At 34.1% G+C, this 144,179-nt stretch overlaps 4 protein-coding genes across 5 annotated transcripts; 1 reads left to right on the top strand and 3 right to left on the bottom strand.

The window, feature by feature from the left end:
* Window positions 1-25,087: 25,087 nt before the first annotated feature.
* On the bottom strand, window positions 25,088-34,121 carry LOC114316406 (alkaline/neutral invertase CINV2). The gene is made up of 5 exons (XM_028263067.2): window positions 33,789-34,121; window positions 32,628-33,040; window positions 31,956-32,387; window positions 26,989-27,547; window positions 25,088-25,728 (listed from the first exon to the last, which is right to left on the bottom strand). Exons 2-5 carry the CDS (start codon window positions 33,009-33,011, stop codon window positions 25,433-25,435), a joined length of 1,671 nt encoding a protein of 556 aa, XP_028118868.2. The 5' UTR covers window positions 33,012-33,040; window positions 33,789-34,121; the 3' UTR covers window positions 25,088-25,432.
* A 46,597-nt stretch (window positions 34,122-80,718) lies between these two features.
* On the top strand, window positions 80,719-96,267 carry LOC114316391 (Polynucleotide adenylyltransferase family protein). Of its 2 annotated transcripts, XR_014364404.1 has the most exons (16): window positions 80,728-81,110; window positions 82,556-82,686; window positions 83,274-83,391; window positions 84,375-84,427; window positions 84,731-84,780; window positions 84,910-85,008; window positions 87,315-87,424; window positions 87,568-87,704; window positions 89,198-89,264; window positions 91,195-91,278; window positions 93,297-93,359; window positions 93,481-93,628; window positions 93,729-94,075; window positions 94,622-94,789; window positions 95,564-95,661; window positions 95,735-96,267. XR_014364404.1 is itself a non-coding variant. In XM_082920527.1 (15 exons), the coding sequence occupies exons 1-15, from the start codon at window positions 80,799-80,801 to the stop codon at window positions 95,837-95,839; spliced, it is 1,743 nt and encodes a 580-aa protein (XP_082776653.1). In that variant the 5' UTR covers window positions 80,719-80,798; the 3' UTR covers window positions 95,840-96,267. The 2 variants fall into 2 exon arrangements, 1 of the variants encoding a protein (XP_082776653.1); XM_082920527.1 differs by lacking the exon at window positions 93,729-94,075 and having other exon boundaries at window positions 80,719-81,110.
* Window positions 96,268-97,370: 1,103 nt separating this feature from the next.
* On the bottom strand, window positions 97,371-105,717 carry LOC114316407 (receptor homology region, transmembrane domain- and RING domain-containing protein 2). The gene is made up of 4 exons (XM_028263068.2): window positions 105,239-105,717; window positions 104,067-104,294; window positions 100,697-101,101; window positions 97,371-98,304 (listed from the first exon to the last, which is right to left on the bottom strand). The coding sequence occupies exons 1-4, from the start codon at window positions 105,360-105,362 to the stop codon at window positions 97,742-97,744; spliced, it is 1,320 nt and encodes a 439-aa protein (XP_028118869.2). The 5' UTR covers window positions 105,363-105,717; the 3' UTR covers window positions 97,371-97,741.
* An 11,982-nt stretch (window positions 105,718-117,699) lies between these two features.
* On the bottom strand, window positions 117,700-127,917 carry ABCG25 (ATP-binding cassette family G25). Its single transcript, XM_028263069.2, has 3 exons — window positions 127,686-127,917; window positions 126,711-127,548; window positions 117,700-119,052 (listed from the first exon to the last, which is right to left on the bottom strand). Exons 1-3 carry the CDS (start codon window positions 127,797-127,799, stop codon window positions 118,022-118,024), a joined length of 1,983 nt encoding a protein of 660 aa, XP_028118870.2. The 5' UTR covers window positions 127,800-127,917; the 3' UTR covers window positions 117,700-118,021.
* Between the last annotated feature and the right edge of the window lie 16,262 nt (window positions 127,918-144,179).

Here is a 144,179-nt window from a genome sequence, read left to right as displayed (position 1 = left end):
ACTAGCATGCATTGCTTGGGCTACTTTCATGTTTTGGCATCATTTGTTATGTAATTTCAGAGCATATTCCATGGTCATACACTTATGCTTGTCACTCTTTTAATGCCTAGGAGGTTTGGCTCTTTATGCCTCAAGAATGGATCATTGTGTATGCCTCTATGCTTAGGCCTTTGGGTTATCATTTCAGTGCATTTTTGGTCTTGTTTTATCATGATATAACTCTGATTTTTGTGGTTAAAGTCATGTCATGTTTGGTTTTGATAGGTGTAGTGTAACACCCCTTGTTAGCCTTGCATGCTTCATGCTTTTGGTCTTTCGTTCTAGCTTGTGTTGGCTAGGTTCAAGCTTGTTTTTGGTCTTATCCTGACCTGCCTTGGGACTGTTTTTGGTTGCTCTTGGCCCTTTGGGGCTTGCTTTGCATAGCCTTGATGCAAGTCCCCTTGCTAGCTTCAAGCTTTGAGCCCTCTTGCATGTAATTCTTGTGTTGTTTGAGTGGTTTGGCACCATTCTATACATGATTTCAGAGCTTATGGTGCTGTCACACATCCATGTCTGTCACTCTTTAAGTGTGCTTAAGAGTTGCATCTTTATGCCTTAATCCTTGAGCTAATTGGCATGCATGCTTGTCTTGCCTTTTCATGCTTTTCATACCATCATTTCAGCACTATTGGCCACTGATTTTGGGTATGACTGAGGTCTGTCCATTTTAGTTTAAGTCCAATTTGCATGTTGTTGAAATGTTGTTACATTCCATCATGCTTCCATGTTTGGGTTGCATTGTGTTTTGCATGCTTGTTGCTTGCATTGTTGATACATGCTTGGTGCATTGCATGTTGTTGCATGCTTGTTGCATTGCATGATTTTGCATGCTTGTTGCATTGTATTGTGTGTGCATGCCTTGCCTCTTGATCAAACATGATAGAGGTTAAGGTCCCTTATGTGTTTTTGTGCATTTCATTCACATTTAATTGTGCGACTCGGCCTCTTTGGCCGCCATGCATCGAAATGCGTGATTGATGGCTCGAGAGTCGAGCACTACACTCCTTTGAGCTTCAAACATGGTAAGGGGTGTAGTTGCACAACATTTTCTTGCAAATGTATTGCCATGCCTCTGTTTGTACTCTGCTGTAGCAAAAGGAGCAGTTTGCAGGAAGAGATGGTCGATCGGCTATATAGTGTGCCGATCGGCTAACAATATTTGGCCGATGGACTCAAAAGTGGTCGATGATCCTTATCCCTTGGCCGATGACCATACAATTTGGCTGATGGCCTCTCAGCATGTCCATGAGTTGGATCAGAAGTGTTTTGGAGATTTGTACAGTTTTCAGAAGTCTAAAACAGTGCAAACAGAGGCAACATGAGGCATGGCAACGGATTTCTGAGCGAGGCGATCGAGCATGCATCATTCATCATTTTGAGGCAGAGCTGTGGCAGCCTGTTTTAGTTTCTTACTTAGCTGATTTTGTAACTTAATTAATTTCTTTAATTAGTTAAGGGTTGTGTAATAATTAATTAGCTAGGATAGTTAGTTAATTAGTTGGTTTGTATTATTCATTCAGACCCTCCGTCGAGAGGAAAAATTTTGTAATAAGTGTGCATGAGTGTATGAATGTCTTCCAACCCACGTCTTTCTCCCTTTTACTTAACCGCTTACGATGGTTAGTTCTAGGTCATGTTTCAATTAGCATCCTTATGTTTGCATGCGTGCATCATTCCTCTGTCTTGCATGCACCGAGCTCGGCGCATCATACAAACCGCATTGTATTTTAATATATTTACTTGAATACATGTTCAACAACATGTTATCAAGTTGCATTTCATGTTCCATCTTAGAATAGCCTAGCCTATTTTAGTTACATTTTTGCATGTGTTGCATTAGGCATCTTAACATAGCTAGGATCATGCATTGATTACTAACTAGCTGTTGTTTTGGCTCGGAGTACACTGTAAGTGTTTATGCTTTTGCATCCCTGCATGTGTGTTATTGATTGTCATGATAGCATGCTTGCCATGAGGCTATTTGCTTAAATGATATAACTGCCTGAATGCCTTTGGGTGAAGGTTGGATTGCTTGAATTAGAACAATTCATCGAAATGCGAGTTTTAAGCCTACTTGAGAGTGCCAAAATCATGTTTTCTAAGCCCACTTGAGGATGGAAAATCCACGTCTTAGCCTACTTACGAGTAGCACCTTCAAACCATTTTCAAACAAACATGAGATGTTTTGTTCCAACTTAGGCGATCTAGTCTATGCTTATATATTGTGTGCATCACGTAGTAAGCTAGCTAATAAACTGGAATAAGAACACATGTGTTTTCAAAAACAAAATATCATGCTTAGTAAAGGCCGATCTTTTTGATCGGGCGAGCGGGGGTGCTCATTGCATGACCTTCCCCTCTCGTACCCAAGTTCCCGAGCCGAGGCAACTTTGGTGATGACGAACACATGGCCTTAGGCACGAGTCAAGGTTTCCTAAATTCTCCCAAAATAAAATATTTATGAGGCGACTCTGTATCTGGCAAAGCAATCCATGTTTGGCATTTCTTTATAAAATCAATTTTCCAAAACGATTTGCCGGATTTGGACTCTTTGGTGATTTATCAATCTTGCATTTCACTTTGCGAGATTAGATTCATAACCGCGGCATTGAGTTTAATTGTAGTAGCTAAGAACAAAATAGATTTCGCGTCATTCGCGCGCAGAGCCGGGACGTTCAGGCGCGTCTACACCATCTTTTCTGAAGAGAGAGTTCTTCTGGTCGAATCCGAACAAGTTTTTAAAGGATCCAAAAGAGCCACTAAAGGCTGACAAGTGGCTTGAATAGATGGTGAAGACATTCGAGATGCTTGGCATCGAGGAAGACGAGTTGAGAGTAACCTTAGCACATTTCCAATTGAAGGGAGATACGAGTCAGTGGTGGAAGTATGCGCGAAGGCGTATTGAGGTGACTTGGGAGGCTTTTATCAATGGCTTCCAGGACAAGTTTTTGCCACCCACAACAAGAAAAAAGTTGAGGGACTAGTTTTTGAAGCTCAAGCAGCTAAACACGCTGGTAACTAAGTTTAAGACGGCTTTCACTAGTTTGTCGAGGTTTGCACCAGAACTTGTGGTGACGAAAGAACGACGTTGCATAGACTTCAAGAAGATATTAAGGATCGGGCTCCTTTTCAAGGTGGTTGGGTCAATGATTAGGGATTACGGCCGTCTTATGGAGTCAACACCCCACTTAGAGATCGTAATCCAAGCAAAGGAGTAGCTGATGAGGGGCTCTAGGCAAAGGTCCCAAGATATTCAAGGGGACACTAGGGACAACAAACGACAAAGGAGTTCTACCCCACTGTAGTCCCAGGCTACACAGTTTAGATCCACCTTTCTCGTGCCAAGTTTGGGTTTGAGGAGAGGTAATCAGGGTGGGTTCACTTGCTTCAAATGTGGTCAGTTAGGCTACAAGTCTTCAACTTGCCCACAGAGAGGAAGAGGGCAACAGTCTGCACTATCTTCAACTCATTCTCAAAGCCAAAGTCAAAGGAGAGGTCAATTGCCTACCTGTTATCAGTGTGGGCAGTCGGGGCACTTGAGGAGGTTTTGCCCTCAATCTGGTGGCACATCTGGTGCGCCTAGTTTAAGGCAGGCACAGAGTCATCAACCAACACAATCAGCATAAGCCTCGAGGGCCAATTAGGGAGCCACTTCGGCTTAATCCGTGTATTAGGTCTATACTCCGAAGGGTGAGCAAGTAGAGTAGAGGCCTTCAAGGCGTATGTATGTTGTTACCACACCAGATTAGTTACCAGCACCTTCTGTAGTGAAAGGTAACTTTTTGTTATTCAACTCTATTGCTAACGTGTTAATTGATATTGGTACATCTCATTCATTCATATCATCATCTTTTGCATCTGCTTTCGGTTTGGAGTTTGAATTATTGGAGTCTTCTCGTTTGGTTGATACACCTATTCTGGTAAACTAGCATTAGGTCGAGTATGCCGCTCCTGTGAGATTGAGGTCATCGATCATCGGCTCTCTTTTGATTATATTGTTCTTGACATACATGCTTTTGACGTAATCTGCGTATAGATTGGTTGACTCATTACCAGGCTTTTATAGATTGCCATCGTAGAAGGGTACCGGTGTGTACGCCATCAGGAGAGTGCTTTTATTTTATGTGTGATTGAGGTGTTAGTCCTACCCCTCCGTTGTATGACCTTAAGAGTCAAGGAGAGTTGAGTTTTCTTTTTACCATCACGGTAGCTAATGAGAGTAGTATGACCCGGAGTGAATTGTCAAGAGTAGTTCGAGAATATCTAGATGTTTTTTCAAAGGATCTCACAGAGTTGTCACCACATAGACAGATTGAGTTCTCAATTAACTTAGCGCCAGGCACGACTCCGATTTCCATGGTACTATATAGGTTTGCACCAACCGAGTTATGTGAGTTGAAAGTGAAGATTTAGGATTTGTTAGATAAGGGCTTCATTCATCCTAGTACATCACCTTATGGAGCACCAACTCTCTTTTCTAAGAAGAAAGATGGCACATTGCGACTGTGCATTGATTACTAAAAGTTAAATCGGGTAACTGTTAAGAACAAGTACCTACTACAATGGATAGATAGCTTGTTTGACCAATTGAAGTTGTTTTTCTAAGATTGATTTGAGATCGAGTTATCACCAGTTGAGGGTGAAAGCGGAGGATATTCAAAAAACGGCATTCCGTACACGGTATGGCCATTATGAGTTCTTAGTGATGTCTTTTGGGTTGACCAACAAGCCAGCTTCGTCCATGGACTTGATGATCGAGTCTTTCATGAGTTCTTAGATTGATTTGTGGTTGTCTTTGTTGACGACATCCTAGTTTACTCACCCTCCAAGGAGAAGCACAAGGAACACTTGCAGACTGTACTTGAGTTGCTTAGAGCATTCCGGTTATATGCTAAGTTTGGGAAGTGTGAGCTTTGGCTTAACGAAGTTAAGTTCCTAGGCCATGTAGTGTCCAGGGATGGGGTAACCGTGGATTTATCGAAGATAAATGCAGTGCAAGATTAGGAAAAATCTAAGAATGCTTTTGAGATTCGAAGTTTCTTGGGCTCAACCTGGTATTACCAATGCTTTGTGAAGGATTTCTGTAGATTAGCCCCACCATTGACTACATCAATAAGGAAGGAAATTAAATTTGTGTGAAGTAAGACTTGTAAAAATTCGTTTCAAGAACTTAAGATTAGACTCACTACAACTCCAATTTTGATTATTTCATAAAGGGGTTTAGGTTATTCAGTTTATTATGATGCGTCTTAGGAAGGTTTGGGTTGTACATTGATGCAAGAAGGAAAGGTGGTAGTGTATGGTTCGTGGCAGTTGAAAACATATGAGAGAAATTGTCTCACTCATAACCTAGAGTTAGCGGTAGTGATTTTTGCTTTGAAAATCTAGAGGCATTACCTATATAGGGAGAGAGTTAAGGTGTTTTCCAATCATAAGAGTTTGAAATACTTGTTTTCACAGAAGGACTTGAAATTGAAGCAGAGAAAGTGGATGAAGTTTATGGAGGATCATGATTTCGAGTTGCACTATCATCCGAGAAAGGCCAATGTAGTGGCCGACATTTTCAGTAGGAATCCATAAGCAGGCTAGTATCGCCATCTGGGAATGGGAGATGTTGGATGTAGTGGGTGAATTTGACTTGCATTTTAGCAAGTCCATCAAGTCGGTTGTTTTGTTCACTGTAGTTGCACAACCTACTCTAGTGAATAGAGATTTAGAAGCACAACGAGATGATCGCGGAATAGAATCTATCCAGGGAAAGTATCTAATGGGAAGGTAGAGAAAGGTTTGAACATTTATTCTGACTCAAGTGTGAGGTACCTGGACTGCTCTTTTATGCCATAATCTTGTAGAGAAGATGTACTCTAAGAGTTTCATCATCCATGCCTTGCGATACATTCAGGAGGTCCAAAATGTATCACGACCTTAGTCACTAGTTTTGATGGAGGGGGATGAAAATGGATATAGAATTGTTTGTTTTGAGGTGCCTTACTTGTTAACAAGTGAAGGTTGAGCATCAGCGACCAACGGGTTTGTTAAAACCCTTACCTATAGCTGAGTGAAAGTGGGAGCATGTCATGATGGATTTTGTTGTAGGTCTTCCGAGGACTCTGTGACGCCCCAAAAAAAATTTTTTTTTTTTTGAAACGTCATAAGATTTAAATAACAATAACTTGCTAGATAAAATTTTAACTACTAGTTAGGAACTTTTAAGTTCTTACAAAGCCAAAGTCCAACGACAGAATAAAACTACAAGTTCACACACAACGTCACAACATAGTTTAATCCTAATATAAGGGATAACAGGATTTTATTCTGACAAAATCTTGACTCTAAGTCAGCCAAGGTTCGATATTGGCAGCAGCTCCAATTTCAGCCTCAGTCCCTTCTTCAACATAATCTGGCATGAAACGCCAGGGCAACAAAATATATGCCATGAGTTTTGCAACACAGTAAGAAAACGTAACCAACCTACCATTCTTTTTAAGAGACAAATAATAATATTCTAAACATGAGATAACAATATAATTATACACAGAAATTACAACCATTAGAATAGTTTCAGTAATTTTAATAAATTAGGTGACACTCGAAATCTCACCAAAGAGATTTAACTTACCAACCACTAAGCATGGCAACGGTTAATTTGAAACCCTCCCTTGGTCAAATATTTAAGTGTTACCAATCGTAACTACCAGGGATGCCCACGTCCGGAGTTATATACCCAAGTAGTGGCATCCGTGGTCTGCCCCAAGGAAACGGTCTGCCAGGGGTAAGCAACCTCCCTGTGTGCCACCTGCACATCCACCCTTATTCCAAAACCGAATACCGAAAAGGGTTCAAATAAGTCCCGTGCCATCTTAGAGTTCCGCAACACAATTTACGTGAGAATTCTCAAAACCAGGGCTCACCCTGAACAACCGGTGTTAACCGTCAACCCTTAATTCCGTACAGTCTTTAAACCGAGACTCACTCCGAACAACTGGTATTAACCGTCAATTGTTAACTTTGTATATGCCGTTAATCATTTCAGTTAATTTTGATATTAATCACAAACAATTCCAAATTTTTAATCACAAATAATGTTATACCAACTCATTAAAATTCTCAATCATAAAATATTGCATGTGTCACACAATACTAAATAAAAGTACAGAATTTAAATAAACAATTTATTTAAACCATGGTATGAAATAATAACTTAGATACAAGAATTAAACCCTAAACACACACATGCACGAATTTTTGATTTACAAAATTAGACTAGCATAATATTAAAGTGGTGATTTTATTCTGTCCAGAAAAATTTTCAGAGTATATATCTTGCAATTAAAATTATAAATACATTACTTATACAACTCTAAAATTCATATCAATCTACAGGATACTCAATAAACATGTTATGGTTATTTTTCAGAAATCTTTTTCCAAAAATAACTTATAAATAATTCTAAACAAATTCTAAGGGTGTTTATGACACAGATTTGTCACATTTCCTTACGTTAATTCCATGCTTAAATTTATAGATCAAACCCATAATCTAAAAATTTATTATGAAACTAGACTTCTCAAATTTCATCTTCTAGTTAGAAATTACCAGATTTGGCTTAGTATAGAATTTTAAATAAATTTTCAAATACATGGTAAAATCTGTCTCACAGTTTCAGATTTAGTTAGAAATTTGTATAAATTCGTAGAAGGCTCGAAAATTGTTTCCAAAAATTTCTGGATAAACTAGACATCATTATCAACAACTTTGTAGAAGAAATCATCTCGAAATTCTGAGTATAAAATTGTCTAAAAATTCGGGTAACATGCTGGCAGATTCAAGACAGAGTATTCTCAACACAGTTTCAGGTTTAGTTAAAAATTTATATAAATTCTTAGAAAGCTCAAAAATTGTTTCCAAAAATTTCTGGATAAACTAGACATCATTATCAACAACTTTGTAGAAGAAATCATCTCGAAATTCTGAGTATAAAATTGTCTAAAAATTCGGGTAACATGCTGGCAGATTCAAGACAGAGTATTCTCAACACAGTTTCAGGTTTAGTTAAAAATTTGTATAAATTCGTAGAAAGCTCGAAAATTGTTTCCAAAACTTTCTGGATAAACTAGACATCATTATCAACAACTTTGCAGAAGAAATCATCTCGAAATTCTGAGTATAAAATTGTCTAAAAATTCGGGTAACATGCTGACAGATTCAAGACAGAGTATTCTCAACACAGTTTCAGGTTTAGTTAAAAATTTGTATAAATTCGTAGAAAGCTCAAAAATTGTTTCCAAAAATTTCTGGATAAACTAGACATCATTATTAACAACTTTATAGAAGAAATCATCTCGAAATTCTGAGTATAAAATTGTCTAAAAATTCAGGTAACATGCTGGCAGATTCAAGACAGATTATTCTCAACACAGTTTTGGACAATGTATCAAATGTACATAATCTGAAAAATTTCAATTATAAAAAAAATGAGAGGGTTGAGAGGGTTTTCTTACTTAGTAGTAGGATTGAAATGGAATAATGAAATGGTAGGAAAATATGCAACCTCAACCTCCTCCTCTTCTTCCACAAGAATTCCCTCTATTTTGATGTATATGGTTTATGCTTAGCCTTCAAAATGTGCATGACTACTAGGTGCATTTTATAGATCTTCTCCGAGGCTAGCTCTCTCTCCCTCCCTCCCTCTCACACATTCTTTCCATTAATAAATCCATCCACTTTCTCCAAGTTCTAAGAAATGTGACTTTCACTAAATTCTTTGCTCTCTTTCTCCAAGTTCTATGGCTTTCTTTCTCTCAATTCCAACAGCATCATTAGCTCTTCTTCCCTAAACAAGCATGCAAATCAACATGTGGAAAGCCTCCACCAAAATTCTGCAAAGGTTTGATTCCCTCTTTTTTTTTCTTTCTTTTTTTTTTTCTTTTTTTTGTGTGTGGGTTTCTGAAAATTGACATACTAAGATTTTTAACTAAGGTATTTAGTAAGAATAATTATTATATTGAATCATAATTAAAATAATTTATAAACAACAAATATTGAACACCCACAAAATTATTATTTTTTTATAATGTCTTGTTAGTGATTGAATTGAGTCAATTTAAAACTAACTTTTACACTAATATATAATTCAGATAGACTGTAGACAAAATTAATTAATTTATTTATTTATTTATTTTCTTTAAGGAATAATTAAAGATGGGTTTTCACAGACTCAACGGGGTAATGACGTTGTATGCATAATAGTAGATCGGTTAACCAAATCTGCACATTTTATACCTATATGCACAAGTGACTCGGTAGACTACCTTGTCAATCTGTATGTTAGACATATAGTGCGACTTTATAAGGTTTCAGTGTGTCATGACCCAAACCCGCCCCTAGAGGTTTATGCCATGACCAGCCAGTAATTCCAGATTACCCGACCTTAAAGACAAAACTGATTATTAATAATAGCAAATGAGGTACTACAGAAGCAATATTAAAACATAACTGTGTCCATCGAGCAGTGCATATATGCAAATTTCATGACATTTAAAACTTCAACCTCTTTACAAAGATATAAGTACGTAGATACATCACAACATCTTAGATACTTATACAAAAGATCCATACATAACAAGTTTCCAAATGACAAAAGTAAACAAAAGAAAAAGGTTGATATTGCTCAGCTCCGCTTGCATCCAAGCATGCCCTGTACGAAGGCACTTCAAAACGGCTTCACAAAAATGTGGACTTCTGAGGCTTTCCTAAACTTGACACTCTATTTACTCACCTACATATATATATATATATATATATATATGGGAAGGCGGTGAGCTAAAGCCTAGTGAGTAATATCATCATAAAGAGGTTAAATGAATGATATCTATCATAATACAAATTCATATCACATGAGTTTCAAAGCAAAGCATAATTAAGTACTTATCGTATTGAAGTTCACAAATCATGCTTATATGTGGTACATCTAATAATGCAAAGCAAAGGGCCCGAAAGCATAACAAAAGGACTACATGGGTCTAACAAAGGGACCATATAGGTTAACAAAGGGACCACTTGGGTCAACATCAGAGATCTCTGTGCACATATAACAAAGGGCCACGGTATTGTTTCTCCCGGACGAGGGCCCTATAACAAGGGGCCATGGTATTGTTATCCCTAAGTGAGGGCTTCACTAAAGGATGCCACAATTACTTTCAAAAGAGACAATAATTCATTTTTATCAAAATAACATTCTTGCAGTTAATCAAATTACATTTACATTATATATTTACAAAGATACTACTCACAGTGGGCTGGCACAGATGTTGGACCTCAGATAACCACATGCACAAACACATAATAGAGATACACATTGAAGCACTCGTTCTTAACTGATAGTGTATTATAATTCAATTCTCTTACATGTGTTTCTGGCTTAATCAATGGCTAAGGATGTCTAAATGATGCTTAAGAATACCTGAAAGGGCATAAAGATGCAAATATGCACTTATGAGTGTTTGCCAAAATTTGCTAAAAACAGAGTGTTCACTCGAGCGCACCTTTGGTGGCTCGAGTGGTGTGGACTGACTACAAAAGTACTAGATGGTGTCAAATTAGGCTCGATGTTTGCTCGAGCCAAGTGCAATGCAAAGCCGAGTTCGCTTGAGCGCACACTTTGTTGCTCAAGCCAACTACAAAAGTCTACAAAAATACTAAGAGCATGCAAAGTGCGTTCGAGCGACGACTTCATCGCTCGAGCGAAGTGGACGAATTCTAAAATTTCCATAATAGAATTTGAAGCTCAAAAATGCACCCTACATGTTCAAAGCTTGCATGATTGTACCAAATTCATGAAAACTCATTGAAAAACATGCATATATACTAAATTTGAAACCATGAGCTTAAAAACACCATGAATTGCCAAGCTTGAAACCAAATTCTTCATGAATGTATTGAATTGTCTTCCTTTCTTTTCAAAACACTAATATATGAGATAAGAAGTGTAAATTTGTGAAAACAACAAATGTAAGTCCCATGCATGTATGAATTTTGTAGAAAATTAAGTTCACAGATGGAAAATTATGCATGCATGTACTCAATTGGCTCATTTCTATCATATTCAAGTTATTTCTAACATTTTCTTTCCAAGTACATGTAAGTGATCCTACAACTTGGTGAATTCAATTTTCTACATGAATTATGTGCAAGTATTATGGGTGAATTCCATACCTAGAGCTTGAATTGAAGTTGAATTAGCTAAAGTTCCTCTTCAAATCTCTACAATTCTTCCTCTTTCTCTCTCTACAATTGTTGCTTTCCATCGCTCTAAATTTCAACTCAATTGATATCAAAAATGAACTCCTCAACTTGATTAAGGCATACATATATAGGTAGATTACGTTAGGTTAATTATATAGGATTAAGGCTAATCAATTAAGGCTATTTCTAATCAAGTCTAATTAATTTATTCTAATTGTTTTGATCCGAATCAAATTTTAATTAAACTTGTCATAAGGTTCAGTATTCCAACTAACCTATTAAACTAGTCAATTTTGATTTTTGAATCTGTTTGGGCTTCTCATTTTCAAATTCTAAGTCGATATTCTAACAGATATTTCATAAGCAAACGGACAGGCACAAATTAAACATATAATCATGCAATTATGCTCAATGAAATATTATATCAAAATAATACGTATGTCGGGGTCATCACACAGTGATTATTGTTTCGGATAGGGATCCACGGTTTATGGCTTGGTTATGGTAGAGCCTATAGGTTGCCTTGGGCACTAAGTTGACTTTTAATACCACCTATCATCCTCAAACTGATGGGCAATCCAAGCGCACCATTCACATTTTAGAGGACATGCTCCGGGCTTGCGTTCTCAATTTTAAAAGGTTATGGAAGAAGCACTTGCCTTTAGTAGAATTTACCTACAATAATAGCTTTCAGGCGAGTATTGGTATGGCACATTTTGAGGCCTTATATGGCCGACTGTATAGATTTCCTATGTGTTAGGCTGAGGTGGGTGATATACTTATGTTAGGTCCAGAGCTAATCTGAGAAACTACGTAGAATATTGCGCTTCTTCATATGAGGTTGGCTTCGGCTCAGATTCATCAGAAGAGCTATGCCAACCATAGGAGGTGACCTCTCCATTTCGAGGTAGGGGATCATGTGTTTCTGAAAATATCGCCAAGACGGGATCTGATGTGATTTAGGAAGAATGGGAAGTTGTCTCCTAGATTTATTGGGTCTTTTGAGATTCTAGAGCGAATTAAGGAGGTAGCTTATCATTTGGCCTTGTCGCTCCAACTTTTCAGGGTTCATGGCATGTTTCATATTTGTATGCTCCGAAAATAGGAGCTCGATCCTTCACATGTGCTAGATTGGACCGAGTTAGAAGTCAATGAGCATGCCTCGTATAAAGAGAGACCCATTCACATATTAGATACTTGGGATCAAGTCTTGAGGGGCAAGACCATCCCATTGGTTAAGGTGTTGTGGTGACACTATGGAGTCGAAGAGGCAACTTGGGAACGCGGGGCGAAAGTTTGTGAAAAATAACCAGACCTATTTGTTAATATTTAAGACTTGTATTGAAAATCTTATTCATGTTGTAATATGTAAACATTGTAAATGTTTTAGGAATTTGAATGGTAGTGTTTTGTACTAGAGGACCTTGTTTTATCATTATTACTAATGTTGGTGATCAATGGAATTGAAACCCGGTGGTTATTGGTTTGATTTAAATTTCGGGAATGAAACTTCTTAAGGGGAAAGATTATAATGGTTCCGATTTAGATCCGACCCATTTCATGCTCTTAGATCTGGGATTTAGTACTTTTAATTGTTGTTCATATCCTTTGTCGTCTGGTTAATAATCGAGTTGAGTTGTTGGTCATGTTTGAAATAGGTTGGGAGTTAGTTTTTTCAAAGAGGAGTTGTTTGATTTTCTTCTTGTTCACTCAAGCAGTGTTTTGGTCGCTCGATCGGTCTTTGAAATCTTTTAGTATTTTGTAGGTCTACAAATATTCTGGAAGTAGGGTATCTTTGCTCAAGCGATACTTCTTGCACTCGAGCGGTCTTCTTCAGTTTGCAAAACTTATGAGATAGGGTCATTGTGTGCTTAAGTGGTGTTTTGGTCGCTCAAGCGGTGTCACTAATTGTCTCTTACGCTCGAGCAATATTTTGGTCACTTAAGTAGTGTCACTTATTGTCCCTTACACTTGAGCAGTATTTTGGTCGCTCGAGCAGTTTGCGCATGTATCAGCTCTGAAAAATGAGTATTTTAATCACTTTTTCATTTCCTCTCTCTCTCTAAGACCTCCCAAACCCTAATGTCTTCACTCTCCCTCTCTAGTTCTTGCTTAAAACCTCAAATACACCCTTACCCATTGATTTCTCCACCATAGCTCTTTGGAGAAAAAGGTAGAGCTCATAGAAAGCTTTATTCTAATCGAAGGAGATCTTGTTTTTGGTCCCATCAAGCTTCAACCCTTGTTTTCTTCATCTTCTAGACTTGAGGTAGGAATTTCTTCAGCCTCTCATATGTTTCTTAGCTTAGTTACTTGCTCCTTGAAAAGTGTTTGGTGATTTGGGGGTTTTGGGTTAAACCTAAAGTTTGATTGGGAAATATAAAAGAGGGATTTTTTTTCAAATGAATGCTCAAGAAGGCTGTGGAAGTGTGTATATTAGTGGGTTATATTGAAATATGAGAGGATCTTTCTTTAAATGTGATTTTTGAAAATAAAGGAAGTTTTGTTTGAAAATTATTGATGTTTGTTTTACGAAAGGAAAATGAAGGATGTTGGATTTTGAAAGATATGGAAAAAAATATATCTGTTGATAATGAGAGTGGAGTTGGATATGTATTATCGCTCCCATTTTAAAATTTATGAGATTTTATTTATTATTGAAAAATTATCTGTTGATTAGAAATATCTGTTTTGGATTATTGGTGGAGGATAGTCTTGATTGTTGTAGAAATGGCATAAGGATTATGTTAAATTGAAACTAACTTCTCATAAATTGTGCATCGAGCATTGTTTCACACTTGAACATTGAAAATGTATTGTTTTCGAGAAAAATGGGTGTATATCTTAGTGAATCTGGTTAGAGGGTATGGTGTGGTTATTATATTGGCATGTGTGTCCTTGGTGAAAGTCTAGAAACTTGCGCGGTTAGGTGTCGATCCTTCCGGTTAGTACCGGTAAAATGGATTTGGTAGTACTTGTATAGCTTACTAGCAGATATGTACTTAGAGATTCCCAGTGTTTTGTATCCACTGCCCTCTTTTCTAATATAAAGGTGTATTTTCATAATTGAAATATATTGGTAAAGGCATTGCATTTTTTTGATATGGAAAAGTATAATGTTTGACAAACAGCATGCATGTGCATCCTTATAACTTGGCCAAGTTCCATACATTGTGTTAAAGTATCTCTACTGGGCTTTAGCTTACCCTATATGGAAAATAACTTTCAGGTATTGATGATATGCCTCCACCAAAGACTTAGCTCAGGAGGACTCTGGAGTTGAAGGCTTATTTTGGTTTCTTGTTGTAATTATTTTTTTACAAGCCTTGTGCTTTAACTGTATTTAGTAGAACTCACTTTTGTTGTACTCAATCATTGTCTTGAAAAGATGTAGCCATTAAGGCATTAACTTATCTATATAACCTTTTACTTCAATTTAATCATATGTGGCATATTCATGATCTGGGATTTATAAATGTATATTCGCATATGTCATCATTTGTAAGATAAAAGAATATAAATGAAAAGTTATCATTTCGCTTGTTGTGTTTTTACGGAATATCATGAGATGGGTTGTTGTTATTGTTTTGAGGCATTACAATGATCGTAAGGATGAATTGAATAGACTCAACCTGGTGGAAACACTGCAAGTGGGAGCCTAGCAAATGTCAAAAAAGAGCTCAGTCCGCTAATCTTAGATTTATTATTTATTTCTTATTTCTCTTTTATTTTGTTTTTTGTTTTGAATGATGTAACCGAGAAAATGGCCTCTCCTTTTGTAACTTTTGGAAATGAATGGAAACTTTTTCCTTTTTGCGAATAATGCCTCTGTAGTTTTGCACTTACTAACAAAACAACGAAATCGGTCTTCCTTTTCTATCGAGCAAATTAGCTCGGCTAGTAACTCACAAATTAACACGATTTCACCTAGCTAAAAACCTAGCTCGGTGAAGGTTTTTAAAGTTGGAGACATCCTACACCGTACTTTGTTGAGCTAATAACCAACTTGGTAAAAGATTTTCAAAGTTTGGAAACATCCTCCAATTTACTTTGTCGAGCTAACAAACAGCTCGATAAAAGATTTTCAAAGTTTGAAAACATCATCCAACCTACTTTGTCAAGCTAACAACCAACTTGGTAAAAGATTTTCAAAGTTGGAATCATCCTCAACTTACTTTGCCAAGCTAACAACCAGCTCGGTAAAGATTTTCAAAGTTGGAAACATCCTCCAACCTAGTTTGTCGAGCTAACAACCAGCTTGGTAAAGATTTTCAAATTTGGAAACATCCTCCAACCTACTTTGCTGAGCTAAAAATCAACATGACAAAGATTTTCAAAGTTGGAAACATCCTCCAACCTACTCTGTCGAGCTAACAACCAACTCAGTAAAGATTTTTAAAATTGGAAACATCCTCTAACCTACTTTGCCAAGCTAAAAACCCAGCTTGTTAAAAAATTTCAAATAATCAAAGGGCATTCAAACCTGTTGCCCCTTAGTTGTGCTAACTCAGTTACAATCAAAGCAAAAAGATTTTTTAAGTTGAAAACATCCTCCAACCTACTTTGCCAAGCTAAAAACCCAGCTTGTTAAAAAATTTCAAATAATCAAAGGGCATTCAAACCTGTTGCCCCTTAGTCGTGCTAACTCAATTACAATCAAAGCATAATAATAAGACAATAACATTGCTAAGCTCTAAACCGAAAAACATTATCGACTTATTTTATTAATGATTGAAAACGAAAAAAATGCATGGATAAAAGCTAGAAATAAAGCAACTTTAAATTGGCAGTGTTCCACGGTCTGGACGCAGCAAGGCCTTCCAAATCTTCCAAGTTGTAGGCCCCCTTTCCGGCTGACCCCACAATTTTGTAAGGTCCTTCCCAATCAGGACCCAGCTTTCTATCACCAGGCACAAGAGTGTTACCCATGACTTTACGTAAAACTCAATCTCTCATCTTGAATTGTCTTGGGTGTACGATTTTGTTGTATTTCTTGGACAACTCTTGTTGATATGCTGTGATGTGAATCAACACCTTTTGTTTTCTTTCTTCAATAAGGTCAAGTTTCAAAGCTATTGCTTCCGCATTTAAGTCAAGATCAAAATTTTCACTTCTAATAGTGTGCAAACCAATCTCTAATGGGATAACAGCCTCCACATCAAAAACAAAAACAAAAAAACAACCTCCATACCATAAGCTAAAGCAAAAGGTGTCTCTCTGGTTGACCATCTAGGGATTGTTCGGTATGCTCACAAAACATGAGGTAGTTCTTTAACCCATTTTCCTTTAGCTTTGTCAAGCCTTTTCTTCAATCCGTCAAGGATTACTTTGTTTGACGCTTCAGCTTGGCCATTTCATTGAGGATAAGCTAATGTAAAGTTGGAGAATTCAATCTTCAATTCTTCATAAAATTCCCTGAGAAGTCTTCCGTCAAATTGAATGTCGTTGTCAAAAATCAAAACCTTAGGGACTCTAAAGCGAGTGATGATATTCTTCCAAACGAACTTCTTCACATCCTTTTCTCTGGTGGTTGTAAGTGCTTCTGCTTCAACCCATTTACTGAAGTAGTCTGTTGTCGCGATGAGGAACTTCATATTGCCTTGTGCCATTGGAAGAGGCCCTATTATATCCAAGCCCTACAAAGCAAAAGGCCACGAACTTGTCAATGGAAGGAGTTCTCTAGCTGGTTGATGGATTTAATGTGCAAATTTCTAGCACTTTTCACATTTTCTTACATACTTATACGTGTCTTCTTGCATGTGTGGCCACCAATAGCCCTGAGAAATAGTTCGGTAGGGTAGCAATCTCCCCCTTATATGACTTCCACACATTTCATATATTTCGAACAAGAAGGATTCAACCTTGCTAGGGTAGACACATTTCAAAAATGGACCAATGAAAGACTTCTTATACAGTGCTCCAAATGAAAAAAGCCAAAACCTTTTTTATTTCGCTCAGATTTTGTTTGATTCTTTCTTGTCAGTGGGCAAAATCGTGTCCTTCGAAAAGATGATGATACGATCCATCTAGGATGATCCTAGCTCAGCACACAACACTTTAACCACTTCTGGCTCTTCAATGCTTGGTCTTGGTAAGAACTCAATCAATAGAGGGTTGGGCACTGTTGTGTCAAACATCGCTGCAAAACTAACCAACTTGTCTGCCTTAGCATTTTCTTCCCTTCCAGTTTGTTCTACCCTAATTACCTCAAATTTCTTGATTTCTTCTCTAACCAGTATTTGGTACGTAGCCATTCTGCCATCATTCATTTCATATTCTCTAGAGATTTGGTTGACCACCAATTAGGAGTCACTGTATACCATTAGCTCGGTAGTCTTCATGCGGAGGGTGGATTTCAGACCAGCTAAAAACGCTTCGTACTCCGCTTCATTATTGGACACTAGAAACCCAAGTCTAATTATTTGCTCAACAGTCAAACCATCAAGTGAAATAAGGATGATTCCAAGCCCAGCTCCATGTCTATTAGAGGCTTTATCCACAAATAGCTTTCACATCTCCCCAATGAACAATTTCTAATACACTAATGGATCTAAAGATGTTTTTGGATTTGGAATCACAATGACTTCCTCAATCACGTCGTCAAATCGCAACGATGTACTTGATTGCTCATTATCTTTGCTTGGTTTCCCTATCATATTCCTTTCAGGCACATCATCGCAAATTAAATCCTCTGCAACTCGGTCTACCTCTTTACCCCCTGCAACGCGTCATTGGATCGAGTGAAAGATGCCACTATTGTCACACTCAATGGCACGTTGCAAGGTTCATCTATTTGAGGTAGAACTTCAACTTGTTGCAAGATGAGAGGAAACTGAGCAATTCCCACTGTCCCTACCCCCTTGATCGGTTTCTTTAGTAAGATCAACTGGGCAAACAGAATGAGTTCCTGGAAAGGACTCTGCAATGAAATCTGTCAAAGCTTGGGCTTTTATTGCCATTCTAGTTGGAACTTAATGCCAAATTGTCCCAACTTTACTACCCATTTTAAAATTCTTCTAGAAAAATCTATCCTTTTAAACAAGGCTTTCAATGGGAATTTAGTGAATACCATAATTGTATGCACATGGAAATAGTGCAGCAACTTTTTAGATGCCATCATCAAGGCCTAGGTGAGCTTCTCCAATGGAAAGTACCTTGTCTCAATGCCAAGCATAGTTTTCCTCACATAAAAAATTGGCAAGTGTTGTATTCTTTTTACATGCACAAGCACCGCGCTAACAGTATATTGAGAAACCGCTAGGTACAGATATAGTTCTTCTTTAAGTATTGGGGTCACCAAGAGTGGTGGAGAAGACATGTACTATTTCAATTCCTCCAGAGAGCGGTCATACTCTTCATCCCAACTGAACTTAGACTTTAATACCTAGAAGAATGGCTAGCAATGATTTGAAGCCCAGCTGATGAATCTGTTATGCACGGTTGCCAATCTTGCTAGATGTTGCACTTCTTTGGGGGCTCTTAAATTGCCTTAATTTCTGAAAGATCAACTTCTATTCCATAGTTAGTCACTATGAAGCCCAAAAAAATTTCTAATACCACACCGAATACACACTTGGATGTGTTCAAACACAACTTGTGAGTCTTCAAAATTCAAAACATCTCTAAAAGGTCGCTGAGATGGTCAGACTCATTTTTGCTCTTGATCACCATATCATCAATGTATGCCTCCATTGTTCTACCAAGCAATGGAGCAAACATTTTGGTGACCATCCTTTGAAATGTTGCCCCTGCATTCTTCAGACCAAAGGGCATGACATTGTAACAGTACAACCCCCTTGAAGTTGTAAACGAAGTGATCTCCTGGTCAAACTCATACAGAGCAATCTGATGATATCCACGATATGCATCTAGAAAGCTAAGCTAGTTATGTCATGCCATTAAATCCACCAACTGATTAATCCTTGGCAAAGAAAAGTTATCCTTTGGGCACGCTTTGTTGACCGTCTTATTATCAACGCAAACACACCACTTTCTATTTTTCTTCCGCACAACAATAGTATTTGAGATCCACCTTGGGTAATAGACTTCTTTGATTGCCTTCCAATAGGTTCCCTTCTTTCTTGGCCACAATTTTCGCATGGTGCATAGTTGCTTGTGAGTTCTCTGTATGATCAGTCTGGCATGTGGATTGATGTTGAGCTATTGGAAAATAAAGCTCGGATCAATACCAGGCATGTCATATGGTGTCCAAGCAAACACTTCAATATTGGAGATCATAAACTCTATGATCTTATTCCTTTCGTTGCTCTACAACAATGAACCAAGCAAAAATAACTTTTCTAGGTCATTCTCATCAACCCTTACTTCCACAAGTCTTTCCACGGCCTTTTGCTCGGCCTCCTTGCCAACATCCGCAAATATCTCTATGTCCTCTAGTTCTACTATCATTTGAACAAATCCTTTGGCAGCCCAGTTGCCATTCATAGTTACAAAGCATTTTTGGACATGATCTGATCTCCCAAGACTTCGTTAATCACACCTTGTGCATTGGGAAATTGAACCACTTGATGATATGTTGAAGCTTCGGCTCACATGGTATGTAATCTTATTCTTCTCAAAATAAGATTGTAAGTAGATGGGACCTTCAAAACCCAAAACTCCACTTGTTTGACTACTGAACCCACTTTGATTGGTAATATAATCTTACCCACTAGCCATTCTGGCATTAAATTGAAGCCAACCAAATGAGACATAGTAGGTGCAAGGTCTCTATCATCCAGCTTGAGTTGCTTGAAAGCATCATCATACATAATCTCAACCGAGCTGCCTCGGTCGATCAAGATCATCTTGATGTTGAAGACCTTGACACACAAAGTTACCATTGGAGCATTGTTGTGGGGATTCTAGAGTCTTGCCAAATCCCTATCAGAGAATGAGATCACATTCTTCTTTTCTGTCTTTCCCCTCTTGAAAGTTAGCTAGACATTGAGAACTTCCCTCATATGTTCAACCTTCTTTATCATGCCTCTAAACTCGTAATGTCACTCAGGCTTAATGATCTCATGGATCATATTGATGACTCCTTGAGAAAAGGCATCTAAGGGCAGTTCATTCGACATGTCTTGATTTTGGAAGGCTGCCCTTGCTCCACTTTCAATGTAACAGTCTAAGTGTCCCACCACCACCAATTCTTCCAAGTGTTGTTTGAGCCACACAAAATCCGTAGTTTGGCCCTTTCATCATGATAAGTGCAACGATACTTTTCATCGTAACGTCTTTGCACTTCTCCTAATTTGGTCGACCATCTAACATATGGCTCGTTTCATATCTCACTGAGGATACGGTAAATAGGCCTATTGAATTCTATAGTGATGGCGATGCAAACTTTTAATTTCCTTACTTTCACTTCTTCGCCGTTCAAATGAGGATCACCTTGGTTGTTGTTGAGGTTCTTATTGTAGTTACTGCTTTGCATCCCATTATTTCTAACTATATTGACTTTGGTAGTGGCCTTTTTTTCTGCCACAATCGTGCTTGGTTTCACCTTCGGCCAGGCAACATCTTCCTCCACTCTATTGTGTTGGTTAACCCTTTCCATCAGAGCCTCCATGGTCCATGGTTAGGGGGCACAATGGTTAGCGAGTCTTTCAATTTATACTCGACTGGTAAACCGGGCCTGTATTGAGCAATAGTAATGTTGGAAGGACATTCGCCAATCTTATTGAATGCCTCCTACTCACCCATGTCAATGGCTAGCAAGTGATCGACCTCATTAGGCGTCTTGGTGTTTGTTTTGAATCTGGTAATAAACACCTCAGCAAGCTACACCCAAGAAGCAATGCTTCCTTCAGCCAAGTTTTCAAACCAAGTCAAGCCCAAATCCCCTAGGCTTGACGAAAACAAGATGCACATCAAGGCATCGTTCCTTTTGTGAATAGCCATAACTTGTCAAAAGTGGCTGAGATGCATGTAAGGATCTGACTTCTCATCATAGATAGAAAACTTTGGTTGGTTAAAACTTGGGGAAAGCGGCGTGTTCTCAATCTCTTACGAGAACGCCATACTCATAGGCTCGCCAGCACTCTGTTCACTAGGTCATAAGCAGCGCGTGGTATTGTCATGCGTCATGGGGGTCAACGTCTGCAAGGTTGGCACCCTGTGTGGATGGCTTGCTTGGGCAACTTCTCACCTTCAAGCCATCTCATCAAGGACTGTCCGCAAGTCCTTTGACCTGGGCAATTCGGAATAGATGAATGAGGTCCAATGACTATGCAAAAGGCGATAGCTACACCCTTGAGAATACGACTCCTCTGTTCTCAATCTCACAGATCTCGATTGAGAATTACCCATTCTGTAACTTTTTCTACTCAGAGGTACAAGCATAATATGTCTATTCTGGTCCCCAGAATGATGAGATTGGGTGCGTTCATTGTGGGTTTCCACTACAGCAACACATTTTCTCCTCACCTAGAGCTTTAGAAGTTCCACATCTGCCGCCATCTTCTTTATTATCTCATCATGCTCCCTAATTATGTTCTCCAAGCCTTAGATGTCGGACATTCTTCGTCATCTTTGGCCATCTGGGCTTCGAGAACTCGGGGGTTCAGGGTGTCTTATCTTACACATTCTTGTAAGGGTTCTTTCTCTGAGGGTCCAATTCTATCATAGAATGGGGTAGGAGGCAAATCTCTGTGCCTCCTATTAGCTTCTAGTGTTTGGCTACCGACGGCGGAAAGCGGCAGATCTTCGTTGTATGCCATTAAAATCACAGAAGAGAGATTGATCAAATGGTTTGTTCTGAGAAATTTCCATAGACAATGCTAATTGTACAAGCATGAAATATTTGTCACTTGTACAATCCTATTGTCTCCAAAAGTCGTCATATGGCCTGAAATCATAAAACATGTGAGTTTACTAGTAAGTGTGTAACGGAAAACCCCCCTGATGCCTAAGTCAACAATTAGGATTAATAAGGAGGAAAGCTCTGTGAATTTGAGTACCAAAAATTGCAATACCTAATATTGGATTAGCTCTAAGCTTTTATAAGTTTTTCATGGCAAAATCCTAGTAAAACTCTAATTCCCTTTCGCAGAGTCCTACTAGGAATCACATCCTTAAAAGGATATGGCATATCCTTTCGCACTCTAATCAATGCAAGCCAAATGAGATGGCAGCACTCTTTGCACGGCATTTAACCAAACAACCGTACTACCTTTGCCCTGCTAGTTCTTGAGACAACCAAGCAACACACAGCATCGCGCAAACCCAGCGCAGCACGCCACCATACTAACGTTGTGCGGTACTCAAACTAGCCCGGCCAACGCCATATGCCCAATTGCGCTTGACCGGTCATCTAAAGATAACTCGGTCCAACCTACCTCACCTGAGCACCACTGGAAGACAACAAAGTTAACACAACCTCGGCCCATATCCGAAGTCCAAACACGTTTAGCTCGGCCCAAACCCAATTGTCCATGAAACCTTAGCTCAACCCATTTGTACAGCTAGACGGCGCAAATTACCCTCTTAGTACACATAATTATTGGCGTAAATCATAATTATTGAGACAAATTTTGAAAATGTTCAATTGTTAACACTATTAATTTATTCGTAATTTTCCTAATGTAGTAAATCAAATTGTAAAATTTGATTAAATTCAACTTGAAAAAATTATTTCTCCAGAAGCAATTATAACTCGTATAGTCAAAACAATATTCTATAAACAATTCATACATTTGGCAAACAACCATCAATTATTTTTAAATAATTCCCTAATTCAATTGTTTGTTTAAATCTTCATTTTTAAACTACTAATACTATAATGTAGTGTTTGGTTCACTGAAATGAAATTGAATTGAATGGAATGAATATTCCTTAGTCTGTAAAATTACTTTTCCCTCACAACGGTGAATGATTATTTTGTTTGTAATCTCTTTTAGTAAATCAAACATAAAAATGGACATTATGATAGAATGATTACTGTATTCAACTTTATTTTAATAAATCAAACATAACTTAAGAACAAAATAATTAATCAATCGTAATTGAAGATTGAAATTATTTTAGGACCCTATTTTTTAGACATAATTTGGGGGCCCGAGGAGGCGGCCTTGCCTGCCTTACCTTGGTTCAACCCTAAATATAAACGGTTTGAATCATTAAAATAGGCTTACGACATAACCCCACTAGACCTCATAATGCAAATCCATCAACGGTTGAGATGTTGTGTAGCATTGACGCAGATGATGGTAAATAATTTTTTTCTCTTCATACAAATCCAAGTTTTTTTAAAATTTATTTATTGAAATTTTTTTTTTTGAATTTATTATTATTATTTAAAACTCATGTTGTTTGATATAGTTAATTTTAATCTTAAAATCAAGTTTTGAAAATAAGATTATATTAAATTTCATAATAAATTAATTAAAGTCGTGCATGATTTTAATGAACTAGGTTGAAATACAATTTTAAATTTAAAGTCATAAACCGCTGATTTAATAATAATAATTATTGTCCAAAAGAACCTGAGTTTGGTAGTTAAGTTTTGTAAAGTCTTTGAATTTGGTAAAATACTCAAGAAGAGTGGAAGATGGAGACTGGTGAGGACGACCAATAGGGTAACAATAATACTACCAACTAATAATTATCTAGAAATTTATTTAAAAATATTATTCAGATTTAATTTATATATACACTCAATCCCATGACACATCATTCAATCTCAACCTTTCATTCTTAATTTGGGTATATTTCTAGCACAAATTTTTGGGTACTTCAACTTTTTAATATTACCAATTTAAATTTAACTATTCAAAAATTATTCAAAATTATCCTCTTATAATTTAAATTTATTTTACATATAAATCTCATATTAAATAAATTTAATATCAACCACACAATTCTTATTCGAGGTCCTAGCATTTATTCACAGGGGATTCCAATTGGAAATTGGGGCAGATACCGGACAGCTCAGATGACAGCATATAATGCAATGCAAGCAAAAGGACGGCTCATCCCAACACTAAGCCCCTACTTGACTCCCCTCCCTCCCCACCACCACCCTTGTATTTCATTACTGTTTCTTGTTTATTTATTTATTATTTTTTTGAATAAATTTGCCAACCTAAACTTAATAAATAATTTATGTTCATTACTTACTATGGGTCAGTCAACTCCACCACACCCCCACTTTTATTTCAATAATTATTTTTCTTTATGAAATTCAACTTTATAACCCCATGTATGCTGCCTATACCCCAATTCAAGCATTGCTCTCATCTATCTTTTTTTTCTTGGGTCTGTCTTGGACCTAAGCTTTTTAAACCCGACTAGAAAAGCCCAACCCAACCCCACAGCTCGTGACCCGCAAAATGTCCCGGCCTGGCAAGAAAAATTATAGCTACGTTTGGTAGAGTTTTAGTATTATGATTTAAAAATAGAGTTGTATTTTAAATTTATGAGTTTTGAAATTATAATTTGAGTGTAAAAAATTTATTTAATTGTGAGTTTTAAAAAGAATTTGAATTGAGTGATGTGACATATAACGTTAAAAAGTGAGTGTTTTGAAAAGTATTTTAAAAAGTGAGTATAGAATTAATTTTTTAAAACTATAACCAAACAACACACTCAAACTAAACAGTAGAATTAAACTTTAAAACCCCTACCAAACAGAACCTATATATATATTTACTATTCTTCAATTTTCAAAATACTTCACTTTGTTCAGGTTCTATAAAATTTTAAGATACAAAAGCACAAAATAAACACGTGGGCGTCCTAGCGAAATAAAAGATAAAAGTAAACTCAAAAGAAAATTACCCAAAACCATGTGACATGATAAAATTTGAAAGCAAAAAAGTTCATATAGATTGAGTGGAAACATTATCCTGAGTTTGTTTTTGCATAGCATTTCCAAAATGCCTTTCAAATCACAAAATATCAAAATGAGTCTCTTATTTGAGAAACAAAGATGCTTAGTTTGGCAGATCCTAATTTACACAAAACCAAACTCAAAAAACAAACCTACAATAGAAATTTTGCCAAAGAATAGTGTTTTTCTGTTAAATTGATTTTAAATTTTTTTTTTTTCCTGTCATAAATAACAAGATCACTCACCTTTTGCTTTTTGTCTCTTTTTTTTTTTTCTTTTTTATCTCTACTCTTTTGTTTCTATGTTGTCCTGCTTTTTCAGCAATTCCATGAGGATGATCTTTTAAGCATAGGCTTCATCTGCTTGTCCTCTTCAAGGGAGATCATCCCCAAATGTGAGGGATCCTCCAACATCATCTTTGCCACCAAATATCCAGCTATCGACCAAGTCTGATATTTCCGTGCTTGTTTACCAACGTATCTCCCTCGTGTCCCATCATAATATTCCGGCCAGCTGTCTTTGAGCAGACGGCTCTCGGCAAGATCAATTGCTCGTCTGGCAATTTGAGGCCGTCCCGTTTTGATGCAGGCAGCAGTTACCAACCACAAAAGCACTGCATTCGATATAGGAGAGGGAAAAGCAAAAAATGATGCAACAAGGGAATAGGTTAGTTCAGACATTAATTGGGGAACCAACACATAATTAAAAAGTACGAGAAACTTTGTTTTCTAAACACCGTCAACCCGGAATCCATAAGGAAAAATGAATGGGGTACAATGCAGGAAAGTAAAATTTAAGAGGTAAGAACATGTGTATTCTGCTTAGAAATGATAACTTTCTAGGGCTTTCTTGAGGGATTTATTGACATATTTAACAAAAATACAATAAATTCTGTATTTCTTTGGAAGTGCAAAAAAATTCCAATGGTGGTAAATATCTGTATATCTACCTATCTATCAATCAGAAATGCATGGAATTGAACAAATTATGAAAATATTTGGAAGGCATTCATGCAGTGTCCCCCCATAGTCATTACAACACAGTAAATGATAAACTTGGAGTCCAATGTTGGAAATTGACAGTCAAAGTGGTAACCCATTAATGACTTGTGTTTTGTTTTACAGATTTTTTTTTTTTTCTTTAATAAAAAATATAAAAAATATAAAAAAAAAAAGGTCAAAAAATACATATCATTCAGAGAAAGGGATAGACATTAAATCAACTCGAATATATTGGCAAGTATTGTAAAGGGTAAGCGAGTATGATCTTGGCATCCTGACAGCCAAATGTGAATTTGTGTTCAAAGAAAGGCATAAAAGCCTCAACCACCAGGCATAGCAGCTCAGGTAAACAAATAAATAAATAAGCGTTAGGCAAATAAGAGTGACTATTTACATAAATCTTATTATCCTGAAGTCTCTTAGAGGTTAACAAAATTAGGATACAAAACCTCAACCATTTCCTCGCAGTGGGCTTCAGGTAAAAATCAAACTGGATAAATAAGAAGTGTTCATGAGAGTTAACAAAGTCTTATCTCGGAGTCACATAGGACATATAACTCTTGCCCACAGGAAAAAAATTCATTAACCCAAATCATTAATTAGTGAGTTCGGCACTAAATTTGCCATGGACTAATTCTGACTATGTGTGGCTGTTAAGATCATGATGACTATATACGATTTGGCCAAGGCAGAAAGAGTTCTACAAGCTAAGGTTTAATATTCATCCCAGCTATGTTGTGCTGTCCACCTTGAGCACTATTCGCAGCAATACACAATAGCAAGAAGTGTTTCGCATCATCAATGTCATATTTATAATCAAATGGCAGAAAGTAAAAACATTAGATCAGAATGAATGACAAGTATGGAAGAACCTGGCCAAGATCCTCCATTATGGTAGCTCCATCTTGTATTCTTCGGATCACAACCAGTTACAATTCGCCATTCATGACTTTCTATTGCAGGATAGCATATCTTCAAAGGCATTTCTCCAACCAACTCTTCCCAGCGTGCTTCTATAAGATCCATAATAGCAGCAGATTGCTCAGGAGTAGCCAAAGAAGACAAAATAGCAATACAATTACCTAAAGCAAACCATCGAAAATCCATCCTTGCTGGGCTAACATTGCCAATAAAATAGCCACCACGTATTGGCATAAAATCAAACACCCATTCTGGGATTGAATCAGGAATAACATTAAACTTATTTACTGCTGTATGAGAATACTCCTCTGTTTTATAGCGGTATATGTCATTTAATTGTTGGAAATCAAGCCAGAAATAACTTCGCATGTGATAACTCAAAGCGTGCAAGCGCTTTACTATTCTCTCCACAAACTCTTTCCCCTCTGCATCATGTTTCAGCATTGACAAAGAACATCTCAATGCCATAAAGAAAAGTGCTTGAATCTCAATAGGATAACCATAAACACCCTGAAAAATGAATACCTCCCATTAGGATATGCCAATATGTAGATTCTGGGGAATAATACAAAGCTCTTAAAGTGATTCAATAATTATAAATGAAAGAAGAGTGAAGGTACACTGTGTAATTATTACTTTTTTCTTTCTTTTTGTAATTATAAACTGAACCAAGTTTCAGTAAATGATTGACTAATACAGCTCAAGGGTCAATTACTTTTTTTTTTCTTTCTTTTTGGAAATTAAAACTACTAAGTGTCAGTAAAGGATTGAATAATAATACAACTCAATAAATATGTTTCTCCTTTTTTTTTTTTTTTTTGATAAATAATAAATATGTTTCTCCTTTGATATGTGAATTGGTCTCTGCATTGTGTTATGATGAATGCAATAAAGCAGTGAATTATCTTGACAATAAAAAAAATGCAGTGAATTATCTTGCAATCAGTATTATCAGGACTGAACCAGACTGGCCAGTCATACTGGTGAAATTGAAAATCCAGAAAGTTTATTGAAACACTTTACACACACATTATTACAATCAAATCTTATGAAACCATTAAACCTGCCTATATCAATTGTTAAAACCATTGAAATGATGCTTAAGAAAACTTAAACCACCATATCTTGGATCACATGAACTGCCATGTCCACTACTGTACCTCTACTTTATCAATAGCTTATAGCCTCTTTATGATAAAAATGTCTTTCAATAGAAAGGACCAAAAAAAGGCGCATACCCTAAGTACACATGATGTATACAAGAGAGGCCACGTAACTATCCAGGAAAAAAAGAAAAAAAGAAAAGGAAGTCCCACAAATACACTACAAAAGAATCTAAACAAAAAAGAAATGCTCCTGAGCCAAAAGTATAAAAGACGCAACAGGCAAATGTTTACTTCAGTTTGAGCTACATACAGAAATACTCCACATAAACCAATTTAAAATTATTTTGTATCTAATTATCAAGCCATCCAAATGATAGACCTAGAGTAGAACCAAGGATCCAAATGAACATTCCTCACTGGACTGGACCAATATCAGGCTTAGTTCTAAACACGACAGGTGGCGGCTCTAGGAATTCTAGTTAGGGTCGACATTCAAAAACTTATATATATATATATATATATATAACACTTATCTATAATAAATCTCTCAATTTAAACTTCTCAAATCACAAGCAAAAATGAATTTTAATATATTGATATTTTTTATTCAATCCTTCCATTTTTTTAAATATATGGAGTTATACGATGGGGGAGAAAGAGAGAGAGAGAAAGTTGGGTCGTAAATATGGATTGGGTTTGATGGACTATAGAAAATTTTACTAAATTGCCCTCCACAAAGCACACATGCAGCGTACGTGATCATTTTTTGTCCAAGTTGCTAACAGTGTGTGACGGCTCGACTAGATTGACACAATTTCTTAAGTTAAAGGACTATATTGCAAAATTGTAAATGCTAGACATAAATTGAGATTAACCCTAAACCCCACAAGGAGTGTTTTGTAATTTGGTCTTTTGAATTTGATTGGATCTAGGTTTAGCATGGTGTCTAAATATGAGTTATTTTATCAAGTCCTTATATAGAATTAGTTCAACCTTAATAGTTTCAGAAAAGCATTGTGTTGATTAGAACTCTGTGTAATAATAAAGTTAAAATAGTACTTATGAAAAAGCCTTGTAAAACATTTACAATCGTTTGATTTGCTTCCATTAAATGAAGAGATTTCTTGTTCTTAATAAGACTCCTATAATGATTTCTAGAAATTTTCAGGTTCGTGAGTATGGCCTAAGAGCTAATTTTATTGCTTGTAAAAATGTATAATTACTTGCTCGTGCCATTTTAGTATCCCATTCCATATATATTCCTGTAAAAATAAAGTTAATTTCTTCTATTTACATTATTAACAAAAAATAGTCCAAACAACATTCAAGGAACACCTACATAATGATCATTGGTAGGTACGTGGATCACTTGACTTGAATGCTATAATATACTTGTAATATTCATGCTACCTGACAGAATGACCACTGCTAGGATAAATACTTGCAATAATCCAAAGAAATGAGTGCTCATATTACCTTAAACATGGATCACTTGCTTGTATACTACTAATTTTTGCATACAATTGAACTTAATGACATTAGCTTATTACTCGCAGCATTTAAAATGATTTGCTTCGCCTCATGACAAAGGTTCATTTTAGAAATTTCACAAAAGTCTCAAAACACACTTTTTGTTCGAAACTCCATTTCCCATCAGTCATGACTCTATTTCTTCAAGTTGTGCCTTTTAAATGCTAGGGTAAACAAAACTACATGATTTTACTAGTGTATGATATTAATCACCATTGCTACATCTACATGTAAGATATTGTACCTACAGATTGCCTACAACTGCAGATTAAAAAAAATTTAAAAAGAAAGAAAAGAACAATATTGAATTCCAAAATCACAATCAACCGTTCTATATGATGGAGATAATATTCCTGACAAGAATCCTCAACATTTCTTCATCTTAAGCTCAATACCAATTAAAAGATCAGCTATCTTACAAGGGAGAAGTACAATTTGATCCTTAAAACAAAACGACTAGAGAGATAAGAAGCACCAATACGAATCAAATCACTAGTAAAAGTCTCACTTTAACAGTCACAGGAACCCATATGTTTAGTATAGTTGCCCAATAAGAAGCAAAATCAACAGAATGCAGCAGCCACATGAGAGTAAATAAAGCATTGCAAACACATTTTCCTAATTTGAATTTTGTACATAGGAATGAGCTCGTGGAATGATGACCAGACACAGAAAGTACAATTCAACTTCAGTCCATTAAGTAACATTGAGATGGAACATATAATCCAAAACAGAATGTTCAATCAAAAGCCTGAGAACTAACAATAAGATATTTAGTGTAAATTACAAATACACCCCCTGAGGTTTGCTTAAAATATAGATTGCCCCCCGTGATTTTGAAAATTACAAATACCCCCTTGTCAGAAATTTTTATTTAACAGAATTAACTTAAAAAAATGAAATTCATAATTGCTCTCTAATACAATAACAAAATTATCTAAATTATTAATTGAAACATATTTCTAATATCATTAAAAACTATTAATTGACTTCATGATTTATTAATAAAAGGGGTAATTTGTTACGAAATTAGAAACCTCAAGGGGTATAATGTAATTTCCAAAACCACAGGGGATGATTTGTATTTTAATCAAACTTCAGGGAGTGTATTTGTAATTTACCCAAATATTTTATGTAGCATCCTAAAGGTAAGCAACCATAGGAAGAAGAAAAAAATCAGCAACAACAACAAGAAGAACGTTAAGAACATCACTGCCATGGTAGTGAGCAATGCCATGGTTGTTAAAATCGCGATCCGGATCGTACGATCGTACGATCCTACGATCCTACTTTGCCAAAACGATCCAAATCGTTGTAGGATCGATGTTATAACAGGATCGCAAGTCGGATCGTGTAGGATCGCATGGGATCGTGTAGGATCGTATGATAGGATCGCAAGTAGGATCATAGATTTTATGATTTTTCACCTTATTTTTAATATTTATGATTTTTATTTTTATTTTTATCTTTTTTTTAATAGAAAGTAGGATCTTACAATCCTCGATCCGATCCTACTCACCGATCCTACTTAGGATCCCGATTTTAACAACCTTGGGCAATGCATAATATCAGGCTGCATTCCCAACAGGGAGTGACTCTTCCAGGTATGTTTTGGCAAAACAAATCTGGAACATTTTATTCCTGAACCAAATAATAGTTAACACGTAATAAGCTTACATATATTCATATTTTGAAAAGTTCTGACTCGTGAAATTATTGTTTAGAACATCATCCACTTTACTCCATCTATTAACTTCAGTTACGGTAAAATATGATTTTTATTTGACAGTCAAAGCATGACGATGATTCACATGGAGGATTCTCCTCGACTGATATACATCCAACATAGAGAATAACATTCGGATTTTTTAAGCTAAACATATATCCAAGTGAAAGCCTTTACAAATTGCCCTCATTTGTAGGTGCAGACAAACTATCAGATTCATCAAGCTTACAAACACCAACAGAGAAGGACTTGTTGCTGGCATCAAGTGAATTAGTTCATGGCTGAGAGTTGAGAGACTTACTTTCATTTGCAAAACAAAATTTGAATTGTAGAAAATTACGGCAAATCCCAAGTTTTTCACCATCAGATCTAATTTTAGTAATAATGATAAAACGAAATACTTAGATTGGTCTTGGCAGAGCAAAGCATCAAAAGCATTTTAGTTCATAAGTATAAGAATTTTTGGTCTTGGAAGAGCGAAGCATCACAAACATTTTGATTCATGTGTATAAGAACTTCGACAGCATTATTAAAACTAGATCACAAGGTATCTTACCATTCTTCGATCAATCATTGAACATCCATCAGCACATAGCAGAGTTGGAAATGTATCAAATCCCTCTGATAGACACAGGGCCAGAATGAGCCTCATTCCCTTTTGGCACTCTGGTGTTTCAGCCAGAGTTAGGTCTCCAGTAGACTTTGTATATGCACGCAGCAGAATAATCCACCAGAATCCAGAGTCAACCGGAGCAACTCTTCCTATTGCACTCTCACCAAAATCTGCTGCTATAGTATCTGATTTACGAACTGGATCATGAAGAACTTTGAAACTAGCCGGCATTGCCCCTTCCCCAAGCTTGAATCTGTCAATTCTCTTTTCCCACCCTTGAAGCTGTAGTGTCTTTAGTAGAAAGTTCTTAACTATATCGGGCTCACCATTCATTAGAAAGGCCAGAGCACTTGGTACAAAATCTCGTACAAAAACCTAGACAGTAAACAAAAATTGGACAATTTCAAATTCATTCAAACTCTAATATCAAAATCAACCCAACTTTAACCAACGCCAATCTCAGGTTACTGCATTTCTAGTCTAATGCCAATTTAGATATCAAATATCTTCCAAATATTAATTGACCAGATTTCATCACATATTGCACCTTAAAGTTTCAAAACCAACATTTTCCAAAGATTAATGTGTTCGAAGTGTTTGGTTAAAACCTTATACCTGATCATAATTAAGAACCTCCTCTGAAGCATGGTCATACGCAGCAATTGTGCCAACAGGTTGGCCCCGGAAGAACACCAAAGATCGGCGAAGAGCTTCCCAGGCTTCAGCAACCATTGGGTGCGGCTCAAAAGAGTTCCGAGTTGATGAAGCAGGAGTATCCAATACTGACCGTCCAACAGGTGAGTATGAGATCTCAAAGTTATCTAGGGCTCTTGATAGGCCAATTGACAACTCGCTAAGTGACCTCTCATCAAAGGATCTCTGCCTCTCTATGTTGATCCTCGGCTTCTCAAGAAGCTTCGAGAGATCATAATCGTCTATCTCAGCGATTGAGCAGTGAGAACTCACATTTCTAAGTCCATACTCCTTAGTAACATCCATATTTCTCAGCTCTTCCAGTTAAAGATATCCTGCATCAAAAACAGATACACGTTTAGAGGGAAAAGGTTCCTATATATATATACACAAACATTCAGAGAAAATCATATCTAACAACACCTGAAAATAGACAGACCAATGACAAATAATGGAGCTTTACAACAGTAAAATAAAAAATATAAATAAATAATTGTCTATCAACAAAATTTACAAATTCAGAAAAATAATTAAAGTAATATAACAAACATCTAATTGTGATTGATAATAAAAAAATAAAATAACTAACAGGTTAAAATCTTCTATCCACAAGCATAATTGAAGCATAATTTTCTAATTATGGAAAGAATTGGGGGAAAAAAATGTTAAAATTTTATAGTTACATTCATCAAACAAAACTAAAAGGAATTTAATTACAACAATAAATTCGTTTCGGATAAGTTATCCGAAATAAACATTACATAAGATCACATCTTTTAGAAAATAAACTACATTGTCATATCGTCACAAGAACTCAAGAAGCGTATGACAGAAAATCGAGATCCAGTAATAAATAATAATAATAATAAATAATTTAAGCATATATATGTAAACACAGCTATATATAAAGTCAAACAAAGAAATCAAATCCTAACAAAAGCCGTAACTAAATAAACTTTTAAAGAGGAAATGGAGCAAATTGAGTAGTTTGTAACGGACAAACCAGATCTATAGGTTCATTGCCCGAAATCACGAATAACACATTTATCAAAAGCTTAGAGAGACAGAGAGTGAGAGTGAGACCTTGGATAGCTCAGATGGCGGAGGATGAGATTTCCCGGCGGATGAACGGTACGACGCCGGCGGTGATTTCGCCGGAAAATGATCGGAGAGAAGAGGAGAGAGAAGAAAGGGGAGAGAGAGAAGAAGAAGAAGGGAAAAAATGTACATGTTAGCGGTAGCAGGTATATATAGTCAGAGAGAGAGAGAGAGCTTTGGAGAGAGAGAGTGGGGCGTGGACCGTCTCTATCGCATTTGTCTAATCTAAATCCAAATGTAAGAAACTTACCGGCATTAACCGGTTATAGAGAAATTCCGGGAAATTTGGGTATATTTTGCGTTTGGATTTTAAATTATAAAATATATTTGGGTACATAGGTTTGGTTTAAAAAAGTAAGTTAAAAATTAATTTTCAAATTTTTTTTGAGAAAATATATAAAAACATAAGAAGGTGGTGCCAGGTAAAATAGGTTAAAAATTAAAAAATAGAGGGATTTAGTGATAGCTCCTCACTATTTAATTTGTCTTTTAAAATGATAAGAATTATATAAGTACTTTCAAAACTCCCTAATATTTTAAAACTTGTTTCTTTGACTATATTATTCTCATATCTAGCAACTCTCCTATTAAGTCATATTCACTATGTATTTCAGAGTAAAATTTTACTCTGTATAAAAATAAAATTTTATTCTGAACAAGAGTAAAATGTTACGCTCTGAAACTAAAAGTAAAATTTTACTCTGTATAAAAGTAAAATTTTACTCTGAAAAACTAGTAAAATGTTAGATTCTACACAAACGTAAAATTTTACTCTGTATAAAAGTAAAATGTTACTCTGAAAAACGAATAAACTGTGAGACTCTGAAACTAAAAGTAAAATTTTACTCTATATAAAAGTAAAATTTTACTCTGAAAAACTAGTAAAATGTTAGACTCTACACAAAAATAAAATTTTACTCTGTATAAAAGTAAAATTTTACTCTGAAAAGCAAGTAAACTGTGAGACTTTGAAACTAAAAGTAAAATGTTACTCTATACAAAAGTAAAAAAGCGAAGGCAGTGTTTGTGGCGGCTGAAGTGTTTGGCAATGACCACCTCTTGATAGTAAAATTTTACTGTCATTCTAACGCCAGAGTAAAATTTTACTCTAATTCTCTCAAACAAAAAACAGAGCAATAGAACCAGAGTAAAATTTGACTCTCATTACCTGAAACAAAAAACAGAGCAATAGAACTAGAGTAAAATTTTACACTTATTCTATCAAATGAAATTAGATCAAAAACAACAAAAATAAATCAAAAACAAACAAACAAACAAACAAACAAACAAATAAACAAAAACAAAACAAATTAATCAACAAATCAACATATCTAATTGAGAAGAAAAACTTCTAAAACTCGATCAACAATCACAAATCTCAATAAAATGAATACATGTGTTCAACAACGCTCATACACACAAATATATATATAACATTACAACACTCATACACACAAATATTATAAATCGATTCCGTTTGTGTGCTGAGAAAATGGAGGAAAATATTATATAACATTATAACGAAAACTTATGGATCACGTTTCTTACGTTGTTTACGAATTTCATTTGTATCAAGTAGTGAAGCCAAAAGAGATCGAGGAAGTTATCTCGTCAAATGAAGAAGAAAACGCGATACTTCTTGTGATCTGTTGCCTCACAATTGCTTGAAAGATGAGGATTAGGTCCTTCAACGTTGAACTATTTCTGGTAATCGAAACTGCTATATTCTTTGTCTGATTGATTCTGATGATCTGTTAGCGATATTGTTTCAATGAATTTGATCTACTGAAGCTTGGAAGACGCGACTATGGTGTCGCCGACCTTCTGCTGAAGCTTCGAAGACACGACTATGGTGATTATGATACAGTTGATGACGAAACTGATTATATATGCATAAGTTAAGGGTATAATAGTCATATAAAATATTTAAATAATAAATTTTGTCCTTTATGCAAGACTTTATAATTATAAGGGGGTTTATAAAGTATAATTTTTTTCTTAGTCATTTTAACAATGAAAGGAAAGTTAAGGAAATTTATAGCTAAATTTCTCTAAAAAATAACTTTTAATCAAGTTTTTAAAATAGGTCAAAATAAATAAATAAATAAATAATTTTTTTTTCCTTCCTTTTTCATATATGTTTGCGCAAATTCAAATTTGCATAATTTAAATTTCTTTATCTCATTATATTATGTGATTTTGAGTTTTATTCCATGTGCTCTTTTTTTTTTTTTTTTTTTTGAAGGGGGGAGACTGTCGCCTTGCCTACGTTAGTGAATATCCTTAGGCCCCGTTTGTTTGAAGTTTTAGGAAGGGGATTGGGACTACTATAACCTTGGTATTACTAAGATCTTGTTTGTTTTGAGAGATGGTTTTGGGACTACTAATACCTTAGTATTACTAATAGCCTTGGAAGGAGAATTCATAGTGAGGAGGTAGAGATAGTATTAGAAAAATAGTGAGAGGATTAGAAATTTTTTTATTTTTTGTATATTGGGAATTTTTTTAAAAATATTAATGTTTAATTTTTATATTTTTTTATTTGTTTTATTATTTTATATAAAAATAATTTAACAATTTCTCACTATTAATCCCCTCACTATTAATCCTCTCACTAACAATCCCCTCACTATCAATCCCCTCCATTCTATCTCTGAAAACAAACGGGCCTTAGGGCTTATTTGGAAATTATATTTTTAATTATTACGAAAAATGTGTAAAAAATAAAAAAATAAAAATGAGTTGACTTTTTATAATAATTTTTTGATATTTCAGCTAAAAACTAGCCTTTTCAAAAGATGACGGTATAAGGGTTCAATGAGAATATGCAATACTTAAAGATATAAGATGTGACATAATATATTATAGGATATAAGATAGATTATATATATTATATGGTCATTTATATTATATTTGGTTAAGGTATAATATATGATGGGATAAGAAGAAAGTGATTATTTATTATCTTTAGATGAAAAATGAGTCATATCTAACAGTGGAAGATATACAATTTCATAGGAGTGCATATCTCCTTTTTGCATCATATACTATCTATGTTCTCTATATCCGGAATAACTAAACACGGAATATAGAAAGATAAAAAAATACTATGTAAAATCTAATTTATATTATATCTGACTCCACATCATATTCGACTTCTATATATATAGTAAACAAACAGGACTTAAAAACGTATTTACATTTGATTTTAATTCATATACGTGACTTGTAATTGTGAATGCATGGATCTAGAGTCACATAGCTTCCATAGTTTTATAATTCACAGTTTTGCCAAGTGTGAAACTTCACATGTTAATCCAAAAAGTTAGATGAGTTAGTAAGATAACGGTATGTATAATTTAAAGTTATGGGTTCGAAACCTATACTAACCTTCTTATAATCCTTGATTGAAATTGGGAGTGGGGTGGATTTCTCGACATCTTCTCCCGATTTGCCTTGTAGAGTCGGGTTATAAATGAGCCGGCCTTAGTGGTTCTCGGGTCATCAAAAAAAAAAAAAAATTACACATGCTCCCAAACATAAAAATTTGAGAAATTAAGGATCCGTTTGGCATTTTAAAAAAAGTTTGGAGTTTTAAATTGTGTTTTGAAAGAGAAGTATTTGAAAAGAGTTTTAAAAATTGAAAACTTGTTTGGTTATGAGTTTTAAAAATAATTTTAGAAAGATTTGTAATTTTTTTTTATTTTTTTGTGGTTGAGAACATGAGTGCGAGAGAAAAAATTAATTGATGTATAGAATGTAAGAGAATGAGAGAAAAGAAAAGAGAAAGAAAAGTAATTCATTGATGTAAGAGAGAGAGAGAGAGAGAGAGAGAGTGAGTGGAGTAGCGTTTGGTAGAGTTTTAGAATTATGATTTAAGAATAGAGTTGTATTTTCAGTTTGTGAGTTTTGGAATTATGATTTAAGTGTAAAAAATTTGTTTGGTTATAAGTTTTGAATTGAGTTTGAAATTTTGATGTGACATATGATATTTGATTCAAAAACTTACAACTCATAACTAAACACACAACCCAAAATTCTATTCAAAGCTCATAAAAAAAAAATTTAAAAATTGAAATATTTTTTATTTAAAATATAAAAATAACAGGTGTCAAAAAAAAAGAATACTGTTCCGGTCAACTAGCCGGACATGTGGGAGACATCCAAGAGGATGACCGAGTAAACGTGTTTGCACAAGTGGGTGTCAAATCAATTTTTGAAAAATGTAACCAAGCACCTACTTCATACCAAGCGGTGAAATTAACTTTGGAAAGCTCTACCAAATAGATTTTTTGATTTTTCAATCCAAAAACTAATTTAAAAATTAAACCAAACACTGTCTGATATTTTTACAAAAAATTTCATAGTTGACAGAAAAAAGAGAAGTTTATTAACTTGCGTAAAGTTCTAGTTTATGGACAAGATTGTGAAATTTTGCATAGTAATTGTATTTTTTAAAAAATCTCAGATGGAATGGGTGTAATTTAACTTTTTTTTAATAAATATTAAAATATATAGTATTGTTGTAAATTTTAACTCTAAATTTAGATAAGGGTTTGTCATGGGATAAACCCTAAATTTAGATATTCTTGATTTTACTCCTCTTTAAGATGGTGGTTGAGGTGATTTATAGTCATGAGTAATTAGGAGTTGTTTGGCATATACTAAAAAATATATTTTTTTTTATCTTTTTATTTTTTTTAAGTAATATTACCTATCTACTTTTTTATATTCTTTTCATAAAAAATCAAAAGATATACTTATTTACATGAAAATTTGAATATAATCCCATTGAAAAATGTTTAGAAGTACTAATTGAGCACTCTTAATTTACCCCTAATAATATAAAATAGAACATGTGAATGAGTGGACACGCAATCCTCTCTCTATTCTCTCTTTTTCACTTTATCAGGGATTAAAATAAGAATGTTATATTATGAGAAATAGTATGATTGTAATCCCATTTTGAAAAGGTTGTTGGTCAATAAATAAAAATTAAATAAAATGGCAGTTGGCTTCATTAAGGATCTGGTTACCCAAATATAAATGCCATCACCAACTTACGTAATTTCCAATAGAAGGTGTAGTGGGTTGATTTAGCACCTAGCTAGCTCACCCACCTTAATTGAATTGAATGCATATTCCAAGGACGAAAATTGTAAATTTAGGACTCTAATGACATATACCATGATGTAATTAGGTTCGTGGACAACCCTCCTTGAAATACTAAAATCCATAGTTGAAAAAAATAAAAAAATAAAAAAAACTATAATAATAGAGGAAAATAAACGAATCTATGAAAAAGGCTCTTTTGTAATACATTTTTTCTTATTTAAAATAAATAAATAAGGCACTATAGCATAATTTATAAAAGTGTATTTTTTTATTATTATTATTTTTGAGTCACATCATCTCTCTAATTTTTGTATATATTTTTTTTATAAAAAATTAAAAAATATACTTATTTAGATTATCTCAAACCCCCTCTAATACTCCCTTTCATCTCAAATTATTTGTCCCGACAAAAAACACAAGAAAAAGTATAAAATGATTTAATATTTTGTAATGATTTTTTAATTTTTCTTTAAATAAGTTTTCAAATAGGGCCTTAAAATAATGTATTTCTGTACTAAATTTTTAATTTTTTTACCAATTAAAAGAATTTAAAGAGATCTTTTAATTCGTAAAAAAAATATAAAAATTTAATACAAATATATATATATATATATATATTAAATAAGAAGAATACATTGTTTTTAAAATTTTCATTTTACATGACGATCAAGCAGCTTGAGATAAAAGTAGTATAAAAGTGATAAATTTTATTATTTTAATCAATAAAAAACAAATTCAAACACTATATATATTTGTTTCAAAATCACTAAATAATTTTCAAATTGGATGGCTCAAATACTATCCATACCCAAGAGAATCTTTCCTTTGAACCAGCAAAAAGTTCTGCAAAAGTTTGGTTTTATTTCCTTATCCTATTTTCATTCCTCTATCCATATATTACATTAATTTATTTATTATATTATTTGGTAGGTTGGGTTGTAGACTTGAAAGAATGAGTCAACAAACATACACTTCTGAGTGCGTATCCACTTATACAAATATATGCACACAACTTATCAGCATGACAGCATGTTAATTGGGCTGTGTTCTATTAGTACATCCCTCTTTTAGGTTTATGCTATTGATTGCATTGCACAATTTTTACTTACAGTTTATTAAATAAAAATAAATTAAATAAGTTTTAAACAATTAATTATTAAAAAAATAGGTAGAGTGGTGCTTTTATTTTTATGGACAAATTATCTACACCCTTGAGATTTAATTAAATTGCAGATTTCTCTTTGAGATTTCAGAAATTATATTTTGTGTCCCGAGATTTATATTCGCATAACAATTACCCTCTGCCATAAAGTAAACATTAGGAATTGTTGACAGAAGCATGTTGACATCACAAAAATAGATTTTGGTGGATTATATTGCCCTTGATACCTTCCCAAAGCACTAAACAACCTGATTTAACCTAAAATCCCTTTAATAAGCCAACAAAATTTACAAAAGAATTACGTTAAATGGAAAAATAAATTATATCTACAGTAATTTGATGAAAGGCTCAAGCATCCTCAATTTGATGAAAGATTGGAGATATCCTGAATTTGATATTGGTTTGATGTTATTGGCCAGTGTAAATTTTTCAAAATCTTGAAACAAATTTTTCAAGGAGATGGTCGACCGAGGGAACAACCATCCGAACACCCGGCCAGTTGTTTGGTGATCATGCAAGCCTATAAAGCTAACGGCTATCTACAGTAATTTGATGAAAGGCTCAGGCATTATCAATTTGATAAAAGATCTGAGATATACTGAATTTGATATTAGTTTGATGTTAACATTAGAACACAATTTTTATCAGTTTTTTTATCAAATTTAAATTTGATAAAAAAATTTATCATGCCAAATGTAAAATGCTATGCTTATAATTTTGGATTTATTATACTTCATACTCCTAAACTATTATCAAATTATCTATTTAGTTTCTAAACTATCGATTGAGTTTATTAAGTCTCTAAAGTATATAAATCGAAATTTATTTAGTTCCTAAATTATCGATTGAATCTATTAAATTTCTAAAGTATTTATTCAAACCTATTTAGTTCTTGAAGTAATTATAAAAATAAAGTATAAGTTCATAAGTATTATAAATTAGTAAAAGATCTTATCTAGTTTAAATTTTATTTCCAAAAAATCTTAAATTTTTATTTTGTTTTTAAAAAATGGATGTAAGTTGTTGTGGTGAATGTCATTTATAAAGGTAAGTAATTATTTGTAGTATTTTCTTACTTATTTTCTATAATGGCTATTTACTTACCTTTATCTAGTATTATATGTCAAATTTCATTTATAAATTCAAATTGATTTTTTTAAATTTTTTCGCTAAGTTATTTTTATAACTTAATTAATGTATTATTTTGTTCTATTATTATTTGTAACAAAATGTTATTATTTTATTCACCCAAAAAAGATATGCTATTATTTAAATTATCTAATTTTACTTTTTCAATATTTCTAATACTTATATAATTTTATTGACAAAACTAAAAAACTAAATTCTAACATTAATTTAAACACACAACAAAATAAAATATTTTTTAAAGACAAAATAAAAATTAAGATTATTTTGTAATAAAATCTTAATTAGGTAGGATCTTTTATTAATTTATAATATTTATGAGTATATATTTTAGTTTTGTAATTCTTTTATAGACTAAATATGTTTGAATTAAATATTTTAAAATTTTAATAAATTCAATCGATAATTTAAAAATTAAATAGATTTCATTTTATATATTTTAAGAAGTGGTTAAACTAATCAATAGTTTAAATATTAAATTTGATAATAGTTTAAAAACCAAAATATAATAAACCCTATAATTCTTCGTAATTACCTGACAAACTTTTTGCAGACAAAGGATCTGACAAGGATTATACTGCTAAAGATTTGGTTGGCGGCTATTGTCATCTTCAACTATTAAGAGTTGCCCTTTCTTCTGTTTCAAATCTTTTCGCAACTAATTGACTTTTATCATCTATATATATATATATTGTATATTTTTTAAAAAAAATTAAAAAATTATAATTTGCTTTTAAAATTTTTTTTTTTTAAGTCATATCACTTCTCATATAAAAGCGATTTTTTTAAAAGAAAGTGATTTTTTATATTTTTTATTTTTTTGTGGGCCAAGATAAAGAACTTCATTAATAAACCAAGAGCACATATGGGCCTATTTTGGAATTTGATTAAAAGTCAACTTTTTAAGTTTTTGATTTTTTTCAATCACATTATTTTTTTATTTTTTTAATATATTTTTGAAAAAATTAAAAACTCTACTTTTAATTTTCTAAAATAAAGTTTCTAGTCATTGTATTGACTCGACAGATGTTTTTGTATCAAGAAGTGAATCGAAAGCTAACTTTTGACTGACTTCCCAAAAGAGGCTAGAATAGTCATTTCATTTGATATATTTTCATATTTGATTAAGTCAAAAAGAAAAGAATTTATATTGAAAATAAATTCACCATCAATAAATTTGAAAATTTGTCATTCTATTGGGAGATAACAAAAATATATATATTTATTTAATTTTTGCTTATAATCATTCTGGCGAACGAAACATTACTTTAATTACATAATACAAAATTTAAAAACAAATTATATTAACCTCTCTAAAAGTTTGAAGAAAATGCTGCAAACACTGACATAAAATACTGACTCATCTTTTAGTAAAACTAAAATAGCCAAATCTATATAGATGATGTGAAACCATAAAGAAATACAAACAAAGTATAGCATACATTTCAATATAAAAGAGATGATAACATTATTTTCTTTTCACATAGCTAATGGATTACTGATGAAAGATGAGTTAAATGTTACATAAATTAAAAGTGTAACAAAATAATATAATTATATCAAATTTATAAAACACTATATTGTATCCTAATCGATGGGAAGTCAGTAATTTACCCAAATTTTAATGTCACAAATCAAGACTATTACTCAAGGCCAGGCCTAAGAATGAAAAAAAGAAAATGATTTAAACCCTTGACAAATTTTTTTTGTAAGAATTCACACTTACTACTAATTTTTGAATTATAACTCGAACTTAAAGCCTCGATATTCATGCCATTACCACCCTACCCTCCCCCCCCCCCCCCCCCCCCAAAAAAAAAAAAAAAAGCATGATTCACGAGGCATATATTATTTGTCATATGCCAATGTAGCAAATGTTATGTACCCATCATCTTATATAACTATTGACCCACCACCTATATAGTGAAGTGACATTTCACTGTACAATGGACAAGTCCCCCCTACCTAAGTTGTTAGTCATTTTCGTCGTCAATGACCTTAAAATTATAGATTGTTAGATCTTATTTGATTTTGACCAATATGCAATTCATGCTTGTATTTATTTTGATTTTTAAAATAAATAAATAAAATGGTCCACCCACCTCTAGTTATTTCATAAAGTCTCTACTGAAGGTGTATCCGTGCAAAGCAAGTTATAGTTGATTTTTAATGCAAATTAGAAAAATTGAAATTTTTTGTGACAAACAACTAGTAAGATTAGTTTTTGGATTTGGTTTATTTTTATCGAGTTGCTTAAGTAATATGTTTAATTTGCCAAGAATAGAAGGCCTTTGAATTTGTGTGTAGCATTTGAGGACTGGTTTGGCAAGTTTCAAAAAAACTAAAAAGTCAAAAAGTCACTATTATATTTAAATCATATCACCTCTTTAACACATCACTTCAAACCCAACCTATATTTCATAAAAAGTCAAAAAATACACTTATTTAGATCATCTCAAACAACCCCTAACAAAGCCCATGCCAAAAACACATTGGGCATTTAGAGTTTCTAACATCTATTTACAAAAAATGAGGTAACACTATCGACCTATTACCTCTTATCCATCTTTTTGTAATTAGAATTTTATTTATCAATGTTGCCATGAACACATAAATCAAACATAGAAAAAATCTTGAATAAACATGAATAAATAAACTTTTACAAAATTTACTTGAACTCACTTCAAAAAAATCTTTGTCCATACATGTGTTTAATTTTATAATCGGGTTTTTATATTCCTACACTTATCATTTTGTGCATTTGTACAATTAATTGCTTTCATTTTTGTAATAATAGTATTTGGTTCTTACCTCCGGACAAAGTATTATTTGCTTAACAAAAATAAAAGTAAAAAAATGTATTGGTTGCTTTTCAAGTAGTCCTATTTTTTATATTAAGATTCAAATCTCATTTTTTTTATAGTCCGAAATTAAATCCTATTAATAAAAATAAATAAAATAAAACAGTGTCATGTCATTTGTGTTCTCACATTATTATTGGTCATGTTTGGTTTCGATCTCTGAAATGTTTTTCAAAATTTTTCGTAGAAAACTAGAAACTAAACCAAGCATGGCCATATTATTTTTTAAGTTTTCATGCCTGTATACATTATATGTGTTTAAAACAAAATAATGATGCAGGTGATAGAGAGGGAATGAGAAACTAAATTATTTTGGAATTTGATTTTCTTATGTTTGTGTCCAAACAGTTGGGAATGTTTTTTTTTTAATTTATTTTTTATTACAAGGTAAAGAATTCTCTCCAATATTATATGTTGACAGGAGAGTATTGTGTAAGGACTATAAGACATTTGACCCCAAAAATAATAATAATAATAATTTTTTAATTTTATAGATAATAACAATAATAATTTTATTTTCTCAATAAATTTGAGATCCATAACATAGCGTAACACAAATAAATTATGAGTTGAAATCAATGAATCCACACACCATATAGCTCTCGTTTGGTACAAGTTAAATGGGATTTTTTAGCTAAAATAATTACAAAAAAACAAAATAGACTTTTTAACCTAATAAGACAAAATGTCACATCTAAACCATTAATCATTTTATTTTTTTTCTCACAAAAGTTGAAAAGTCTATCTCAAACGAGACTTTTTAACTCCAAATTAAAATAACTAAAAAATTAAAAATTAAAAAATCAACTTACATTCCAAATGAATCCTATTGTGATGAATAATGCAAAAATATTTTATGTTATATTAATTAAGTGGGTGGCTGGTTGGATTGCGTGATACACATGAAAAATTGGATGTTTACATGTGGTGTTGAATTCCAATGCAAAAATATTTTATGTTATATTGATTAAGCAAGTGGTTTGCTGAATTGCGTGACACGCATGAAAAATTGGATGTTTACATGATCGGAAAACATTATCTGGACGGTATGTATCTTATAATTAAAAATTTATTATAATTTTAATGTTGTAAGTCATAATTAGGAAAAAATATATATATTATAATTAAATACAACATGAGATATAATTAAAATAATGTCATACTTCAAGAAAAAAATTTGTCATAACTAAAAAAAAAAATAACTAAAAATATATATGGTATACTTTTTTAAAAAAGTATATATTAAATTTTTTCATATCGATGCCAGAGTTTCCACGTATGCTTTCAATATATATATATAGAGAGAGAGAGAGAAATGCTTGGTAGCCTGAAAAAGAGGTTGGCTCGAATGGCTCGAAATTTATCTTGACGGTCGTCCCGGCAGACGTCTGGTGAGAACGCTGACAGCTACGATCGACAAAGGTGACAATCGCGGAAGACAAGTTTTCATCTGGTCATCTGGGCGGACGTCCGAGTAGTCGTCCGGGCAAACGTCCGGAGAACACCTATTTGGGCTATTCGAGCCCCTCCTTTTCGGGCTACCAAACATTAATCATATTTATATATATATTACTTTAATTAAATTGAATTAAGATGGGGAGAAGCAAGGTTGGTAAGGATGTGCCTCAATGTAATGGATTTTGTTAACCGATCCATCTGTTAATAATTCTGTTGTATTTTTTTATAATAATACAAAAAAATATATTAAATAAATTAAATAAAAATAACAAAATAATTTTTTTATTAAAGGATAAAATACAAAATTAACAACACAACTAAATACAGAAATAAATTAGATTACATTACTAAAACAACAAATTATTAACATGGATAACTAAAGATTAGACTCATCGAGGTAAACTAAATTATGAAAAATTAAAGAACAAATAATAAGAAAAGAAGTAAACCGAAACCTGTGTGATACTATAGTTTTCTTAAAATAGATTCACCGCCTCTTGATGCATGCTGAAGGTATGCCGGCGTCTGCCTTCCAGGATACGACGGTCGAAACCAGCTAATGCAAAAGCACCTTCTGAATAGCTTTGGCAAACTTGACAATGACTGTACTCTCTCTAACAAGAACCAAATAAGAGGCTAACCAAAAAAAAAAAAAAAAGGAAAATTTTTCTTTGGTATAAAAAATCATTTCTAACTTTTTAGTTCAAAACATCATCTTATTTTCCCTCACAAAACCTCTCTAAAAATAAACTACTAAGTTGAAGGAGAAATGCTTCTAGTTATACTAGTAGGGGAGAGCCTTAGCCATGAAGAACATCAATGGGGTCATCAAATGTCATCAACTCTAGCCACTAAAACTAGAGTTACAAAGGTTTAAAACTCCAAAACCCTTATATAAATTATAATGTGTATATAATCTATAAGTTTTGAGAATTTAAACTAGATGGATTGCAAAATGAATATGGGTGTTGGGTTACAACCCGATCCAAGCCCAATCTCAAACACGTGCACAAACTAAGCCCAGTATAGCTCAGCCTAAAGCTCAAGACTAGGTCTAAGTTCAAATCTAAGACCAAATCCAGCACATGCACAAGTACAAGTCTAAACCTAGTCTAAACCAAGATTAAGTCCAAATCTAAACCCAATTTTATTGATACTCACTTTATGAGACAATTCTCATTTAGAACTCAATAGTTTCAGTTCATTATTTTTGTATTGCAATCTTCTCACTTAAGATAATACAAAACCACTCAAACCCATCTCAACTGGCGGTTTGGCTCTGGAACATTAACTTGGTTAAGAGAGTGTTTATAAAGAATTCGCCCTCGTCAATTCTTAAAAAAGCGACTTCACTTCGCACTCACATAGGTGACCTACATAAGGTATCTCGCTATATCACGGTTGACTATTCATAGCACTTAGGTCATTAAAAGTATCAACTTAATTTTCTACCACATAGGGTATCATCGTATAAAGGGATGGACAGGAGGATTTACCTCCACAGTGACTTATCCATTACGCACAATTAGGTTGTCCCTTTGAACCTAGATCTTGGGATCTCCAGTCAACTAAGTTGGGTTTTCCGTTTCGCTAACATTTGTTAAAGACCTTAGCCTCATTTCTCTTGACGACTTCGTACTAACTCTCGATTTAACCTTTAGGTTAACGGATCTGTAATATCATCCTTAGACTGTATATTCTCTAGAGTGACACGAGAGTAGTCTTCGTATGGAATTATGTCTTCGACGAAAATGTCTAGACCTTCCATCTGTGCCCTACCAATACTTGATTGGCTATTGCAAAGTATACAAAATTGCTAGCACAAGTTTTGATCAACATGGAATATCCTCAAGGAAACGACAAAGTCATTCAGTTACTTTAGTACCATCATTGATCTCGTGATACACATTTACTTGGAAAATCTCCAAGACACGGTTACAGCTATAATTAGAGAAAACATATCCACTAATGGATTCATAGTCTTTGTATCAGATATCCAGTAGGTGTCTTTGTACCCTTCTAGTACAACTAGATATCAAGTGTTATGCAACCCATAATCCCAGGTGTATTGTAAATAATCCAACACCTGCATAATATCCTTCCAATGAGTAGCATTAGGATTACTCGTGTGTTTACTGAGCTTGCTACTCAAGTAGGCTATACCTAGCCTTGTACAACTCATCAAATACTTTAAACTTCCAATGACTTGAAAATATACCAGCTGAAATACACTTTCACTATTATTCTCGGCCAAATGTAGACATAAGTCTACCAGTGTCCTCGACACACTTGTATCTGATTTACTAAATTTCTCAAGTATTTTATCAACATAATGAGATTAAGAAAGTACAATACTACCAGATGTTCTAGTAATCTTAATACCCAGAATCATATCTACAAGGCTCATATCTTTTATATCAAACTTAGAATACAACATCCACTTGGTAGTATTGAATATCTTCTCAAGTATTCAAACCTTAAAGATTTATTCAAACACTTTAACTAGTGATCACGTATCAAAGTAATCCATGCCTTCTCTTTGCCGGTATCCTTTGTTAACAAGCCTATCTCATCGGCTTTCATTCACTTGCATCCCAGGGCTTACTACCTATGCAAGATAAAGCTAAATTTTCTAGAGAAATCACAGCTTCAAAGAAGCTTTTAGCCTCACTAGCCACCATATAGGTTTAAGAAGATTTAGATAAAAGAACTTTAAAGTCCTAGCATATTAACATCTTCTAGGCTTATTTTTTTTCTCATGAAAACCATTTCCTCAATTTCATGATAATATTATTGTGTAAATTTGAACACTAGATTTGTCCACACAAAAAATCGAAATGCACTACTATATTGTGCATAACCGTTGAATACAAAGTCTACGGATTTTAAGGCTTATCCTAACCATCTTGGGTTTAGGTATTACCATCTTTTACATGACACCCCCACATTTGTAGAATTTATATGAAAGCTTTTGGCCTTTCCAAAAATTCATACAGGGCCTTTAAACAATTCCTTATGTCAAAATGATTATGAAATTTCAAAATCATATCACAGAAAACATATTCCCAAACTGTCATTAACTAAATTGGGTCTTTCTCGAATTCGAGGCACCAAAACAAATTTGGTTCAACATGTCACTCTGAAGCCAATGGTCTGACTATTAGGAAACAAAAATCCAGTGCTCAATAGTCTACTATTCGGAACTTCATAATATGGTCAGTAGTCTTATCATTAGGAATCACTAATTTTTGAGCATGTGGTCAGTAGACTTTCTACTATTAGGAATCACAATATTTTGACTTATATATGATCAGCAGTCACTTTACTACTAGGAATCACAACGTCCAGACATAGGATTAATAAACTCTTACATTATTAGGAATCATCATGTATTGACATATGATCAGTAGCCTCTTCACTATTAGGAACCACCATGTCTTGACATGTGATTAGTAATATGTTCACTAATAGGAACCACAATCTCATAACTGTGTAGCCAGTGGTCTAACGCCTCCTAGGAACCACCAGTTTTCTATCTTTGTGATCAGTGATGTTGTACTCACTAGGAGCCAGTAGTATAAGAATATATTTGGAAGTTTTAAAAAATTCCAAAATATATTCACCCACCCTAATGGGTTGTCTCGTTTTTGCTTTCAAGCAAAGTCATATAACAATCATACATGCTATAATTAACACAAGGATAACATACTAATTGTCTCTGATTAATTCAGAGATATTATCATGTAATCTTATGATTTCCTTTAATCACATTTGATCTCTCTAGATCTTCCTTTAAGAACCTCGCAAGGCTTAAGGTTGTTAGGTGGAGCAACATTTCTTGTTGTCACCTCTTGAAGCCATTTCTGAAAAATTACAATAGAATTTCATTATTCTGTTTTTTCAAAAACTAAACTTAACATTAGAAAATCCAAAATCTAAAATTTAATTCAAAATTGATTTCACCACTTACTCTAGAATCGAACATGGTCAAGAAAGTTTTAAGAAGACTGGAGGGGTCACACCGGTCCCACTTAAAACCCAGTTAACTTTAGACAAAACTTTCAAGAGTATGTTGACTCATTGTACATGGGAAACAAATTTAGAATTAAGTTTTTCTGGGTATAAACTAGATTAAAACAAATCAAGTTTACAAAACTTATAAGCAATTAAAATTTGCTATCAGAATTACACTACTCATAAAAGTTAACCGGTACTCCCAGAACTGAGTCAATTATTTCTGAATAAAAATTAGAAATATTTTAGCTAATGTTAAAAGTTGGTTTCTTTCCCTAAAACAAAACGCTTTGGAAATAATTAGATTATAACCAAAGACTTTCTCCAAACTTAGTTTTTCAACACTTTGGGAATAAAATGATTAAACCCAAAGACTTCCTCAAACCCCAAAAGTTTGAATCCAAATCCATCTTAGTTGTCATTTCTGAACAAATAAAAAATACTCTTTAACCAAGGCTAAACTTTGGTTTCTATTACAGAAAACCAAAACACTTTGAGAATAATATAAATTAATCTCAAAGACTTTCTCTAAATCTGAAGGTTTATAATTTGTTTCCTTCCCTCTTTTTTTTTTTCAGTATGATGAAACTATTACAAATTAAAAATTAAAATCACTACACATGGAAATGCAACTACAACTATTATAATTATAAATTGTCTAAATCTGCAAAACTGAGTTCATGGTTATATCTGAAATCGTCTGATTAGCCAAGAACACACTTCTCCACTTGTAATGCTTATTTTTGTATAAAACACATTGCATAACTCTATTCTCTTTGCCGCTAAATCTCCATGCTCAATGTTCATATACACACTTGGATACAAGATGAGTTAATGAACCAATAAAATGACTATTATACAAGTAATTTCAACTATAACTCGCAATGTATAATTCAAAGGATATAGATGCATTACAGTTACAAGAATGTCATAAGTTTCATAGCTATGAAATAACTGCATATATATAAGACTATTATGGTCATAACATTGGCATTCTAACTATCTAATTATGAGCAAATAATCTTATAAACAATAGAGTTAAATTTCAACAATACATAATAATGTTTGGAGTAAATCACTTGATTATACACATCAAGACATGGAAAAACTTACAACCGAAACAACAATTAATTAATAAAATTATAATGCAAAATTATTCCACCATGCACTAATTCTCTCTTAGGATCCATCCACCTTATAATGCAACATAATTATAAGCAAACTCAGAAATAAGACCATTATATAGAAAAAATCGAAACTATTTTACTAAATTTTCTCCTAAAACAAACCTGTTTGGAGATTATACCATCGGAAACCTTTCGATTAGCCGAATTTCTTGACATTCTCAAAATCGAACTCTTTGTTTTTTTCCAGCATTTAATTAATCAAATTAGATTGAAATTGTTATCAAACTTTCAAAACAACATATAAAATAATTACGAAATCAAACTAAATTATAAAGTGAATAATTAAATTCACTAAAATTCCAAAGGTCTAATATTATTCCTTATTCCACGCAAAAGTAATCATGTTCAAATAAAAATTAGTAGTCAAATTTACTAATTTCAATTTATTTTATTTGTTCATATTAGATATCATCATTTCTCGCTTAGGTAAACTTGTAAAGAAAGTTAGCTACAAAAAAATAAATAAATAAAGAAAATAAACAAATTAAATAAAATTGTACAAATCTTACGTAATGAAATTTTTTTTTTATAAACTCCTAACAATTTAAACACTAATAATCAAATAACTCATGCAATAAGAACTAATTAACATAAAATAAATTGCATGAATAAATTATTAGAAATAAACAATTCAAAATAATCCAATAACTCTAGGCAATTAAATTAATTTTAATTCCAAGAGTTACAAATTGTTTTTTCAAAAACTATTTAAAATGAGTGTGTTTTAAGATTGTTGGTATTTTTCTATAATAATACAAGACAAATATATAAAAGAAATTAAATAGAAATGACAAAACAATTTTTTTATTACATACAGAAATAAATTAGATTACATTACTAAAAGAACAAACTATTAACATGGATAACTAAAGATTAGAACTTGTCGAGGTAAATTAAATTATGAAAAATTAAAGAACAAATAATAAGAAAAGAAGCAACCGAAGCCTATGTGATACCATAGCTTCCTTAAAACAGATTCACCGCCTCTCAATGCATGCTGGAGGTATGCCGATGTCTACCTCCCAAGATAAGATGGTCGAAACTAGTTAATGCAGAAGCACCTTTTGAATAGCTTTGGCGAACTTGATAATGGCTGCACTCTCTCTAATAAGAACCAAATAAGAGGCTAACACAACAAAAAAAAAAAAAGGAAAAATTTTCTTAGGTGTAAAAAATCATCACCAAGTTTTTAGTTCAAAACATTATCCACTACTACAAAAACAGATAAAGATCATACTTTTTTTGTGTGATGTATGTTATTTAATCACACATTTTAAGTTTTATTAAAGTGTGATCTTTGGGAGTGTGATTAAAAAGAGTCATTTTTAATCACACCTTTTAAGTGTGATTAATAACATTTAGATCACACCTTTTAAGTGTGATTAAACATATTTAGATCACATCTTTTAAGTGTGATTAAACATATTTAGGTCACATCTTTTAAGTGTGATTAATAATTAATAAAACATGTGATAATATTATTTTTGTACGCGCATTTGAAGAATGTAATACACACTACTATATTTTGAATCACAACCACATATTAAATGGAATAACGTCATATATTTCATAAATGAAAATTAAATGTTCAAAAATATATACAAATGAATTAAATAAAAAGTTTTTAACTGTGCTTTACATATATTAAAAAATGAAAAAACTTGAAAAACTAAGTTTTTGAATTTATTGACCATATTTTGCATCTCTCAAAAAAATTTCTGACCTGAAAAATGAAAATACAAATTAATTTAGAAACCACTAAAAATATATGAGTAAACTAATTATTTGTACAGAATGTTCTAGTCTTACAAAAGATAAAGTCGAACCTTTTTTCATCACACTGACTCTTCATCTCCTGCATCAATAGAAAAGAATAACCACTTTGATTGTTACTAGTATAAATGTTTGAATTACCATATAGATATGACATATACATAGAATCAATAAATCCAAAATGAAAATCTTAAATGCATGGCCAGATATTTTAAAGTCATAAAACCAAAACATAGAATCAATAAATCCAAAATGAAATCTTGAAGTGATTATGTATTCCTCACCAATTAAAGAAATTATTTATTAACAATTTAAAGAACGAAAGTTATATTATACTTACATGTTGGATTTCAACTCATATTCTTTAAGACGAAATTAATCCATTCAACTGTCACTTCATCAAGTTCGGTTTCTGTGTAAGTCTTTTTTCCATTAAATTGCAAGATTTATTTAGAAACAATTAGATAATGAAGAAGATGTACAAGTATCGTAAATATAATATAGTAATAAACTCACATTTTGTTTTCTTAGGGTGCTTTAATCTCTAATGAGGTCTTTCATATACCTCATTGCATAAAACCCACATTCCACGTTTGTGGGTTGTTGGGGGAACTACATGAGAGCATTTTCATTATTATTAGAAACTACATATAAAGTGTTATGATCAAGCTGAACAACCATTAGCATAAATATAAGAATGATAAAATTATAGAAAATTGTGGGGATATATTTTCTGAGTACCAACACGTGGCAAGGTGACGCTGACGTGTCAGCCGAGGTGCCACGTGTCTTGGTCGTTGTGCCGAGGTCATCTCGGCTAGGCCAAGGTTGCCTCCGAAGATATCGGAATCCGAGATAAGCGGATAAGGGACAAGAGTCCTAGAATGAAGAGGGAACTCAACTTGGATATGGACAAAAGTCCTAGATTGGGAGAAGACTTCAGTTTGGGTAAAGATAAGACTCTTAGAGAGTTAATCCTAATCCCACTAGGAGTCCCAGATTAACAGTAATCTTAAGTTCATTAGGGCCAGGCTCCTTTTGGGACTAGGATTATGTTGGCTATAAAAAAGAGGCACCCCCATGGGTCTAAGGTATGCTTTTGATACTCAAGCTTGTGAGTTTAGTACTTGATTTATCTTTAAGAGATGTACTGACTTGATCGTCGGAGTGCCCCCGGGTGGTCGAAACCACCGTGGGATTCTTATATTTCTGTTGCAGGTCAGTCATGTGCCATCTATTCTGCTGATGCTCTCCAGCTGATTACTAGGCGGACAGTGTGGTCGGAAAATCACCCACACAATTTGGCGCCGTCTGTGGGAAAGAAAGAAGAATAGATGGCCAATGACGGACAGAAGGATCAGATTAGAGACAATGCTCCTACTGGGAGTGGGAGACCTATCGATCTCGACATTGAAGGGGACGATCGCAACACAGAAACTCGTGACCAGAGTCACGGAGTGAAAGACGACGGCCAGCAAGGTGACGCACCAAAGACAACAGATCGAAGCGGATACTACAACGAAGATGACCTCCGGGTATGGAAGGATAGATACCTGCGGAGGAATGAAGACCCTTCCAGAAGAGATGCAAAGACAGGGGGCATGAGCGCTCCCAAGGAGATAACATTCAAGCATAAAAGAGCTCAACCTGAGTGAGCAAATCCCGGATCCCAGATCCCAGAAGACATGATCTCGGCCTAGATGAGTAGGTCCGAGAAAATAAGAGCTCAACTTGAGTGAGCAGATCCAAGATTCCAGAAGATAAGATCTCGGCACCTGAGTACGAGAAGAGAAGAGCACAATGAGCAGATCTCAGATCCCAGAAGATAAAAAGGAAACACACAAGATTAGACTAAAGTTGGCCAGAATTGAGAAGTATGCTAGGGCCGAGGAGGACATGCTGGGAACAAAGGCGTCGGAACAAGAAAAGAGAAACGGCTCGCCGATGCGAGGCCGAAAATCAAACTCAGGTTGGAGCCAAGTAAGAACAATAGAGAAACCAAGGCCGACAACCTCGGCTTGAATTAAACCTCGGCAACAAGGTCGAAGCTACATGTATGATGAGAACCCAAGCAGATTTTAAGTTCACACTGGAGGAGCAAAGAGAAGAAGAATGCGTTTACCACTTGTTGAAATTTGTAGCAATTTACAAGTTGGTTAAACCAATATGATGCTTAACCGAAGTTAAGCCGAGATGATGCTTAACCAAAGTTAAGCCGAAGATGATGTTTAACCGAAGTTAAACCGAGATGATGCTTAACCGAAGTTAAGCCGAGATAATGCTTAACCGAAGTTAAGCCAAAGATGATGTTTAACCGAAGTTAAACCGAGATGATGCTTAACCGAAGTTAAGCCGAAGATGATGTTTAACCGAAGTTAAACCGAGATAATGCTTAACCAAAGTTAAGCCGAAGATGATGTTTAACCGAAGTTAAACCGAGATGATGCTTAATCGAAGTTAAGCCGAAGATGATGTTTAACCGAAGTTAAGCCGAGATGATGCTTAATCGAAGTTAAGCCGAGATAATGCTTAACCGAAGTTAAGCCGAAGATGATGTTTAACCGAAGTTAAACCGAGATGATGCTTAACCGAAGTTAAGCCGAAGATGATGTTTAACTGAAGTTAAACTGAGATGGTTCCTTATCTTCACTTGTTGAAATTTGTAGCAATTTACAAGTTGAAGTTAGCCTGAGATTATTCCTTAATTCACTTGTTGAAATTTGTAGCAATTTACAAAGTTGAAGTTAAGCTGAGATTATTCCTTAATTCACTTGTTGAAATTTGTAGCAATTTACAAGTTGGAGTTAAGCTGATTCCTTATCTTCACTTGTTGAAATTTGTAGCAATTTACAAGTTGAAGTTAAGCTGAGATTATTCCTTAATTCACTTGTTGAAATTTGTAGCAATTTACAAGTTGGAGTTAAGCTGATTCCTTATCTTCACTTGTTGAAATTTGTAGCAATTTACAAGTTGAAGTTAAGCTAAGATTATTCCTTAATTCACTTGTTGAAATTTGTAGCAATTTATAAGTTGGAGTTAAGCTGATTCCTTATCTTCACTTGTTGAAATTTGTAGCAATTTACAAGTTGAAGTTAAGCCGAGATTACTGTTTCTCTTCACTTGTTGAAATTTGTAACAATTTACAAGTCGAAGTGAAGCCGAGATTATAGTTTGCACACTTATAGCAATCTACAGGTTGACCCAACCAAAGAAGATGCTTAACACTTGTTGAAATTTGTAGCAATGTACAAGATAATGTTAAGCCGACATGTGATCATCTGTTGAAATTTGCAGCAATTTACAGGTTGAGGTAAAAGCTAAGTATGTTGTTTAAACACTTGTTGAAATTCATAGCAATTTACAAATAGATTATTGTTTAACACTTGTTATGTTAATCCTTATTGATCCCTGTTACAGTATATGTTAATCCTTGTTGAAATTTGTAGCAATTTACAAGTAGGCTAGATCGAGATCACCATTTAAACACTTGTTGAAACTTGAGAAAAAGTTTGCAAAATTAACATTGAGTAGTATATGTTTCACACTTATTAGAATTTATGAAAAGTTTGCAGGTCAGTATCTTGCCGAAGTAAAAGTTTTGTAGCTATTATACCCGAGGTATGTAACCCCGAGAAGATTGCACAAAGGAGGCAAAGTGTGAAAGGCATACAAAATATTCTAAGTATAGAATTATGCAAGAGCAGTTAGAAGAAGATCAAAACAGAATTCGTCGTGATTAACACGCCTTCACCTTACAACATCATCTTGGGAAGGCCATAGTTGCATGCAATAGGGATAGTTCCCTCAACGTTGCATCAACTATTGCGGTTCCCCACAGAACATGGGATTGAAGAAGTCAGAGGAGACCAACTGCAGGCAAAGAATTGCTCCATGGCAGCAATGAAAACTACCTGCAAACATTCAGGAACTAGAGAAGGCAGAGATTGAAGACGAGGACATAGAGGTCCTAGATGATGTCGGCAAGCAAGAGACACTGAACAAAATCCTCATCCAGGAGGGTGACGAAGAGCGCATCTTTCTTCTCGGCTTAGGCTTAGCCGAAGAAGAAGAAAGAGAATCGAAAACAAAACTACTCGGCATCAATGGCAGGATATAGAAGACAGTTGGGAAGACTTCTCAACAGCCTTCTTGGCCTCGAGCTCAGCCTCGATCTCCTAAAGAGTTTGATCAAGGCTCTTCTCGACGATTGGCACCTCGGAGTTTGAAAGCAAAGATTGAAAGCAAGAATCTGGAAAAAGACACAAAAAACAGAAACATGAATGTAATCCATAATCAAGAATAGTGATGAAGCTATCAGGAAATCAAGACAAAAAGATTACACAAGTATGTCAAGCCAAGAACAGTGGCAGAAATTAACAGATGTGTGAACAGTGTGTATTCAAGAAGATGATATGGAAACAACGGGTAAAACAACAATGGTGATTAACAATGAAGTAGAGCTTCTTGGAAAGCAACAAGAAATAAAACCATGAGGAACAGTGGCTTACCAGAAAGAGGGAAGCCGAAATGAGAATTACCGAAGTCTGACGACAATGACAGAATGACGTAAGCTTCACCGGAGGAGGGGAACGAAGACAATTGCAGAAGCTTGAAAGCTTGGAACAATGACGAATTTAAGCAAAAAATCTAGAAAGAGAAAAAGCCAGAGGATTGAATGAAAAAAGAGAAAAACAGAGTCAAGAAAATGACAAAATTCAAAGAATAAAGCCAAGTGCACAGGCGCTAAGTAAGTATGTGAAGAACAAGAAGGTAATGAACCAGACATGATGCTAGCAATAGAAAACGGATATGACAAAGAACAGTTCCAGGCATTTTAGCAATAAGAAATAAAAAACTTGAAGACAGACGAGAACAGAAGGCAACAGATGGCAAATAAACAAATTCAAAGTAAATCAGAAGAGTTATGAAAGATTGAGCTTAATAAAAAAAGTAAGAGTTTATGAACCTACAAAGTGAAATGAACACCAATATGAAAATCGCCGGAGTCAAATAGATGACTGAAAATCGGGAACTCACCAGAGAGTGTGAGTGGAACAGTTGCAAAGCTCTTGGAGTTTAGGAATTAATGGAACCAGAACCTCGGCTAGGAGGTGCGATTTCAAGCAGCTTGGAAGGCATGAATCTTGATACTTGACAGAAGTGGACAGTAAAGTCCAGGGAATTTTGAGGTCGGCAAGTTTGATCTCGGACAAAGGGGCACAGATGAACGAACAGTGTAGGTTCCATCACCTCAGAATGCCGAGGTAATAGAACCTAGGGGGCAGTTGTGGGGATATATTTTCTGAGTACCAACACGTGGCAAGGTGACGCTGACGTGTCAGCCGAGGTGCCACGTGTCTTAGTCGTTGTGCCGAGGTCACCTCGGCTAGGCCGAGGTTGCCTCCGAAGATATCGGAATCCGAGATAAGCGGATAAGGGACAAGAGTCCTAGAATGAAGAGGGAACTCAACTTGGATATGGACAAAAGTCCTAGATTGGGAGAAGACTTCAGTTTGGGTAAAGATAAGACTCTTAGAGAGTTAATCCTAATCCCACTAGGAGTCCCAGATTAACAGTAATCCTAAGTCCATTAGGGCCAGGCTCCTTTTGGGACTAGGATTGTGTTGGCTATAAAAGAGAGGCACCCCCATGGGTCTAAGGTATGCTTTTGATACTTAAGCTTGTGAGTTTAGTACTTGATTTATCTTTAAGAGATGTACTGACTTGATCGTCGGAGTGCCCCCGGGTGGTCGAAACCACCGCGGGATTCTTATATTTTTGTTGCAGGTTAGTCATGTGCCATCTATTCTGCCGGTGCTCTCCAGCTGATTACTAGGCGGGCAGTGTGGTCGGAAAATCACCCACACAAAAATGATATTGATTACCTTAACTACTTTCCAAATTGAATTGGTCCTTCTCCTCCTTTGGGTAGTTTCATAAATTTTCAAAGCATTTTACAAAAGAAATTTTAGAAGTCAAAATATTTTTAGGGTAACTCAAATTGCTTTAAAATGTACGAACCAGCCAAACTTACATGTTTATTACAATTTCAAGGGTTATGTTTATTTTAGAATTAATCGGATCAAGCAAGTACACAATCATTAATGTTAGATTAATGAGTAACAATATCCAATAGTACCTGCAATTGAACAAGTCACAAGTATTAGCTTACTAAGTTTAATATCAAATCATTCTATGGATTGACACCCTTCACCATTGAAAGACCAACTTTTTCTTTTCCCATATACAACAAATCAAGCATAAAGGAGCCACATTCTAAGAACTTTTACTTCTTTCCAAATTATTCTACTAGCTCTCCAGCCAACAATCATGTCAACCTAAAGCAAAAAACAAGGAGTTTTTAACTCACATTGTAAATCGACATTAAGGAGGTTTGGTACTGAAATAGAAATATCTCGGCTTGGCTTGGCTGATCCAGTTCAGACATTCAAAAACAGTCCCCATATTTTCTTTGAAAATCTAGATTTCTTTTGTTTTTACATTATAGAATTCAACTATGCTACATTAACACTTTAAAATAAATCAAGTACCCATGTGCGACACTTGAACATTAGATAGATAAAGGTATGGGATGTGTCAAATATCCATCAACATAGTCAGTTAGTGATTTTGCCACACAGAGTGCATAAATAAACTATGCAAATAGATAACGATAAATGATACACGGTCGGATGGCAACCATGCTCATAATTGTCACCTCACCTGGTTTAGTTCTTGTTCTTATTCGTCTAAATAACTTTTAAGCCCTTGAAGAGTAATGCACTGTTAGGGAAAATATGTGATTCCCCACAAGTAAATCAATCAATAGGAATAAAAACTAATGCGGAAAAGTTAAATCAAAAGCAACACAAGAATTTTTACGTGGTTCCCTCAATGTGAGGTACGTCCATAGGATCAAAATCCGATTCCACTATCAACCAAATAAGTTCCAAACGATTACAAACGAGACACGAATGGTCTCACAAAAAACACCCTTAGGTGAATTCCAAATAATCACAAATAAACAAGAGAAAAGACCTCACCAAATAGATGAACCAAAATCTTCATAACCAAAGTTGAAGAAGACCCAAAATAACGAACCAAATCAACTTCAGAACAGAGGCAACATAACCATCAACAAATCAAGTATCCTTGACAAATCTTCACTCTTCGGCACTGTTACCGAAGCACTAGAATTGGTATATAGCAGCCGCCACTTTTTGCAAAGAACAAACAATACACCCATCATAATATTGTGAATCTAGGGTTTATTATCAAACCTTATTTGTTTCCAAATTGGATTGGGTCTTCACAAATATAATATATAAAAATATATTATACCTAAATCAAGTCAAATTAAAATTCTTTAACAAACCAATTAGGTCCCACACTCCAATAAGGAGGTATACCGAACAATTCTCCCCCTACCGACTTAGGTGGAGATATCAACCATACCCACCAAAGTTCGACACTTCAAATGTTTGTCCCTCGACAAAGTCTTTGTCAACATATCCGAAATATTATCATCCGCGTGAACCTTTTCGAGTTGCAACAATTTCGAATCTAACACATCACAAATCTTGAATGCAAAGTAGAATTTTTACTCAAGTGAATAGCACTTTGACTATTACAATAAAGTACATACTTTTCTTGTTTTAAACCCAACTCTTGCAAAAATTTATTCAACCATAACTCTTCTTTGCAAGCTTCCGTAATAGCAATAAATTCAGCTTCGGTAGTTGAGAGAGCAACACATTTTTGTAATTTAGATTGCCATGCCACAGCTCCCCCTGCAAAAGTCATCAAATACCCCGAAGTAGATTTCCTAGAATCAATATCACCGGCCATATCAGAATCTGTGAACCCATCAAGTATCGACTTACCATCCCCAAAACACAAACACACCTTCGAAGTCCCTCGAAGATATCTTAGAATCCATTTTACCGCTACCCAATGTTCTTTACCCGTATTAGAGAGAAACCGACTCACCACACCAACTGCGTGAGCAATATCCGACCTTGTACAAATCATGGCGTACATCAAAGAACCAACTGCTGAAACATAAAGAACTTTCAGCATCTCTTCTTTGTCTTTCTCACTTGTAGGACATTGATTAGAACTAAGTTTGAAGTGACCCACAAGTGGACAACCAACCGGCTTTGCTTTATCCATGTTGAACCTCTCAAGAACTTTCTCAATGTAGCTCTCTTGAGACAACCAAATCAGGCCCTTTTTGCGATCACGAACAATTTTCATACCAAGTATTTGCTTTGCCGGTCCCAAATCTTTCATAGCAAAAAACTTGCTCAACTCCAATTTCAACCTGTTTATCATGGTAGAATCTTTACGCACAATTAACATGTCATCAACATAAAGCAAAAGAATAATAAATTTACCATCCGGAAATTTTTTCACAAACACACAATGGTCCGAAGTGGTTTTAGAAAAACTATTATTCATCATGAAAGAGTCAAATTTTTTGTACCATTGTCGTGGGGCTTGCTTGAGACCATACAAACTTTTCTTCAATTTGCAAAAAAATTTCTCTTTCTCTTTTTTCACAAACCTTTTGGTTACTCCATGTAGATTTCTTCTTCAAGATCATCATGAAGAAATGCGGTCTTCACATCAAGTTGTTTAACTTCAAGGTTCATACTTGCATCTATACCAAGTACAACCTGAATAGAAGACATCTTTACAACCGGTGAGAAAATCTTGTCAAAGTCAATACCTTTCTTTTGCCCAAAGCCTTTCACAACAAAACGTGCCTTGTACATCAGATTCTTGCCATCATTCTTCAATTTAAAGACCCACTTATTTTTCAAAATTTTCCTCCCCTTAGGCAACTTCACTAAATCATAAGTGTGATTTTCAAGCAAGGAATTCATCTCCTCGTCCATGGCCTTTTTCCAATCACCTTTCTTTGCATGCTCAATTGCTTCTTGGTAGCTCTCAAGCTCCCCTTGATCATAAATCAACACAAATTCATTGGGAGGATACTTTCTTGAAGGTTGTCGGTCCCTTGTAGATTTTCTTAACTCAAGTTGTGGTGGCGGTTCTTAAGTTGAATGCTCTTCCTCAATTTCGGGCTTAACTTCATTTTGAATAGCATCATCCTCTACATCTTCAATAGGTGGCTGCACATCTTCCCTATTTTCATCATCCATCGAAAATGAAGAAGATGGATCCATGTCAATGAGATCACTAGTTTTTGGCTCCGGTTAATCACCTTTGCCAAAGTCTTCAATTGTTTGGTCTTCAAGAAACACAACATCACGGCTTCGAATGACTTTCTTGTCGACCGGATCCCACAATCTATACCCAAATTCATCACGCCCATAGCCAAGAAAAATACATTGTCTTGATTTGCTATCAAGCTTGGACCTCTCATCTTTTGGAATGTGAACAAAAGCTCGGCAACCAAACACTATCAAGTGCTCATAAGACACATCTTTACTGGTCCAAACTCTTTTTGGAACATCACCATTCAAAGGATAGGAAGGTGATAAATTGATCACGTCAACCGTTGTCTTCAATGCCTCGCCCCAAAAGAATCTTGGCAATTTAGCTTGTGAAAGCAAACACCTTGTTCTTTCCACAATGGTACGGTTCATCCTCTTGTCAACTCCATTTTGTTGAGAAGTCTTCTTAACTGTCTTTTGATGCCGAATACCTTGGCTGCGACAATACTCATCAAATGGCCCAATGTATTCACCACCATTGTCTGATCGGATGCACTTCAATTTCTGCCCTGTTTCTCTTTCAACCATGGCCTGAAAAAGCTTAAATACTTTCAAACCGGGTAAAAGCTCTTTCTTGAACAAAACTTGTAGCCCCTTTTCACTCATATGGCCAAGCCGCTTATGCCACAATTTGGTAGAAATATCATCTTGAAGTGTATTGACAACACCTTTACAATTTTTTCCTTGCATCGAATAAAGTATATGAGTCTTCTTACACTTAGCCACCACCAAGGAACCCTTTATGAGCTTCCATAGTCCATCACCAAATTTGTTGTTGTAGCCTTCATCATCTAGCTTCCCGGTAGAGATCAAATTGAGGCGAATGTCGGGAACATGCCTCACATCTTTAAGCAACAACTTGCAGCCCAAATTTGTTTCCAAGCAAACATCACCCATGCCAATAATCTTGGACAAACCTTCATTACCCATTCGAACAAAACCATAATCTCCTTCGGTGTAGGTAGTGAAGAAATCAACTCGAGAAGTCACATGAAAAGAAGCACCGGAATCAATCACCCAATTGCTCTCTTAGCCCACAAAATTGATACAATCATCTTCACAAACGACCATGAGATCACCATTGGTAGTAACTGCCGTTGTGTCTCTTGCTTCTTGTCCACACTTTTGTCACGTCTTTTCTCCTTATTCTTGAGCTTTCGGCATTCTCGCATCATGTGCCCTTTCTCATAGCAATAATAGCACTCAATGTCTTTCTTTGAAAAAGAACCATCTTTTGATTTATCACGGCTTTGATCACGACCATGAAGAGTTTTACTCCTCCCTCTTGTTTTGCTTCGGCCTGTCACAACAAATGCTTCCGAATGAAAGGGATCCGCTGATTTTCTTCTAGTTTCTTTATTCAACAGGCTACTAGTGACTTGGCCCATTGTGACAACCCCATCGGGTGTCGAATTACTGACGGTCACAACCAAAGTCTCCCAACTTTTGGGCAAAGAACTAAGTAACATCAAAGCCTGCAACTCATCATCAAAAACAATTTTCATAGAAGCAAGTTGGTTAACAATACTCTTTATTTCATTCAGATGTTCCAGAATAGGGCTGCCCTCTTTATATTTTAAATTAACCAACTTACGAAACAGAAAAGCTTTATTTGTGGCTAATTTCCTATCATAAAGGCCTTCTAATTTTTTCCATAAATCATGTGCCGAAGTTTCAATAGCAACATGATGAAACATACTGTCATTAATCCATTGACGGATAACACCAACGGCTTTTCGATTAAGCCTATTCCATTCATCATCTTTCATACCCTCGGGTTTGCCACTATCACCCTCAATGGGTCCATACAAATCTTTACAAAATAATAGGTCCTCCATTTTAGTTTTCCAAGTTACCCAATTGCTTCCATTGAAGCTAGACATACGACCCACATTCCCCTCCATTGATTTACACAAATAAATAAACCCAAATAAACCGTAAGCTCTGATACAAGTTGTTAGGAAAAATATGTGATTGCCCACAAGTAAATCAATCAATGGGAATAAAAACTAATGCGGAAAAGTTAAATTAAAAGCAACACAAGAATTTTTACGTGGTTCCCTCAATGTGAGGTACATCCACGGGATCGAAATCCGATTCCACTATCAACCAAATAAGTTCCATACGATTACAAATGAGCCACGAATGGTCTCACAAAAAACACCCTTAGGTGAATTCCAAATAATCACAAATAAACAAGAGAAAAGACCTCACCAAATAGATGAACCAAAATCTTCATAACCAAAGTTGAAGAAGACCCAAAATAACGAACCAAATCAACTTCAGAACAGAGGCAACATAACCATCAACAAATCAAGTATTCTTGACAAATCTTCACTCTTCGGCACTGTTACCGAAGCACTAGAATTGGTATATAGCAGCCGCCACTTTTTGCAAAGAACAAACAATACACCCATCATAATATTGTGAATCTAGGGTTTATTATCAAACCTTAGTTGTTTCCAAATTGGATTGGGTCTCCACAAATATAATATATAAAAAAATATTATACCTAAATCAAATCAAATTAAAATTCTTTAACAAACCAATTGGGCCCCACACTCCAATAAAGAGGTATACCAAACATGCACTTCTTAAGACCTTTTTATTTGAAAACCTTTTATCCCATTAAAATTTTATGCTTAAAAGCCAAAAGAAAAATATTTAAGAAAAAGGAAATGCAACATAGGGAAACAATGCCAAAAGTTAAGAAAGCAAAAACAAAAAAGCTGAATCAGAAGTCAGCCTATAGTTGAACACATGAAATAAATATTTTTAGATAATTATCCAATATTATAAGAAATTAAAATCAATTGTTATAGCATAGCCTCCACTAATTAAGCTACCCTAATGGAGGAAAAAACTTAATATGCAAATAACACAGATTTTGATTACAGCAAACTCATCAACCCTGAGTTAGTGGGTGTGAACTGGTTTTGGATCCTTACTACTGTGAGTATTTCTACTACGAAGTGTGAATCTCTTAATTTCTATGGGGATGAATTGTATGTCAACCAAGATGGCCAAATCCCCTTGTCAAATTGGCTAATTAAGTGTGATGCTTTAGACCAAATTTCAGGAAACTTTACAACGTAAAGTAGGATTATTTATTCTCAATGACCATAAGCAATTCAATCTAATAATCAAAAGCACAACAGTGTTTCTATGAAGAAAAAGAAGAGAAGAAGAAAAGACGGTGGTGATCCAAGAATGAAGGATTAGCCTTTCACAAGATATGTTACTAACAAGAAATTCGAAAGGGCACAAGCACATAACATAACACAAATTATACCATACATATGCAAAATGGTAAACATTGAATTTTTTCAACCAGAGGTCCAGAATAGGAAACAGAGGGAAAATAGCAGCAGCAAATAAAACTCAATGAGAGATTCATATGCATGAACCCATGTGCAGCTAAAAATATTGACTAGAGAGAGAGAGAGAGCTTAACAGATAGTCAAGTAATTTCATCAAATTCAATGATGACCATGATGCCACAGGTTGACATGATACCATAGGACAGAGGTATTACCATTCATATTAAAGCTACAGAGAAGATGACCTAGAATTGGTGACAATTATTCCATATGACATCAGTGCAACATTTATTCCACAAATATTAATAGTAGAAGCTGCACCTTTCAACCCCAAATACTTATACTGTGTTTGGTTGGAGGATTTGGGGAGGGATTTGGAAAGGGAAAGGGAAAAGGTGTTTGAAACTATGTGAAATATAGGCATGATTTATTCACATTTCACCTACCTTTTCCATTTCCCTTTCCAAATCCCTCCCCAAATCCCCCAACCAAACACAGCATTAAGGTAAGCTCATTGCCAATCAACTACTTAGGTATGCCTCTTGGAGTTAATCCTAAGAGGATTACTGCTTTGGGAACCCATTCTTGTAAAAGTAAGAAAAGATTGTCATCCTGGAAGCAAAGTATCTCTCTTATGGAGGAAGGATAACTTTCATTAAAGGGAAAATAACTAAACAGTGGGGCCGTTTTTTCAAAATAATGATAAAGTTTATATGTTTTAATTATTAAAATCATAAAGTTTTTTTATTTTTATTTTTAAGTAAAGGTAAATTACAAATACACCCTTGAGATTTGCTTAAAGTATAGGTTACTTTTTGTGATTTGAAAAATTATAAATATCCACTTCTTAAAATTTTTCATTTAATAGAATTAACTAAAAAAATAGAATTAATAATTTCTCTCCTATACAATAATAAAATTACCTAAATTATGAATTGAAATATATTTCTAATATCATTAAAAATTATTAATTGATTTCATAATTTTTTAATAAAATGAGCAATTTGTTATGAAATTAGAAGCCATAGGGGTGAAATGTAATTTCCAAAACTACAAGGGAGTGATTTGTATTTTAATCAAATCTCAAGAGATATGTTTGTAATTTATCTTGTAAGTAATTATTTTTGTGAAATACATATGATTTATATTTTCTCCTTGATTAAATCACTCTCCTCACTTCCACTATATTTATATGTCTCTGTTCAGAATACCCACCAAAGTGACAAGCTTGATTGACAAATAAAGGTCCTTTCTCTAGGGGATGGTGATGAAAGGAGAAAACTCGATTTGCTAAACTGGAAGGCATGTTCAGTGAGCAAAAAGTATGGAGGATTGATTATTTGTGTAAATGGTGGTGGAGGTTTGTCAATAAAACAGGGTCTTTGTGGAAGAAGGTATTGTGTGTCAAGAATAATGTGGACCAAAACAGTTGGCTGCCAAATAGGTCATGTTTCTGGAACTGCTCTGCTGTCTGGAAGCATATTTTCTCTTTGGAAGGGAATGTTCTATAGTTATTAAGCTGTTTCTTGAAAACATTCAATTCAAGCTAATATTTATTTTTAATAAATAAGTCTAAAAATCTAATTTGAACTTGTTCATTTAGGTAGCGTTTGGTAACGTTTATGTTTTTGGTTTATGTTTACAAAAATTTTATAAACTGATTTTTGTTTATTTTAAAAAAAACATAAATTACAAACGCGTTTGATTTGAACAAAATATTTGAAAATTTTTAAAAACATAACTAAAAAATATGTTTGTTCAAGCTTAAAATATTTATATTTATTTTTTTTATTATTTATGACAATGGGATCATATACATTATAGTTAAAAAAAAAAATTAATTGAAAAAAAATTTTGTTAGTTAAATTTTTAAATTTCTGTTTAAAAATCAAGATAAACTCATTTTTTGAGTTTACGTTTTTTTCTCAAATTTATAAACAGAGACAATTATTTAAATTAAAAAAATTATCAAACAAGTTTTTATGACAGTTTTTTAATTTTTTGTACATATAAACTAAAAACTAAAAATGAAATAATTATCAAACAAGCTTATAAATGATCAACACTTAAACAAGTTAAGTTTGAGTTATTCACAAAAGACTTATTTTGTTTAGAGCATCTCTAACCCTGAACTTCTTTTGTCATCAAATCTGATGAAAAAAAGGATGCTTTCCTCAATTTGATACCACTGGCTCCAACGCTTTATTTTTTATCAAATTTGCTCCGAGGACAACCGGTTGGTTGACCGGCCAGTCGACCGGTAAGAGGAATTTTTTTTTTTTAACTGTTTGAACCAATTTTTTTGAACTGTTTGAACCCTGTGGTGGCGACCGGTAAGGAAATTTTTTTTTTTTTTTTTTAACTGTTTGAACTTTTTTTTGAAACTGTTTGAACCTTTTGGTGGTCGACCGGTTGGTCAACCGGCTGGTTGACCGGTTCGTCTCCCCCAACGGTCATGCACAGTGTTTTGGTGAAATGCGGAGTCTATCCTCACTTTGGTGAAACGTTTGTGAATTCTCGATTTGATATCAATTTGGTGAAACCGTTGGAGCTCCAAACAGTGTTTTTTTCACCAAATTTCAAATTTGATGACAGGTTTGGTGAGACGTTGGAGATGGTCTTACAATCTTAATTACAAAGCTAGATATGATATATTGTTCACGTGGCACACTCAATTATAAGTAAAACAATATTTTGGGAAATAAAACAAAACTCTACGTTATATGTTACCATATTTCATTAGCCGGAATTAGAATGGCATGTGATACTACTCAATAAATTTTCCGAGCAATATTAAAGATTTCAAAAAGAAATTATAAAAAATTTACGCAATGAATTTTAAGAGGATTACTAAAAAACAAAAACAAAAACACAATTTTTAGGAATTTATCTAGCATTATTGTAGGCTCTGTTTGTTTGTGTTTTCAAATTAAGTTTCAACACGTGAACTCCCGCTTCACGTTTGGATAGCACGTTCAAGATACAATTCCACGAATTAATTCAAACTACAGTTTGAAAACCCGTTTGGCAAGTTGTACTTCAGTTCTCCACTTTCAACATTTCTGCCTTCTTCCTCTTTTGATCTGAAAAGCTTCCCTGTCCATCTCCATCGTCTCTGAAAATTTCACGTGAACCTCATCTTTGTTTCTCTGTATCAAACATCGGTACTCAAGATTCGTCAATGGTAGACTTCACAGAGAAGTCAGACTCATTTTATAAATCATGAATCCTGTGAACCCGCTCCCTACTCGTATCATCTTCCACAAATCGACTGACTTACAATTTGTGCGTTGTGGAAGATTCTTATTACGGGCAACCAAACAACGACGAGTGCGAGGTGAAATAACTCACAAATTTATTTAAATATTTTGTTATAGGGAAATGATTTGAAAAATTCATCCCTAATTTTATTCTTTTTTTTCTTTTTTTTTCAGGTCAAATTTATTAAATCTATTGTCGAATCAGATGAGCAAAGAGTGGCACATTCAGTCAGTATACACACTAGCGGTAACCCGTGCTATGCACGGAAATCGGGAATGTATAAGTTAAATAATTTATTAAACTCATTTTTGTATTGTAAAATATAAAATTCTTATAAATTTAAAATATGATAGGGAGTTATAACTAACAAATATTTTGAATATGATAGCTATCTAATACCTAAGTTCATGCATTCATTTTTTCCATCAATTTGTCATTTGAAACATTGATTATAAAATTATCTTAGTCCAAGTAGGTCATTTAGCAGCATGAACTATATTTCTATCGAACATTATTCTAGCTTTAAAAACAAATAATGTAAAAGTGGATACCATTACAAATAATATAAAAATGTAAAAATGAATACTACTACAAATAATGTAAAAATGTTCAAAGGCCCCTTTAAAGAAAACAACAAAAAAAAAAATGCCCCCACTACATATACATATAGGTATACAAAGAGAATAAAAGTCATCAAAACCTTAAAATCCTACAATTGCCTAACCAATTATAACGTTGTCGATGGTTGAATGTAACTCGAATCTTAAACGTAGAGTTTGAACAAAACTTTATACCCAATATGCAAACACTAAAAAAACTCGATGGCATGTTAAAATATATAGCCAAAGTGTGAAGCATTTGAAAAATAAGAAAGAAATGAATTTGAAGATAATTATTAGATTAGAGATTAAAATAAATTTTAAAAAAAGGATCATACGAAAAATATAATAAAAATAAAGTTGGAGATAATGATAGGATTGATGATACAAAAAAAAAAAATTAAAAAGGAAGAAATAAGAAATAAAGAAAAATGAAAATATTGGAGAAGAATAAGATAAATAAAAGATCAATAAAAAGAGATAAGGAGTCTTCAATAATAAAAAGATTTTAAAAGTTAAAAATTTAAAATAAAAACAATAGTAAGAGAAAAAAAATATTTCTTATTGGAGAAAAATAAGGATGAAAAATTAAAAACATAACTTTGAGAGAGCAACATGTAGGAAATAGAATCTTAACTCTGCTTAAGAATTGAGTATAAAGACTTTAAAAATTTTAGAGAACACACTATATTTACTTATATATATAGTGTAGATAGATACATAGGTAAAAAGATAGATATCAAATCTAAATTGAAAAGTAAAGATAAAAATAAAATAAACATCCTACAAAAAAAAGAAGAGAGAAATGTAAGAATTCGGTTGTTGATAATCAAAATTTTAAAAAGATAAAATATTTACGAGAGATTACGTATGAGTAAAAGATAATTTAATTTTGTTTGTTATATCAAAATAAAGGCATATATATTTTATTGAATAGTAGCAAAATAAATTTACTTTTTTAATAAAGTTGTAATAGAATAAAATATATTTAATTTTTAAATTGCATGCTTGATGATGATTTTTTCAAAAAAAAAAAATAGTGATAAAAAATTTTAAAATTGATGGTAGTTAATTGTTATCATTATAGCCTACAAAAAGAACTTTGGATAAAATCATAGATAGCCAATAAAAAATCAACACTTAGCATTAAATTTTGCAAAAATTAAAAAAAATGAAAATTTCAAAATAAAGTATTGGAATTCCTCTAATCATATAATTAGACATTTTAGTTAATTTTAAAATTTAAATATTAATTCCAGTAAGATTATGCCATGTGGGTTAATTCAAAATTTAGATAATACACTAATAGATTTGAACCATTTTTTTAACATTATTAAAAAAAATTCAAAAATTTAAATTAGGTATGTTTAGATAGAATTTAAACATTTTAAAATTTTAAAATTAAATATTGTTAGATATACCTATCACTTTAAGCCAACTATATTTTTTATTTTTAAAAATTTTAAAATTGAGAAATTGTGTTTAAGGCTTTGAAGCTATTTTTTGTGTGTGTATTTAACTGGATGTATATTGGTTGTAGATGATTGAGAAAGCTTAAAGGAGCAAATGTGAGATTAACTCTATGCATAGCTGATCTTCTTGATTTCGAGAGTTAACCTGAAACTATTAATGGGTGAGATGGTGTGATAGATATGAAATAAAATTAAAAAAAAAATTTAAATTCAAGATTTGATGAGTTTCAAATCTGATTAAATTGAAGAACAAACGCAATTCACAATTTTTTTTTTTTTTTAAAAAAAGAAAAGAAATCCCAAATCATGTAAAATGTAATAATAAAGATGATGAAAAGATGTGTAAATGAATTGAAAAATATTAGAAAAAAAATATACACACATAAAAGTAATAGACATTGGAAAAATACATATAAAGTAGGAAATAATATTAGGATCATAAAAATGGAGAAAATGAAAAGATGTGTAGATGAATTGAAAAATATTAGAAAAAATATATATGCACACAAAGTAACAAACACTAAAAAAATACATATAAAGTAAAAAATAATATTGCACTGACCTTGTAATGATTTTCACAGATCATCAAACTTGCAAAATATAGCAATCGAGAAGATGAGTTATTTTGAGAAAAGATAGGTAGATGAGAGAATGATTGAATGTAATAATGGAGAAGATGAAAAGATATGTAGATAAACTAAAAAATATTGGCAATATATATACATACAAAAGTAATAAACACTAAAAAAAATGCATATAAAATAAGAAATAATATTAGGAGCATAAAAATGGAGAATATGAAAAGATGTGTAGATGAATTGAAAAATATTAAGAAAGAGAAATATATACACACAAAGTAACAAATACTAAAAAAATACATATAAAATAAAAAATAATATTACACTGACCTTGTAATGATTTTTCCAGATCATCAAACTTGCAAAATGTAACAATGGAGAAGATGAGTTATTCTGAAAAATAAAAGATGGATAGATGAGAAAATGATTGAATTTGATTGGAGTAAATTGAATAGAGGTGTGTGTGTGAAAGTTATAGGAGTTCCGGGTTTTTTTCTTTTATTATTAAATTGAGATTGAGAGTGAGATAGATATTATTGTAGGTGATGGATATGGATGAATATTTTATTATTTGGGGATAAATATTCTTGTTGGTGATGGATATGGATGGATATTTTAATATTTTATATAGGGAGAGAGAGAGTGAAAATGCTTGAAGAGTGAAAAGAGAGGTGAATGACAGTGCCACGTAATATTTTTTTTCTTTCAAAATTATGAGAATTTAGGATTCAAGTTTTGAAACTTTTTGACTTAACAACTACATTTGGTTATATATATAATATAGATTCCATCACCAGCGATAACTATTCAACTCCCACTAATCTGGTAAATAAATCATTCATTTGTTATGTGCAAATGATTTCAGACGAGTCGAAATCAGTTCTCAAATCTTTTCTGAGAAGTGTAGCCGAGTATTTTTTTAGTTTCAGATCTTTTATGATTTGCCTGAACTGTTTCAACCTTTTGCCAAGAAGAATAGCCACTAATTTGGTAAATAAATCCTTCATCTGTTATGTGCAAATGATTTCAGAGAAGTGGAAATCAGTTCTCAAATGATTTCTGAGAATTTGTAGCCGAGTATTTTTTATTTCAGATCTGTTGTGATAAATTCTAAATTGTTTGAACCCTTTGCGACGAAAAAAAGGTGAGCCGGGAGTACCTGGGACACCCGGCCAGTCGTCTCCCGGGTCATCCGGCCGGTCGACCTATCTGTCCTCCCCTTCGTCCCTGTTTCTTCTGCTTTTCCTTTTCTTCCTTTATTTCTTCCTTACTTCTTCTTCTACTGTTTTTTTTTACTATTTAAAGACAATGTTACCTGATTTTTTTTATTATTTGTGGTTATATTTCTACTATTTAAATTCAACTAATCTGTTACGTATTTTTTTCCTTGAAATAAAATCATCTGCTTCTTATTTTTTATCTGTGTTCTCCTTCAAACCATTTTACTATGTTATTCTTGTATATCCACCCCAGACTAGTTTAAATATAATTTGTATGTTTATAGATGGATGTAAATAATTCCGATGACAATCAAGATACAAAAATGTGGACGCTCAGAATTGAAACGAAATTAATAAATATATTGAGAGATGATGTTAGAAAAAATCAAACAACGGGCCGTACTACTTCATGGACAATTAGGCATTGGAATCATTATGCAAATCAGTTGCACAACATGTATAGATTTCGGTATACAGGAAAGCAGGTGTGACAAAAATATCAGCGATTGAAAGCTGATTACCAGACATTTAAGCGACTCCAGGCACAGACTGGTCTGGGATGGGATCCCATTGTAGGCACTATTGTTGCACCCGATGAATTTTGGGATAAGGTTTTTCATTAATCTGTACTATTTTGAAATTTTATTTTATGAATTCCATGATACATACAATGCTTAATTCTATAATTGTAATTGTTGTAGGCTAGCAGAAATGTGAAGAAGTTTAGGACAAAAGTGTTAGGTTTTATTTCTTGGCAAACCCGTTTGACAAAACTCCTTTGAGTTGTAATTTTATTTGCATTTTTATTTCAGTGAGACTTTGAGTGTTTAGATGCGAATCCAACCCGAATTGAGCCTTTCAGAGAAGTTTGTGATGCAAATATTTTCAAAATTGCCATTTCGCTGATTATTACGGGGGTCGAGCTACCCGGTCAGCTCGCGGCCCGAAGCAAAATGCAAAAATGCATTCAAAGTTGCCTGTCCGATCATGTTATATTTTTCCAGTTTTTCCAGTTTTGGCCTTCCCGCTCGAGCGGGGAAAGGGACGCTCGAGCGGGGATTGGAAGCTCTCAGCATCTCTGCAGTCTCCTGAAAAAGTACTGGATGGTGTGATTCGCCGCTCGAGCGGCAAAACCGATGCTCGAGCGTGGAGCCTGTATGAAATCACAGAATTTGAAGTCTCCGCTCGAGCGGGGAAAAGGGCGCTCGAGCGGACCGCGCGATCCCAGATTTCCAGATTTGATTAAAGAGTTGGTTTTCTTCTGAAATTAAGATTGCTTTGGTTTTCTATAAATAGTTGGTTTTCTCCCAACACTAGGGGGGACTTCTCCAGATCTTATTTTTGGATCTTAAGGTTTATATCTGGAGAGATTTTGCTAGTTTTCTTTGATTTTTTGATTGAGTCTTCAACTCATGTTCTAAAGAGAGTACATCAAAGGTTGTGTTTTGTTCTACAAAAGAGAGAGTTGTTCTTTGGTGGATTCTGAAGAATTCGAGCCTGAAGCTTTGGTGGATTCCGGAGTGGCTCATCAGAAAGACAATTCCGTGGTGAAGATGGGGTTGGAAGAGGCACATAGAGGTTGGTTCAATTAGGCGTTGTGGATTCGCTAGGTAATTGAGAGTATACCTGTGTAATTCCTTTAAATCTTCTTAGTGGATTGTTCTTGTGGCTGTTGCCCGTGGTTTTTTTATCACAGTTGGAGGTGTCCAATTGTGGTTTTTTCCACGTTAAATCGTTGTGTCTCTTTGTCTTGATTGTTTGATTGGGATTGTTATATTCTACTTAAAATTGATACATAATCACAAATCAACATCTAGGGGATTTCTAGATTTTTCAAAAAGGATTTGAATATTTCCAAGAAATGGCAGAAATTGTTGAAAATTGTTGTGCCACAGGGGCCTTGTCTCGTGCATCCACACAAGGAGCCCTTGGCTCAGAAGAAGAATATGAAATGTTAAATAAATTTTGGAACCCTAATGTTGGTGGGAGTAATGCTGCTGAGGCCATTCCTGTTGACTTATTCGGTGATGAGTACATGGATCCAGCAACAACAAAGGGTAAAAGTCACAAGAAGGGCCCTACAACCAGCCAGACTGACAGTGGTCATTCCAAAAAGTCACGATTAAGTGGGTTCGATGATGTGTGCGCAGCTTTCACATCCTACGTACAGGCAAAAATAGGACATTTACGTGCACAAGAAAATGAGACAGAGACTGTAAGTGCAGGTGGTGATGATTATTCCCTTGATGCATATCAAGATGCATTGCTAGAGCTTGGGGACATACCACCGGTGCAGTACGTTAGGGCACTGGCACTGGCACTGTTCAAGGATAAGGAATGGTGAATGTTTTTTATGCATAATCCTACCCATTTGCGCCTAGCCATGATCCTCGCTTTGTAGTGAAGTGAGAAGTTCTGTTTTGATTGTGTTAGCGAATCTCATTGTCTGAACTGTTTGATGATTTCAGTATTCCTGATTTGTTTTTTATTTATTTTTTCATTCCATGATATCCTCTTTCATTTTCTATCTTCGTATGTTTTTTTTTGTTGAACTTTTAAGTAGTTTGTGTTTTATTAAAAATATGTTGTGTTATTACAATATGACTATGTATTAAATAAATTTTGTTCGCGTATAAATTTTACTGTACGCTGGTAAATGACTACGACCGACTATTCATGTACTCACTTTTTAATTCTGTTTCACCAATAATGGTAAGTGTTACAATTTGTCAAACATTATTTTATAATTATGCTTTTACTGTGATGTAGACAAAACCATATGCATCCGACAGAGAAAACAATACAATGAAGATCTCATCAGAGGAGGATGAGGTTATTGATGATTTTATGAATTTTTTGATAATTGCTTTCATGCATGACCATATCAACGCGTCAAGTAGTTGTCGACCATAGCGAACGTGTCCATTCAAAGGTGATGATTACATCTTCAGCCTATTAAATGGCCATCCAGAAACAATGATGAACATTATGCGAATGGATGCACAAACATTCATTTTATTGAAAGACACTTTACTCCAAAATGGCTTTATTGATACTGAACATATGCATATCAGTGTGGAGGAATCGCTTGGAATTTTTTTATACACTTTTGCACAAAATGATCGCCATCGACTACTGGCAGATAGATTTCAACACTCCACGGAAACAATTTGTCGGCACATAAAAATTGTTATGCGGGCATTGTGCAAGCTTGCATCATCGGTTATCAAACCACGTAACCCAGACGACATACCGACAAAAATTGTAAATGACATGAGGTTTTTTCCCTGGTTCAAGGTACGAATTTAACGACTGTCCTATAAGCTTTATATATCAATAAGGGTTAATAAATATATATATATATATATATATTTTTAATTATAAAAGTAATATCCAAGTTTGTTTAATTTTTAATGTCAAACAAATATTTGTCAATTAGGATTGTGTCGATGCTATCGATGGCACATTGGTGGATGCATGGGTCCCTGCTTCAAGACAAAATACATTCCGCGGTCGGAAATCAACGGTATCGCAAAACGTACTCGCAGCTTGCGACTTCGATATGTTGTTCACATTTATTAATTTTGGATGGGATGGTAGCGCTCACGACAACGCTATTTTGGTTGACTCTATTACACGAGCTGATCTACAATTTCCACACCCACCCAATGGTGACTGTCCCTAAATAACATACGATACACTTTTTTCCTTGTCTTTTTTTGTACATATCAATTGAAAGAACAGTGTATTCATTATTTATATGTAGGCAAGTACTATTTAGTTGATGTTGGTTTCACGAACATGCTTGGATATCTTGCCCCATTTCGGTCTTAAAGGTATCACTTGCAAGAATTCCATGGCCGTCAATATTCAGGACCTAAGGAATTGTTTAACCATCGACATTCGTTGTTACGCAATGTCATAGAAAGAACATTTGGTGTTCTGAAGAAGTGCTTCCCAATATTGCGGTCTATGCCAAATTACAAGTCTACAAGACAAGGGCCTCTCGCGATTGCATGTTATGTAGTGCACAATTGGATCCGTTTGCATGCAGATATGGACCCATTCTTTATGGAAGCTGATAATGAAATGGCCGCAGAAGTAGAAGCAGACGGGCTTGTTCGAGACCAAGCTGACTATGTTGACATGTCACAACATGGGTTAACGTACCAATCGAACGTTAGGGATACAATTGCTACTGCTATGTGGCAAAATCATGTTGGCCATGGATAGAAAATGGATGTCAACAAGGCAAGTGAATATCGTACTGACTAATGGTTTTAAATGTGTAATTATTTTACTAATTTCAATCATTATGACACCTTTATTATTGATCTTCGCCTACTTTATGTAACTGTGATTTATTGACTTCTTTTATCTTTTTGTAGGATAACTAATACTGCAGACAACGATTGGGCTAAATTCTAATGAAACGAAAGAAAATACGAAGATCATCACATGGTCAATCAAGATAATGGTTTTGTTAGTAACGAAGATAATTAAATATGTTGTTCATGCAATGTGTAATATGTAATTTTATGTATTTTATTCAATTTGATGGTTCAATGATGCATGCAAAACTTGTTAGTTTATGATATTCATTCAGTTTATGATGTTCATTAACTTTGTATAAAAAAAAATTTGTTCGGCATGGATACATGTGTTATTAATTTTAATAATTGTATTGCACCTAAATTGTATTTGACCTTTTTTTATAACTTTATTTTTTTTCATTTTATTAAATTGTTATGGATACATGTGTTATTAAATTGTATTGCACCTAATCGCCATCGACCAATGGTTTTGTTACTATTCGGCCCAGAAGGTCGTTTGAAAAACAGAAGCTGAACAGAAGCTCGTTTGAAAAGCTCACCAATTTGCCTCTGTTGAAAAACTCACCAATGATTGAGAATTTGTTTTGTGACCCTTTATTTTAAATATATTTATTTTTGGTGAATGTCATAATTTTTTTAATTTTTGAGTAACTTGTTTAATTTTTTGACTTTTTTTGTGAGATCTCAAACCATGCCAAATTGTTTTTTCCTTGTCATTAAACAAAATGTGTAATTATTATTTTTGGTTTTAAATTTTATTTAATGTTTATTCCATTTTATTAAAATAATGGTTTTGTTATTAATTAAAATTTTGTATAATTGACTTATACAGGACATGTCTTTTGACTTTTTGTTAAATTTTAAACAATTTGAAGGTTTTGTTATTAATTCGGTTTATGAATTTAAAATTTTTTGTTCTTTTTAACTTTTCTGTAGGTAAGTTTATATTAACCTTTTTTTTCCTTTTCATTAAAAAAAAAGTATACTTATTATTTTTTAACTTGTTTTATTTCATTTGAGAACATTATTTTTGTTAATTTGTTTTTTTTTTGACCTTGTTAACTTTTTGGTTTTGTTATTAATTTAATTTTTTTTATTAATTGATACACACCAATTATTTTTTAATTGTTTACTTTTCTCATTTTATTGAAATGAAGGATTTGTTAGACATTTATTAAGTTATTTTTATTAATTTTTGTACAAATCTTTTTTCCAATTTTTTTAATCTAACTCACACATTGTTATAGCATTGTGACTAGTTAATTTTACAATGCCGAAAAAAAAAAACCTTGTTATTCGTGGCGTGAATACAAAAGATTATAACAAAATAACAAAAAAAAGAAATTCACAACAAAATGAGAAAAGAAATAACCAAAAAAAAAAAAATGTGACCACTGCATCTGTGAACCATTTAAACTGATTTTTGAACAAGTTAAGTATCATTGTCAGGTGGTGTTGGAGGTGGAGGAAAATAGTGATGGTACAGCTGAGTGACTCGATGGTCAATCTGATCAATGCGGTTCCTTGTCACTTTATCGTGTCTCCCTGAGTCTACACGAAACTCACCAAATTGTTGAAGTAGTGAGTTCTGAGCGGCGACAAATTCATCGAATCAAGTACCCAATGTATTGAGCTGATTAGCCATTTGTTGTTCCCATTGTAGGTGCTGATTGTACCATTCTTGTTCCAAGACTAAATAATCAGTCCAGTAATGGGGTTGTTCATTTGGTGGCATAACATTGTCATTGGTTTCTTCCTCATCAGGTATTGGTTCATTTTCAATATTAATAGAGCCCATCAAGGTGTCACCACCACCAGCTCGTGTCAGTATGTACTCAGAAATTGGTGAAGTGGTTCTGACATATACTTCACCTTCAAGGTTGACATCAAGCGCTTTGAAAATTATGGTTAACAAAGCTCCAAAAGGTAGTGACCGGCCACTCAGAGTATCCAATTTTGCAACCAGCATTTCTTTTAGTAATATGAAGCATAAATCTAATTTTTGTCCAATTTCGAAACAATATAACAAATAAACATTAAAACATGAAACAACATCATAATGTCCTTTTTTGGGAGTGACATTTTCAATTATCCATCGATGAAGAATACGAAGGTGGGGTTTTAAATGTCTGCCTTGTAAATTAGTGCCGCTGAATCGATTGTCACAAATTGTGGTATAAATCTGAGCAACATCATCAACAATTTTTTCTAAGGCAGACTCATTTTGAAAATAGCATTATAAATCTCCTGTTTCAACTCCAATAATTTGTGTGAAAACGCGGAGACTAAGTGTGATTTTTTTCCCCTTCACATAAAAAGTCAGACTGAACGGTTCATTTTGTTGGTCACTAGGTGTCAAGTGAACATAAAATAATTGCACAAGACGGGGATATACCTTATTTGGTAAATTAGTTAAAGGTAACCATCCCATTATATCTAATTTACCAAGCAAGAGTCGATCATATTGAGAAGGTAGTCTTACATTTCTCTCTGTAACAATTGGTCGATTAATAAAATGTGAATAGGCTTGTTCATGATGATACGTTAAAAAATCATTATTTGGGTTGTCATGATGTTGTTGCTGTGGTTGATGTTGTACAGGGTTTGAGGATTCACCACGTTCGGGTCTGGTTCATTTTGTTCTTGGCATGATGATTGCAAAAGTGAAAGAATAATGTATGAAAAATGTATATTAAAACATGAGTTAAGAAAAATGTATGAAAAATATATTAAACAGTATGATGTTGGTGTGAAAAAATGAAACATATATGAATTCAAGGAACAGATCGGCAACAAATAGGGGATCAGATCGGCAACATATACGGAAACTAAGTGTGAATTGGTGCCTGGGATGGGATGACCGGCTGGATGACGCCTCTGATGTTGTCCTGGTGCTGCTCTTCGATTGCACTTCCCCTTCCTACACTCTGAAGCTAATATGAAATGTAAAGCTAATATGAACTGGGATGAAAACTAACTTGTAATTGAATTCTTCCTTCACACAGATACACTGAATTTAATTAATGTTGTTCTCTGATGGAGCTCCTGAAGGTGTTGTAAGGAGATGGTGAAGATGGTGTGGTTAAAGGAATGCGGATTCAGATTTTATAGAAAGGCTGAGGTTCAGAAAGTTCAGAAGGTTGTTTTTTTATTTTATTTTATTTACTTTTCATTTCTTATCTATTATTTTTTTTTTCCAATTTAATTTTTCAATTTAATTACATCCGTATACTAATAAATTTGCAAGTTTCTGGCATCATCTGCATCGTCTCCTTTTTTGTTTAGCCCATAGTGTTAAACACACAGCTACAATAGAATAGGTGGTAGGTATTGGATAAGTGAAATTACTATATTACCCTTTCCATTTTGTTCTTATGTAACAACTTTTCATTTAAATCAACAGGGACAAAATAGTCATTTTGCACACCAATATCACCCCAATTATACACATTCACGGCTGATGATTTGCGAAGTACAATAACACATGTCATGCGAAGTACAATAACACATGTCATTCCTGTTACGATTCTTTTACTAAATTAATAAAATGTAATAAAAGGAAAAAAAATTGATAATGTTTTGTGAAGTTTACGTTATGATTTGTATTTTAAAATATTAAACGTACTTATTTATGTTAATTTTTATTAATATGTATTCTCAAAAGTTGTTGACTTTAAAAAAATTTTAGAAAAAAATAAAAAATGTATTGTACAAGATGTTTGTATAGGCCTAAAAAATGAATTGATACAAAAATTAATTGATACAAAATAATTGACATGGATTTATTTTAAAATGAAAAAATTATTTGGAAAAAAAATTATTCAAAAAAATTAATTTTTTTTTTTTTTTAATTTTAGTATTTTAAAAATAGTTTGGTTATTACTGATGATAAAAAATACGGATATCGATATATGAGCGGTATGTTTGATTATAAATTATTGATTGAATTAAGTTTTAAAAACTATTTTCAAACCACATCACTAAACAAATTTTTTTATTTCACATGTCACATCAAACTTTCAAAACTTAATTCAACATACATCTTCAAAACACAATTCAACGCTGTATTTAAAAATTATAACCAAACAAACTTTCTACACTCAAATTATAATCCCACAAATCACAAACTCAAAATACAACTCATATTGTTAAACCACGATTACCTAATTTTTCAAATAGAATAATCCTCCTAACGAATCCATGAACACGAGAATATTGCCATAGAAACCCCTACAAAACCCTAGCGGAGAGAGATGAGAATTGCGTTGAAAGCACACAGACTCTTCACGTTCCAGACCCCTCCCTCTCTCTTCAAGCCCTCTGTTCTTCCAACTCTCCGACCCATCATCAAATTCAACAATTTCAACTCAACAACAACCACCCTTTGCTTTAGCCACCGTCAAAGAGCGATGTCGACGACGATTTTTCCCACCACCGTTCTGGTGAAGGACAACATTGATCTGACGGACAAGGAGAAGCAGATATTCGATCGTCTGCTACAGGTTCTCCGCCATTTCAATCTCCAGACTCAGCTCCGCGTCGCCGGCGGTTGGGTTCGCGACAAGGTCCGTGTTCTTTCTGTTTGTTTCCACGAAAATGGAGTTTTCATTGCAGGGAAAATCTTCTGTATTTTTTTTAAAAATTTTTTTATAAATTTTTTTATTTATTTGTCGTAATTAGAGGGAATGATACGTCTGCTCTGCCATTATTTTTCTTGAGGTAAAAATCAATATCAGTATTAGAACTTTCCCAGTAGTAAACGATGTTTGATTATCAAGTTTTTTTTTTTGTTTTTTGCTTTTTGTTTTGTTTTGTTTTGTCTTTTTGTTGTGTGTTTTTGATAGATTCAAAAAGTGGGTTTTAAGAGAAAATCAATTTCTTTCCATTCCCCCCAATTCTCAACAAACAGACGATCAAGATTTTACTCAAATTTGATAGACAGAATTGTCGATCTTTTATAATATGCACACAAATCTAACTGAAGAATAGCGGCGGAGCGGAGTAGAGTGATTTAAATACCGTAAGTAACATACATATATATAGGGAGAGTAGAACGGTTAAATGCAGTATTACTTACAGTTTCACTATTGAAGAGAAGTGAATAAGAATAGTATACAAGATGGTGAATCACTGATATTCTAGAATGGGTGTGAGGTGGGAGATCGGTTGTAGAAGTCATGCAATATGCAAAAAAGTGTAGTGTCAGAAATTATATAGTAGGTCCAGATGTTAATTTCTTTGAGATTTGCAGTTATTTTTAGTCACCATCTTACATATTTTGCCCTTCAAATTAGGAAGTTGAACCTAATTTAATTTATATGGAAAAGATTGACAGAACATAAAAAATAGACGAACACAATTGGTGTTCTCCTTTATATATTGTTATAGATAGATTCGTATTGATGACTAGGCTCTTGGATAAATTTTGGGTTAATTACACACACCCATCAATTATCACTTAGTCCTTGAACTAAAAAATCATACATTTGGGCCCTTTAACTATAAAGTTGTATCACCTCACCTGACACCTCTAGAAGTGGCATTTGTATTTATAGATTTAAAGTTGAGGGGTGATAAGGAGGTCTCTATAGACAAAAAAAAATAGTTAGTGGAAGGGTTCGTTTTGTACTTGTTAACAGTGATGGAAAAGAATGATATCCAAAGTTAAAAACTTTTCTTGGTTCTTCATTATATCTTCTTTGCTTTGCTATTTTCCACAGTAACCAAACAAGGAAATATGTTTCCGTCAGATTTCCCTTCGTATCTTTTGTTGAATTCATTAACCTGACAGATCCTAATGATTTTTTATTTTTTACTTTTGGTTTCTGTTTTAGGAAATTATTCAGGAAAACAAAAAATAGAATGGAAGAACGTAATGTAATTGATGAATTTTTAACTAAATGCAACTGATTTGTGTGTCATGGCGGTTTGTTTTGAGGTGAAGTTTTATGAATTTTCTATTCTTTGTTTGGAATCTATAAGAAGTTGGTGTTTGTTCTTATTGTTGCAGCTCCTAGGGAAAGAATGTTACGATATTGATATTGCTATTGACAACATGATGGGTCAAGAATTTTGTGGAAAGGTCAACGATTACTTGTCAAGCACAGGGGAAGAAGCACAAGGAGTTGGTGTCATCCAGTGGTACATACTCTTGTGTTCCTTTATGAGTCTTGATAAATGGAAGCTCCACCCTCTTCCCCCTCTTAAATATTAAGCTTGCTTATAGTTATAATATTTGAGATCCACACACACACCCACAAAAAAGGGGAAAACAGATTTAGTGGCAAATTATGTATGCTTAGTTTTGAGAGAGAAGTTTGAAGTGATTCCAATTGAGTTAAAATGAGGGAAAGGGGTATCTTAAGCAGTTTGCCACTAAATCCTTTTTAAAGGGTTGTCTAAAACATGAAGGGGTATCTTAAACAATTATTAGTATGTTTGGTGCACTAGAGGAGAATTCTTTCCCTAATTCAATTCATATTTCTCCTAACCCATTAGTGGTTGGTCTGTTTTAAACATTATCAATTCCAGTGGTTGGTTTTAATTAAATGGATGAATATTATGGTCTGCTGCACTTTGTACATTGTTATTTTTGGCCTAATTACATCCAATTGAATTTTGTTCATTTATCAACCTGGTCCTATTGCCATGAACTTAAATATGCTACTTATGTCTCTTTTATCTTGCATTATGTTTAGCTTTTATCACATTGGTTTTTAAATTTACAGCAATCCAGACCAGTCTAAACACTTGGAAACTGCAAGGATGCGCCTGTTCGATGTATGGATTGATTTTGTTAACTTACGATCTGAAGACTACAGTGAAAATAGCCGAATTCCTACCATGGTATTAAGTTCTCTCAGCAATTGATTGTATAGTTTTGATCTTCCTATGAACATTTACAATGTATGAATTTTCTTTTATTTTGAAGCTCATAAGCATAGTACATTACTTTGCAATTTTGGAGTCCTGACTTGAAGGCATTATGGAAAGGAATGCCCTCAAAGGGAGATGACACCGAAGCCCAAGAAGAAGTTAAATAACTTAACTTATCCCATAAATCCTATAAATCTTTGAACTTGCTCTTCAAAGTTCTTCGATTACTCTTCAACCAAATGACCCAAAGCATTGCACAAAGATACATTCCAAAGAACACTGGCCTTCTTATGAGAACCAAAACATCTATAATCAATGAGTAGTAGCTGAATGATGCATTCCAAAGAACACTGGCCTTCTTATGAGAACCAAAACCTCTATAATCAATGAGTTGTAGCTGAATGAACACATGAAACTAGAACTACCCAATCAACCTCAGGTAACTGAACAATCTATACCATGGCATCATTCACAGCTGTGGGGCAATGTAGAAACCAATGATCAATACTCTCCCCACTCCTACACATTATGCACCACTATGGTAAAAGTGCAATTAGGTCCCCTTTTTTGGAAACATATCATTTGTGGCAAGTTAGTTTCCTATGAACCAAAGATCGTGAAAATATTTTAACTTTAAGAAAGGTAGAGGATACTTAAAAAATATCAATCACAGGCCCATTTATCTGGTCAGAGCTTTATGTCTGAGCCCCAATGCAACTGGTAGTGCTAATGACTGTTATCATGAAAAATATATCTCTGTCGGAATTGCTCTTTATTTATATCTCTGGGCACAACTTGTATAAATGATTATTGCAACTTTTATTTGTTATCATTGTCAATGTTTTATCTCTAAGTGGTGATCAATGTTAAAGTTTCTCATTATTCAATAGTTTGTCATGCTTCCCGAGTGACATCAAATTTTGAATATAATTCTATTTGCATTTGTATTACAGAGATTTGGTACTGCAGAAGAAGACGCATATCGAAGGGATTTAACCATTAATAGGTACGTTGCTCTTCTATTTATAGTTCCTGTAGATAATGTAGCATTACAACAGACAAATGGGAGCCAAGTTGTCATTAGTTTTGCTGTTATGTAGAGATTATTGCATGAATTACACAATTTCTTTGTTTTCTTTTCTACTTTAATGGGACAACTTTATTTCTTGTTGGAGTCATATTTTTTGTTAAATATGAATCACCTGGTAGTTTTTTATTTGAGTCATTTGGCTGTAAAGCTTATCAAATACCATTGCTTTGACTAAATTGTAGTGCTTACTGAGATCTTTTTCTGTACTTCCTTTGGCAGCTTGTTCTACAATATCAATACTAATTCAGTTGAAGATTTTACTGGAAGAGGTTGGTTTAGGCCTGCATTTCTTTGTATATACTGGGTTTTAACAAAATCAATCCCTTTCTACTTGCCACTGGTTTTTTCTTTTTGTTTGAGTTGGTCCTGATGTATATTTTTTTATTTGTCTATTCCAGGCATTGCAGATCTGAAATCTGGAAAAATAGTGACCCCTTTACCTCCGAAGGAAACATTTTTAGATGATCCCTTACGAGTTCTTCGAGCTATCCGTTTTGGTAATTGCTCTGCTCTTTATTTATTTGTTTTGTTTTGTTTTGTTTTTTTTTGTGGATTTAAAATGTTCTGTAAGAAAACTTGGAAATTAATTCACTTGCAAATAGTGTACATGATTTTCTTAGCAGAAATTGATTATGTAAAGTTTGATATTCTAACTGAGGGTTTTGTTATGTAAATCTTTTTTGGTGTTCTACTTGCTTTTGTTAACCATTATGCTATAAATTAATGTATTACCTCATAGAACTGTGATATGTTTTTTAGTGAAACCAAAAAGCTAGTACTGTGCAGTCATTGGTATACAACCTTGAAGTATTATTCATGAATCCTGGTAGTTTTCCCTCTTGTTGTTTACCAGTCATTTAAGTAGATAACTGACTAGCATGTGACTTTTATACATTTTGATGGGTCACATTAAGGCCTCCGAATGAAGTAGACACAGTTCTCAATGGTATGTATGCATTGAGATGGGCAACTTCAAATAGTGAGAGGTTTGAGGTTAAGTCTTGGTACTTGGTGTTGTATGGCACTTGTGAGTTGTTGCTTCCTTTGTATGTGTGTGCTCTTTTTTATTTATTTATTTATTTATTTTGGTTTTTTTTTTTTTTTTTGGGGGGGGGGTGTCTCTAAAGGATGTTCTTATGCGGGCAACAGCTCATGGGATGATTCTAATGATTAATTACTTGTGAGAAGAGGAACATCCTTTCCAAATGGCACTGTTTGTATAAAGAGCCAGAGGAATCACTGGTTTATTCCCTTTATTTTTTTTTTTGATTAGTGATTATTCTCTTATTTATTATAGGATGTTTGGGCCCTTTGATTGGATTTTTTATAGCTTGGGTGTTCTTGGATTGCAACCATGAAGTATTGACACTTCAAAACAAGTGCCGTATCCTTTTCAGACACACAGACACGGCAGGAACACGTATGGGACATGCTACATGGCGTGCCCCCCTTATTTAATTAATTTATTTTCAGGAAACACTTTAGGGACCCACTAGGGACATTCTAAGTTGTCTTTTCTCTCATTTTCTTTGATGCTTTTGCTGAATGTTGAATGTTTATTATTTTTTTCTTGGATTTAAATACTTAATAGATCATTTATAAAAAAAATTATAAACTGGAAGTGTTAATTTAGAAGTGCTTTTTTACTTTTCTTTTTTTAAATATAGAATTAGAGATAGTTTTTGTTAATATTTGAATATTTGATTGTTTGTGGATGTTATATTAATCTAGATAGCTAAAAAAAATATATGAAAACATATTCTATTGTCGTGTTCCCGCCGTGTCTATGTTCCCATTTTTTTTGAAAATCACCATGTCCTCATCCTTGTCCATGTCCACATCCGTATTCGTATCCGTATCCGTATCTGTGTCCGTGCTTCTTAGATTGCTGTCAAATCTTTGCATAGTTGAAGAAATGGTAGAAAGGGAGGCAGAAGTAGAAGTCTTGGAAGACCAACCTATGTTTGGTTTGGCACATTTGGAGGAAGAGAAACTGTTGATTATTTGAAGAGTGGAGGAGCATATCCATATAAGGGCTACTTTTTTAGTGTTCTTTTTAGTTGGGGTGACAGGGTGTATACTCTTCCATATACCTTGTCTTGGATTTTCAAATACCCTTTGGTGCCCATTTTTGAGATACTTTATTTGTGGAAAACAAGTAAAGAAAAGAAGTTGAGTTATGATGTTTTTAGGATAAACTCAAGAGCTTATATTGTAGGGTTGTAGCTTTTGCATATGAATCTCCATTGTTATTACTTATAATAATCATATTCTTAAAGATCATAGACCCTCTATGTTGTGTTTCTACTATAATCTTAGTTTAACATTTCATTATTTTCAGTTAATTAATTGAAATTCACCAAGTTGTATGATCCTGTAACAGTAATGACATGATACAAATGATCCGCTTTCGTAAATTGGGGTGGTCTTAAGATATTAAATCTTGGATCAAAACCATGATGTCTGCATTGAAGGTCAGAAAGAGAACAGAAAACAGGGAGTGGTGGCTGAGACAAGGTATATGATGTATCTGGATCATATAGGGATTGCCTAGAATAATGTTTTACAAACACTAGATTATGAACCTTATCAAATAGGCAAAGCATTGTAGGGTGCCTCATTTTTCACTTTGGTTCAATTCTGCTGCTGACATTGCTTTCTCCTTAACTTTTGTTTATATACTTCTCAGTTCGTCCATAGCTTCCTTCATATTGCTTCTTTTTTGTCTTCCATGGTTACCCCTTTTTTTTTAGTTACGCATTTGACCTATTTCCTGAACTGTACCTGCTTTTGGTCATGTTAGGTGCAAGGTTTGGATTTACACTAGATGATGAGCTAAAAAAAGCTGCATCTGATGATGATGTCAAAGCTGCTATTGCAGACAAAATTAGCAGAGAACGTATTGGTCATGAAGTATGTTCATCTATTGCTTCTTTGATATGGAATGGTTTGACCCAATGAATCATTTTCCCTTCTTGCAGGCAATTTTTTTCTTTTTTTGGTCTATATTTAGCTTGCACAACTATTTATTCAGGTTATTCTTGTTCTTTGAACAGATTGATCTCATGGTCTCTGGTGATCAACCGGTTAAGGCAATATCATACATTTCGGATTTGCTGTTATTTTGGGTTGTCTTCAGATTTCCTCCTGTGGTTGATCCTCCAATCCCTCAGGGATGTGAATCATGTGATAGGTTTGTATATAGCTTCATAAATACAATATTTTTTAGTCAATTCTTTTGGATAATTCAGTTCAATGGAATTAATATTTCATTTTAAGTGGTAAGTACGAAACTATGGTGCATAGTTGAACGATAATTAGGAAAAAATGGACAATTCTGAATGTCTAGCTACACACACAACTAGTAGGTATTAATTAGTAATAAATTGGGAATTTTGGATGTTGAGCTAGGCAGCTGTGCATGATCATGTGAGTATTGGTATGTGTCTGTGACACATCTGTGCGCGTTATAAGTACACATTATTCGTCATTTAAATCTTATTTTTATTATTTCATTTTTTGCTGCCTAATTTTTTGAAAATCTGTGGCCTTGTTTGATTTGTTTTTGAGAAACAAATTTTGGAGAAATTTTTTTAAAATTTTGTTTGGTTTAGTGATTTTAGAAAAAAAAATTTAAAATCATTTTCTCTCTCTCTTACACATTGATCAATAATTTTTTCTCTCTCCTCTTTCCTTCTCAATCACTTTTTCTCTCACACACCTCTACTCAACTACAACAAAATATCAAATCCTCCCAAACTCTTATACTCCAAAACGATTTCCAAAATATACTACCAAACAAACCAAAAAAATTTCTATACTCTTTCCCCAAAATTTTTTTCGAAAATTTATCTCCCAAAACCGAACCAAACACATCCTGTGTGTTCTGTGTTTGTACCGGCAGCACCCATATATCTATGAAATAAATAAAAATAAGATTTAAATTGACCCTAAACTAATTTATAAAAGATCCGAAGTTCTCTCCATGTGAAATTTGATATTTGCCCTTTTCTGCTTTACATACTATGCAATCACTAAGTGAAGTCCCCTTGTTAGGCACTAAGCAAGTTCCCCCCAAAATGACTGAATACACCTGCTTATAACCAAGTTGCAATAGTATCGGTATTTGTCTATGACACATCTGTGTGCCGTAAGTTCTGATAGAACATTACAATGAATATGATATCCATATTATTTTTCAAAAAACAGAAGACAATCTATAGGTCATGTATGCAGGTGTTGGGCATGGTCATTTGGTGCCCAACATGGTAACTATAAAAATCAAGGTACGAAGACAGAGCAGTTCTTATATAAGTATGGGGAGCTGTATGTCTTTATAGTTGTGTACCTATACCTTTCATTTAACTAAATTTTAACAATATTTGAGGCCCACCTTTCTAAAAAATAAAAAATAAAAACAATATTTGAGGCCATATATATTATTCTTTGTATGTTAATTTATGTTAGTTTCCAGTTTTGATAAAGAGTTAGAGCATTGGGTTAAATATGAAGTTACTTACAGTCAAATAATATTTAAAAAAGCAGAAAAAAAGTCGTTACACAGCTTCATGCATTTTCATAGATTTAGATATGCTCTCTCTCTCTCTCTCTCTCTCTCTGATGTTGTTTGTTTCTGAGTGATGTTTGTTTCTGTTATAATCACTCTATTCCTCCAAACATTCTCAGGATCTGTGTTGCTTACCTGGATGCTGCGTGGGACCTTATGCAGCTAATTGGATGCTCTACCTTCAATGTGAGTTGTGCTTCAGACATGTTTGTTCTTGTCCTACATTTTTCAGTTTCTACATGATTTTATGAGAAAAAACTATAAGTAAATATTGTTAATCAAGTCCACCAGGGGACACCCCAACAGCTTAGATTGCTTTCTCTCAATAAAGGGACTCAATTTCAAGTTTTTTACCTTACCTATAATATATATATTGTTAATCAAAATGCCAAAGGGGGTGCAATCATATATAATGAATTTATATAAATTAATCTCACTGTAGAAATGTACAAACAATTATATTTATGCTTGAACTTTAATATTTTATACTAAAGTTTTATGCCCTTCCATGTGTGAATATGCTAATAAATGTTATATATATAGATGTACATACACACAAGTACATGCATGAAAATGCTTGTAATTTTTTTTCACCTCATTTTAATTTTGCAAATTGGCTTTGACTAGGGGTATGCTGATATTCCTGCTGACCTGCCAACTGATAGGGGTGGGATTGGTTATTTGCTTTGATTTCCATTATTCAAATGGTAGTGTGAATTCTATATTACATTGCTTCGGGATTGTAATTCCTCATATTTTGCATTTTCATTCCCAACATGTGGTGGTAATCAGAGTTTTAAAAGGCTGTCTTGAGGCTCGCCTCAATGCTCGCCTCGCCTTGAGGCTAAGGTAAAATGCATCAAGGCTTTGATTTTTAGGCATTACTCCCCAAAAGCTTGCGCATCATAGTTTGAGACATGTGCCTTAAGTGCGCTTTTTGCGCATAAGCATGTAAGGAGTATGCACATGCAGAGGTTGCCTTGGGCATTTGTTAAACTTAGCCTATTAGATTGTTTAAACATAAAAAATTAAAAAGAATCCCTTTTTGCAACTATATTCTGCAAGAAAAATTAAGTAAATGATCAATCAAGAAAAACACAATTAATGGTCAAGTGAGAAGCTCAATTACTAAAGTTAAGAACATCGATTTCTCTTTCAGCGAAGGAAAACTTCCTTCTATGCAGTAAAATGTTCAACGCATTAAAGCGAAAAGTATTTACACTTTTATATTTAATTTTATTTTTATTTTTTAAACTATTTTAAAATATTTAATTTATTCAGTAAATATTAAAATTTGAAATGCTTACGCCTCAACGCCTTGAGGCTTACTCCTCGCCTCATGAGGGGTAAAACGACTCAAGGCACGCATTCGCCTTTAAAAACTTTGGTGGTAATTGTTATTTTCATTCTTATGGAAATCAAAGAAGTGTGTAGGAATTAAAATTGTCATTGTCGTTGTCATACTTATTAATTTAGTACTAGTCAATAAGGTTATTATTTAAAAAATGTAACAATAATAGTAATGTTGATGATGATACAATTGAATAATATTAATTAGACCAAACAATGTAATATTAACTTTATGCTATCACTTGGTTTAATTAGGATGTTGACATGTTATACAAACTTAAAATAAACTTCGAAATTTTCTTAAGATTGTGTACTAATTATCTCATGATGTGTCATCTGATATATGTAGACCATACCAAACATCTGTCAAAATGATGTTATGTTTACAGCAAAAGGTTCATCAAATCAGCCTGTGTCATTAGTGAATATATGATATCTTTTTGGAAATCCATTTTAAACTTAACTTCTATGCTTTATAAACTCGAGTTGAGTGCTAGTTGTTTTTGTGACATTAATAAATGAAAGAGACTTGACTTTTGGAGGATCAATGATGTTTTGAAAGAAAATATGAAATGATGGCATTCAGTTCTTGTAATGTTATACGTGCCCTCTATAACTTTGCTTCTGTTATTTTCATTTGTGGCCATACTGTGTTGGTATTAGGATATTTCTTTAGGTTGTCTTTCTTTCTTTACTTATTTTTTCCAATCTGTCCCTCATTACCCTAATGTTTTGAACTTGATAATTTGTTCCGTGTGAATCATAGGATGAACAAAGGAGGCTCACCTTTTATGCAGCATTGTTTCTACCATTTAGAAATACTATATATAGAGATAACAAATCTAAAAAGGTACAATCTCTCTCTCTATCTCGTGTGTGTGATGGGGTGGGGGGCAAACTTCCGTGTGTGCAACTTGTACTACACACGTATTTCTAATTTTGATCTTTTTGCATAACATGCCAACTTGCATGGATGTGCATACCATTGTTTTTGTAAGAGTTTTAGCACTCTAGATTATTTAATTTGCATGTAGTACTTTCTGGATATATACAAGAGTGCTGCTATTAACACTCCAATTATTTTGGACCTCCTATTTTTTAGCTTTTTTTAATTATAATAATAACCTCAAATGAAATTACTAAAAAAGACATCAATAATTTTGGGACACCACCATCTCACAATTAAGCCTACACACTCACTACATCATAAGTTAGGATTTGTGAGAGCACCCACCTCCATCACCACCCATTCATCTTTCCCAAATCCCACCTTCAAAACCTTGAAAATCCTTTGGCGGCAATATTCCGGTAGTAACGGTGGCAATCATTTGATTGCATACATTTCTCTAGCAATGACAATGAGTGGAAGTTTTTTCGGCAGCCACAATTCCACGAGACAAAAGGAGTACAACAATAAAAATTTCATAGCTTTGATAGTGTTTTTAGCTCAGAGGAGATTGGCCTTGTAAGGGCAAGTTTCTTGAAAAAAAAAATGACAAATAATAAAAAATCCCGAACATATGACCGAAATTCGGGAGCACAGGTCCGAACATTGCAAGGTTGTTAAAATCGGGATCCTAAGTAGGATCGGTGAGAGGGTCTGGTGGATCAGATCGTAGGATCGGATCGGGGATTGTAAGATCCTACTTTCTATTAAAAAAAAGATAAAAATTAAAATTAAAATGATACATATTAAAAATAAGGTGAAAAATCATAAAATCTACGATCCTACTTGCAATCCTACCTATGATCCTATACGATCCATACGATCTTACACGATCCCATGCGATCCTGTTATAACATCATCCTACAACGATCTGGATCGTTTTGGCAAAGTAGGATCGTACGATCCTACGATCCGGATTGCGATTTTAACAACCATGGAATATTGTTTATTTGTTCGAGAATAGGTAACCGAACATTTCTTGTTTGTTTGGGAATATATAACCGAACATTATTAATGAACCCTTTTCAAACTTCAAATCACAAAACCTAGGTAAGATAAGGAACAAGAATTGAAATTGTTCGAGAATTCAAAGAAACTCACCTGAAAGATCACAAATCCAAACTTGCGGAGATCGCAGAACCCACAAAAGGAGAATTTTGAATCAACAACAAAAAATCTTACATTTATTTTCTCAGGTTATGAACAAATATGTGGAGATGAAGTAGTAATCACCTTCGTGGGTTTTGTTAGGGTTTTTGGGAGAGATTTTTTGGGGTGTGGGGGTGTGCATTCAATTGGATGGGTGGAATGTTTTCACAAGGATAATTTTGGTATTATTTGGGAGAAGAAAAGAAATTTTAAGGGTTTTAGAATTTATAAGTGGGGGTCCAAAGAAATGGGAGATCCAAAATAATTGATGGGGTGCTAATAGCAGCGCTCTATATATAATTGTGTTCGTAGCATGTGTATTACTACAATACTAATCACTCAATGTGCTATGTTTGTCATTGAACATCATTTGTGTCAATGATATGAACCATGACCTAGAATTGTTTTATAAGTATTATCACAAAGAAGGTTGATTCTTTGAGCTTGTTGGATTTTTGATACCTAACAAGTGATAATTTTGATATTAGTGAATTGTTTTTTCTTTCAAATATTGGTTTGGCATTGGATGATAGATTTTTTATTTTTTTATTTTTTAAATAATTCTATGTACTCACTATGCATGTATGAGGGCCATTTTGGTTGAAAATTTCATACTAATGCTTCTATAAGCCTCCTTTCAAAATATGGGTAAACTTACAATTCATTCCTCGTTCCCTCAGTGGAGATGGAGTTCTGCAAATTCTCCTTGGAACTGGCATTTTCTTTTATTTTCTAACCCCATGTTCAAGACTAAGGATGTGTCTGCTCTACAGGTTCCTGTTGTCAATTACATCTTTCGCAACTCTCTCAAGCTAAAGGCCAGCGATGCTGAAACAGTTAGTTTTGATCTACGGAATTTTAGTTCCTGACATATATCATGTTTGTTGATTGATCCTTACCAATTTTGATATTCGTTCCTAAAATTTTCTAACTTGGTCACTGCATTCTCTTCTGTAGGTTATAAATGTGCACAATGCTACTAAGAAGTTCATATCTTTGATTCCTTTTATTACATCTGATAATGAGGACATACAAATTGCTGAAGTTGATTGGGGAAGAGAGATTCTTGATGTTCCTGTTGCTTCAAAGCTGCGCATATTGGCTGGTATCAAGTTTGTTTTTTTATTTCTACCGAACACAAGCACCTGTACCAATTGGGACTTTAATCCTGCACTTCTTCCTGTTTTGTTTATTTATTTTTTCAGAGGTGGGGGATGTGATATTGACTGTGCAGTGGTGATTGCTGGCAGAATACATACATTCAAACTTGTGTTTTGTTTGTTTTTTTCCCCCCTTTTTTGCTGGCTGCACAAGAGGTGGAAAATGTGGGAGGCATTACCATTGATACATTTCACATATAGGGGGACAACGAGGGATTAATTTAGGATGGCTGTCTTTGGTTCAGTTGATGTCTAAAGATTAGTATTCAGGAAAACTTTTGGATATGTACCTAAAAATTAGAGAGTTATTAAGGGGAACTACAAGATGTAAAAATGTGAAAGGAATGTCAGAAACTAACAGGTGGCACGTACATGTACTGCAGAGTTTAGAGGTATAGAAAAGATTCTATTCAATGCCACACCTTAAATTTTTTAATAAGCTGTAAGATTCCGATCATTTTTGACAAAGGATGCAACAGCTGAAACTTCTGACTGATGGTAATACTGTGGTCACAACATGTTGGGGCAATCCAAGCATTTCTAGTTTATTGGAAATTTTCATATGTTTAGTTGCTGATTTTAGTCTTCAGGACTTAGCCTACATGGGTGCTGTTAATTCTTTAAGAGGTAGTTTGAACCAGAACTATTATGAGGCACTTCTATTAAAAAAATCAATTGGGAGGCTATAAATGTAATAGATTATAGATTGCATAGGAACTCAATGACTATAATGTGTTTAGAATTTGCTGTTTCACATGAAAAACTTTGCTCTCATTTGCTGTGAAACAATTGAGATGATTTTTTTTTTTGAAAAAAAATTGTTCAAATGACACTATCATTGAGTTGATCAATTAACTTATCGTAAGCACTTTGTCAACTAATTCAATGACTCTTGTTTTCGAGGTTCACTGTCTTATCTCCTCCTACATTATGTGTAGGCTTGCTTCTTCGAGAAATCAAAGACTTCTGGCGTGTTGCACTGTTGGTTTCTATGTTTTTATACCCCACCAACATTGATGTTACTACAGATTCATCAGATGAGCAGTTCAAATTGGAGAAGAGAGCAGAATCATTTAAGATGATTGAGAATGCGATTACAGAACTAGGTATTCTTGATTTCTCTTTTTATATATGCTATTATCTTCTTAATTGACCTTGAATTTTCTGTTAAATTGCTATATCTTATCATAGCTTGCTAATATTATAATATATGAATTAGTTGTTAACTCCTGATCATACCCTTAAGATGTAAGCATCATATTTATCTAATTGTCATGTCAAGGACACTTGGACATGACTTTATTTTGTATTTCTTAGTACTTTTTATTATTATCTCTAGGGTAAAATGATGTTTAAAAACTAAAATATAGCAGTTTATGCATGAACCAAGAGTCTCATGTATAGTTATTATATAATAAATTTGACTACTTAATACTTATACATGTTGAGTGCGTCTCCAACTTGGTATATCAGACTCATGTACTGTACCCCCCTTACATGTATGTTCAACATGGGTACTTTTCAAATTTAGAAGAGTATGTGTAACATAGGCTCCAATGTTAAAATAATAAATAGGTATCTGGCATGTCTGATAACTTTTGAGGAAATCTGTTTCGCTTGCTAAAAACAAAAAAAGCTTTTGAAGGCCCACTCCTTCCCCTCTTCCCTGCTTACGGATGTAGTTTAGTTATTCAGGTCTGCTGTTTTATGGTTTATTGCTTTTACTTGACACAAGAGTGACCAAAGGGATTTCTCTCGGATGGGAACTTCTCTAAATTTTACTTTGATGATGCACCTAAGAGATTCCTCCTGATGGCATTGCTTCCTATCAACTACAGTGACAAACATTATCTGATTTATATGATTCTCCAAAATTGCAGGTCTTGAGAAAGTCTGGGAAATGAAGCCACTGGTCAATGGGAAGGAAATAATGAGTGTTTTGCAGCTTAAAACGGGGGGACCACTTGTTAAGGAATGGGTAAGTTCTTTTCTTGTGCCAAGATATTGATATGAATTTTGGAATGCTGATTAATTGTTCATATTCTTTTCAGCAACAAAAACTGCTTGAATGGCAGCTTGCCCATCCCTCTGGGACTACAGAGGAATGTCTTGATTGGATGAAGCAAAACCATTCAAAACGTGCGAGGGTGGAGTAGCTTGTTAATGCTATCCCATTTGCACATGATCTTGGTTGAACTTTTGTGGTTGATTTACAATTTTGAAGCACCAGGAGCATTGTCAAGTACATGTTTGCAGACTCATGCTGATTGACAAGCCTACATGTCTTTACTTGGATACCGAGAGCAGCATAAGATTCTCAATTTTTTTGAAAATCATTTTACATGTACAAATTTGCCCATGTACAGCAGGAGTTGACTCATCTGCCCTCAGGAAAAAAAAAATTACTGGCGGGTTGATAAAAAATGAAGATGCCCCATGCTATCTAACCCTGTTTCGGCCTACTTTACTTTGTATGAATCCTCCAATTGCCCAAAACTTACATTAGCTGCTTAAGTTTTTGTAATTTAAATTTTATCTAGGTTGCAAATATTTAAATCTAAGAGCCATTTGATGTTTCGTCTTTTGGACTTTCTTGTATTGCATTTCTTTTCCATTTATCATTTTAATTGTGGCCTCGGCGTATGCTATATTTGATTTTCTGTGGCAACAATGTTGAATAAATTAATTTATGAAGCCTATGTTTCTTGCCTATGTGGTTAGGGATTTCTCAGTATGATGCGAATAATAGTTTATGATGTCCAGAAGAATAATATTCCATTAGGCAAGAAATACAGAGGAACGTGGAGAATTTCAGAATTCATTGAGGATTATGATTAACAGGGGAAATATTAACAGAGAATTGAAGTTTAGGAATCAGAAAAAATGAAGAGGGAGAATTTTTCTTTTGACAGATCAGGTTGAGAAAATTTACCTTGAAAGTTGAGAATTTTTTTTCTCAGAAAGACTTCAGAGAAAATGTTTAAGAGAAAAGAAATGTAATGAAAAAATACAATTTGTCTTGCTTTGAAATTAGATGAAAATCGAACCACCACCAAGCAGTGTAAATCTTTGGTAATTGGCTTGGAATTGTTGATAGACATGAATACCTGAACAGTTAAAATCTAATGCTACTCACTATTGGTAATTCAATAAGTCTGTCTGAGGATGGTGTAATTGTAATAATTTTCTTGCAATTTTTGTTTTCTTCTAAATATAACAAAATTTGATGGATAATAGGCATTAAAATTTGACCAAAATTGTAGGGTCTTCACCATCACAATTGAATGTACGAGACAGACAAACCATGGCACACTTGAAAACATGTTGACCAACATCAGAAGAATGCTACTGAAAGATCAAATTATAAGACAGTTAAATCCAGTCCAGCACTTCACTAACCCTAGATATTTACTTACCAATGGGAATATTTTCCCTATTTCAGTTTCTGCTAGCTGACCATGTTTAGAGACCTCATCACTTTGAGCTGGATTGTATGACGTTTCTCTATAGGAGGAGATCCACAATTTGACACTTTCCATTTTCCAGCAACAAGCCACAAAAAATTACCAAAAATTGGCACCCACCCAAACCCAGGATGCATACACACAAAAGTGCAGTGAGCAAGTAACACAGACAGAGCATCGAAAAGAGTAAAACTGACTCCATGGGATTCCAGACAGCACAAAATTTCTACTGAGGCCCAGATCAATCATCAACTATATTCACCATTAAAGACTACAAAGTCAAACAAAAATAAACACGGCATGAAACACTCTTCATTACACTCTGTAAACATTTGACAACACAAACCGCAAGACCCATAATTATCAACTGAGTTCAAGAAAATCAACACAAGCCGTATTCTACAATGTACAAACAGGTGCGTAACACATCAGCTTAGGAATAATCTCTCATAATCAAGCAACACATGTCACATCAGAAGGACCCAAAGCAATGTCATGTGTAGAGAAGTGTGAAATAGAGATCAAAGGAACTCAACCACAATTTGCTCACCTCTCTCCCAATTGAGCTTTGGCAACAAGAGTAAAAAGTTTGAATCAACATCCCGGAAGAGATTGAGCAGAAGCAAATGGAGAAAAGCTTGCAGCTGACTCGCTACAATGCAGCGGGTGTGGCTGATGACTTGAAGACCCAACATAACTTGAAGCATTGCCCGGACTAGGACTAGGAATATATGGAGACATATATGTAGAATTAAGAGGCGATGCAGATGGGTAACCCATTGAGAGTGGAGAAACTAAATAGGAAGAAGCGTGAGATCTTTGAGAAGACGCATTTCTAAGGTCTACTGAGCTTCGACTAGCACTTAAGTAAGGGGATTGGCGATAGGTTTGAAGAGACTGCTGCATATAAGGAGTGCTAGAAACTGAAGGGGACCGAGATGAAGCTGGGGCTATCTGTATGGCTGAAGATGATGCTAAAGATGATCTTACGGATGACAATACCGAAGATGAAGCAACAGAAGCCGGGCTTGACGAAAGCAACGGTGTGCGTTCTGATGCCGGTGGATCGCCTGTGCTAGTTCTGGCATCGCGTTTGCAGACAGGGCAAAAGGTTCTCCATGTGGTTAGCCAAGCATCAACACAAAACGCATGAAATTCTGTCAAAATTCAAAGATCAAGTTATAATGAAAATTGACATAAGATGATCAACAAAATGATTTAGATAACATATGAATTTGGAAGTGGTATAGATTTTTTTAAACCATCACCTCGCCCAATTAATTTCCTTCTACTCAGTACTATCATAAATTTCAATTATTTCACTAAGCAGAGCCAACAAAGAAGCATATAGGCCTGACATACTTGAACCAGATTAGTCAATGAGCAAGTTTATCAAACACAATTCTTTTATCAGATAATGTAGAATGAAAGCTGGTGTGTTCGGTAGATAGACCAACACAGCCCCTTTAATGCCACCTCCACATCAGAAATGGCTCTGACCCATGTCAGGAACCAAATGCAAGGAGCTTAACTCACTGAGTTGTTGTGGCATAAATTTAGAGTTACTTCTTGGTCAGTCTTAAGACAAAACCATGTGGTGTGGATATGGTGATCTCTATTTTTGCGTGGAATGGGTGATGTCTGGCTCAATCAGATCTCTCTTTTCAGCATTGAGTAAAGGTTGTCCTAGGAGAAGCTTTAGGAAGGGCTATTCCATGTTCAGTGTGTATGGAATGAGAGAAATAGGATGTCCTATTGGGCATTCTATCATTTGTTTGAAAGGCTCTTCTTGTCTCATTTTTTTTGGCTGAGGGAGACTTTTTCCTTATAGAAGAGGAGAGGAGAGTTTTGCTTTCTGAATATTTCGTGTGTACAGGGTTGCCCCTTCTTGTGGTGCTTCTTCTTTAGCAAATGTTTACTTCAACCAAAAAAAATATTGCTGAAAAGATTTCTAGTCAAAAGTAGTTTCGTAGTTGACAGATTTGTTAAACATGGAACGTAGTATATGTCCATGAGTCTAATTTTGGATGCAAGGTGTAGAATATTCTCAGAGGCCATAATTTTTTTCAGTTTCCTGCTTTAAAGTCTTAATCCTTGTACTAGGAGTCTAGCAGATCCTATCAGACTATATATATATATATATATAAATTTGAGATTGTATCCACGAGTTTGCTTTGACCCTGGTGTAGGTCTACCTGGCTTAGGAAACAAGGACAACCTCAGCCTTCACACAGTACCATTCATAACTCCTAAATAACACATTGACCTTATCAAGGAAGTCAAAGGAATTGATGAGAATAGAGTCAAATTTCAAGATCATAACAAATCTAATGATGTTCTTTGTTTATTGTCACCAAAAAATAAAAAAAATAAATAAAAAATTGATGTTCTTAATTTGCAAACTAATCGAACTTTCCTTCATCATTCCAAATTGATTAAACAGCATTGCAAAAAAGAATGGTATGCTGTCTTTTTTTTTTTAATCCAAAAGTGTTGATCATATTGAACCAATTTTGGAACTTCAACCCTTTAAAAGTATATGAATCATAAAGTTGTGGCTCCTTATCCAATATGAAGAACTCAAGGTTAAGTTTCTCAATTATGCGGGAGAATTATGAAGAGCTTGATGACAAAAAAATGCGCAAATCAAGAATTTCACATTGAGCGTACTTTGAAAAAAATGAATTAATTATATGTTTTTTAAGTTACCATGACACTGGAAAGATAATTATTAACGCTTTATTAGGTTGTAATAATTGTGTAGTTTCAAATGCCAATGATTGAGTGTAGACCTTTTTTGGGCCTTAAAAACAAAGCTTGAGTTCTTTGGGAGTGTGTGGTTTGTGCGGTGTTTTGGCTTATTTGGTTGGAGAGGAACACAAGGATTTTTTAGGATAAGAATGATGGTATTGAGAGCTTATAGGATATGTCATATGAATCACGAAGGAATTGGCATTATATTATATTTTGATTTGTTGAGTTTTATTTTGGTTACTTTAATTAGGGTATACCCATAATTAGGCCTTTATGTAATAGATTTTGGCAAACGACGATATTGAGTTGAGCATGAATATTGAGAATAAGGTTTCTTTTGTTTCTTGTGCTTGGCCTGTTTTTTTAAGTTGAGCATGTTTGCCCTCTTTTACTATGTTCTAACCCTGGCTGATTAAAAAGTCTATGGAACACTATAATAAAAAAGTCTTTTTACAGTAGTCAAATTTGCAAGGCTACTGAATAGGACCACATTGTAAGATTCAAACAAGGAATCCAAAATTCCAACAACAATATGTAAAATGAAGAACAACTATATCTAAGTAGACCTAAAAATATCAACTGCACCACCAAATCGAAAGCAATCAAAGAGCATTTTGTGGCTTAATACAACCATATGGCAGCACAAGAGTTTATTATCATAGAGAGGTACACTGCCTAATAATATGAAGACCATCCAAAAATGCATTGCTCATCCAAAGAGACAACAATTCAAACACCTATATATGACTTTCAGCAAGATATATAACTATTGAGTATGGTGAAATGAAGACTTACTATGTCGACATGGCAGTACTCTAAGCCTCTCTCCAACGTTGTAGTCTTCAAGACATATAGCGCACGTTGCTGAGGTACAATTATCCTCTACTACAGCTGTAAAAATTAGGCTTGGCATTGCCTTCACTAGACGACTACTCATCCCGTGGAATTCACGAACATGTGAAGCTCGAGGCCTTTCTCGTCTTATGCGATGCCTTCGAACAAAGAAACAAGTAGCAAGCACTGCAGACATGGCAAGCAAAGAAATAAAAGATATTGCCATGATAGACCACGCTGAGTTCTCAAAGCTTGGGATTATCCACAGTTCCATGTTGCCAACGCCAGCATACTTTGCGAGTAGTTCACCTGAAGCCTTGGAAACGAACACCGCATGTATTTTTATACCAGCTGAACTTCCTGCCACTACATTTTCACGTGGCTTGATTAGTTACTCTCAAAGATACGACAAAACTATATTAAAAAAAAAGAAAAAAAAAAAAGGCCCAATTTGTACACATTAATGTGTGCTTGGGAGGGAAAAGATTGAACATACACCCAACCTTTGGCAAAATGCACAAAGTGGGAGCTCCAAGACTTGAACCCATAACCTCAAGGTTATTAGGCCAAATATTAACCATTGAAAGGGAGGGGAAAGGGTTAACTTCAGCCACTAAAAGAAAGCTAACTAATTCGGGAGAAGTGGAAAACAGGCAATCCAAAGATAAAATTGGGACTTAAGAGAAAAACCATCATCTTCAAATTTTGAACATTGGGTGTTCATCCTATCTCAATATGAGTTCTTTAGCTACTAACAAAGGTTGCCAACAATCAAGAAAGGGTGAAAAAGAATCACTTAGATAACTTTCATGACCTTGCACTAGAGGTAAGCACGGACACGGACACGTGACACGACACGAATACGACACGGACACGCCGACACGTTAATTTTAAAAAAATGCAGGACGCGACATGTGGAGGACACGCATGAAATATATAATTTTATATATCTATTATATATTATATATATGAATATATCATTCAAAGATAATAAAAAATGCAATATAGCACTATTTCCTATAAATTTATATGGTTTTTGTTTTATTATTGTATCTTAAGTTGTTTTGTTCAAACTTATAATTAGTTTCACATATGTATAATCAATAGACACATGTGTTTAAACAATTGACACGTGTGTCTTCCAAGTGTCCAAAGAGCGTCCGGGTCTTTAAAAATATTTAAAAAATAGGACACGTTTTGAAGAGTATCGGACACGTGTCCTAAGAGTGTCCAAAGAGTGTCGGTGTCTGACACGGACACGACACGGATACGTCACCTTCTTAGAAGTGTCCGTGCTTCTTAGGGTATAACAGATCATGCCTCATATCATATCCACAAGAAAACAATTTCACAACTTTAATTAAGTAGATACAATATTTATTTTTTTCTTGGGAGAATGCTTACTTGATATAACATACATTACATCCTATAAACAAAACAAAGTGAGACCAGATTGACAACAATCAGATTTGCAATTACAAAAAGAAGTATTAATGCCATAACATATCCCACAGGAAAGTCAACATCACAGTTTTCTATTAACTAGGGCTATACTTAATGAAAGGCAAAGGTCAATTATGCATGGATATGCATTAAATATAAGATGAGATTTAGATCAATGAAAATGGTACTTTAGCTCATCATGAGAATTGGGCTAAGCAGTGATTGAGCAACTCAAGTGAACCGCCCTACCTTGCCACAACATAGGGAGAAAAGGGAGAAGGTTGTGAAGGTGGCGTCATTATCTCCATTCAAATGAAGGACCAATCGACCATAGTTTCCGTAGTGTTGGCAGATTCAGGAAAACCCATCAAGGGAACTTGTACATACCCTGGTTTGATCATCACCGCTTGCACCTCAATCTTGGCATAGTAGAAAAATGTGGCCCAGTTGTTGTTTCAATCTATGTTACTTGGACTCTTCTAAACTTTTGAAACACTCTAGTCAAACACTTGACAAGGGTATGGGATATGTGTCCGATATGCCTAATTGGACTTTGGACATGTGACCCAACAAGTACATATAAGTAAATGGATAAGACTACCATTTTATACATAAAATGCAATATTTTGATTTGTGAACATCATTTTACCCTTCAAAGATAAAATAAATATTTTAAAAATATGAAATATAGTCATGTATTGGTGAAATTAGATGAAACTCTGTAGATGAGATTTGAAAGTTGTTGATGCATTTTTAGTAACAATAGAGTCCTTATACTAGTAAGGCCCCGTAAATGAGATTTATCAAATGAAGTTGTTAGACTGCTTCAAATTATTTATTTACTTATTTATTTATTTTTCTGAATTCAAGGATCAAACACTAGTGTTTCACAAACTTCAACCTCAATAATGTTTTCCTTGTAGTTTTAAGCCTAGAACCTCACAAATACTGATGGCAATGGGGCAGGGTGGAGACAAATTGGGGAGGTATCAGAGGTGGGACAAATACAGGTTAATTTTTGTAACTGTAGGAATCTTAGTTCGAATAAAAGTGAAAGATAATATAGTATGTTACGGATAGTGATTTATAAGTTATGAGAGTTAAAATATGCAAGATACTAAGATGAGGGAAAGAGAAAAAAGAATTAGGAGTAATATTTTGGTGTTTACTCTCACTATATTTAAGAAAATTAAATTATATATACCATATACATAAAAAGAGATTTAATAAAAATAATCGGAATAGAGGCAAAAACACTCGCCTTGTCCTGTCCCACTTTCCTATTGGGGCAGGAAAAAAACATGTAGTGCAAGGCAGGGGATGTGGGGACGGGGTGTGGTAGGGGGGAAATTGCCATTCCTACTTGAGAGTAATTTTTCTTGTTTTAATTTGAGACCCAAAATTGCAATTATGTGTTTATTTACTAATACTCAAAAAGTCATTGGGCCATATTGTAGAAGTCTGTTTTTAAGTTTAAAGAAAAGCTATGTAAACTTTAATTCAGAACAGGTTCATTTCATTCTTAGTTGTTACAGAAAACTGATTTGTTCACTATTTGCTGACACAAATTACTATATCAATGCAAGCATGAATGGTATTGGAATAATATGTCTCTAACTCCATTTGTTGTGATGGTGATTACAAAATATGCTGGATGAGGTCTACTATGAACAAACCTAGCCTCTGGCTGCATTCACACAGAGTGACTGCGCTCAGGCTTGGACTCTCATTCTCAAACTTGAGAGCTACAGTTTTCACCACTAAACCAAGAATGGCCCATAGATCTGACTAATTAGGAGAATAAAAAAATACATTCACAAAGTGTACATCGACACAAAGTATTAAACAATATATCAGTATAAAGTTCTGCAAAGGAACAGACGCTTACTTGCTACCAAATCACCATCTACGTTGTCATGGATAATGGCCGCTTTGAAGCCAGCAGCTTGTGCTTTTCTAACTTTATCCTCAAAGCTACATGCTCCTCTGACAATCAATACAAATGGGGAACAAGTGCCCTTTACAGTTGAATCAACCTTTCTCAAGGGCGAGCATGCATCCAAAGGCTCAGCCAAATACAATGTGCCGCATTCCCCAGACCCTTTTACAGCTGGAGCTGAAATCACAAATGGAGCAAACATTAAGGAATGCACAAAAATTGCATTCAATCAGCTTAAAACTCAATACTTGCTTCTTGATCAAAATATGGCCATCACCTATGTTACAAGGACCTGGGTATGAATATCGGGTGTGTGCGCGTGTCTAAGTGTAAGATTTTCTTAAACTTAAGTCTTAGAATATTGGGATATGCATCCAAAAGTTGGGTATGAGTACAGGGACACGTCTTATACATATATGTGTATAATATTTTTAATTAAGATGTTGTAAATTATTTGGAAATGTACTTCAAACTAAATGGGATTTATGGAAAATATGAAATTTGTATCTCCTATTCGTGTGAGAAGCTAGAAATGTTTATTTACTAGCAAATTGTGTGTCTTCATACATCTTACAAAAGTAGGGGATCTGAGTGTCTAAACTGGGTCCAGATGTTGGACACATATCCCTCACCCTTACTCTTGTCATATCCGATGGACATGGGTACTCAAGAGGAGTAGAAAAGTCAATGTAACAGTGGCCATCACAACAGTGATAAACTAATTCTAAGTTATTGCCATAACTTTAAAATCAAACCCCAGTTTATTCATCAAATGAATAAAACCTGAATTAATACAGCATAATAATTTGATAATTCCCGGATTTCTGACTGACTACAGATGACCACATCCTGAACTTATGGTTTAACTTTTAATAATTCACATATCACACTCAGATCTCATTACACAAAAAAAAAATGAACAAAACCTGACACAGATTCTAAAATTCCTAGAAAGTGTCAGTGCAACATGCATAGATATTTCACTTCTCAATCCCCAAATTCAAAATTAGTCACTACAACGACAAACCCAATTCTAAAATTCATCAAATTAATGACTTTAAAGACTCCAAAAACTCAATTCAACAATTTGAATAGAAAATTAAGAGCCAGCAGAAACTCACCGAAGCTAGCTTCGATGTCCTCGAAAGACAAGGTAACGTTGTTTCCAATCAAGACAACGTTGCCAAGAGCCACGCAAGTCAATAGAGAGAGAAAACAGCAGACCAGCACCAAACATTTCGACATCTCTGATCAAATCTGAGAAATTCAACACAAACCCAAAATACACGAGCAAGAGATATGAGTTCTAGAGAGAGAAAATTAGGGTTTTCCGGATCGAAACATCAGCTTCCATGTCTCAGATTCTTTGATGCTCTCTCTCCCAGTGTGATTTGGGGATTTTTACGGTTTCTTCGGGCAAGAAAGGAAAGTGCTTTAAAGAAAATTAATTTAATTTATTGCAAATGAAAATGGGTAATCAATTTTTTATTATATTATATATTTACCTTTCTCGGCTTTTGGGTAAGATCAAACTATATGGTATATGCGTTTCTGATACGTTGATGCTGTGGTTCTATTCATGGTAGTTGTCTGTTTGTTTATTGGAGCAATTCCAATGGTAATAAAGTAAAGTAAAAAGTTAAAATTATAATTAAAAATAGTTGTAGGATATTTTTAATGTTTGTTTCAATAGTCAAATTATTGTTTTTTAGCTTAATCAATTTTAACCAATGTGTTCGGACGTTTGGTCTTGGTTATAAATAATTGATTGTCTGGCTAGTCTTCCTACATCGGCGACTTCAATTCTTTAAATTCATCCATTGAGAGAGGGAATAGAAAGAAGACGAATAGTATTTTTAAATGATATTGTTGTGCTGGCAATTTTAACTATAGGTAAAATTTGTACCAAATTTAGTATGAACATATAGCAAAACTATAGTTTAGTTGCTTTGATAGCGCTCACCGTTGGAGAAGCAATACTCCTTACCTTATATGTAAAATGGCCTATCTGCATATCTATTTTTAAAATCTAAAAAAAAAAAAAAAAAAACCTTCCTACTTTTCAATAATTATTTTTTATTTTATTTTATAGTTTACTTAAATTATATTTATTGTATAATTTGTAAGTAGGAAGTTACGCCAAAATTAGGGTTTTCAGGATCGAAACATCAGCTTCCATGTCTCAGATTCTTTGATGCTCTCTCTGTGTATGATTTGGGGATTTTTAAGCTTTTTCAGGCAAGAAAGGGAAATATATATATATATATATATATTTATTTTTTTTAAAAAATCAAAATTTATGTATATTTACCTTTTTCACTTTTTGGGTAAGATCAAAGTGCAGTGTGAGTTTCATGGTGGCTGATCATTTTCTAGGGATATCAAGTCAATGGAGGATAAAACTATTGGGTGTTCTCACAAAATAATTATAATTCATAGAAAATTTTAAGATTTAGTTATTAATATTCATAAAATTTATACTGATCTTAAATTATTTTAAAAAATCTACACAAAATTGTAATTGTTCCTTGTTTTTGTCCCCTTGGCCTAGACTATTATCAATTATGTGTGGGGGCTCTCTTTATTTATTTATTTATTTGACCAAAATATAGTATTTTGATGCATTTTGTTAGATAACCTATTATCAGATAATCAGGCATTTGATTTAGTGGTTGTATAACACTCTATTTGGTGTGAGATTTCGGGTTCAACTACTTTTTATAATAATGGTTTATTTCTATCCTATTATAGGGTTTGTATATAGTTAGTAATGGTTGTTGGGCTTAGGTTTGGACTTAGTATATTAGTTATGTTAGGGTTAGTTGACTTTCTAACTATTGTAGGTTAGTAATTTGTTTGTTGATGTAAATATTTCTTATATTTATAATTATTCATTTATTGATTGGCAAAAAAGAGAAAAAAAAAAGAAAAAGAAAAAGAAAAAAAGCAATGCTCCAATGCTCCATCCCCCTCTCCAAATTTTTTCCCCAAACTCCTCTCACAATGATATGGCAAATAATTTTAAAAGGAGAGAGAAGCCTTTGAATAGAATTAATTAGTTGGTATTATTTGTCACATTATTGGGGGGAGTGGGGGAATTGGAGGGGGGATTGAACATTTTTCCAAAAAAAAAAACGAAAAAAAAAGAAGACTTAAAAAATTATATCACATCCATACTGTTTGCACATCTTTTCATAAGAACCTAAAAAACTTTTTTTTCACTTCCCAAAACAATTCTATGGGTTTATTTTGGAAGAACTTTTAAGCGTGACTTTTTGAATTTTTGACTAATTTAACCTTTTTAAATTAGTTCCGTTTAAGAAGAATTTTTTATTTTTTTATTTTTTGTGAGAGAAAAAGTAAAATGATTATATTTTAGATGTGACATTTTGTTTTGTTGACTTATTTAGCCTATATTTTGGAAAGATGATTAAAAGTTATTTTATAACTTTTAACTTATTTTAGGTCATATTATCTTTCATATTTTTTACATATTTTTTAAAAAAAAAAAAAAAAAGTTAAAAAAGTCAAAAAAATTAACCTTTAATCTTTTTCTCAAAACAACAACTTTTAAAGTCTAATATTTTTGGATTAAAAAAATTATAAATAAAAATTGCATCAAATGCTTTGGCCAAGATCGTAAGACCAGAAAAAATAAATAATTGTCACATCTGATTGAAGTGAGAAATGAACGGAATTGTGTGTTTTCTAATTATTAGGTTTGGATAAGTAAAAAATTGAAGTGTGATATGAAAGTATGAGTAAAATTTATTTTTTCTTCTTAATATTTTAATAGATAATAGAAATATTATAATAATTACATAATTAATTAGTTTATTTCTTACCAAATCTCATAATTTGGATTAATAAATGAAGCTCCTAAAATAAGAAAATTATATTTCTCTCATTTTTTTTTATTTTTGTTTTTTCTTTTTGGAATTATTTATCATCATTTCTCACTCAACTTATATATATAGAGTTTTGTTTCCTTCCATTTCTCATCATTTATTTATCAAATTATTCAATCTAAATAATTTACTCGACAATAAAAACTTAGTGATAAGATCTAAGAGCACGTTCGATACAATGGAATTGACTGGAATAGAATGCTCATTCTATCTTTGTATTTCCTTTTTCTTATTTGGTATACTTTAACTAAGTGGGAATGCTTATTCCATCCTCCAACTTAGTGAATGACCATTCCATTCAATCATGGAATCACCATAAAATTTTATTATTTTTATTTTTTTGATACTTAAAAAAAAAATATTATCATTTAGTTACCACCTTTTCATTTGGAAATATACTATTTTAGTAATTTTTTGACTTTTATGAAATGATATGTAGAAAAGTAAAAAGAGTGATGTGACAACTTTTAGTGACTTTTTGACTAAAATAATTACTCCCCAATTTAGGCCTAACACCACCGCCACTATAACTACCATCACCACCCTATTTCTACCACAACCACCACCACCACACCACCATACTACCGATGTCGCCAGTACCACCATACTAGCGATGTCGCCAGTACCACCACTACTACTATCACCACATCCACAACCATAAAATCACCACTATCATTATTATTAGATTCACTACCCTACTATCACCACTGCTTTAATCGCCACAACCACTACTTTACCACCACTACTACCACTTTTACAAACATTATATTAATACTATCACCATTGTGAGAACCACCACTCTACTACCATTGCTTGCTATCGGCACCACCACCGTTGCTACAACCACTGCCATCGCAACCACTACACCACTTTACCACCTCCACTAACGCCACAATGACCTACCAACATCCTACTACCACTACTATATATCACTACCATCGATGCTGCAGCACCACAACCACCACTTCCACAACTATCAACACTATCATGATCTATATAAAATTTTAATTTATTTATTACTAACTTGTTAAAAAATAAATAAATAATAAAAGCTTATTTCATTCTATTAATTTTATAGGCACAACCAAACGTGAGAATGAAAATTATTATCCTATGCCTATGTCATTCAATGTTGGCAATCAAACAATGAAATGAGAATGTATATTCCATTCCATTCAACATTGTATTCCATTCTCACTTCATTTATTTCATCATACCAAATATGCTCTAAAGTTTTGAGTTCGATTCATTCTAAGGAATCATAAAAGTGTAAGATAACGAGGACACCTGATTATAAAATAAATAAACAAAATAAATTGTTTTTGGCTTGGCAAAATCCCATTATAAGCGCCAGAAATGTCATGGCATGGCATGATAGGGGGCTTGATTATCTCTACTCGATGTGTTTTAATTAATCCGACGTTATCCTTGAGGCCTGGTGGGTGGAATAGATTACTTCATTATTCAAAATATCATATATTAGTGCTAGTGTGGGCTCATATGTTTTGTCATTAGAACATACTAGGCAATATTATTACCAATAAATTCTTGCAAATGTATACACCAATTAAATTATTTTAGGGTTTATTGCATTTTATAATCTTAACTTATAGTTAAATTATATATTTAGTCTTTGAATTATCGATACTACATCCTTAAAGTATATAAATCAAAATTTATTAGTTCCTAAATTATCGATTGAATTTATTAAATCTCTAAAATATATAATTCAAATATATTTAGTCCCTAAAAGGAAAAAAATAAAATGTCAAGTATTATAAAAGGTTTATTACACTTTATACCCATAAATTATTGCCAAATTATCTGCTTAGTTTTTGAACTATCGATTGAATCTACTTAGTTTTTAAAGTATATAAATCAAAGTCTATTTAATCCTTAAACTATCGATTGAATCTATTAAGTTCTTAAAATATTTAATTCAAATCTATTTAGTTATTGAAAAAATAACAAAAATAAAATTAAGCTTATAAGTATTATAAATTAGTAAAATGTCTTGAAATTTTAATTAGATAATGTCTTTTGACCCTTATAGGACACCTATAGGTTTTTTTTTTTTAATTTTAAAAATACTATTTTTTGCTTTTTGTCTCATTTTAGTTCATATACTTTCTATTGACTCAATTTTGACACTTAATTTTAGGTTTTGTGTTAATTTGATCCAATTGATAAAATTGTTAGTTATTTATTTATTATTTTTTTACAAAAAATTGTCATTAAGTTGGTTGAGATTAACTTATTGAATTGAACAAGTTTATAACTTTGACCTTAAAAGTATGACACATGTCGCTTATTTGCATATTTTCAACAGAAAATGCTACCAATTATAATCAATTGAACCAACTTGAGACAAACTCATATATTTAAGATCAAAATTGAGTCAATTAGAATTATAGGGACCAAAATAGCACAATGACCAAAATATAGGGATTATAGGCACAATTTGTCCTATAATTTATTAACTACACTGAAAAACTAGACTCTAATATTAATTTAAATACACAATGAAATAAAACACATTTTAAAGATAAAATAAAAATATATTTTTTTCTTCTAATAAAATCTTAATTGGGTAGGTCTTTTACTAATTTATAATACTTATAATTATCCTTTTATGGACTAAATAAGTTTGAATTAAATATTTTAATTTTAGGAACTTAATAGATTCAATCGATATTTTGAGAACTAAATAGACTTTGAATTATATACTTTAGGGACTAAATAGATTTAATCGATAGTTCAAGAACTAAGTAAATAATTTGACGATAATTTAAAGATAGAAAGTGTAGTAAACCCATTATTTTAATAGAAAATATTTATAAAATAAAAAATATCGTTTTGTCTATCTGAATCCTATGCAAAATATTTCTCTTTTTTGAAAAAAAAGAAAGAAAGAAGAAGAAGCTAATTTGTGCCTGAAATTAACCCTTAAACTTTACCTTTTTGATTTTGTTTTCGTTTCATTTTTTGACTTTTGGAAAATAAGCGTGGTAGTGCTGAGAATGTCTGGTTTTGCTGTTATACTGCTGGTTGGATGCTGTTGGAGTCTCAATGACTTGGTGTTGTTTCTTTGCATTAGTTTGCTGTATGGGTGATGCTGTGGTTGGTTTGTTCTGTTGTTGATTTTGTAGCAGCCTTTGTTCCTTTGTCTTTGTGTTGTTTGTTCCCTCTTTGGTTGGTTTCTCTCCAACCTAGTTGGGTTTTGAGAGGCTTGAGTTGATGCTTTTGGCTCTAGTCTTCCCTCTTTGTTGATGTATACCAGAATGCATTTTGTTTTGTTGTCATCAATAAAGAATTTTTTTCTGATAAAAAAAAAAGATTTTCAAATAGAAATAAGATAGATTTTAATCTCTTCATTTCATATATGTAATTGGGTGTGTGCCCCTTGATGCACTAAGGTACTGTTTGGTTCAACTTATTGTAAGCTAAAAGTTAATAACTAGAAAGTAGAAATCAAAAGCACCTCTTCTCCAGCTTTTAAATAATAAGTTTTTCTCAATTTATTTAAGCTATTTCTACCTAAAAAACTGTAAGCAAAAACTGCACTAAATAGTCTGGTACAGATTTTCAAATTAAAATAAGCTATAATTACCCCTATAATCCACATCAAACACCCTCTTAATAGCATCTCCAACCCAACACATTCAATTAGAGGATGAACATATATTTTTTTTATTCAAAAAGTAAATATAGAGTATCTCACTATTCATCTAAACGCCAACCACAATCATCATTTTATTCTCTAAAGATTTTCCTCCAAAATATTTTCATCAAAAAGTGAATAGTTTTTGTTCATTAATAAATATTTAACTTTCAATTTTTTGTTAAATATATTTAATATTATACTCATTTTAAAGGTATGATTTCACCCTTTTCAATGATACCAATTTTATAAAAATTAAATTTACATGCTAAAAGCTACTTGTAATATAATCAAAAATATAAAATGAATAATGTTAGGGAGATCCTCCTCTATTTCTCATACTTCCTCTATATTTAGACCATCAACATATCCTCCTCCCAAATGGAGATGATTTTAGAGGGGTTAAAGACAAATTTCTTCAAATATGAAAATGTGGAGGATGGGTTGGAGATGCTTTAATTGGCAAAATGATACGGAGAAGAACAGAATGATTGCAATTTTTTTGATGACCGGGTGTTTCGGCTAGCTTATGCGCACATTGACTAATCTTGGAATCCACACAAAATGTTCTCTCCAATTGGATTGAGCAAATTTAGGACAGAGTTCGCGGACGTAATGGCTCCAAGGAATTGATAACTGAAGAAGTATCCTCTGCTCACTGCACTGCTCACTGCACTCAGATTTCATCACCATCTGCTCATGGCCAGCTGTCTTTGTCTGTTAGACCTGCACCATCACAGATCTGTAACTCTAGTGGAATTAGTTGTGGTGGTTAGACTAGTTTGTTATGAGTTAGTTAATTTGTTTAGAGTTAGTTTCAGGTTAGATATTTTGTATGCTTTAGATACAGTATATAAACCAATGTACCCAACAGATTTGATAATAATGAAAATATAATAAGTTTCAAGAATCTCATTATGGTATCAGAGCATTGAAGCTCTCGTGAGCAAGATCCACAGGTCTCCAATGGCTGATTCTTCCCTGCCATCAAATCTTAGTTTACTAATTTCAAATTTCAACTCTCTCATTACAGTGAAGCTCGAATCCAACAATTTCCTCATATGGAAATCTCAAATGACAAATATGCTTAGAGCATCTGGCTTTCTTGATCATGTTAATGGATCTCATCCATGTCCATCTCCAGATCTTATTGATGAAACTGGAAAACCTGTTTCAAATCCAAGTTATGTGCAATGGCAATTGGTTGATGCACATTTGCTTACTTGTCTAACTGCAACTCTATCTTCATCCATTTATTCATCTGTTCTTCATCTGACTCAAAGTGATCAGGTATGGCAATTTTTAGAGAAGCAGTTTACTTCAGTTTCCCGCTCTCATATCCATCAACTAAAAACCAAACTTCAAACTCTGCGTAAGAAATCATCTTCAATGGAGGTCTATCTCTCTCAAATTAAAGATCTGGCAGCACAGCTGGCTTTAGCTTCTGCAAAAATTGAGGATGAAGATCTGGTTTTCTTCACTTTGAATGGTCTACCAGAGGAATATGAGGCTTTCAAAACTTCTATTCGTACTCGATCTGAGCCTATCCAAATGGAAAATTTGTGTTCATTGTTATGCTCCGAATCCATTCATATTGCACAGAAACTTAAACAGTCTCCTGGCACTGATCTTCATGTTGCCTATTCTGCCTCACAAGGATCATCTTCAGGTTATGATTCTTCCAATTCTGTTAATAGAGGTTTTCATTCTGCAAGGGGCAGAGGTTCCTCTCGTGGCTTCAGAGGCAGATATAATATTTCTCGTGGTGGCAGATTCAATAACAGATACAACAATAACATTCATAATAATAACAGATCCAGAGGAGCCTTTTCCTTTAATTCTGGATCTAACTCTGGCTGCCAGATTTGTGGAGGTTGGAATCATACTGCTTTTGATTGCTGGCATCGACTGGATCCTACATTTCAGCCTTTCTCTGGCAGCAGTTCCTCTCAGTCAAAGGCTTATGCTGCTTCAGTTCCTCAGTCATATGCTACTTCAGTTCCTCAGTCCTCTTCTGATCCTTCCATACCTCCTTGGTATGTTGACTCTGCTGCTACCAATCATCTGACCAATGACTTGACTAATCTGCAACAATTTCAGCCTTATCAAGGTCAGGATCATGTTCAAATTGGTAATGGCTCTTCCTTACAAATCAGTCATATCGGTAAAGGTATTTTGCCAACTCCGCATTATTCTTTTCCTCTTTCCAATCTTCTTCATGTTCCAGCTATTTCTTCAAACCTTTTATCTGTGCATCAACTCACCAAAGACCTCAACTGCCTTGTTATTTTTGATGCTAATACTTTTGTCATTCAGGACAAATGCACGAACAAGATTCTGCATAGAGGTGTTAACATCAATGGTCTTTACCAGTTCATTCCTTCATCTGAACCATGCTCTTCTCCTCAAGCTTTTCACTCTAGCACTACTGCTCCTCTGTCTGATAGCACTCCAACAGATAGCACTCCAACAACTCTGTTTCAGTCCAGCAATTCAGCATCTGCGCCTGATTTGCTGTGGCATCAAAGATTAGGCCATCCATCTTCTTTAAAGCTTCAACATCTGTCTGATGTTTTACCAAATAAATTGTCTTTCAATAAGGCCTTGTCTTGCCTTGATTGTAATATGTCTAAATCTCATAGACTTCCTTTCACATTGTCTAATACTTTTGTCAATTGTCCTTTTGCCTTAGTTCATAGTGATGTATGGGGTCCCTTTACAGTAGATGATGCTCCATTTCGTTTCTATGTTTTGTTTGTGGATGACTATAGTAGATTTACTTGGGTTTATCCTTTGAACTACAAGAGTGAGGTGTATGATAAATTGCTTATATTCAAAGCATATATTGACAATCAATTTCAGACTTCTCTTAAAATACTTAGGACTGACTGTGGCACTGAGTTTGTCAATAAAAGAATTGATACTTTGCTGTCTTCTCATGGCATTGTTCATCAAAGGAGTTGTCCTTATACTCAGGCCCAAAATGGCATAGCTGAACGCAAACACAGACACATTATTGAAAGTACTATCACATTGCTTCATCACTCATCTGTTCCCATTAAGTTTTGGTTTGATGCTGTTGCCACATCCACATTCCTCATTAACAGAATGCCTTCTAGTCGTTTACATCACAAGACACCTTTTGAGATGTTATTTCATACCATACCTGATTTCTCTCTTTTCAAAGTGTTTGGCTGTCAGTGTTTTCCTTGGTTAAAACCTTATGTTCCACACAAGCTAGCACCAAAATCTATGTCTTGTGTTTTCTTAGGGTACCATCCTACTATTAAGGGATATAGATGTCTTGAGCCTCTTTCTGGAAAAGTCTACATTTCTAGGCATGTTATTTTTAATGAATCATGTTTTCCTTTTTCTCAGCAGTCCACAGTGTCCTCTTCTTCATCTACTTCAGATTTATCTACTCTTACATCATTTTTCTGGCCTGCTGCCCTCAGTTCTTCAGCTGCCATTCCAACTCAGTCTCCTTCTTCATCTGTTTCATCTCCTGCTGAGCATTCTTCCAGATCTGAGCCTACTCCTCCTCTTCCTCAGTCTATTCCTATTTCCTCTCCTGCTTCTCCTGCTTCTTCTGAGCCCTCTTCCAGTTCTGAGCCTATTCTTCCTCTACCTCAACCTATTCCTATTTCCTCTATTACTATTGATTTACCTCCTCCTTCTCTTTCTTCCTCTGTGTCTAACATCCATCCCATGATTACTCGATCTAAACATAGGCCTTCCCACTGTTTTTCTGCTAAAAGCTCTCTTCTTGAAACTGAACCTACATCTGTTCATGATGCTCTTCACTCTCCTGTGTGGTTTCAAGCCATGCAAGAAGAATATCAAGCTCTTCAACAACAAGGCACTTGGGACCTTGTCCCTCTTCCTTCTCATAAAATTGCTATTGGGTGTAAATGGGTTTTTCGCATTAAAAGAGATTCAAATGGTACCATTGCTCGTTATAAAGCTAGATTGGTGGCCAAGGGATTTTTGCAAACAGAAGGAATTGATTTCCATGAGACCTTTAGTCCTGTGGCTAAACAACCCACCATTCGCATCTTTTTGAGTATTGCTCTTCAAGCTCAATGGTCCATCAAACAGCTTGACATTTCCAATGCATTTCTTCATGGTACTCTTCAAGAGGAGGTTTATATGCTGCAGCCTCCAGGGTTTGAACAATCTTCTACACATGTTTGCAAACTCAAGAAGGCCTTGTATGGTCTCAAGCAAGCCCCTCGGGCTTGGTACTCCACCTTCTCAACTTTCTTGCTCTCTCAAGGATTCACCAACAGTCTGTCTGATGCCTCTCTTTTTATCAGAAAAACTTCTACAAACCTCACTCTGCTCTTGGTATATGTTGATGACATCTTACTAATTGGTGATGATCCTGCTTTCATTAAGCTGCTTCTTCAGCACATGCACACATCATTTTCCATGAAAGATCTTGGTCCTTTGTCTTATTTTCTGGGCATTTCAGTTACATCTGATGCGCATGGTTCCTTTTTATCTCAAGCTAAATATGCTGCTGCCTTATTGAATAAAGCTGGAATGGCCGACTGCAAACCATGCTCCTCTCCTATGGTAGTTAAAGCTGTGTGTTCTACAACCGATTCCCTGCCATTTGCTCAGCCATCACTATATAGAAGTTTGGTTGGTGGACTGCAATATTTGACTATTACTAGACCTGATCTCTCCTTTGCTGTTAATCAAGCATGTCAGTTTATGCATCTCCCTACCAATGCTCATTTTCATGCTGTTAAGAGACTCCTTCGATATGTCAAAGGGACTCTACATCATGGTCTCTTTTTCACTCCCAGTTCTTTTGCTCTTTCTGCCTTCTCTGACTCTAACTGGGCTAGTGATAGCCTTGATCGCAGGTCAACATCAGGCTACTGTGTATATCTTGGTTCAAACTTAATTTCATGGTCCGCTAAAAAGCAGGCCACTGTTTCTAGATCATCCACTGAAGCTGAGTATCGCGCCTTAGCTCATGCTACAGCCGAACTCACTTGGATTCAACAATTGGTTAAAGACTTTTGTGTTTCTTCTTCTCCTGTTCCTGTCCTATGGTGTGATAGTTTATCTGCCATGGCCTTAGCATCCAACCCTGTTTTTCATTCAAGATCCAAACATATCGAAATCGATTGTCATTTTATTCGCGAAAAAGTGGTTGCCAACCAGATTGAGCTTAAGTATATTCCAACCATGGATCAGGTAGCTGATATTTTCACAAAGCCTCTTCCTCCTTCCAGATTTCATTATCTTCGTGACAAGCTGTTAGTGGTTTCCTCCCCTATCAGCTTGAGGGGGGCTGAAGAAGTATCCTCTGCTCACTGCACTGCTCACTGCACTCAGATTTCATCACCATCTGCTCATGGCCAGCTGTCTTTGTCTGTTAGACCTGCACCATCACAGATCTGTAACTCTAGTGGAATTAGTTGTGGTGGTTAGACTAGTTTGTTATGAGTTAGTTAATTTGTTTAGAGTTAGTTTCAGGTTAGATATTTTGTATGCTTTAGATACAGTATATAAACCAATGTACCCAACAGATTTGATAATAATGAAAATATAATAAGTTTCAAGAATCTCATTAATAACACCTAGTAGGAGTTGAACCTGAGACTTGGAGGAAGCATACCCCCAAATCTTAAGTTGCACCTACTAGACTAACCCCTTAAGATTAAAAGGAGGACTACATTGACTCTATATAGAATGTTGGAGGACTTAATTCAACGAAATCTAACTGCACGGACTTAGTCAAAAAAAAAAAAAAATGGACGAAGTTTAGATGCTTCTAGCTAGCATGATTTTGTCTAAAAAATAGTACATTACATTAATTGTCAAAAAATGTGAAATTAAAATGATGTGCTCGAGTTACACAGGCTCCATGATGACCACCAATTCTTCCAACTTCACAGAAATTGCTCAATCCATTGCCAATTGAACATAAAAAGATCCCAATTTTTCACTCAAAATTGATAATTTTGCCTCTTTAAGATCTATCTTGCAATGTAAATTGGCAAACATAGTTTTCACTTGCTAATTTTGAATGTAAATAACATTGAAGCAGTCGCTCTCTAAATTTTTACATTTACTTTGCGCGAACTGTTTGTAAATAGACCTTTCGACATAGTTTAAATTCAATTAAAACTAAAACCAACACCAAGCAACATCAATACCAAAGCCACCGACTTATGAAGAAAAAACACTATCTTTCCTGCATCATTTGGTCATTCGGAGTGTTCCAATTGGGAGGTCCAATCCAATCCAGTAGTACACTTTGATCTCATCTACCTCAAGCAACACAAGCCAGTAATCGTGGAATTTCACAATTTTTTTCATGCTTTGATACGCCTTAATGCAACATAAGCGAGTAACCTGTATCCTACCATCATCAAAAGCAACACACCAATGCTCACTGTTGGGTGAATTTGCCCTTCAACATCTTCTTCAATAAACCTACAATTGGCTTTGTTGCCAATTCCACTATGGGAGCAACCAAGTAGTGATAATATATCCTTTCCTTCCCCATATTGGACATTAATAAGAAGCCTATAGCTGTAATATGTGGTAGATGTATACTTCATCCAAGCCAAGCAAGATGGGATTTTATGCACGTAAAACCCTCCTGTTAAAACAAATGCCAACATTGTGACAGTAACCATAGTAGAAGCTCGCTTAGCATCCATGATCAACGCACCAAGAGCGAGCCCTAGACCTTGTGAGGCGAGCACGTAACCAAGCAAAACCAATAGAGTCAAAAGAAAAGCACCCATTTCAGGTTTCAGACTGGCCATCCAATAGGCTATGGTGATGAATATTGTAGGCAAAATGAGCTCCATGGGTAAGTCCCCAACTATCCGAGCCATGAAATAGGATGAAAGGGTGTACATACCCGAAGCGCGTTCCTTCATGAAGATGGCTCGTTCTTGAGGAAAGGCAAACACGGCGTTGAAGGAAGGGAGGACTCCCCAAAAGACTGTGAAAAAGAAGAGGAGGCCTAAGCGGTCTTCAATGTTGCGGATATCAGAGTGCCACCACATAGAACCGGCTAGTAGTGAGGCAAAGAGTACTTGGAAGACTCTAAGGGAGTCGAAGGCTTCGTGCCTTCGTTCCTTGAGGCTTCTATGGAAAAGAATGGTGAATTGGGTAAACCAGGTGGAAATGCTGCTTCTGAAGCTTCTTTTGCATTCTCTGGAAGTATGACTATGACTAGCATTTGTTAGAGTCTCTTCTGGGGCTGTAGTTGTTATGTCTAACATACAGGCAGATTTGACATGGGGTGCTAGCAAAGTGTTGTAGGAGGCTACAAGGGAATGCTTTATGTTTGGCTTCTCTCTTTCACTCACACCTTCAAGATGGCACACACCTGCGCATATATAATATTTACACACAGTTTAGTTACCATATTAATTATGCAAATTTCACACAAAAATAAAAAAGCAATACACACAAATCATAGCATCTTCACTCTGCACTACTTCACAAACTAGCTTCATTGTTACTAAACACTTAGGGTTTGTTTGGGAAGTGGGTTGACTTTTTGACTTTTTGATTATTTTAGCCTGGGGTTAAAAACCTCGTTTGGGAAGGGTTTTTTGATTTTCTTGACTTTTTGTGAGAGAAAAAATGTAATAATTATGAGTTAAATATGATATTTTATCTTATTCGACTAAAAAGTCTATTTTATTTTTTTGTGCTACTATTTAGCCAAAAAATCCCAAACCTTCACTTTCCCAAACGAGCTCTTAGATTAACAACATAGATGCTTGTTTTTGTTTGTTTGTTGTAAGTAGGTAGTGCAAGCGCATACTTGAGTGTAGTATAGTTCTTTATAGTGACATGATATCTCATTTGGAATCTTGTGATCTTTGATAGTTAGAACACTAATAATAGGGACATTAACAAGTGTATCAATAAATATTAATTTTAAATGGATTCCATATCTGAAACTCACATATTAGCCTTGTATCTAAGTTGATACAATCGTTGAAATATTTATTAGTCTTCCTAATATTACTGTAACTAAAATAGTATGCTAAACAGTTTGTAACTTTGTATATTATTGCTCAATAAATGATTATAAATATTTTGGAAAGTTAGTAAGAAGTTAACTTTTTGACTTTTTTAATTTATTTTGTCTTTTTGTAGGTAAGTTATGTAAGAGGTGATATGATTCAAAATGGATAAACTTTTCAAAAGACTCCACGAAATATATTTTAGAGCATGCATCATCTCTGTCTTGAAATATCTAATCCAACAAAAAAAGGTGCAGTCCATCCACACTACCTTAAAAAAATTAGTATCACCAATAATAACCACTATGCTGCCCCTCTACACTAACAGGAGATACTTGCCAAATGAACTAGATAAACTCTTGGGTCATGGTCCACAAAAAACAATGGCATGCATATATCTTCATAGACTAGAGAAAGATATGTAGAATATAAAGAACCACAAACCCCACTTACTTTTAAAAATAATTTTATTTTTCAATAACTTGTTTTACTCTCCTAGCCAGTAATCAGGGGGGGGGGAGGAAATGATTCGGGGGATCCTGGTCCTCCATTTTTTTGTAAAATCTCCATTTTATATATATACTTTTGTCAATTTTTTTTTAATTTATATATTGCATAATATTCCTTTCAATTTCAATCTAACACTTGGCCTCGTTTGGGAACCCTCATTTTTAGCCAAAAAGTCAAAAAGTTACTAAATTAGCCAAAAAGTTAACAACCCATACCAAAAAGTCAAAGATTCTCTTTTCTCTCTACTTTTTGCACATCTTTTCGTAAAAAGTCAAAAAGTTATCCCAAACATACTAGTTTTTTTTAGCTCATATTTTAACCAAATAGCCAAAAAGTTACTAAATTAGCCTGTTCCCAAATGAGACCTTAAAAAAAATCTATAAAGACCCCGATAAAGTAGAATTACCTTTTAAAGAAAACATTTACAATAATGTTATGGTGATAATATTTTCTTGTTATGTATTGTTTATCCTCTTATGTGTCAGTGCTATATTAGTATCAAATATGAGTGGTTAAGGTAATAAATAAATTGTGGTAAAAAAGATAATTATTCGAACATTATTGTAGTTAAAAAAAAAAAAAAATTGTAACGTTATTAAAAAAATTTAATCCGGTCCATGTTAAAAGAAATATAATTTATTTGTGAGTTTCTATAGTGTATTTAATGGAATCACTTGTAAAATTTTATGTACCTAAGGATATTGTATAATAGATTAATTGTATTAAGATTTTTTTAACTATTACCATATATTACCTTAACGTTTATCTATAAATTCTTACATTTTGACCTCCTTAACCATAAAATTCATACAAATAATATTTAATTAAGACTAATCTCTTATAATTTTATTGGTCCGATTAACCTCTATTAAGGAATATTTAATAATGATTTAATCAAATAAAACTCTAATGAATCCATCGACGGCTCAATAAATTTATTCTATACCTTCTCTTTGGAAAATGGCACCCGATCGAAGAAGTCTTGGCTCCGCTCCTGCTAGTAATAATAAGTAGGACAGAAGAACAAACCAAAAAAGCTGACCAGGGTTGGTGTTGGTGGTAGGAGTCCACTGAACTTGGTGGTGCTTGTGAATTGCGCCAACACACACCAGCCTACCCCACCATCACATATATATATAATTTTCTTTTCCTTAATATTCAAATCCCCAGAAAGTTCACTTTGGTGGGTTAAAATGGGCCTTCCTATGCTAAGTATCCGAAGACGTGGTGCTCCCAAAATATTCCACGATTGAAAATATATGGAAAAAGGTAGTGAAAAAGAGACGCACAAAAAAGGAAAAAAGAAGAAAAAGAAAGAGCACACTTCCGAAGCTAGTGGTTGGACCAATTAATGTTTCATGCCATTGAGGTCAAATTGTGACAAGTGTGTGGATCATTCTATACATATATAGTAGGTTCTTGATCTTATCTTATAACATTTGGAAAGAAAAGGCACTATTTGCTTTTGCACATATAACAATTTCATGGGTTAACCTTCATCACAAAAGGCCAATTTGTACTACACACAGTGCAGATGATTTATGATATAACTTTTGTTATGAAAGCAATTATATTGAATTATAACTCACCAAGTTAATAAGATTACTATTCTTTTTAAACACATTATATGACTTAAAATATGTCATACCGTAATAAAAGGAGTGCACACTACAAATTCAATCTTTTTTACAAATGCTTAGATCACTTAGCAACTAGTAGAATTCAAGTATAAGTAACTCCATGAATCATGAGTCAAAAAAGTACACGGGCGATTACTTTCGGCAAGAACGCAAAATTCAATTTCGTAACCACAAAACAAAACGCACTTAAAATGCATTAAGAGTAACCTATCAATTATGGTGGAAAAGCCTAACAAGATTGACCACATAGACATATACATATTCATGTACATGAGCCTGACAAGATTCTCGAAGCCATTGTCTCCACCAATTCATCAACCCAAACATAAAATAATGTATTTCACAAAGGTTGCTTATCTTGGAAAGAATATGCCATGTGGGATGTTATGTATTTTTTTAATTAGCAAAGCAAAATTTCATTAAAAAATATGAAATTAAAGATACAAAAAGATGACAAGCAATTTATATAACCATATGCTCTCCAATTGCATATTGAGTGCCTACCCAATAGGCCAGCTGCAATTAAATGAAGTATTCTTATTGTCGGTCAAGAATTTAGAAATAATAGTTTGTCTCGATATAGTTTTAATCATATGATTATGTAAAATTTCAAAACACGATAATTTCAAAATGCAATTCTATATAACTGTAAGCGCATTAGAACATACGAATAAAAAAATTTAGAAATAAAAAATCCAAGGTCCTATTTGTTTATTTCTTTCTCCTTCTACTTTTTATTTTTTTTAGTAACCATGACTAATAGTTTCAAGGAAAGTGGTTCAACATAGATGCTATCTCACGCAATCAATGGTGTCACATTCCCTTAATCCACATTACCATCATTACATCCATTAATAAAAAAATCAAAGAACAACACATAATGAATGTTGGTTTAATACTCCAAAGTTGGACATCTATTTTTAGCTTTAAAATATAAAATAAAAGAAAAAAAGATAGTGCCAAGTCAACATGCTCTCCACCTACATTTTTATATTCATTAATTAACTATATAATTGGATTCGTGACAATACGCACCATACCATTCTTAACAAAAACTAATTAAAAAATTGGATCTCTTTGCATAGCCTCAAACTCCAAATCCTAGAATTTCTAGCACTATAAAGATTGGACCTCCAAAGTATGTAGTGTTTTGCAACCCACATTAAGGACCCCACATTAATCACTATTGGAGTAGTAAAAATTGAATGGTTTGAAATCATTATTGAGTAATGTTAGAGATCCCAAATATTCTACTAAAAGTTTTACCAAATGTCTCACATGGGTGTGAGACTCACACAATGTGGGTCCCATGTGAGTCCCACACCCATGTGAGACATTTGGTAAAACTTTTGATAAAATATTTGGGGCCTCTAGCATTTTGCATCATTATTTGATTCAAATACTCTTTTTTAAGTAAGGATACTTTAACCATGAAGACCTTTCGAGCTCAAAGTAATATCTATATATATATATATAATAAATAAATAAAAAGAAGGTCCTAATAAGTATGCTCCCTGCATTTGGTGAGAATCTACTTCTACATGAAATAAAATAAAAATATTTTAAATAAAAATGATATATGTTATGAAACATGAGTATTTCGAAAATGTCGCCGTACTCGTACCAGGTACTTACCTGGTATTGGTACTTATACTGATAAGGTTGTATACATACCGGGTACTCGAAATACGTGCTGGGTACTTTTTATACATTTTTTGATAGTTGGGTATTTTATGAGTACGTCGGGAGCACACCAAGTTATGGGACATTAATAGAGGTACGTTTAATTTATCAGAGAGTCCTTATTTATTTGAAATTACAAATCATTTACTTGATATCTCAGAGATGAAAGATGTATTATTCAATGACGAAATTGATGGAAGTGAAAACTGAAATTTCAAATTTTCAAATTTTGCTTAGCTTGCTTTTGGAATGAAACTTTGTTTTGTAATTTCTCCTATTTGATGATATTAATAATGTTAAACTATGATTTCTCTTTTGGTTTGTAATTTCTCTTTTTAGTTTTGGTATTGAATTTTGATTTATAAATTGAATCTCAAATTATAAATTATAAAAATTATTGACGTTCCACAGTCGTATCAGTATCCTATTTTTTTAAGATCTTGCCATATTGATATACTTGTATCGTACCTATATCCACACCCACACCCGTGTTTCATAGGATATATGACTTGATCAGGAGCTACACAAGATGTTTTTCAAATTTCAACAATGATTCATCCTCCCTTTTCCCCCCACCCCCTTTGACCCCCTCTCTCTCTCATTGGTTACATTTTCTTTTTCTTTTTCTTTTTTTTCCTACTCCTCTAATCACCACCCGTCACGTGGCAAAAGGGGGGTGAGGGGGTGACTCCCAAAAGGGGGTCCCAAGCATTATTCTTCAAATTTACTGACTAGTATGGGGTTGGAAAAGGGCACCAAATCTAATGCAGACTCCGAAGATAGAGAGTGTGTTCGAACATCCTCGTCTCATGCCATACCATAATATATCCCTATCTCCAACCCATCAAGGGTTGGTATAGTATACCCAATAATGTGTGACTATAATTATATAGATCTCCCAAAATATACATATCAATGAAAAATATAACATAGATTAATAAAGTTTAAAATGTGAAACAAAAGCTATTAAAATAGAAATTTGTTAAAGTAATCACAAGAAAAACATATAATATTTTAAAACTTATTTAACATGTATTCATGAATACCTGTTAATAACACTCATTAAAATAACATGATAGTACATATAAAATATTTGTAAAATTTATTAGTTAGTATAGTATTAGTGCTTCACATCACTCACGAGCACGTGTGAATTTCAAAGAAAATTTTAATATTGTGTTTGGTTGAGAAATTTGAAAAAGACTTAAAAATGAAAGGGAAAAAAATATATGAAATTAGGTAAAATGTAAATATAATTTATTCACATTTTACTTATTTTTTTTTTCTTTTTCTTTTTGTAATTCATTTCTCAAATCTTTCAATCAAACATAGTATAAAAGTGAATAATTTTATTTTTTTAAATAACATTAGCGTGATGATAAATTTTCCCATTAAAAGGAGGTGGATAAACTTTGGAATCCAGTGCCCAAGAATAGATCCCCATCGGAAAATAACATCAGTCTCTTTATGGGTTTAGATATATCAAAATATACCAAAAAAGGAACTAAGCTTGTGATCCAAGTTACTCTCAGCTAATCTTACGCTATATATGCAAGCATTATAACTTGCACATTAAGGTCAAGTTTGGCATCTACTAAATAATACAAAAAGTCAAAAAGTCACTATCCTATTTAAGTCACATCACCTTATTTAAATCACATCACCTCTCTACTACATCACATCAAACCCAATCCAAACCCAACCCATATAAACCAATAAGTCAAAAAGTGCACTTTTTTAGGACATCCCAAACCAACCCTCACTAGTTGCCTTTTTCTTACCATATGGACAACTGCCCTTTTTGGTATATTTTTATGTATGTCCTAATAACTTGCCCATTAAATACTAGTTACCTTTTTCTTCACCGTGGTACAACGAAAAAGAAAACTAAACACAGCTTTTGTTTCGGCATTCAAATTATATAAAAAAACAAAAGGAGTGATTTTATATAATTAAAAAATATATATACAGATGACAAATCCAATTCTAACAAAAAAAAACGAAAATGTTTGATAACTCAAAATTTTGTGGTTCAAATGGCTTAAATTTGTCAAAATGACGTCATTTTACACTCGTTTACACTCAAAACGACGTCGTTTTGAGTGATTTGAGCTATTTGACCCACAAAATTTTGAGCTACCTACCATTGTTGCAAAAAAAAATAAAAAAAGACAAAAGAATCTCACTAAAATTAATGTGTCATTTCAATGAATGTTTTATATTTTGTTTTAAAGTAAACCGTTCAGATAAAAAAAGTCATAATAGTTAAAAAACCAATATAAATTATTACACTCTTTATTAAATATATATATATATATATATAAATTAAAAAACTATAGTTAATTTCCACGAGTGCTAAGTTGGTAATAATGCCCTGATCAGAATAATCACAAAATAAAATAGTAATTATTCCCGTGATTGTTTTAATCATAGGTGATTATTCAGTTATCTGGAAAGTTATCTGGAAAGTCGGTTATGTGTTGTTCTATGATAATATGGGAAGTGGTTTGAGAATTTTTTAGTTAAAATAGTCAAAATAAAATAAAATAAAATAGATTTTTTAATTCAATAAGACAAAATATTATATTTAACTCATAATCGTTACATTCTTTTTCTCACAAAAAAGTCAAAAAAATCAAAAACACTTCTCAAACCAAGCTTTTTAGCTCCACGCTAAACTAGCTAAAAAATTTAAAAAGCCAACCTCTTTCCAAACGAAGCCTATGATTGATGGAGAAAATGAAGTATTAAATAGTGATTGGTAAGAGAGTATGACCCTGTAGTGTATCATAATAATTAAAAAAAAAATAATTTATTGACTTCTTTGAATCATTTCACTTCTCTATTTATTATGCACTTAAAAAATAAAAAATCAAAAAAACCAAGGAATTAACTTTTTTTTCCCCTACATCTCATATTATAATACGCCATAAGAGAAATGTTAGAGATCATGAAAATTTTGTCATGAAAAGGATTATGAAAAATTTGTGACCTTTAGATTACCTTAATTAGTGTGTGGTGCTTTATTGTAAGTGTAATCCAAAAGTCACAAATCTTTCATGACCATTTTCATAAAAGACTTTTCATGATACCTAGCATTACTGTACGCCATAATACACACAGATAGATACATATAGAGAGAGAGAGAGAGAGAGAGAGAGAGATTACGTACGTACCGTTAGCGAGATCAAGCAGGAAATCAGCAGGATTCATGGGGAAAGACGGCGAGAATCCAAGAGAGTGAAAATAAGTCATAGCCTCAGACCCTTTTCCAAAATAAATACACCTCCCCTCGAACAACACCAAAACCGAATCAAACATCCTATACACCCTACTCGACGGCTGATGCACCGACATCACCACCGTCCTCCTCCCCTTCTCCGCCATCTCCCCCATCCTCTCCATCAACCTATACGCCGCCGTGGAGTCCAACCCCGACGTCGGCTCATCCAATATCAACAAACTAGGGTTTATCAACATCTCATGCGCTATGCTCACTCGCTTTCTCTCTCCTCCCGATACCCCTCTTATGAAGCTGTTCCCTATTATCGTGTTCTCGCATTTCGTCAGTCCCAATTCCGAAATCACCGATTCTGCCATCGTTATTTTTTCATTTTTTGACAGTGTGTTTGGTAGTCGGAGGAGGGAGCAGAAGACTAGGGTTTCGCGGACCGTCAGGTGAGGGTACAGGACGTCGTCTTGTGTCACGAAACCGGTTCGTTTTAAGACCGGTTTTGTCAGTTTTCGGTTGTTCGCGAGGACTGATCCGCTGAACCCCTGTCCTTGGAGTCTGCCTGCGAGTGCGTTTAACAGCGTTGATTTCCCGCTCCCTGATGGGCCTAGAACGGCTAGGATTTCGCCTGGGGATACTTTTCCGGTTATTCCGTTTAGGATTGTTCGTTCTGTGATCGTGTCCGTTGATCTTGTGGGACCACCACCACCGGTCAACATCTTTGTGATGTTGTCGCCTGTGCTCCTCTTCTCCAATTTTAGCCTATAACACACGTCTATGAACTGCACACCAAAATAGAAAAGACCAAAAAAAAAAAAAAAAAAAAGCACAAGTCAATTTTCAAGTTCAAGTCAAGATGTTTGACTCTGACAGTCCTAAAAAAATTCAATACAAAGAGACACACACTCTCTCTCTCTACCTTGAGGGTGATTGGGTAACAAGAAGCCATTATGTATTGCAAGGTATGAGAATCTCGAGGAGAGTCTTTGGATGGGTCTGCATTTGGAGCTTCTATTCCACCCAAGGATGGCATTTTTTTTTTCTTTTTCTAGGTGGGTAAAAGAAATAGTGGGAAAATGAGAGAGACAGTAGAGGGAAATGTTTTTTTGAGGGAGCAAGTGAGAGAGAGAGATGGGTATGAGAAGATCTGAGAGGTGTAGAGCAACCCCTATTTATTTGGTTTTGAGCTCCCAATGCCTGCCACGTCAAACTCAAACGTCTCCCAGTGCATGTGCTACGTGGCAACCACAACAGCCACCTGGCCTTTTCTAAAGTTACGATTCAACTCAACTACACAATAGTACATTTATTTTTTCAACAATGATTCATCCCACTAAAAATATCACTACTAATAGCACTAATGCATTAAAAAAAAAAAAAAAAAAAAACACAACTCCAAAGCCAAAACATTACATCATTAATGACGGGACCTACTGCCACCTAATTAGTGGGAGCACTAATTAGTGCTCCCAAACATTTTTCTTATTTTTTATGATATTTTTATATTTTAATTGTGTGCACTTACTTGTTACTGTAAAACTAACCCAATTGAGGGCCCTTCCACCAGCCAAATGTCTTTTCTCAATACATTCTCTCTCTCTTCAACTGAGAGAGAGAATGAAGTGAGAGTAAAGGTGCTACTTACTCAAAAACAGAAAGGTTCAAAAACAGAAAGGTGAGGATGTATACTGACGACTCGTCTGCCAATAGGTTATTTTAATAATTTTTTTATTAAAATATAAGATAAAAATTAGTATGTTTAGAAAAGAGAAAAAAAAAATGTGCAAAAGTAAAGAAAAAAGATAATTTTTAATTTTTTGATATAAATAATTAATTTTTTAATTTTTTTAGTGACATTTTAATTTTTAAGTTAAAATAATAAATTGCCAAATGAGGCATCCTGAATTTATTAATACAACTTTCTTTGCTATGGGCTCCTTTGATATATTATTTTAGTTGTTTTTTTTTAAATTTTTTTTTAAAGTTATTTTAATTTGATTAAAAAAATTGTATTTGGGATAATAATTGATTTTTTTTTTATTGTAAGAAAAAAAAATGATTATAATTTAGATATGATATTTTATCTTATTAACTATTTTAATCTATTTTATCTTTTATTGCTATTTTGTCTAACCCAACTTCCCAAACACCTCCTATATGTGATGATAGAGCAATTTTGCATGAGAATAAGATATATGTCATATGGTGTCTTCTACTATTATAATTAATATTGATAATAAGATCGATTATATTTATATTGGATGTTTGAGGAACTATAAAAATATAGGGAAAATTAGTCTAAGGTCCCTCCCTCACTTTTCATAATGGAAGAGATCTATAAAATTATTTTTTTATGTCTAAGGTCCCTAAACATATATCAGAGAAATTTGACTCTTTGCCCACGATTCCCCCCTCTCTCTCTCTCCCCTGCAATCAAATGAACAAAAGCTTCAAGATCTTCGTCTACCCTACCTTCAAATCCCACCCCTTCGTCAGTAGAGATCTCTGATGAATTCGAAGTAGACGATGGCGAGAAACACATCGGCCGAGTCGTGAATGGAAGCAGAGGAGTCGATTGAACGTTCGCGATTACCGATTCGAGGTTGATCTTCCCTAACTCTGCGAAAGCAACGTTCTTTGGTTCTATAGTTTGTTCTATCTCTTCATTGTTGATAAATGTATATATATATATATATATATGATACATACATATATATATATATACAATGTCAGCACATATATATATCCAGAGATTCTACTGATTTAACTGTGGGAAATCTCATCATTTCCCTCACTTTGAGATTCTATTGATTCATCTTAGGGTATCTTGTATTCAGAATTTTCCACTCCAAGCAGTGAGACTGCACTTGAATCTTCAAATTCCTTCACATTTTCAGTTTGATGTTGGGATTGACTTTGCGAAATAGACAACGGAGGAGAAGGGTTTGCAACACCCAATCCTTTAGAAAGACAAACATAATTGAAGACGAGATGTTTGTAATTATTCAGTAGTTGTTCTACGTCATTGACTGTAAGATCATCGGCCTGAGAAAACAAATACGGGAAATCCCGAAAGATTCAACTTGCTTGATCCTCCTTCAAAGCTTGGTTATGGTTAATCTCCTGTCCCTGTTGTTGCTGTTATGTTTTTGAAATGCTATGTGTAATCTTGACTCCTTCATGATACAAATTAAGCAGTGTTGTAATAATAGGCAACATACAATTGCAACCTTCATGCCACCTTTCATGTTTCTGGTGCCCTTATTTGTGGAGCAGTTTTAACATTTTTTCCATGTGGTTAACTTAGCAGCACTTGCTTTCCATTTGACAATGCCACCATTGTTTAAGATACACCGAAACTGTGCTTCTTTGAGTAGCCATTTGTGTTATAAAATTCTGTCAATTAATGATGTTGATTGAGACAAATACACAGCTGATTGATGCACATTTCTCTGGGTGGTCTAGAGAAATTCTCAAGTTTGAACTGAAATTTCTCTGGATTGATCCCTGGTATTAAGGTTTTTTAACAACAACCATCTTGCTTTGAATTTCTCTGGTCCAAACCAGAGAAATTCTCTCCAAACTAAAAAAATTCTTTCTAGTTTACTTAAAATTTTCTTTGATTTGTTTACCATTTTCTCTGTATTGTTCAAATTTATCTGGTTGTTCAAATTTCTCTGGGTTGTTCAAATTTCTCTGGTAGGTCTTTGGTTTGTTCAAATTTCTCTGGTAGGTCTTTGGATTGTTCAAATTTCTCTGGAAGCTTTGTTATTGCCTTATGCTACCTCCCGTTAATCATTTGTCATGTTATGTATTTGTGTTGATGCTATCAAAATGCTCTTGCTTATATGGCTTTCATGGCGCTACTACAGCTACTTATTTGATATAGAAAGAAGATGATGATGATGATGATGATGATGATGATGATGATGGCTATCAAAGAATTTCTCTGGAGGAAGAATTTGAATTTGAACTCAGAGAAATTAGTCTAAGGTCTGTCAAAATGATTTCATAAAATGATATTGTGATACAGAGAAAATTGGTTAAAATGAATCCACAGAAATTTGAATTTTCTCTGGTTTATAAATGAACCTAGAGAAATTTGAATTTTCTCTGGGTTCAACCCAGAGAAATTCTTTGGGAAGTCCAGAATTTCTCTGGAGCGAATTTCTCTAGATTGAAATTTCTCTAAATCAATGTTGAGGGACCTTAGACATTATGAAAATATTGAATGTCCTTTATACTATAAAGCCTTAGTACCAGGGACCCTAAAAGAAAAACCCCCAAAATATATACATTTGTGATTAGTAAAATGTAGTGCTACATAATATCTTATTGGTACACAAAATTTTTCATGATGATGAGACTTTGAAAACGAGAAAGATTACAAATCAGTGGAATGATCAATTTTAATTACACCAATATTATACAAAAACTATGAAGGGATAAAATCTACTTATTCAATTCAGAGCATTTATGCTTTATAAAAAAATATATTGTGAAAAGTTTCATGAAATTTGTTCGCATTTAGATTAGTTTGTTATATTTTATTATATATTATGTAATTATATATATTAAGTACAATCTATTAATCATAGAGCGCTATAAAAAATTCAAAATTAAATCATTACCCTTTGGGTTAATACTTTAACAATTGTTGGATGATGTAATGGATCAAGAGGGGATGTGAAGAAGAGAAAGAGATAGTGAGGGGATTTTGGTGAATTGAATAGGTAGATTCTACTCTACTGTATTGTGGATTATAAAATAGAGGGGTGGAATGTGAATTTTATTTCACGCCTGTTTTATTTTATTATTTGTGCTTATTTAAGAGGAAAATGTAATTTCAATTCAATTGTTAAGATAGAATGAGATTTATCATGCTAAGGGTGAATCCAATTGTGAATGAATTTAACTTATTTAAAAGTAAAAAAATAAAAATAAATTGAAAAATACGGTGGTGATACATGTGCTAATTATCAACACTAGTTATGATATTATTATTGACCCCACTCATTATACAAATTATAAATATCAAAAACTTCTTAAATTATGCTATATCATCAATTTGTAGACTAGTTAGTATAGTAGTAATTGGTGCATATAACATTATTATAAAAAATATAACTGGACACAGTATTTGTATCACATTTTAATAGTTAAGGGTAAGCAGCAGATATATCAATCCGTCCAAACCGACCGAACCGAATTGATCTGTCACATTTTGGATGGATGCGTGATGACGAGTGGACGGTTGTGGATTGATTTTTTCCAATCCGCTTAGTTTTGGACGGATGTCAGTTTTGAGGTTCCATTGGCCGCAACCGAACTGCAAAACTGCGAGCTCCCTTAATAATTTGTAAGACTTTGTGTTTTCAATTTGTTTAGATATTATGTTTGTATTTTCAATTAAAAAAGAGTTTAAATACTCTGTTGAAAAAAGTTTTCAAATTGAATATATTTTTTGAATTGAAAAAAATAAATATATTATTTATCTATATTTTTTGATTTTTAAATCTAACTCTAAAAATAATAAATAAAAAAATAATATATGCTGGTTGGTTTTTGTTTTCAAAAACAGATATAGATATAATAATACAAAGGTATACAATCTCTACTACTGCTGTATTCATGGTTTTGGTGATTTGAATTGTTTTTATATTTTAAGAATCACAGATTGTAATACTTTATGTAGATGAGGCATGTTGTGATTATAATATTATAAAGTTTCAAACCTTCTTTCTTTGGATGAGGTACGAAGTGATTGTAATACTTTTTTAAGTCATTAACTCTAATACTTTTTCTTTTTTTTAAGTGCATAAGTTGAATTATATTGAAAATTTATAAAATTTTAAACCGTCAATCCGATTTGCATCCAACCGCCAATCAGTCAATTCGCTCAATCCACATCCGCCGGATTGGTAAATAGATGCAGATTAATTTTTTCCAATTCGCTAATCTGACAGACGGATGGTGGATTAAAAATTCCGTAACCGCAATTGAACCCCGCCCACCCCTACCAATAGTGGATTCGGATTAAAATCAAACACTTAAATGATCCACTTAATATTAATTACAATTATTTATTTGTCAATAATGTTAAATGACACCCTATAACCGCTTAATAAATTTATTGAATTATCATCAAAACATTGGAGATGGCACTACAAAAAAATACACAATTGGCGGCTATTTTTGCTGACTAAAAATATTTTAGTTGCCAAAAGTTGTGGAATGAGCGACCAAAAATTATGTTAGTCGGTAAAAGTACAATATTTAGCTACTAAATTTTTTTAGTCGGGGTATATTAATTTTGGGCGACTAAAAAAAAATTTAGTCACTAAAAATCTCACAATTGGCGATTAAAAATAATTTAGTCGCTAAATTTGCCACAATTGGCAACTAAAAAAATATTTTTGTCACTGTATAGATAGTTTTGGCAACTAAAATAATTTAGTCGCTGAAAGAAAAATAAAAATTTACTTTTTATCTTTGCCGACCAAAACCAAAAATGTAATTTCAGTGACTAAAAAATATTTTAGTCGCTGTATAATTAGTTTTGGCAACTAAAATAATTTAGTCGCCGAAAGAAAAATAAAAATTTACTTTTTATCTTTGGCGACCAAAAGTTTGGTCTGCAAAAATGTAATTTCAGCGACAAAAAAATATTTTTGTCGCTGTATAGATAGTTTGGCAACTAAAATAATTTAGTCGCCGAAAGAAAAATAAAAATTTACTTTTTACCTTTGGCGACCAAAAGTTTGGTCGGCAAAAATTTAATTTCAACGACTAAAAAATATTTTTGTCGCTGTATAGATAGTTTTGGCAACTAAAATAATTTAGTCGCCGAAAGAAAAATAAAAATTTACTTTTTATTTTTGGCGACCAAAATTTTGGTCGGCAAAAATTTAATTTCAGCGACTAAAAAATATTTTAGTCGCGGTATATATAGTTTTGGCAACTAAAATAAATTAGTCACTGAAATAAAAATAAAAATTTACTTTTTATCTTTGGCGACTACAATTTTGGTCGGCAAAAATTTAATTTCAGCGACTATATAGATAGTTTTGGCAACTAAAATAATTTAGTCGCTGAATAAAAAATAAAAATTTACTTTCACTCATCACTCTTCTCTCTTTTTCTGTCGTTCTGTCTGTCTTTCTCTATCTCTGTCTTTCTTCTCTTTCTCTCTCTCTCACTCATCACTCTTCTCTGTCTGTCTGTCTGTCTCTTTCTCTCCGTGTCTCCAAAATTTGTCTTTGTGTCTCTTCTCTTTCTCTCTCTCACTCATCACTCTTCTCTGTTTGTCTGTCTGTCTGTCTGTCTCTCTCTATCTGTGTCTCTCGCTCATCTCTCTTCTCTCTATCTCTCTCATCTCTCTCTGTCTCTCTTCTCTTTATCTCTCTCGCTCTCTCGCTCATCTCTCCCAGTATCTCTCTCGTTTATCTCTTTTCGCTTTTTTTCTCTTTCTCTCTTTGTCTGTCTCTTTTCACCAATTTTTTCATCTTTCTCTCTCTTACTCATCACTCTTCTCTGTCTGTCTGTCTCTTTCTCTCTGTGTGTCTCACTCATCTATCTCTTCTCTCATCTATTTTCTCTCTCTGTCTCTTTCGTTCATCTCTCTTCTCTCTATCTCTCTTGCTCATCTCTCTTCTTTCTCTCTCTCTCATCTCTCTTTTCTTTCTGTCTTTCTCGCTCATCTCTCTTATCTCTATCTCTCTTTCTATTTCTCTCGTTCATCTCTCTTCTCTCTATGTCTCTCTCGCTCATCTCTCTTCTCTCTGTCTCTCTCTCTGTCTCTCTCGTTCATCTCTCCTCTCTCTTTGTCTCTTTTTTTGTCTTTTACTCTCTATCTCTTTCTCTATTTGTCTCTCTCTATTTCTATCTCTCTTCTTTTTTCTCTCTCTCACTCATCACTTTTCTCTGTCTGTCTGTCTGTCTTTGTCTCTGTCTCTGTCTTTGTCTCTATTTCTCGCTCATCTCTCTTCTCTCTATCTCTCTTATTTTTTTTCTTTCTCTATCTCTCTCACTCATCTCTTTTCTCTCTATCTCTCTCTCTGTCTCTCCTGCTCATCTTTCTTCTCTCTTTATCTTTCTCTTTTTCTATGTCTTTCTCTCGATCATCTCTTTTTGCTCTCTTTCTCTCTCTCTCTTTGTTTATCTCTCACTCATCTCTTGTTTCTCTTTGTCTCTGTCTCTATCTCTTTCTCTCTTTGTCTCTCTCACACTCATCACTCTTCTCTCTCTATGTTTGTCTGTTTGTCTCTCACTCTTCTCTCCTTCTTTCTCTCTGTGTGTCTGTCTGTCTCTCTCCCCTATTGTGTTCACTTTGCTTACTCTCTCCTTCCCTTCTTCTCTATTTACCGAGCTTTTCACTATAAGAAAATGCGTTTTTAGTGACCACTTTGTCTTTCTCTCACTTATCACTCTGTCTCTGTCTCTGTCTCTGTCTCTGTCTCACTCTCTCTCACTCATCTCTCTCTCACCACCCATCTCCTCTACTACATTCACTACTACTGCAAATGCCATTCCACTACCAGCATTATTACCATTGTTGCCACTCTACCTCTATGACTACCATTACTACTACCATCGTTACCACTCTACTACCACCACTACTACTACTACTACTATTACCTCTTATCTACCACCGCCACTCCATCTCCTCTACCACTACCACAACTTCACCACTAATCTTCTTCGCCATGACCATGATCATCTATTTTCACTCTCTTTCTTTCTCTCTTTGTCTATCTCTCACTCATCTCTTGCTTCTCTCTGTTTCTGTCTCTATCTCTTTCTCTCTCTGTCCCTCTCTCTCTCTATCTCTTTCTCTCTTTGTCTCTCTCTCACTCATCGCTCTTCTCTCTCTATGTCTGTCTATCTCTCTCTCACTCTTCTATCTCTCTTTCTCTCTGTGTGTATGTCCGTCTGTCTCTCTCTCTCCCCCATTGTGTTCACCTTGCTCATTCTCTCCCTCACCTCTTCTCTATTTACCGAGCTCTTCAGTACAAGAAAATGCACTTTTAGCGACCACTTTGTCTCTCTTTCGCTCATCACTCTGTCTTTGTCTTTGTCTCTCTCTATCTCTCTTCTCTATTTGTCTCTAAGTCATCTCTTTCTCATCACCCATCTCCTCTACCACATTCACTACTACTGCAAATGTCATTCCACTACCAGCATTATTACCATTGTTGCCACTCCACCTCTACGACTACCATTACTACCATCATTGTTACCACTACCACCACTACTACTACTATTACCTCTCCTCTACTACCTCTACTCCATCTCTTTCACCACTACCACAACTTCACCACTAATCTCCTTTGCCACCACCACCACCATCATCACCTCTTATCCACCACCTTCACCACTACTGTCGCTCCCTCTCCTCTACCACAAAAAATTAGTTCTTGATTTTTAGCAACAAAAAAAAAAAATGGGCCACAAAAAAATATTTTTCATTGACCATAAAAATTAATTTTATTTTAACGAAAAATATTTTTCATTAAAATATTACCCCTACTCCTACCAAATAGAAAAAAAAAATTCATTAAAATAAAAATGAAACAAATTTCCCCCCATTTTTTCACTGACCCGCCCGTCCAAACTTAATTTCCCCCATTTTTTCCCTCTGTCTTTCCTTCCATTTTTTCATTTCCTTTCAGGTTTGCAGAGTCCTAAGTTTTGAAACATTGTCTCTCTCTCTCTCTCTCACAAAGGCGAGCGACGAGCGGCGAATTTTGGTTTGGACGAGCGACCAGCAGGACCATGATTCTTGACAAGGGTCAGCTTCTCGAGACCGAGCAAATGTTCCGCGACGCCGGTGAGTAGTGGCCTGTTATTATTCCCGAGGAGGAGATCCGCCAAGCAGCCCCTGGTACTAAGGTAACAGTTTCACTCTCAAACCAGCCACATTTTCTCCTTCTTTTGAGGACCCATCACTGTGATTATTGCGTGCTTGGCCCTTGAAAGGTCTACCATATGTCCCTCGAACTATACTCATTACATCAGAAGCATCATTATCCTTTTCTGAGATACATTTCTGAGACTCATCTGAAACTGATTCACTAGCTTGGTCTTTTGAATCAATCACTTGACTACTTTTATCAACCTTGGCTTTTTTTGTCGAAGCTTTCAAAACTTCAGTTTTGGTTTTTACATCCCCAGCAACTGTATGAACATCATCAATAATAGACAAGGAAAAAATGAGAAAATATAAGTAATTAGGGCCAATAACGACAATAATAATTAAGTAATTGTGGGAATTTTCTTATGCAAAAGAGAAATAAACAAACTAAATGGGACAATTTTTTTTTTTTTTTGATAAATAAGCAAACTAAATGGGACAATTGACACTTTACATGTATAAAGGCAACAAATTGAAGGAATTTCAAGCCTCGCAACAAATCAAGATAAATGAATGAGAAGGTCAATATTGGTTGGTAGGCTATAAAAACATGATAACACAGTTCATCTTTGTTGATATCATACAATTTTGACATTGATGACCCATAGAAGCTTGCTCTTTTTTTGGATTCAATTATTTGGATTCCCAACAGGTGAAATTACTACTAAACCTTCGACAGTCTAAACCAGGGTAGTTCACTGTCATGACAACTAGTTTCCAGAATTAATAGTTGTGCTGCATCATGCATGCCATTTATGATCAAATCTTGTCATAGTTGTGGCATGGTTCCTACAAGTACAATTAGTGAAACATCTCATGCAGCAATAGTCCAGATTTTTTAGCTTCCCAAATATTACTCAGTTGGGTTGAAACACCATGGGAAATAATAGAAACACCAAAGAAGCCTAATTCCTATAGTCAAGTTCAATGATTCATTCTGTTATTTAGATGTTCTTCATAGCTTGCAATCGTAGCTACACAATTGTACATTTGAACTCTTTGGTTTAGTTGAATGGATTCACCATAGATGCTTGTTTGGCTTATTTAGTTACTTTTTCTTGGATAGGCTCAGGTATTGTTTTGGGCATAATTCATCTTTGTTTGTGCGTGATTTGATGGTTTACTTCAAGAAAAGTTTCTTTATAATGGGGCTTTTGGAGTAAAACTATGATTTATGATATCAAGATTTATAACTTGCATATGAATTTTCTGATAAGCCTTCTATGTATTTAATTTGCAATCTAATTGCCTGAATCTAGACTACCAAAATTGCAATTTATGATACAAGGCAAATAATCCTCGAACTCTGTTTCATGCTTTTTGTTCATATGCTTTTGGATCATAAAATTTTCATCATTAAAATTTTCATCACTCTCGATTCTTGTGTTCACATTCAACTAGTAGTGTCTTCACATCAAATCAAGCTACTCATCATTAGTGAGTATTCTGTGTTGTGTCACATAACCTTGAGAACTGTTCTTATTTGATCTTTGTTTATTGTTGCCTCATAACTCTTGCAAACGCATTCATCAAATTGTTTTTTTATGCTACTGTTATCATCCTCAAGATAGTTACCTCTCATCCCTATGAACATCATTGTTCAAGTTATTTTCATTTCTTTGCACATTCTTCCTCTGACACACAAAAGATGTACTTCAGGCTGAACCGTGGTGTAAGCCTCTTGAGATTGTTAACTTTTGATGCCTGATTTGCTTGATTCATCTCCTGGAATCATTTTGTACTATGCAAGAAAGTGTGCATTTGTTTTGTTAATTTAGTAAATGAAAGATAAATAGGGATTTAACTATAGTCTTCATAACTTGATGGAATGATTAGGCAAGATTTCTATGTATAATTTTTGTTACTTTATGTAATCTATGCGAGTGCTGACATATATGCATTGGCAGCACAATGAAAAGTCTTCATCAGCTGGTTTAATTGGCAATGACAACACTGCATCTGTGCTGAAATCACTGCCAAATTACAAATAAGAGTGATACACTTTATGTGGATGGATTTTATATTGCAAGGAATTGATATAGGGGCCCAAACTTTTGCTGTCTATAAAATCAGCCACTAGCCAGTCTCTTTGAGATGCCTATCCTTGCATATCCTATCTTAACTTCATGCTTGATTCTCTGCTGTACTGATTTGGTTTTTAACCTTTTATGGTTGATAAGCTGCTAGTACTGTTTCAAATCATCAGGAAAATGTGAAGACAAAACATCCTCAGTTACTTTACGAATCAAAGTTATACAAAATTCTACAGGGAGGAAATAATGACTGTTTTTATTAATTTATTATTTTAGTGGGACAATTGATCTGTTATGAGCTCTTTTGCTCATATATTTGATGCTCTTTTCTGTTTATAACACTTCTGAAATATTACAGCTGGAATTCCGCATGTGAGATGGTTTGGAATGGATGGAGACTACAATGTTCTAGTGATGGATTTGCTTGGACCCAGTGTTGAAGATTTGTTCAATTTTTGTAGTAGGAAACTTTCTTTAAAGACTATTCTTATGCTTGCAGATCAAATGGTAACTGCATTTGATTTAATGCATACTATTATTGCATTTAGATAATTCTAAGTCTATTAACACTTGTTCCTGGTATTTATTTCAGATCAATCGAGTTGTGTCTGTCCATTCTAAATCCATTTTACATCGGGATATCAAGCCAGACAATTTTCTTATGGGCTTGGCAAGGCGTGCAACCCAGGATCCCCGTCAAAACTTCCATCTTTGTGCTGGTTAAAATTTTTCCCCCCGATATCTGTGTTTATTAGCCCTTCAATTTCTCTTTTTTTTAGGTCTACATCATTGAATTTGGTCTGGCTAAAAAATATAGAGACACTACGACCCACCAACACATTCCTTACAGGTGAGATGATTTTGATTAGTTTATTATTTAATGGATCCTGTTTGCCATCTATGCTCTCATGAACACATAAACACACTACACGTTAGCTCTGTTCTTTTTCAGATACTCTTTAGTTGATGTAGGGTCAACAATTGATATACGAATAAGTTTAGGAATACAAAAACCGATCACAAAATCGAACACAATATATGTGAATGGACAATTTTTTCACAAACTAACTTTTTAAAAATCTTGTCTATTTATATGTATTATGTACTTATTTCTGTCTGTAACACAGGAACAAGTCCAGAAACACAAGAACCGATCACAAAATTTTATATAAGATTTTTTAAAAATGGGCTTTCCAACTCTTAAAAATCTTATCCATATGTATTTTGTATTTGGTTTATGTGTTGATAACAGAACTAAATAGAGAGAAAAAGATGAGAGAATTAGAATGAACTAAGACTTACCATAGTCTGTTGTTAGATGGGGTAGAGACCAAATGGTTGTGAAATGGGTGATGCCTTTTGTAGTCGTCCCCCGAACGCCCCGGGGAGGAATGAGTCCCGTTCAGTTCATTTGGGGTTCACTACAGTTCAGGACTCTCAAATTGTCACGGTTCTAAATCTGAACCAAAGAGTCCAAATCTGGCAAATCGTTTTGAGAAAACAGATTTTGAAAGAAGTGCCAAACATGGACTGCTTTGCCAGATACAGAGTCGCCACCTAAATGTTTTATTTTGGGGAAATTTAGGAAACCCTGACTCGTTTGCCTAAGGCCACGTGTCCGTCATCACCAAAGTTGCCTCGGCTCGGGAACTTGGGTATGATTGGAGAAGGTCACTTCGTGAGCACCCCTGCTCTCCCGATCAAAGATCGGCCTCTACTAACCATGATATCTATTTTTGAAAACATTATGTGTTCTTATTCCGGTTATTAGCCTAGATTACTATGTGATGCGCACAGCATACAAGTATAGACTGGATCGTCTGAATTGGAACAAAACATTTCATGTTTATTTTTGAAAGTGGTTTGATGGTGCTACCCGCAAGTAGGCTAAGACGTGGATTTGCCACCCTCGGGTGGGCTTAGAAAAACATGATTTTGCCACTATCTAGTGGGCTTAAAACACACATTTGATGAATTGTTCCAATTCAAATAATCCAACCTTCACCCACAAGCATTCAGGCAGTTATATCACATAAGCATATAGCCTCATGGTAAGCATGCTATTCATGGTAGTCACTCACACACATGCAAGGATGCTAAAGCATAAAACTTACCGAGTACTCCAAGCCAAAACAGAAGCTAATTAGAAATCCATGCATGATCCTAATTATACGGAAATGCCTAATGCAACACATGCAAAAATGCAACTATAGCAGGCTCGGCTATTCTAAACATGGCATATGAAATGCTACGACTAACATGTATTCAACTTGGAATTGAAAATACAATGCAGTTAGTATGATGCGCCGAGCCCGGTGCATGCAAAACAGATGAATGAATGCAAACATGCTATCATACTGTATGCTAATTGAAACATGCCCTAATCTAACCATCATAAGCGGGTAAATAAAAGGGAGAAAGACGTGGGGTTGGAAGACATACATCACACACACGCACACTTATTACAGTTATGCCCTCGCGCAGAGGGTCCGAATAAATAATATACAGTCCCGAATAAATACAGTCCAAATAATTACAAAAATCTTAATTAATTACCAAATTAACTAAGAAAACAATAAACTGGCATGCAAGCCAGGGACTGCCTTGACTCTTCTTCAGATGATGGATGATGCATGTCCGGGTCGCCTTTTGCACGGAAATCCACTGTGATGCCCCAATTAGCCTCTGTTTTGCAATATTTTTTGGAAAGTGTGCCAAGCCCCGGAAGACTGCTGATTCTTGATTTGCTGCAACAGAGAGCAGGAAAAGGGCATGGCAATGTATTTTCACAAATGTATGCATGTCTCGATCCTCGTACCACCAATCACGCATCTCAATGCATGATGGCCGAGGGGTCGAATTGTGCAACTCAATATGAAATGAATGCACATATAAACATAACAAAACCTAAACTCCATCATGGATAATCCGGAGTGTCGGTGACTGGGAATTGAGACACGTTCCGTCACTCGAAGTATGAAACGTCCTTCGTTTCCCGTGCTTGGACTAACTCTTATCCCAAGCACAATGCAATATGCATGACATGCATGAATGCATCTAATATACAACCTAGCATGCACAATGATATGAAATGGTATACACGATGCACGAGGTAACATGGCATACACAATGCGCTAACATACAACCTAGCATACGCAAAGCTATGAAATGAAATGGCATACACAATGCATAATGGACTTACACCAACATGAGTGGACCTCAGCCACACTCACATAAGAGGCCATGAGATGAAAATGAGACACTCGAAATGCGTGCACACATGCACGCAAACTGAGGACCGATCCTAAGGCACAAAATGCCACTCTAACAAGACATGGCAAGGCATGGAATATGGCATACAAGCACACAAATTTCAGTACCAAAATACGATGCAAAACAGCCCCGAAACATGGCAATATGGTACCTGATGCACGGAATGAACCCGAAACACAAAACTAGGCATATGCATTGGCCTATAGCTATACAAAACATGCATTATTTGAACATGAAATGTGAAGACAGATTAAAGGAAGCCCCAAAACAAGAATATTTACAGTTTTAAGCAAGGCCAAACAATGAACACAAATGGGGCTAAGCTAGCATGCAAAAATGGCCCTGAAAGAGAGGTAATGAAGCAAGTGGCAGCTGATGGCCCTGAATGGATAAGAGCCCTTCAACAAAGTTGAAAAGGGGCTCAAAATTAAGTACTTTACAGTTTACAACCGAGCCCAAAACAGTGCATAAGCAAGCCTAAAATATTATGCAAAATAAGGCCTAAAAAGAGGCTTAAACACAAAGTGTAAAAGGGAAGCCTCAAACAGAAAAAGTCCCTTGATAAAACAAGAAGAGGGAGTCAAAATAAGGCCATTTACAGTTTGGACCAAAGCCTAAAAAAATAAGCACAAGGGGCTAACAAATCATGCAAAAATAAGGCCAAAATAGGGATATAAAGGCAAGTGGAAAATAGAAGCCTCAAACAGTGATGAGCCCTTCAACAATGTTGAAGAAGGGCTCAAAATAAGCCACTTTACAGTTTATGACAGAGCTCAAAACAGTTTACACGTAGGCCAAAAATACTACACAAGAAATAGGCATACAAGAGAGGTAAAGAAGCAAGTGCAAAAAGGAAGCCTCAAACAGTGAGAGGCCCTTAAATAAATATGAAAAAGAACTCAAAAAAATGCTATTTTCAGTTAGGGTCGAAGCCCAAAAGTGTAAGCAAGAATGGCTAAGAAAGCATGCAAAAATGAACTCAAAAGAGGGAAAAAATGACTCACCCTTGTAGACCAATCTTTGAAAACCTCTTGGCACAAGAAATGGTTCTCCTCAGCTCTGGAAAGCAGCTCCAAGTGGCTGGAATGGAGGTGGTGGTGTGGTGCTAGGTGGTGGTGTAGAAATGGTGTAGGAACTTAAGGGTTTTGAGGGTTAGGATGTAGAAAGGGAGAGATGCAACATATGAGGCTCAAAGAAAAAATTTCTAACCCCCCAAAACCAGCTGGGAGTGCTGGTTATATAGACAAAAAGGGTGGAAAAGAGGGGGAAAAATGGAGGGGAAAACAATTCAAGTTTCCCCTCAAAAGGCCAAACCCTCGGACATAAGGCCTAGAGGAAAAAAAAATTCACTTCTAGGACACACTTGGGGAGGGGGTTATGGCCGGCTAGCTAAAAAGGGCAAAAAAGTCATTTCACCAGCTAGGTGGCCGGCCTGCTAGATTTTCTGGCCGGCCTGCTACTTTCAGGACAAAAAAAATGGGCTGCCGGAAAGAAAAGTGTCCGGTGGGTGATTGGGAAGTCCAATGATAGCCATTAAAGTGTCCAAATTGAAGCCCCAGAAGTTAGCTTTCCAATGGCGCAAACCTTGCATTAAAATTCCTCCTGTGGAAAAAGTTATGCCAGTTTCCGTGAAGCCGCACAGATTCGGTCCCAACCGGAGTGATGCCCTACTTCAATCAACTATATCTCCCCCGTCCGGAATTGGATTTAGGAGATTCTTGAGTGCAAAATGAAGCCCCAGAAGTATTATTTCCAACGGTGGTGGCCTCATAGCTTGATTCTAAGTGTGCAAATGAATAGGCCCAATTTGGCGAGGACTGCTCGACTCTTTCTTAACGGTTCATGCCCATTTTCTCCCCCAACTGGATTTCTTCCCTCTTCTCCTCTTTTCTTCAACTTCAAACCCCTAAGCAAGGTGTTTTGAAAGATTTTTTCAAATATTTCATCTCTCTTTCATTCTTTTTCACTTTGTCCTTGCTCGGTTTACCGAAAAGCGCAACATTTGACAAAATGCGAGCCTCGGAACATCGTAAAAATTTTATTTCAAAAACGTTTTGAAAGAGAGGGTTTTAAGGCTAAAATCTTTTGATCAAGATTGTTTCGGTCCAAAAAGGGGTATGAAGTTGAGCTTTGACTCTCTCCTTGCCGAAGAAATTGAACCTTTCCCTGCACACCTTTCTCCACCATGTAAACC

This window comes from Camellia sinensis, chromosome 3, assembly GCF_055761805.1.
Source record: "Camellia sinensis isolate YWXY chromosome 3, ASM5576180v1, whole genome shotgun sequence".
NCBI classification, from domain to species: Eukaryota; Viridiplantae; Streptophyta; class Magnoliopsida; order Ericales; family Theaceae; genus Camellia; species Camellia sinensis.
This window is presented reverse-complemented; position numbering and strand designations above follow the sequence as displayed.

Bases quoted from the DNA above. Each gene is read 5' to 3' on its own strand.
- LOC114316406 (XM_028263067.2), bottom strand. From the start codon at position 33,011: ATGGATGTTACTAAGGAGTATGGACTTAGAAATGTGAGTTCTCACTGC. The intron at 32,388-32,627 runs GTATAAGGTTTT...TTTACTGTCTAG, and splicing joins AGGTTCTTAATTATGATCAG to GTTTTTGTACGAGATTTTGT. The intron at 25,729-26,988 runs GTTCTTCCATAC...TATCGAATGCAG, and splicing joins TAATGGAGGATCTTGGCCAG to TGCTTTTGTGGTTGGTAACT.
- LOC114316391 (XM_082920527.1), top strand. From the start codon at position 80,799: ATGAGAATTGCGTTGAAAGCACACAGACTCTTCACGTTCCAGACCCCT. The intron at 82,687-83,273 runs GTACATACTCTT...TTAAATTTACAG, and splicing joins GGAGTTGGTGTCATCCAGTG to CAATCCAGACCAGTCTAAAC. The intron at 87,705-89,197 runs GTTTGTATATAG...AAACATTCTCAG, and splicing joins GGATGTGAATCATGTGATAG to GATCTGTGTTGCTTACCTGG.
- LOC114316407 (XM_028263068.2), bottom strand. From the start codon at position 105,362: ATGTCGAAATGTTTGGTGCTGGTCTGCTGTTTTCTCTCTCTATTGACT. The intron at 104,295-105,238 runs GTGAGTTTCTGC...TTGTGATTTCAG, and splicing joins GGACATCGAAGCTAGCTTCG to CTCCAGCTGTAAAAGGGTCT. The intron at 101,102-104,066 runs GTAAGCGTCTGT...GTGAAAATGTAG, and splicing joins AGATGGTGATTTGGTAGCAA to TGGCAGGAAGTTCAGCTGGT.
- ABCG25 (XM_028263069.2), bottom strand. From the start codon at position 127,799: ATGCCATCCTTGGGTGGAATAGAAGCTCCAAATGCAGACCCATCCAAA. The intron at 127,549-127,685 runs GTAGAGAGAGAG...TTTGGTGTGCAG, and splicing joins GTTACCCAATCACCCTCAAG to TTCATAGACGTGTGTTATAG. The intron at 119,053-126,710 runs GTACGTACGTAA...ATATATGCGCAG, and splicing joins CCTGCTTGATCTCGCTAACG to GTGTGTGCCATCTTGAAGGT.